The 144179-nt window shown below is 42.9% G+C and overlaps 2 protein-coding genes across 3 annotated transcripts; one reads left to right on the plus strand and one right to left on the minus strand.

The window, feature by feature from the left end:
• Window positions 1–19119: 19119 nt before the first annotated feature.
• On the plus strand, window positions 19120–23633 carry GADD45A (growth arrest and DNA damage inducible alpha). Its single transcript, XM_075181877.1, has 4 exons — window positions 19120–19464; window positions 20089–20190; window positions 21250–21463; window positions 22948–23633. Exons 1-4 carry the CDS (start codon window positions 19424–19426, stop codon window positions 23059–23061), a joined length of 471 nt encoding a protein of 156 aa, XP_075037978.1. The 5' UTR covers window positions 19120–19423; the 3' UTR covers window positions 23062–23633.
• A 6336-nt stretch (window positions 23634–29969) lies between these two features.
• Window positions 29970–88946, minus strand: GNG12 (G protein subunit gamma 12). Of its 2 annotated transcripts, XM_075181879.1 has the most exons (4): window positions 88810–88945; window positions 63681–63737; window positions 35956–36060; window positions 29970–35858 (listed from the first exon to the last, which is right to left on the minus strand). In XM_075181879.1, exons 3-4 carry the CDS (start codon window positions 36046–36048, stop codon window positions 35733–35735), a joined length of 219 nt encoding a protein of 72 aa, XP_075037980.1. In that variant the 5' UTR covers window positions 36049–36060; window positions 63681–63737; window positions 88810–88945; the 3' UTR covers window positions 29970–35732. The 2 variants fall into 2 exon arrangements, with proteins under 2 accessions (XP_075037980.1, XP_075037981.1); XM_075181880.1 differs by lacking the exon at window positions 63681–63737 and having other exon boundaries at window positions 88810–88946.
• Window positions 88947–144179: the final 55233 nt, after the last annotated feature.

The following is a 144179-nucleotide window of genomic DNA, read 5'->3' on the forward strand; positions in this document are numbered from 1 at the left end:
GATCGTGGGACGGCGCCTGACATTCATCAGTTAAATTATGGTGTATGAGGGGTTTTTGAATAATTAGGGTGTAACATCAATTGTTCAAATGTACTCTAGACCCAAGGACATAACATGCAATGGCCGGGTCACCCTACATTTTTGGGAGGACTGTTATATGTTTCAATCCTTCCTTCCAATTTAAGCCCCAGCTTTGCTCTTCTTAGTCCACGTGGAGGCCGGTGTACTGAATAGCCAGGAATCACAAGGTCCCATAGACGTCACACACCGACTACGATGGCTATAGTTCTGCTACAGCCATGACCTACTCCCAGTGAAGGCAGATATTGATGTCAGTAGCTCTTAGGGAATTGATAGGATGAATATTGGTTCAGACTTTGAGATAGACTTAAATTAGCACTTGGGCACAGGTATCCTGCTGCTCGTTATAGACATGCGTAGGATCCCCCTAGATATAGCTATGGCCTAAAATAACCAACCTGGAAACTGTGTCCTGTCTGATAACTGAGGAAGTAGACCGGAAAATAACCAAATACACTAGAGGGTTTTCAAGGACTTTAGAAGGTAGAGTGCCAAGGTCAGTATTGGAGATAGCGGAATGGTAGAGTCACTAACCAAGGTCAGTATTGGAGATAGCAGAATGGTCGAGTCACTAGCCAAGGTCAGTATTGGAGATAGCGGAATGGTCAAGTCACTAACCAAGGTCAGTATTGGAGATAGCAGAATGTTCGAGTCACTAGCCAAGGTCAGTATTGGAGATAGCAGAATGGTTGAGTCACTAGCCAAGGTCAGTATTGGAGATAGCAAATTGGTCGAGTCACTAGCCAAGGTCAGTATTGGAGATAGCAGAATGGTTAAGTCACTAGCCAAGGTCAGTATTGGAGATAGCAGAATGGTCGAGTCACTAGCCAAGGTCAGTATTGCAGATAGCAGAATAGTCGAGTCACTAACCAAGGTCAGAATTGGAGATAGCAGAATGGTTGAGTCACTAGCCAAAGTCAGTATTGGAGATAGCAGAATGGTAGAGTCACTAGCCAAGGTCAGAATTGAACATAGAATGGTTGAGTCACTAGCCAAGGTCAGAATTTTACATTACAGAATGGTCGAGTCACTAGCCAAGGTCAGAATTGGAGATAGCAGAATGGTAGAGTCACTAGCCAAGGTCAGTATTGGAGACAGCAGAATGGTCAAGTCACTAGCCAAGGTCAGAATTTTACATTACAGAATGGTCAAGTCACTAGCCAAGGTCAGAATTGGAGATAGCAGAATGGTAGAGTCACTAGCCAAGGTCAGTATTGGAGACAGCAGAATGGTCGAGTCACTAGCCAAGGTCAGAATTGGAGATAGCAGAATAGTCGAGTCACTAACCAAGATCAGAATTGGAGATAGCAGAATGGTAGAGTCACTAGCCAAGGTCAGTATTGGAGATAGCAGAATAGTCGAGTTACTAGCCAAGGTCAGAATTGGACATAGCAGAATGGTCGAGTGACTAGCCAAGGTCAGAATTGGACATTACAAAATGGTCGAGTCACTACCCAAGGTCAGTATTGGAGATAGCAGAATGGTCGAGTCACCAGCGAAGGTCAGTATTGGAGACAGCAGAATGGTCGAGTCACTAGTCAAGATCAGTATTGGAGATAGCAGAATGGTCGAGTCACTAGCCAAGGTCAGTATTGGAGATAGCAGAATGGTCGAGTCACTAGCCAAGGTCAGTATTGGAGATAGCAGAATGGTCGAGTCACCAACCAAGGTCAGTACTAGAGATAGCAGAATGGTCGAGTCACTAGCCAAGGTCAGAATTGGACATTACAAAATGGTCGAGTCACTACCCAAGGTCAGTATTGGAGATAGCAGAATGGTCGAGTCACCAGCGAAGGTCAGTATTGGAGACAGCAGAATGGTCGAGTCACTAGTCAAGATCAGTATTGGAGATAGCAGAATGGTCGAGTCACTAGCCAAGGTCAGTATTGGAGATAGCAGAATGGTCGAGTCACTAGCCAAGGTCAGTATTGGAGATAGCAGAATGGTCGAGTCACCAACCAAGGTCAGTACTAGAGATAGCAGAATGGTCGAGTCACTAGCCAAGGTCAGTATTGGAGATAGCAGAACAGTCGAGTCACTAGCCAAGGTCAGTATTGGAGATAGCAGAACGGTCAAGTCACTAGCCAAGGTCAGTATTGGAGATAGCAGAACGGTCGAGTCACTAGCCAAGGTCAATATTGGCGATAGCAGAATGGTTGAGTCACTAGCCAAGGTCAGTATTGGAGATAGCAGAATGGTCGAGTCACTAGCCAAGGTCAGTACTGGAGATAGCAGAATGGTCGAGTCACCAACATAGGTCAATACTAGACATAGCAGAATGGTCGAGTCACTAGCCAAGGTCAGTATTGGAGATAGCAGAATGGTCGAGTCACTAGCCAAGGTCAGTATTGGAGATAGCAGAATGGTCGAGTCACTAGCCAAGGTCAATATTGGAGATAGCAGAATGGTTGAGTCACTAGCCTAGGTCAGTATTGGAGATAGCAGAATGGTCGAGTCACTAGCCAAGGTCAGTACTGGAGATTGCAGAATGGTTGAGTCACTAGCCAAGGTCAGTATTGGAGATAGCAGAATGGTCGAGTCACTAGCCAATGTCAGTACTGGAGATAGCAGAATGGTCGAGTCACCAACATAGGTCAATACTAGAGATAGCAGAATGGTCGAGTCACTAGCCAAGGTCAGTATTGGAGATAGCAGAATGGTCGAGTCACTAGCCAAGGTCAGTACTGGAGATAGCAGAATGGTCGAGTCACTAGCGAAGGTCAGTATTGGAGACAGCAGAATGGTCGAGTCACTAGCCAAGGTCAGTATTGGATATAGCAGAATGGTTGAGTCATTACATGCTAATTGCTATGGTCTTAACACAGATTTGCTAACAGGTGTAGCTGGGAATTTTTGTACTCTGGGCATGGAAATTTATAATTACCCCTTCTAAAAATGTTCATAATCCAAATTCACCACGCTGTGACTCTCTTTCACCTTATTATGTCACCCAAGGCTATGTGAACTGCGGTACAATGTCATATATGTAAATAGTGGCGCTATGTAGTGGCCCATTTTTTTTTCGCAATAATATTCTTATTACACTTGAACCACAGAGTATAAGGGAAATCTTCCTCTTAAGAGTGAAGTTACAATGGTATCATATTAGCACTACAGGCGCTATCACCAGGGTGCTCGCTGGTAAAGTAAGTATAGAAATTAAAATGCTGAAAATGTCTGGAATTGCAGACACTTTGATAAAATTAGTAAACAATATGACAAAATTGACAATATTTCAAAATAACAACTGGATGTTTTACAGACACAACAGGTCACTGTCTGAGATATAGGAGATAATATTTATTATTCCAGAGGTTTATATACCTGGGAAACATTTACATTTTAAAATTAAGAAAAAATAACAACTAAAACAACTGTGGAATGCTATTCATCAATGAAGAAATGGTGCTGGAAATATGGGTTTTGTTCAGGGGATAATGAGTAGAGAGTTGGGCCATATCCACAGACCCTTTAGTTTCAAAAGCCGTTGTAGTGTAAGTATAAGGGGATGTATGATGTGCTCTGCGGGGTCTGCAAAGTCTTCCGTAGTTCTAAGGAGCTGTTCAGGTAGAACTTTTTGCAGGTCATTTAATCAAACTATTTCAGAAATGTGAAACCTCATCTATATACCTCACTATACTCAGACCAGGCAGTTGATTTCTGCTCTCAGAAGCTGACCACCTCTGAGAAACTGGATGCCTAAGTCTTGCTGACAAGGCAACGAACAATGCAGGACTGGCTTATTCCTCACAATGCTGCTCCCTGTCATTCACTCCCCTCCCATTGACTCCTCAATGTTTATTTATATATATATATATATATATATATATATATATATATATGTGCTGTGTATATAATATGGAATAAATTCCTTTTTTCCCTCAAAATTCTGCACACAATACCCCATAATGACAAAGTTTTTTTGAGATTTTTGCAAATTTATTACAAATAAAAAAGTAAGAAATCACATGTACATAAGTATTCAAAGCCTTTGCTCAATACTTTGTTAATGCACCTTTGGCGGCAATTACAACCTCAAGTCTTTTTGAATAGGATGCCACAAGCTTGGCACACCTATCTTCGGGCAGTTTCACCCATTCCTCTTTGCAGCACCTCTCAAGCTCCATCACGTTGGACGGGAAGCGTCGGTGCACAGCCATTTTCAGATCTCTCCAGAGATGTTTAATCGGATTCAAGTCTGGGCTCTGGCTGGGCCACTCAAGGACATTCACTGAGTTGTCCTGAAGCCACTCCTTTGATATCTTGGCTGTGTGCTTAGGGTCGTTGTCCTGCTGAAAGATGAACCGTTTTCATCCAGGATGTCTCTGTACATTGCTGCATTAATCTTTCCTTCTATCCTGACTAGTCTCCCAGTTCCTGCCGCTGAAAAACATCCCCACAGCATGATGCTGCCACCACCATGCTTCACTGTAGGGATGGCATTGGCCTGGTGATGAGTGGTGCCTGGTTTCCTCCAAACATGACGCCTGGCATTCATGCCAAAGAGTTCAATCTTTGTCTCATCAGACCAGAGAATTATGTTTCTCATAGTCTGGAAGTCCTTCAGGTGCATTTTGGCAAACTTCAGGCGGCCTGCCATGTGGTTTTTACTAAAGAGTGTCTTCCGTCTGGCCACTCTACCATAAAGGCCTAAATGGTGGATTGCTGCAGAGATGGTTGTCCTCCTGGAAGGTTCTCCTCTCTCCACAGAGGAATGCTGTAGCTCTGAGAGAGTGACCATCGGGTTCTTGGTCACCTCCCTGACTAGGTCCCTTCTCCCCCGATCGCTCAGTGTAGACGGCCGGCCAGTTCTAGAAAGAGTCCTGGTGGTTCCGAACTTCTTCCATTTATGGATGATGGAGGCCAATGTGCTCATTGGGACCTTCAAAGAAGCAGATATTTTCCTGTACCCTTACCCAGATTTGTGCCTCAAGACAATCCTGTCTCGGAGGTCTACAGACAATTCCTTTGACTTCATGCTTGGTTTTTGCTCCGACATGCACTGTCAAGTGTAGGACCTTATATAGATAGGTGTGTGCCTTTGGACTCCAATAAAGCTGTAGGAACATCTCAATGACGATCATTGGAAGCAGGAGGCACCTGAGCTAATTTTTGAGCTTTATGTCAAAGGCTGTGAATACTTATGTGCATGTGATTTCTTAGTTTTTTATTTTTAATAAATTTGCAAAAATCTAAAAAAAAACAACTTTTTTCACGTTGTCATTATGGGGTATCGTGTGTACAATTTTGTGTATATATAATATATATTTATACCAATTGCCAGATATGTATAAAATTAGGCACCTAGCAATGCAGTCTCCATTTGCACACATTTCTGATGCAAAATGGGTCGCTCTGAAGAGCTCACTGACTTCCAGAGTGGTCCTGTGATTTGCTGCCTCCTTTACAATAATTTCATCCCCGCTGGATATTCCACGGTCAACTGTTGTTATGGCTACCAGCAATTATCATAAGCCTACAGACCTATTAGCAGACGTCTTCCCACATAGCAGCCGCCTTTCCCGTAGAGCTTGATATGCTCACAGGTACTCAGATGCCCCCAGGTCTTAAACTCAATGTAGTGCAAGCGTATGAGTAACGCTACAGCATGGAAATAGGGGGTGAAGACAGTAGGTAACGATGGTCAGGACCAAGCCAGGGTCCAAGGACAAGAGAAGTCAGCGAGGTCAGGTTCAGGCGGAGCTCAGGGCCGACAGTACTCGAGTCACAAGCAAAGGACAGGGCCGCAAACAAATATCCGAAGTCCAGGAAACAAGCCAAAGGTCAAACACAGAAAGCAATCCAGAGATAAGCGCAATGGGACAAGAGCAGGTCAGCAGCCAGGAACTGAACGCTATAACCGGCAGGGAGGCTAAGCCCTCCCTGCCTTAAATAGTCATGCTGTGCAATAAGGATGCAGGATTCCAAGCTGCACCAATCAGCCTCAGGAAGCTGTAATTACTTTAAAAGTACTGCGCGAGGGAGAAGAGAGAGCATCCGAGCTGTCGCCCAGGCAACCAGGACGAGGAGTTGGAAGTGACATCCTGGGTCATCATGGAGATGGCTGGTACGCAGACAGCCTGGGGCAGTGAGTAGCGGTGGCCAGGGGAAACGCCGCAGCTCGTGACAACTGTTAGTGATATTATTAGAAAGTAGAAGCATTTAGGAACAACAGCCATGAAGCGGAAGACCACATAAAATCACAGAGTGGGGTCAAAGACTGCTAAGGCGCATGGTGCGTAAAAGTTGCCAACGCTCTGCTGATTCCTGCTGATAACTGAAGAGTTCCGAACTTCCACTGGCATTAATGTAAGCACAAAAACTGTGCAGTGGGAGCTTAATGAAATGGGTTTCCATGGCCGAGCAGCTGCATGCAAGCCTCACGTCACCAAGACCAATGCCAAGCGTCAGATGGAGTGGTGTAAAGCTCACAGACACTGGACTGTGGAGCAGTGGAAACGTGTTCTGTGGGGTGATGAATCACGCGCTTCTCTGTTTGGCAGTCAGATGGGCGAGTCTGAGTTTTGCGGATGCCGGGAGAACGTTACCTGACTGACTGCATTATGCCAACTGTGAAGTTTGGTGGAGAAGGAATAATCGTATGGGGCTGTTTTTCAGGGTTTGGTTTAGGCCCCTTATCTCCAGTGAAGGGCAATCTTAATGCTTCAGCATACCAAGTCATTTTGGACAATGCTATGCTTCCAACTTTGTGGCAACAGTTTGGGGAAGGCCCTTTTCTATTCCAACATGACTGTGCCCCAGTGCACAAAGCAAGGTCTACAAAGACATGGTTTGATGAGTACGGTGTGGAAGAACCTGACTGGCCCGCACAGAGCCCTGAGCTCAACCTCATCGAATGCCTTTGGAATGAACTGGAACGGAGATTACGAGCCAGGTCTTCTCGTCCAACATCAGTGTCTGACCTCATAAATGCTCTACAGAATGAATGGGCGCTAATTCCCACAGAAACACTCAAACATCTTGTGGAAAACCTTCCAAGAAGAGTGGAAGCTGCTATCACTGCAAAAGGGGGACCAACTCCATATTAAAGTATGTGTATTTGAATACAATGTCATTACAGTTCCTGTTGATGTAATGGTCGAGCATTTGAATAGTTTTGTCCATATAGCTTGTGTACGTGTATATATATATATATATATATATATATATATATATATATATATATATATATAATATATATATGTGTGTGTAATCATAAATGTTCATGAATATAAGGCTAAGTGCATAATGCTCTGGGAGGTAGATCTTGTTCCTCTCCATCATGTGATAATGTTGTTATTGTTGTCAATATCCTCCAACTAATTAGGGGTTGAGTCACATTTAAACTAGGCTATGGTTTTTACTCACATTACATGTTGTTGATGACAATTAATTGTGTATTACATTCCATCTGATTGTACTATGCACTTTTTGGTATGAGCTGATGAAAGTTAAAATTCTTGTGATTCTGCCATTGGGCTCTGGAGCACCTTGAACCTTGCGGTTATTCAATTTAGGATTTATTTTTTTCTACAGCCTTTAATCTATCTGTTTATTTCTTATAGACTTTTGCCTGATCCCCATCAGATATTGATTAAGAATGACGGTCGTTTTGGGCCAATATGAAATGACTTGTTTGGTCTAAACCGCTCAAACTGACTGTCTCAATTGCTGCATAAATTGGTAGCGTTACTCATATACATCGCATAGGGGCATATTCAATTGTTGGCGCTATAGCCAAAATTCTCGCGGCACGCACGATAATAGTGCGCATAAATACCGTTATTACGGTAGTTTTCTAGCTGGATTTCAGCTCGCGGCTGTGGGAACTGCGAGCTGAAATCTGAATAGAATTACCATAATAACGGTAATACTTTTTCAGCGGCAGAAAAAGTTAACAATTAAATATGCCCCATAGTCTTTATAACGCCAGCATAAAGCATATTTCAAAATTGGTGTTACGGTGGCAGTTTTAAATAGGGTGGCAATGACCGTCACCTCACTGCCCTATCAGATTAGCCTCTACTCTCCAAGGCTTCAAGTGTGCACTTAAAACTAATTTCTTTATTCAAGCCTATCAGCCCTCCTCCTAACTCTTTTGACTCTGTTATCACCTACACTTCTCAACTCGGTGCCATCCTATTCATGGCTATTATCCGACCGACGTGTTATCTACAACAACTTTACCTTCGACTGAAGGTCCGATCGCTCAGACGATTAATGCGTACACACTAGTCACACTTTAGACGATGAACGAAAGACCGAGCATCCGGGCAGAACATTGTTTTTTTATAACACAACACTGACAAAAGTTTGTAATTAAAATGGCAGGCATATGCTATATGTATTAATGCAATAGACACCTGCTATTGCTTTACCGCTGGAAGCACCTAATTACCAAATGAGTGATGTGCGGACACCACACCCAGGGCCGTCTCTTCCATTGGGCACGATGGGCAGGTGCTCGGGGGCCCTGCAGGCAAGGGGGGCCCGTCCGAAAAAGAAAAAAAAAATATTTTTTTTAAATACTTACCTTGCGGTCACAGCGGTGATCCGGCTCCCTCCCTGGTCCCCTCTTCCGTGCTGTGCTCGCAGTGAATGCCACAGCACGGAAGAGGGCAGAAGAGACTCAGCGGCGCGGAAAAAAGAAGAGGATCGGACTTAAGGTAAGTTAAGGGGGCCCCTATATATATATATATATATATATATATATATATATATAATCACGTTTTTTTTTACATACATATATATTTTTTTTACACACACACACACTATTTATATACTATTTATATATATATAAATTTATTTTTTTTAGGGGCCCGGTACACTGCATTGCCCAGGGGCCCATAAAGTTGTTAAGGTGGCCCTGACCACACCATGTGGAACTGGTACATGCATCAGAAATTAATATACACACGTCCCCCTAAGGAACTATCGGCACTTGGTCGTGGACCAATCGGAAATTTATACACACTACTTGATCGTTAGGTGGATTGGTCGGGAATTATTCAACAGTCCAACCAAATGAGCCGGCAATCAACCCTTTGGAACGACTTTCGACCATCGTGTCACTTTGCACACTAACCTGACTTCCGACCAAATGGTCGTATTTTCAACTTAGCCCGATTATTGGACAGTAACGCTCCAGTGTGTACCTAGCCTTAGTGTCTGGTCTTTGTATAATTATGTCTAGTTTAAAAATGCATTATGGATCGTTGCTATCTGTGTATTGTATACTACTGTAAATTCTTGTACGGAGCTGCAGAAAGCTTTCTGGAACTTTATAAATAAAAGACAATAATAATTAATTTAATATATTTTAATATACATTTGTGAATATATCTAGCGGTAAGCAAAGACAGTGTCATATAGGGGGAGTAATTGTAATTGATTTTTTTGCTGTCTGCTGGTTAAATAACATAAACCTTTACACTCGTTAGTGGTTCCAATATTCAGCTTGTGCTCCACCTCACGATTTTCCATCACGCTTTCTAGTTTGGGGTGAAATTGTTTCACTTGATCAAGTGACAGAGGGGTGAGGGTCACAGTGCTTTGGGACATTCCACTTTCCATAGGAAATCGCTCTGCACAAACAGGGCGGACTGTCTGGTAGACCAGAGGATAACAATCCCTACTCTGTATAGTGGAAAACAAACACTGATTAGTGGCTTTACACCTCCCAGGGCAAGTGAGGTTACATATTCAGCTCGGGGGTAAATAACGCATCAGTAGTTTTCCATGAACTGTAAAACTATATTATACTTTTTGTTTCAGAGTCTCTACACATCTTGTTCTTGTTAACACCACATTGCAATGTCTTGTATCATAATAATGTTGCTTCTAAATGATTGCAATACAATATTAATAGATACATAATTGTCAAAATGAGAGATCGCGCAGTACATTGGGCAGTACGGTGGCTCAGTGGTTAGCACTTCTGCCTCACAGCGCTGGGGTCATGAGTTCAATTCCCGAGTTCAATTGGCCTTATCTGTGTGGAGTTTGTATGTTCTCCCCGTGTTTGCGTGGGTTTCCTCCGGGTGCTCCGGTTTCCTCCCACACTCCAAAAACATACTAGTAAGTTAATTGGCTGCTATCAAAAATTTACCCTAGTCTCTCTCTCTGTCTGTGTGTGTGTGTATATTAGGGAATTTAGACTGTAAGCTCCAATGGGGCAGGGACTGATGTGAATGAGTTCTCTGTACAGCACTGCAGAATCAGTGGCGCTATATAAATAAACGATGATGATGATACATTGCCAATGTCCTTTCTAGCAACCAAATAAGACACCATGGGGAATATTTATTATAATGTCACCGATCACGGCAATAAGTTGGTTTTTTTTAATAATAGAAAATGACCTATCTCCACAGTTTAACAGCAAATATCATCCGGCAATACTGGGCAGAGATGTAAGAGTTAACTCTCCGAAGAGCTGGGCCAGTCTCTGCCTATGAGTGCATGTGTGACCCTTCTTAATGACTCGCAACCGCGCAGTGAGACTTAACGACAACATCTGGGATTTCTGTTCCGCTGGTTAAAAAATTAAGCTTAAAAATAGATCATATTGATTTTAAAACTAAAAATAAATAAATATATATTTTAAAATAGTTATGCATTAAAAGTGCTTCATTCAAAGAATATAGTTCCCACTACTCTGATTTGGAGATAACGGAACTTGTATGGCAGTGGTAAAAGTACAGACGCAATCCTTGTTGAATAGGCTTCCTCATGCAAAGGCAATGATAACCATTGCTGCCGAAAGCCAACAGGGAAGGGAGTAAAAAGTATTTCCGGGAAGACATTTGCGAGGACTTGAAAAAGACTTATCAAAACGCGTTGGGTTGTTGTGTGTTAGAGAATTCCAGTTCTACCAGACTTTTGACTACATTTCGGAAAAGTCTAAGGGGTATATTTAAACGACATACCCATTTAGAAGGAGTTTGCTTATAATATTTATCATATATTTGCTTAGCATAGTTGTTATTTTTAGCATTCTTTATGAAAAAGATAATATGCAAGATCTCTTCTCCCTCTTTATTCCATGCAATATCACTGGTTTCCACGAGAGAATATTGTAAGGAGAAGTGAATGGGAGATGAATAAGGACATTTTACATACTAAGGTTTTATCATGTGAAAGCAATCACAAAGGGGCTTCTGGGAGGTGTGGTTTCCTTGACCTCTGTTCAAAGAATAAAGGATCATTGTTTTGTGTATAAGGAAGGCGCTAACATTGTTTCATAACCTGAGTGCAAACACAAAGGGGCTTTCTTTAATTGTTGAAATTACCTTATCAGTCCTCTACACAGTTTGTGATAAATTAAGTTTTATTCACTTTATAAGGAGTGAGGATTGCTTGAGAAGTCTTTTCTCTATTGAAGTAAAAGATATTGCACCTGGTGATCATTAAGACTCAAACATGTCTTGAGTTACTACATTATATTATTGTGTTTGAAGATTATTGGGCAAATGTATCAATCAGCGGTTATTTAAAGCCATACATTTTCTGCGATTTGCAGTCTGTATTTAAAATAGCAATTTTATAAACGGCAAAACCAACAGATTTTGAATTTGGTTTGGCACTATAAATTACGTTTTTTTTCTAGACAGATATTGAAGTTATTTCTCACCCTGAGTATAACGCTCCCGTTGTTTTATATATATAATTTTACTTAAGGCCACAAAATCCTATAATATATGCAGGATCAATGATGCAAGCACCTATCAGCTTCAGAGGTGATTTCAGCAATCAGCCAATCAGACATGACTAACTAGTGCTGGAGAACATCAACAGGCGAATCTGCTTCTCCGCTCGGGGCTCTATGTGAACGCGCCCCTTACGGTAATCTGCCTATGCCAAGATATGAGAAGACACAACACACAGCCCCTCGGAACTGACAGAGTTATAGGTTTATTCAATATAGACAAAAGACCCAGAAAATTCATTGTGAAAATACAAACAGTAAAAAATAAAATAAAAGAGCACAAGCAAGAAAGACTGTATTGTAGTATAATGACTGCACTCATCTGTATCATAACAGTGCATAGGGGCAAGGCACAACATTTCAAATCCATAGTACATTTATTTGGAGGGGCTGCCATATGTGTCCATCCCTTCAGTAGGCCCCCTCTCTACTGTTAAGAAAGAGGATCTCTCCTGTTTTTCTGAGCTGTCAGCTGTGCTTTGCTGCTGCAACCATGTGTAGGATCAAGCCTGCAGTTCAACTGGTTGCTAGGTAAATAACAAGCATCTCTTCAGCTCCCAGTCTGGCAGCTGTTCTATTACTTACCACACCCATGCAGCCAATCATCCTGCAGTTTTGATTGGTGCTGCTGCCTTTATAAACCTCTTCCCGGCAGCATACCAATGCTGGTGATAGTTCTTGTTTGACTTAGTGTGCCCTGTGTCCTGACCTGTTCTCTGTATTTGACCCAGATTGTGCTAAGGATTCTGCTGCCTTCTCCATTCCTGACTCTTGGCTTTGTTAAATGAATTTGCTCTCATATATCTACCTGCCCTTTCTGCCAAGTACATTCTGGTTGCTTACTATTTGTTACCATGAGCTGTCCACTCCATCAGACAAGTGTTAGACTACTCTGCATTAACCTCTGTCTGGATGCTCACTACGTCCTGCTGTGTTCCGTCCACTCCACCAGGCAAGTGATGGATCAACAGCTGATACTACCCAAGCTTAAGTCCTGGTGATAACCGAGTACTGTGGAACATAACCAGTTCCTTGGAAAGGGGGCTGCTAAAGGTGAACACCTTGTCAAGAGGTTCTATCAGGCAGGGCTTAACATGAAAGTAAGTGGAGTTATATACTAATATGAGCAGATCAGGGGCAGGGCTTATGCTGTCCTGCTTTTTGGATTCTAAATGTTGGGAGGTATGATCAGACTACACTGCTTTACTGTAGGAGATTGGTGTTATGATCTGGCCTATCCTTAGGGAGCAGTGATGAGAAACCTGACACAATTCAAGGGCCGCACTGTATCCTTCAAAAGGGTCTCACATTAACCTGATAAGTAAAACATCTCTCAGTCTACCATTAACTCCTCAAATTTCACAAGTCCCTAAAACTACACAAAATATTCCTCAAATGCCGCATTCACTTCTCACTGAGATCTGCCTCCCAACTGCCCCGAATTCAGCAGGCCAGTCCTGATTTTAGAGCTCTGTCCCGCCCGGGGACAAGTTCGTCCCGCGGGTGGTAATGTTGGGGGAAGCAGGGGCTGGCTGGAAGACTTCAGGCAAGCACACAGCACTGGCCCATAAGTAGCGGCCTAACCTTAAAGGGTTGTTTTCGTTATAATATATATTTATCAATATAAAAAAGGTTATTTTATTGTTGCTTAATCAAAGCTGATGCGCCAGCTCTCTCTCAATAGTGTAGTGGTTACGGGCAGGGTGGATGTTGCGCCCCCCCTACTGACCAGGTGGCCCAAAATGTAATGTGGATGACCGGGTCAGGGGGAACATACCCCTGCTCAGCCAACCCCTGGGGCGAAGGGAGGTATGTAATGGATAGCCCACTGGGCCAAGACACGCTTAATTTCTGCATTGACCACACCCCCTTTGCAACATGGCCCAAGACAACACTAATAACAACAATAGGAGCTGGGCCCACAGGTGAAGCTGGTGGGGGACATAAAACCTTCTAAGACTGGGGCCAAAGGGCCATAAAGTATAGAAAAGTACCACCTGGATAAAAACCAGGATAGACCTGGGGATAAATGTATCAATCTGCGTTTATCTAGAAGCTCAGTGCACTTTGTCTTTAATATAATCTTTGTTTTAAATACCAATGGCAAAATGCTGAAAACCTGCAGTATTAGATAACCACCGATTGATACATTTACCTCCTGGAGTCCACAGATGTAGGCTGGGTGGCTGGGTGACCAGCAGGCCGCCCAACACTAATGCAGAGTTATTTAACTTAAATGTCCTGAAACCCTTACTAATCAATTTGCAATTAGCTTTGATCATATAGCCCAGGTTTAATTAAAGAAAATAATTAGAGCGATTGTCTTATGTGCTCTAATTATTTGCTTTAATTAAACCTTTGAATTGCTCCTCAGTTGAACTGTGTTACTAAATTGCCACAAAAGAGTCTGTGGGGCCCCCAACATTTTGCTGTTGTGTCATTTGTTCACTCAATGTTGTCTTGCAACAAAAACAAGATGCGTATTTGAGCCGATAATTATCTGGTCAATTTTTTGGGTTTCTAGCAAAAGTTAGATTTCATACAGACAATGTGAAAGAGCTGAACAAACTGGATGTGTTACATTGAATGCATTGATGCTTTAAGTTATTCACATCAGTTGATGCATTCCTGCTGCGTGTAAGGGGGGTCACATAAAACAAATGTGCTCTTCATGCTTTTTTCATGTAACAAGGTTACATGGGGACCTCATAGACCTGAGACACTATTACAATGGGACTTAACAATGATTGTCTGACTGAATTATTATTGGCTCAATTATTTGATATAGAACAAGCATTTTACATCGAGTTATGAACTGAACCCTGGTTAATTCACTCAGAAAATAGGAAGCAACAAATATGTCCCAAATGATGAGTCACATTTAAGTCCCTACTTTCACCAATCACAGCCCATTGTAACATGTTTAAAAATGGTTTATAAGCGTACGTCCAGACTGATTTTTTGTTGGTGCATAAATGAAGCATCAAAGTGTGAATACACCCGTTCATACACTCAATGCCTATTTGCCATTTTTTGTAGCACCTCTGGAGTGTAAAATTAGGACCTCATTTTGCACAGCAGCGTGGGTGGAGGGATGGATATGGTGCTTTTAAAAAAGAGAATAGTAAGACCGCCTGGTCATCTCCTAAAAGCTAAAACATGAGTGATATGACTCTGGTTTACCTTATCTATGAGCGTGAAGGGACATTGGGACTGCACTCAACGGTGTAGAATACTTCTATCCAAAGTATAGTGTGAAACCCACTCCAGTACTTTGGCGGTGGTGGATAAATACAATCTTTTTGAGGTGAAGAGGGCTGTGGATCCACCATGCAGGAAACTATGGCCTAATTTTAACTTCAAGACTTTTTTAAGTTACTTAAATAATCTGGTCCCACAAAACAAAATCTAATTTTTGCAAAAATAGGTGCCCTCTTGCTCCTAAGCCGTACTCAACAAGGAGTACCCAACTCCATCAAATGATGCTAATTTTTGCACCCCTGGAGACACCAACATCTTAGCCCAAGTGTTTATGCGTACAACTTGGGCGTTCCTGCAAATATGGGCACTAAAGAGCATATACACTGTATATTATACACTGTATATGTGCACTATTAGTTTCATAAACCTTAATGTTGAGGAAATACAAAACATAAATGACTGATCCCAAGGACATATTGTTCCCCAGGTGCATTATATATATATATATATATATATATATATATATATATATATATATATATATATATATATATATATATATATATATCTTAAGTCACTGTAACAGCCACAAATCCAGTGACAACTTCTGAAAAGATACCACAGCAGAAGCAGAACTTCTTGGCACTTAGGCACAGGGATGACTGACAGGTCTGCTCAGCAAGATGTTCTGCAGCAGCTGCCAGCTCTCCCAAGTGATGTCAAGTGCATGAAATGACTGGAATGAGGTGACAGGCTGCCAATCCCTGAGATCAGAGGAAGCTCCAGCATTGTGCAAGTGTCTGGATGACTGACAGGTGACCGGCAGCACGTGACCGGCTTCCTGCATTCCAGCCCGGGGATCCACGCGGCTTCCAGTCAGTCCGGTCGCCTTGGAGACGGCCTGGAATTGTCCCCGCCCCTCCCTCTGACGTCACTGACAGCGGTGTCTTGCCCGCGCTTGTCTCAGCTCAGTGCGGGGGCCCCGGCGCTTACCCCGGGGGGGCCCCCATTGATGTCGTGCCGCAGTACCTCGTATATAGCAGTAATGAGCATCACTGTGCACCAACATGAACACTATATATGGTATACTGACAGACCACTAACTTGTGAATAAAGTCACTGTTATATGATGTCCATGATTAAGGTGTAATATATGATAGAGGTCGCTGCAGACATTGCTGGTCTGTGAGGAGAAAGCTCTGACTGTCCCAGATACTGAAAAACGTCCCTGTAAATTTCCCTAATGAAATCCATGCAGGGGCAGGCTGGGCCGGGGGGGGCATCGCCCCCCCCCCCCCAGACTCACTGCTGTTAGGGCCAGCCGGCCGCCCCCCCTGGATGCAATTTCTCCTGATTTTTACCGGCGGCCGCATCTCATGACACGGGATGCGGCCATGTCAGCGCACAGGCAGCCGCATCACATGACACGGGATGCGGCCATGTCAGCGCACAGGCAGCCGCATCACATGACACGGGATGCGGCCATGTCAGCGCACAGGCAGCCGCATCACATGACACGGGATGCGGCCACGTCAGCGCACAGGCAGCCGCATCACATGACACGGGATGCGGCCACGTCAGCGCACAGGCTGAAATCTGCCAGCCCGCGCCTGAGTCCATGATTTGTAATATTGACCAGTTTCTCAATATTGCCTGTGTGTGGCTGCTCTACGGTTACGTATAATGGCGGCACCTCGCCTGCAGAACGAGGTCTAGAGAACCTAAACTTCGTTCAGCGTTACCATCATTTGGCATAGGGATCATTGATCCCTGAGGTGCAGCACCAAACTTAACAACTCCGGACTCCCGGGAGAGTAGGACTTCCTAGTGAAGTGGAGAAGGTTTGGTTCTCTGGGAATCGCGTTATTTTGGCCCGTCCCCTGCGGTAAAATAGCGTTGCGTGGGGCGGGGCCAAAAATGATGCGATTGACAGAGCCCCACCCCCACCTATCTCCCAGAGACTAACATTTAAATGTTAGCAACTATGAGCAGTACACTGGAATTAAATTTGATGCAGGGTCCTATAGGAGCCTTGCACCACGTGCGGCTGTGCACACTTACAGGTAATCATTCAGAATTGAATTGGTCCTTTAGCGTTAGGAGCAAAGCAAAAAAGGAGCAGATTTGCACCTTGGCAGAACTATGTTGCATTGCAGGGCGGCAATTTTAAAATGTGTGGAAAGATTTGGAGTTAAGAGGGGACGTGTCCTAATTACATACCTAACAACTCTGCCCCGCTGTCCTGGCCAGGGACATGTTTGTCCTGCGAGTGGGAACGTTACAGCACTATGCAGCTTTCATTGTGACGTAGCCTTGCCCGCTGACGGAGACTGGCATGTTGGGAGGTATGTAGCTATAAAGCTATCCAGTATTTGGGTGCTACATGCAAAAGAAGCCAGTATTTTATCTGCATGCAAAAATAAATAAAAGCATTTGTAGACCTTGCATTGCAACATGGTTTGTCCAGAACCAAGATTACAAAGTGTATGTAATTCCCATCTAGACCACCAATAGTAAAAAGGATTAATTTATGTTCAAGAGAACTGTTACAGTACCATTTGTAACATTTAAGGAGCCCATCTTTGTAGGGTAGTGAGTTTTGTTTACGCTTTTCTAGAACAGAGTATTGGGCTTGTTCCCATCCATGCATTGCACACTGTTGCATTGGAGGATTTTACATGCAACAATTTGATTGATTTAGTTCCTGCTCACAGCCTTTCCCAGGACAAACTGGATTTGCATATAATGTGAATATAAAGTTACAAACAGGTGAACAAGTGCATGATGTAACAGAACTTGTTTCACAGCAACAAGAGGAATTTTGCATTCCCCGTCACAAAGAGCTTACAATCTAAATTGTAAAATGTACAGATACATTAGGAAAATGTACAGACACATAAGGGTATTATAAGCCCAACTTTCAAAACAAGTAAACACCATTCAGACAGAACATCTAGTTTGTGACTTGAAAGTCTCGATGGATGTAAGGAGTTGGATGCAACTTGGTAGGTTATACTAGGACTGATAGGGAACCAATATGGTTTTGAGAAGAGTAGCGACAGATATTGACCAGAAGCACAATAGATTAGTTTTTGTAACGGAAATTTGGATGCACTATAGGAGATCAAGAGAGGAAGCAGGGCCCAGATCAAAGATGATTACAGTAGTCAAAGGAGGACAGAATTTGTGTTTTAGTGATAAACAAATGGATATTTGTTCTAAATATTTTGGAGGAAAAAGCATCATGGTTTTGTAGTTGTTTAAATTTTGTAACTTTTGCTACCAACAAAGCTATGTGTCCTCAGCATAGAGAGGGGGCACTTACAATGTGTCATAAATAATAAACACACTTTTTCATACAAATGAACATAAAATGAGTATTACAATAGACCTTAGAATACCAATTCTGCAACAAATCCTGTAAAATATAATGAATGCAATTATATGTTGAAGCCAGTGGAGTAGGTTATTGATGCAGACCCAGAAAGGCACAATATATGGAAGGGAAGAGAATGATGGACAGTTGGTGGTGTTATATGATGCATTTTACACATCACCATGTGACTGAATATTAGCTCTAACCACAGCTTCCAATATCCATTTAGTTAATGATAAAAATATATGATTTATATACAGATTTCCACTTTTATTCAACTTTTAATCTTGTCCAGAACTGATCAGGTGACAGTGAGGTGATTTTTGGGCATTTCCAGTAATGGTGACTTATGGTGATGATATGACTGTAATAATATGATATTAGAGCACAGTATGGACATTACTCATGATATGTCCCAGAATACAGCCCTGTGGTTGCTGTGTGAGGGGCTGAGAGCAGAGATCTCTCTATGGGGGACTGTCCAATGTAATGAGCAGATTGCAGCAGTCAAAGGGTTACACCACCAATCCCATCGCCTGGCAACCGTCTGAGCCCAGAAGCCCCGCCCCTCGTCTCTCGGCCAGCCAATGGCAGCTGTGCCGGGTTACTTGCCAATTCCCCGAATTTGTAGCGGGAGTGTGTTGACAAGCGGGGGCTCATTTGCATGAGCCAATCAGAGGCTGGTTATGGTGATGAGCTGCGCGGCGGTTGGCTGATCGCTGGCACATGAAGTACGGCAGAGACCGGAGTGAGTCAGACTGAAGCCGGGATACAGAGAGGAGAACACGGACACTGAGCAGTGACCGGAGCCGGGACATAGACAGCACTGTACGGACACTGATCTGTGACTGGAGCCGGGATACGGAGAGCGTTGTACGGACACTGATCTGTGACTGGCACCGGAGCACCCAGAGGATTGTACGGAGACTGATCTGTGACTGGAACCGGAGCACCCAGAGGATTGTACGGACACTGGTCTGTGACTGGAGCCGGAGCACCCAGAGGATTATCCTGATCTGTGACTGGAGCCGGGGATTACACTGTGCAGCACTGACACTATGACCCTGGAGGAACTGACCGGAGAGCAGAGCATGGGAAAGTAAGCACCGGGGGGACCGTGCACGGGTCCTGGGACCAACTGCGACAGTGTGTGTGTGTGTGCCGGGTGTCCGCCCGCTGATCTGTGATAGGTTCTGGATGTATGGGGTGACCCGCACTGTACATTACAGGACGGTGTGGGGTGACCCACATTGGGTGACTGCTGCAGGACGATCTGGGGTGACCCACATTGGGTGACTGCTGCAGGACGATCTGGGGGGTCTGGGTGTCACTAATCCTATTGCAGGACTATCTGATCCGCATTCAGTAACTTTTGCGATACGGTCTGAGGGTGACCCACATTCTTCTGCAGAATGTCCGGGGGCTATCTGGGGTGACTGTTGCAGAGTGATTTGCGGGTGTATAGGGTGATTCGCACCTTATGCAGAATGTCCGGGGGCTGTTTGGGGTGACTGTTGCAGAGTGATCTGCCCCGATGTGTAGGGTGACCCGTGGGCTGTGACTGTGGCAGGGTGATCTGCCCCGATGTGTAGGGTGACCCGTGGGCTGTGACTGTGGCAGGTAGACCTGTGCAGTTGGGGGTGACGCGTGGAGTGACCCTTCCAGTTGTGCAGTGAGTCACGCGTGACTAAGTTGTGGTCTAACCCACGTCCTGTGATTTTAGGATGGAGAGTGTGGGGAACGCGCTGGAGGAGGTGCTGAGTAAGGCAAAGCTGCAGAGGACCATCACCATCGGGGTGTACGAGGCGGCCAAGCTGCTCAATGTGTGAGTATCTCTTATTCCTGGTGCCCCTGTGCCCGTTATACTGTGCAGAGATGCCAGCACTGCCCCTGTGCCCGTTATACTGTGCAGAGATGCCAGCACTGCCCCTGTGCCCGTTATACTGTGCAGAGATGCCAGCGCTGCTCCTGTGCCCGTTATACTGTGCAGAGATGCCAGCGCTGCTCCTGTGTCCCTTATGCTCTGCAGAGATGCCAGCACTGCCCCTGTGCCCGTTATACTGTGCAGAGATGCCAGCGCTGCTCCTGTGTCCCTTATGCTCTGCAGAGATGCCAGCACTGCCCCTGTGCCCCTTATCCTCTGCAGAGATGCCAGCACTGCCCCTGGGGCCGTTATACCCTGCAGAGATGCCAGCACTGCCCCTTATCCTCTGCAGAGATGCCAGCACTGCCCCTGTGCCCCTTATCCTCTGCAGAGATGCCAGCGCTGCCCCTGTGCCCCTTATCCTCTGCAGAGATGCCAACGCTGCCCCTGTGCCCCTTATCCTCTGCAGAGATGCCAGCACTGCCCCTGTGCCCCTTATCCTCTGCAGAGATGCCAGCACTGCCCCTGGGGCCGTTATACCCTGCAGAGATGCCAGCACTGCCCCTGTGCCCCTTATCCTCTGCAGAGATGCCAGCACTGCCCTTGTGCCCCTTATCCTCTGCAGAGATGCTAGCACTGCCCCTGGGGCCGTTATACCATGCAGAGATGCCAGCACTGCCCCTTATCCTCTGCAGAGATGCCAGCACTGCCCCTGGTGCATGCCATCACTGTCTCCTCTGCAGATCTGTACTTAGTTTGCATTCTTAGATTGTAAGCTCACAGGGTCCTCTTTACCTTCTGTTTCATATCATTGTATGTTATTTATTTATATAATGATCCCCTTATTGTACTAATATATTGCACATTATAAATAATTGTAGTAATGAAGACAACAGGGTTGATATGTTCTGCCCGTTTAACCCCTTACACACTGAGCTCCCAGTGCATTGACTAACCACAGTATTCTCCATGTAAGGGCTGCTGTGCAGTGTCCTAATGTCTCATGTGTTTGTGTTGCAGGGACCCAGACAACGTTGTGCTGTGTCTTCTGGCCACAGATGAAACAGAAGATCAGGATGTCGCTTTACAAATCCACTTTACTCTGATCCAGGCGTTTTGCTGCGAGAATGACATCAACATCCTGAGAGTGAGCAACATGAGCCGGCTGGCTGAGATCCTGGGCGGCTCTGACAAGTCGGGGGAACCTGCTGATCTGCATTGTATTCTAATCAACGTAGGTGACATTGTCTCAGGGAGGGATGTGGGTGGTTTCTGCTAGCAGCATTCCAGGGCTATACCTGAGTGGATTGTTGTGGGTTACTGTGACTCTAGTATACAATGCCAGGGAGGTGGCCCATTCCTTTGTAAGTTGATAGCAGCACACTGTCTGTTGCATACCTGCCCTTCTCGTCAGTAAAGCCTTTTATTCAAATCTACTTGGAATATTCCATATGTTCTACATATCAAAGCAAATTTGTGCATTTTTTGCATCAGGTGCCTGATTCATTAAGTATCTTAACTTAAGAAACTTATTATTTCAGTCTCTTGGACAAAACCATGTTACAATGCAAGGGGTGCAAATTAGTATTCTGTTTTGCACATAAGTTAAATACTGACTGTTTTTTCATGTAGCACACAAATATCAACTTTAAATTTCAGTGAACAAATAAGCTATCAAGTATTTGTGTGCTACATGAAAAAACAGTCAGTATTTAACTTATGTGCAAAACAGAATTCTAATTTGCACCCCCTTGTATTGTAACATGGTTTTGTCCAGGAGACTGAAATAATACGTTTCTTAAGTTAAGATAGTTAATGAATCAGGCCTCAGATAGCTAAACGTGCTGTATGACTAATCCCATTGCTCAGATGCATCATGTAATAGTTAATACAGAATGGTAGGTAGCACTCTTCCCCTACTTTAGTTTTGGATGAGCTAAACCAGCTTATTATATTGTGAGCTTAGACTCTTAAAGGCACACTAACCCCATTTAAAAAATAAATAAATAAATAAAATAAATTCTGCATACATTTGTATAAAATGGCTTTGTGTCCTATGCAAACAGTAGATGAACCGCTCATTAGAAGCTCTGCCATTGCTAATATCTCTTCTGCACACGACACCTGTAAAGAAATATTTGAGGTTGGTTCCTTTAACATTGCCAGTGTAGCTGATTGGCCGTATGGTAATGCTTTATAAGGTGCAGCCGTGGTCCTATATGGATAATCTCTGCCATACACCTACTCAGTTGTTGGGAAATACATACCGCACCCTTATGGCAGCATTTCCTGCTAACATATCCCCCCCCCTTGATCCCTCCAGCCTAAAACAATTGATGTTCAGAGGGCATTGTAAGCTAGTCCTGCCCAGCCCTCTGCACAGTTCCCAGGCACTTGTAAGACCAACTCCCTCCCACATTCCTAAGCTCCATGCTTTGCCTGGAAGGAGTTTCGGTAATGCAAGATCAGAGTGACTTTGCTCTGCTGTAGTGTTTTTTTAATTCCAAATGGACTTTAGACAACTGTATCTGACTTCAACACTACAGTATACTTGCCCTGACATGTCCGTTCCTAACGGAAGTTGCCATTGCCTGTTAGACTAACAGGTGCTTCTGTATAACAAAACTGATTTATTTTATGCTGCTTCATGTTTTGAGACGAATACAAAAAAAAGTTTCACTTTCGAAACTAACTTTTATACTTTGTTTTTTCTTCTAGAACCCACATGCATTGCAGCTGAAGGATCCTGCAATCAATCAAGTGATCAGTTTTTGCAAAGAGAGCCGTTACTTGGATCAATGGGTGCCGGTGATCAATCTCCCTGAGCGATGATCTCCTTCTGGATTGCGCAGGGGGACACTTTTGTTTTCAAATAAATAGAAAAAAAAAAATATTTTGCAGAAGCGGCATCCGTTCTTTCCGGGGAACGCGCCCAACTTTCGAGTGAGGATTACAAAATGTACAAACCTTAAAACTAACAAGTGGACATAACTGGTTGGCTGCGTCTGTGTTGCGTGGGAGTAAGGTACAAGCGACTTGGCAGAGGGGAGTACGGACCAAGATGAACAGCGACTGTTGTGAAAGTGTTCAGGGAAGGCATTATTGTGACATTCAGGAGGGCTGTCGGGGATATCTAGAGTAAAATGACAACAAAAAGACTTATGTCTGGCAAAAATCCATTGTTTTTTTTAATAAGATGATATTTAAAGGAATTGTTAATGCTTAAAGTTGTCAATTTGAAAAGTTAATTTATTTCTTTAAGACTTATTTATGCAACTTTGTTATCTATTTTAAGAATACAATGAATTGGTACTATGATACTTTTATATAAAGAAGTGGTTAAGACGACTGAAATTTTAACTTGTTTTTCATTGGACTGTTTTCAATAAAATATTTGAAAATGACTTCAACGCTCGTCTTCATAATTCAATGTATATGCAGAAGGGTGATTTGATGCAATACTATAATCTGCAAGTTATATAAACTGAATTGTTTTTTTATTTTTTTATTTTGTCTTAAAGTCAGTTTAAACGTGTTGCCAGCTGGTTTATAGATCTGAAACGGTTGAGGACAACTGTGTTTGAGCTATTACTGGGACACTATGCTGAGAGATTACTCAGAATTGAAAGGCAGATATTTTGCACACCTCCAACCATGTCAAATGGTCGGTGACCCCTGCAGACCACGGCTGGCTTTCAGATACAAATTAACCAGAAACACAAAGATCACAAGGTTCTAACACAGAAGACTACACTGTGTGGATGCTATTGCATAGCACATTAAAGGTAGTGGATCCCCCCTGCTTCAATACAGACTGATGCATAAGACTTGCTTAAAGGGGAAAACTGTTATTTTGTCCCAATTAATCAGGTCTGTGTATTGAGAAGGACATGCTGACATTCATGAGAATTCAGCATATTCATTGGGAAGTGATCATACCTCTGCAGGGGCAAACGCAGGATTTGTAGAGGGCGGTTTCCACACCACGCCGCCAGTGGGCGTGACCAGCATGCATGGGGGTGTGGCTATAATATTAGACAGTGCTTGGCTGCTCTCCAACTCTCCCTATTCCCATAATCTACATGGGCAATGCTGTGTGCACTACTGTTAGGTGCACGCAGATCTCCCTTTTCAAGCAGAGCTGTGTGAAGTGGGGGCAGGGTCCAGCCACCTCACTTATACAGTGCCCCAGGCTTGGCGAGGGGTTTCCAGGCACTATGAATCCCCCCCCCCCTCCCCCCCCCCCCTGGGTTTCCCTATGCTCTGTGTCAGGAGACACTTTGACTGTATGACCAAATCGTGGGGGTGTTACTGCAAATATTGACCAAGGCACAACTATATAGTTCCTACCAAATAAAAGTCTTGCCCATTCACGAACCATGTATAAAATATTTTATTCTAATACCAATGTTAGGACAATTTTAATAAAGTATCCATTTACCCAACAACACTGTGTGTATCTTGTCAGCGCTAAGCTGGGTACACACTGATGCAATTAGTTAGTGTACACACTAATGCAATATCTATCAAGATTTCTTACCAAAACACATCACATCTGTTGATTTGGTTTTATAAATTTCACGATCAACGATGTCTGGCAAATGTGGAAGTGTGTACGGGCTCACAAACAGCAGTGTAGGCAGATCTCTGTTGAGTGTAGTCACAATCTTTTCAGAAGATCGCAGATCTGAAGGTGAATTGTGTAGATGTGTATACATGAATTGGCATGCTCATCAGGACTGTCAATCCTTGTTGCAATTGTTACAGAAATTGCATCTGAAGTCAGACTGTGTAGGTGTGTAACCCCTTTATAATCTGAATGGGAAGATTTAGAAGGGAAAAAGTTGTGGGTGGCACTAAGAAGAAAGTGTTTCTTTATGTGCACATTATATATATATATATATATATATATATATAAATTATATTTTACTAGTAAAATGTGGTTATTAGTTTAAATGGGACAATAGCTACAGAATTTGATTTACATTAAAACAATGCCAGTATAAACATGGGTGAAACTGCCTGATAAACACCAACGTGCATTAAAGCTGGGTACACACTACAGGATTTTCACACGATAAATTTTCTTGCATTGTATTAGTATTAACACTGTTAGTACAAAACACTAAATTGACTCCAGCTTGTGTTAGACCACATAGACTGGGCAGCACGGTGGCTCAGTGGTTAGCACTTCCGCCTCACAGCACTGGGGTCATGAGTTCAATTCCCAACCATGGCCTTATCTGTGTGGAGTTTGTATGTTCTCCCTGTGTTTGCGTGGGTTTCCTCCGGGTGCTCCGGTTTCCCCCCACATTCCAAAAACATACTGGTAGGTTAATTGGCTGCTACTAAATTGACCTTAGTTTCTCTGTGTGTGTATGTTGGGAAATTTAGACTGTAAGCTCCAATGGGGCAGGGCCGGGTGTACAGCGCTGCTGAATTAGTGGTGTTATATCAATAGCTGATTATGATGACAGACCTCCATAACTATCTAATCAATGTGGTTAATGTGTCGGTGGTGAAGCAGCTTCAGGTAATTGTTTTGCAAGTTTCAGCATTAAATCAAAGTTTTTGCAAAACCACCTCTCACCCACACACGACAGGTGGACGTCTTCTTGGGAAAGCTTCCTCCTTGTATCGGTTTCCCTTTAGCAAACAGACAAAGTTTTGTAGATACAGCCATTGTTATAGTGTCACTAAGCATAATATAGACATAGATTGATAATGGAAACTTGTTATGTCACTTATGCGCTCACACTGGACCCTTTATTAGCCACCACCTTCCTGTATATACTCTATGGGACATGATACATGTTTACAAAGCTGTATAAAGCAGGGGGCAGATTATTAAATAGGACCATACACAGAGTCCTCCCTCCATGTTATTAATGCTGTCTGACTCTCGGCCACAGGACAGCCCCCCCCTCGTATTTGCTGTGCAAAGAGCAGGTACATAAGGAGTCAAAATTATTTAAAAAAAAAATGAATGACCCTTTCAAACTGGAGCTCCAAGCAAATAATTCCCAGGACAGGTTACAGGGAAATGGCCAATAGCCGTACTGTAGTCAGAGCACATTGGGCTATAACCGAGTGCAATGGTCAATGGGGCGCATCAGAACATCTCATTGTACATTGTTAGGGAGGTGATGAAGTCAAAAATCTCAACTGAAATAGCAGCCTGTGCGGCTGCAGCGGTCTTAGGAACAGGAACACCAAGCACTGGCTCTGATGAAATCCTGGCTGTATGGCAAGTGGTGCCCGAGGCTATGGGGACACCTGTATGTCTATATATCAGTACAGCCAGGTGTCGTCAATGAAGGTTGGGTGAGGTGGCAAAATATTCTCCCCAATAACTCTGAAGGTACATCTGTGAGAGGCAATAAGGGCACTGTGGCACTAGGTTATAGGCATACTTGCCTACTTTTGAAGGCAGCTGTCCGGGAGGGGGGGGGTCCATCAAGGGGGGCGTGGTCACGCGTGGTGCACCATTAGACTCCGCCCCTGTCAATCTGAGGCAATTTTAGCCAATCGCAGCAGGGGGCAGGGCCATGATGGCGCATTTAACCCCACCCCCACTATCTTCAACAACGGCGACAGCTGAATCTGGGAAATTTGCCTGCTCTCTCGGGAGTCCGGGAGAATTCCCAAAAATTCTGGAATCTCCCGGACATTCCAGGAGAGTAGGCAACTATGGTTATAGGTGTACCTTGCTCTGAGGGTGACAGGCTTGTTAGTTTCTAGCATCTCTAATTCAGCTTTTCTGCTCTTTACCACATCCTCCTTTATTTCAGCCCCATCGTACCTCATAGTGCCCCTGTACCCAAATCCACAAAATGACATCTAATTGTTCTCAATCTAATCCACTTCTCAGATCTTCACTAAAGCTACAACCTCTCTCCTCAATAACTACCCTCACCAGTCTCTGCCCACTGGCACATTCTCATCCTCCTTATACACACTCATGTCACCATCCTAAAAGGAATCCTCTCCTATCCCAGTCTAACTTTCCAAGCAGCCAATGTCTCCCCTCTGCCTTGAACCTACATCAGTGGTTTGTGTTCAATACGTTCTGTCCTCACTCCATTCTCAATCTTTGTAATCGGACTTCTTCCCTCAAACATTGAGTCAGCTCTCACAGATTGATCAACCATCTATTGCTGCAAAGTCTAAAGGTCACTTTACATTGTTCTCTCAGTGAACCAAGTATCTCCAGTCCCAACTCTACGCTGATGACCAAATCTCCTCCGACTTCTCTTCTCTACTGTCTGTGTGACCAACTGTCTCTCCCCACATGAATGTCCCCCTGCTACCTACAGCTCAAATGTCAAAATCCAAAGCTCATATTTCCTCCTCCGAGCCACGAGCTCCTAGAAATCTCCATCACCCTTAACAGCACAAGTCCATCAGCCTCCAAAATCTGCTTTGTTGCATTGCTCGCCTCAAGTGTCTCTTACAGTCTTGCCAGCACCCAAATAATGCTGCCTTTTCTTACCCAAGATGCAAATCAAAACTTCACATGCACCATAACACTCTGCAAATCCCTATACGGGCTCTCCATATCCTCCAGGATCCAATTCAAATGAGTCACCCTCACCTACAAAGCCACCAACCCTTTATACATCTCAAAATACTCTATCGCCCGTCATCTACCACCTGTGCTCTGTACCTCGTCTGGTTACAACCTCTCACTCCCACCTTAAAGACTTCTCACAAGCGGCTACCCACCTATGGAATTCCCTATTAAGCCCATTCAGACTCTGCCTGAGCCTTCAAATCTTTAAACACTCGCTGAAAACCCATCTCTTTACTACCCTACTGTGCTGTAGTCCCAATATCCACTTTACCCGTCACTCCTCTGGTCTCAGCTGTACCCTTTTTAATATAGATTGTAAGCCCTCCAAGCAGAGCTCTCCACACCCTTTATTTTGACATCTACTTATTTGGGATACCTTGTAAGCACCCTGTTATATGGATACCTGCTTTCACACTGTAGCACCTTATAAATCAGTGGTAGTAAAAAGTGACTCAAAAACAGAAGCGATCTCTTAAAAGGGTCACACGGGATAGTCAGTGCTTTACCTCAAATTAACTTTATTTTATCCCGCACATACTAATTCCTTATCCCACCTGTTCCAGTGATACGCGCCTCCGATCACATTCCCTCATACTCTGGCAGACTGTTAATTACCGGACTGCTATCATTCCCATCTTCAGAGAATGGTCCTTAAAACTCTAGAGATTCCAGTAACACAATCCACATTCCCTCTCCCCCACAATTTCCTGCCCCCCCCCCTCCCCCCGCATCACAACTAGCAAAATCACAAAATGAAAGATTTATATTAAGAAACTTGACAAATGCTTTTGATTTTAATAACTGTATAGTCTTACTGACATTACCTCCATTAGGTGTATATCAGAACTCCTTTGATAATATTCAGAACAAAACATGAATCTTTGTTTCCACATAGGACAGAATAACCTTATACCCTGAAAGAGAGGGAGACACTGCAGCTTAAAGTAAGCTGAACTCTAGATGACAAAATTAAATTCTATTTAATAGTATTTCAATTTTACTCCGGTCTCTAAACATTTTATGTGTGTAGGTGACAAGCTCGACTTCAATCCGTTCCTACCAGTTCAGGAAATGTGTGTGACATTGGTGTAAATGTTAGGGGTGACCGATAACACTTTATAATCACCATACATGCTACAATTTTGACAATGCCCCTTACTAAATCTCACACGTATGGGCCTAAGCCCACAATAAATGATCACTTTGGGGGTAAATTTAACACCTGCGGTGTTGTAAAATTGCTTAAAAAAAATTGTCAGGATTTAAAATTAAAAAGGTAAAACCAAAATATAGTAATTTTACAACACCGCAGGTCTTACCACCTTCAACTGTTTATGTGGACATTGTCCAAGTGCTGTTCATATTTGGATACACGCATGTATGGCCAAACCTATCGGAGATCCGTGTCATCAGCAGTGGGTCCAAGTGGCTTGTGTATTGGAATCTTTAGATCAGTATTAGATTAGACCTGTAAATTAGACACAGCTCTTCCAAGTCATTGTACTGTAGGAGGAATATCACTCACTAGAGACTGCTAGGAAAACTCTGAGAAGAGATAAAACATTATAATCCTTCCTGGAACTCAGTCCAGTACCTGTCAATCACTGTTGGGGATAAGAGATAGGGCTGATGTACTTCCTGTGTACCCTGTATTGGCAACAGTTAAAATTTTACCTGGTAGCTTATGGGGCTCAGACATTGATGATTGTGAGGTAAAGGAAAGGGAAACTAGATGTGGACTGTAGTTCTCTTGTAAAAGGATTGTTTCACCAAATACTGTCATCTTTAATTTCTCTCATCAGTGTAAGGCTGGGTACACACTATACACATTTTCTCCTGATATAATAACCTTAATAAAAGCCCCGATCAGCAGCCGATTCCTGTGTACACTCTATACACGTTTTACCTTCAGATCTGTGCTTTTCATCTGTCATAACCATTGGCTGAAATGATTGTGACTCTGCACACTCCATAGAGATCTATGGACACTGCCGATGGGCCAAGAGAGGAGAGCTGGGAATGGGGAGGTGGGTGGAGAGAATGGACGGGCACTTTTACCATTTAATCCCAGCAAGAAGAAATAAATCGGATTGTATCACAGCTCTTGCACTGTAAGACATTAGCGCTATACAAAACACGCACACAAGAACGAGATGCACTGGAAATAGCTATAACATCAATGTATTTTGCATGATCATTTTTACAGAGTCACAATCTAGAAGGATCTGCTGTGTTCTGGAGATCCGTTCCAGTAACAAATATACACTGACAAATCATACAAAACATTTTACCAACACTGTGGGAATATTTCACACCTGCTAAGGTGTTAGTTTGCCTTAGGAACGGCAATTGAAACCAGGCTTTCAATGCACCGATCACCTACAGAGCGTAGGCAGCCATTCTAAAGCTTAAACCAAAACTCATGAGAACACAGACTACCAAATCACTCGTAACTTGTCCCACAACAGAGGCACCACCTGCCACAGTGAAACTAGTTTCTAGTGACTGGATAGGCTATTGCCTCCGCCCACAAAATGGCTGCCTCTATGGTGTGTAATCGACAGTTGCCCTTTAAGAGCTACTAAATTCATCTAAATTTTCAAACAAACAAAAAAACAAAACCATGACAAGATGTTTAATTACCTTTGGTACACATGGTAACCCATTTGCGGCTAGTGTATCTCGCTCAGCAATGCTTTTTGAGCTAAGTTGGCATCCAAAAGGCTAATACGAAAATACAATTTCGTTGAAAGAGATTTTTTGGTTCTGAAACGGTCAGTTTAGAAAAATAGAGGTTACAAAAATAGAAGAATAGAAAGAAAAGGAAACGTCCTTTGTAAGATCAGCAAATGTTCGGTTCAGATGATCCAAAAATATTGGCTAAATGTGATGGGTCTACAGGCCTAGATTACCCACAATGCCGAGCAGCACCACAGGTCAAGTCATAAAAAAACACATCTGACATAAATCCACCAAATTATCTCCCAAGGTAAAGGACTCCCACAGAACACGATTACACAAGAATTTAGAAAATCACATTCAACATTTTAATAAGTTTAAAACATGGAGCAAAAACTAATTTTTTTTCAAAAATGACAATAGTGTTTTATGTTTAATACATAATACATACACCGTCAATGGTTGACTACAAAAGGAATGTTACAAAAATGGTGACTATATATGAATAAAAAGGTGCTTATCCAATCTAGTAGGGACATGGGTGTAGTTTGTGTACCTTTATCAATAACAGGATATATACACAATTAAAAACACACATCGGAGGCTTTGAATTATAAGCGCCCGTGCAGTCTATCCTTGGCATTAGTTGTGGGATCAGAAAAACATTTTTTATTCATGATTTACACTAAATGATCAAAAACATTTGCAAATAGGACTTAATCGGTGGTTTCACAGAATTTGGAAGGAAATTACATTTTATGTTATAGCAAACAATGGAAACTAGTCTGCAATGATCTATTTTCCTGTTCTGTGGCACTTGCATACAAATAATGACATAACAATGGTTTACAGGTGAACGAGAGCACCTTACACAACCCAATACTTTAAAAGCAAAAGGAGATCAACATAAGCCCTGCCCACATCCCTGCTAAACCACACCCACCTTCTTGTAGGCCACACCCCTTATAGGACTACTGGGAGCTATTATCACTGTGGCTGATAAACTGTTTCTCTCTGCAAATTCACCCAAAAGTTAAAGCAATTGTTCACCTATATATATATATATATTTATTTAATTTTTGAATAATGATTTGCAGTTCTTGCTACAGTAGTTTATTATCTTAATCAGCCCCAAATCCTGTCCCTGCTCCCTGATTAAGCCCCTTTTAAGTAACTATCCTAATAAAGTGTACTCATGGGCTTCAAACCGCGGAGGCAGCCATTTTGTTTGCTTAACCAATAGTCATGAGAATGCAGCCTGTTAATTTACTAGCAACCAGTGGCCCCTCTTTGTGCCTCTTCATATTGATGGGCTGAACATTGGGTAAAACCATTAAATGGCTGCTTCCGACGTAGACGCCTCTCATAAGAGCTGGTATTTGTAGCTATAAGATAACCCCACAGAACATGGCGAGATTGCATGAAATCACAAGTCAGAACCATGAGGACTTCATGTCACTGCCGCTTATACTGTAGCAGTTTATAAATAGTTAATGCTGGGCCGCATCGTTGCTGACCGAGTGCAGAATTCTCCCCTATGTACCACAGACAGTTCTAGCGTTCACACGGTAATCACTGTCTGCTGTAACTGCTGAATAACCTCATTTCAGCAGAACCTAAACACTACTTCCAGGAGGGAGCACAAACAACAGACATCTGACCATAGACTGGCTTAATACGGTCCCCGTCCCCCCCCCCACCCCGTGACTGCGGGTACGAGGGATTAATTCAGAGTCTCACTACTTCTGCAAACCACAGCGCAGTCACCAATTAGTAAAAACGGTGTATCCCAGACTATCAGCCAGAAAAGGATGTTTACATAAGATGTCGTCCGGGGAGAATTGTAACTGCTCTGACTGACCACAAATACAAGATCTTTTATAGCACTTCTCACACGCACCGTGTTCTCACACTAGCTCGCTGTATTAGCAGTTCAGCGGTACAAGCTACTCCCCGTATTTGGCTGAGTGTCAGAGGAACACATCTTATTAATACAGCACTGCTCAGGACAGGGCTATTAACCTGGAAAATCCAACATAGTTTTCTAGCAACGTCCAGATCTTGCGACTTTGCTGCACACGGATCAGTGCTGTTATGAGGTAAAGTTATGTCCGGTGCATACTGGCGGAACCGGTTTTCTGTGCAGCCCTTTCAATGCAGCAAACGTGGGGTTAAACCGGGCAAGAATGACAACCGAGGAAATGTTCTAGAAGTAACTAGTGGTTCTTAACCTATTTCTCAATGACTGCGAACCGCATGCAATCTAACAAAACGTTCCTCAGTGTTGGTCTGTTAGTGGTCGATGGTCTGGCCAATAGCAGCCAGAGCCAGGGAGTGGCGATACTGCGGGGAACGTCGTATGAACGCAAGAATATGCTTCCGTAATTAACCGTATCCACAGGTTATTAATAAAAAGTACAACTAAAATCACATCTCTCCCTCTCTCAATTTCGGGATAAACCTAAAAGCTTCAAGCTTCAGAAATACCAACTTACAAAAAATGTTTTGGGAAAAACACTGTCCTTTAAAATGTACCTCCTGCCTGTACCCTGGAGGTAGACATTTTGTCGGCTGGATCAATAATGATGAGGGGGAAAATACTAACTAGCCAGGAATCATCAATACAGCCATACGGGCGTGGTCCAGATTTATCCAGGATGCGTCTTTCAATGGGCAAAGGGACGTCTCACCTGGCAGAAAAGGTAAACCAGAGGCGTGACCTAGTTTGGGAGGTATCTCCTCAGTGATGTCACTAGTTCCGCCCACAAGATGGCTGCCTCCAGTCCATTGCGAACACTGAATAGCCAATGGCCCCGGAAACACATTGGTAGCCATTATAAAGAACAGTATTTGAATGACACACCCGACTGATTTGTAAGTAAATGAACACAGATTTAGGTAACCTGTCCAACTACAATACCCAGCATGCTTTGCCAGCTGTAGTTCACCAGCTTGCTGCCTACCAGGCAGATGGCATAATTTAACCCTCTCCAGTCTGAGAAGAGGGCAAAATACACACAACACTGACGCTATGGCACATTAGGAGTGTACTAATTCTTATGGGAATATAAAATGACCCCAATCCCCTCAGACATCCCCAAGCAAACAGAACAAGTACATAGGAGCGTCCTGTAAACACCCCACATTTAGTAATTAAAACTTTATTTTTACTACTTAATAAAATACTTCAACTTGGTAATCAATTAAAACACAGATATTGAGTAATAAATGCTATTAAAAATAGATACTGACGTTGTGTTGCTGCTTAGGGAACGAGGACAGTTTATGGCATTATGTCAAAGCACCAATTTTCTCCGTGGATTGATAACCGTTTTGGTTTCACCAAAATGTCATGTTCAGCGCGCTTCTCTTGGCTGGTTTTGGGTGCTCAAAACACACAAATTCTTTACAAAAGTGCAGTTAGCGATACGTTATATATATTTAAATTTAAACCGCAAATGAGTAAAGACTATAAACTCAATACATTAACATTGGTCTGGAAGCTTCAGAAATACAAGTATCACCAGGATGGACAGAGAGGAATACAATCTGAGTGCAAATGGGCCTTTGGCGTAACGGTGTAAGTACTTGGCTTTAAACAAAGAGCTAATGTTATGGTTAAGATGAAAGAAACATGGTGAAACATGGTGCGTTCGGCCAGAGATTGGGAGCGTTGAGAAACGATTAAGTGGAGGCGACTTTTAGGCTTGGAGCTCAGCGGCAGTAGTACATTACATACGTATAACCAAGAGGATTAAGAGACAAAAGACATTAGGGATCATTATTTGATATGTGTCTTCATGGACGAGATAAACGATATGTCTACAATGCTACTTGTATTACCACTTAACTCAATGCTTCAGGACATAACCCCCCCCCCCCCAGCGTGCAAATATAAATCGCAAGAGTAATGCAAAGAGTGCATTCGATTTCTTTGGTGTCAAAAGGACAAAAGCCGCCAGTAATCACCTGCACGGCTCATTGTACAGACAATATTACACCAAGCTAAAGTGACGTTGGCTCCTGTTCTCTGGAACAATATACATTAACAATCAAGCTCAACGTTCTTAAAAATGGCTTCTAAGAAACACACATTTCTTTTTTTCACATCAGAAAATGTTCAATTCATTCTGTGAACAGATTCGTCAATGAACAATCAGCGCTGGCAACGACAGTCTGATGTTTGGGCGCTTGTCAGTGAACTGGTTTCGCATTACGCGGGCGCGGTATTGGGATGGAGTGCAGTTATTCGCTATGGGTACCTCAATACTAGACTATTACTTCTCAGATTGCACAGGGAGTTGTATAAGGTTCCCAAAAATACTTTTAATAAATTAGACAAAATATGGCAAAGCCTAATCTATCTTAATGTCAAGGAGACCGGTCTTCACAAACTCAATAAAACCGTGTTAGCGGAGAAGGGACAAGCATGGGTGACTTGTGGTTGATCCCACAGGAAAGGAACACATTTTTGGGTCAAGCCAGATTCTGAAACAGCCATAGCAAGGAGGTCATTCAAGGTTATGGGCATTTTAAAGTATCAATTGCTTATTTAGGGCAAAGGCAGCAATTTTGGGGGAGTAATCAATATTCAACCTATCAACTCGCTAGTTCTGAGCGGAGGCGTTAGGCACCGTACCTCGTTGTCAGGAGGAATTACTGTGGATAGGCTGCATTCTCACGAATATTGATTCGCCTCCCCCCAAAACGTCTGCCTGCGCTCAGAACACACGTTACATCCATGGATCACGCTGGTTGAGCTGGATTAGGAATATGGGAAGTGTTTGAATGGCAGAAGCAGGTCTATGATATGGCAATAGACCCCTAGTTGCACCATGCCCGGCCTGCAGCGATATTCTGGGCAGAAAGCGGAGGCAACTTTGGTCTTAGTAAGATTTTCCTAGCAATACTTCCAATAGACGAGTAGACACCGCACATGACAAGCAACAAAGAAATATCCGTCATAAAATACAACCTAACAGTACTGGTGACAAACATTTACCCCAAATCCTCCCCCGTAAGGAATAACAGTTTGGTTTTTTAGAAAGACTGTTCCCATGAATATGAAATCTAAAAAGGTAATAAAATAAAACGTATAGAAAAAACAAATCATTGGTATAGATTAAAGAAGATTAAAAAGGTCGTTTTTTTTTTGTTTTTTTTTAAGTGGAAACCAGAAACCCTTAGTATCATTTCAGTAAGGATCTGCTTGGTGTAAGTGAGGAGACAACAGAGATGTTCGTTGGCGACACTACAATATAATGCACGGCTTTTTATCCTTGAAGGGGTTCTCTGAAGTGGGAATGCCCATAAGTAAAGGGTCGTTCTTGGCGTGTTCGTCACAGTAGCGCATGAGATCGGCCGAGGCTTTGGAAACCTGAAGAAATAAAAAAGGAGGAAAAAATAAATAATTAAATGCGAGCTTCGCTCCTATTAAAGACACCATTCTTAGACCACGGAGCTGACAATCTAACCTTTATTCTTTCTATGGAGGCCTCCACCTTGAGCTGCTGGACGGTCCTCCGTGCTTGTGCTATGTTATTCGTGCTGGTGGTTTTGGTAGACATCTTTGGTGAAGTCTGAGGACAGAAAAGACGACACAAGTTAGGTTATTTAGGGACGTCCTGGACATGGGCACATTCCATAGACCTGATCTTATTGAGGTCACACGCGCACACATCACCCCAGGCCTCTGGGAAGAGATGCAAACGCCCGCTATAGGTATGTAATGCACATTCCAACTCCCTGTATGTAGCACCCGGCTCGTGCCACTCAGGACTTCTCCTGATGCAGAACAATAGACCTTTTCCTCAATAAGACACTATCTACAGATGATAATCTCTGTAGTCTCACTTTCTTAATACGATTAAGAGTATTATAAGCAAACACTCACCAATTATAATACAACAGCAGCTAAACACTTATAGTTTTAATGATGAAGATAAAGATTTATTTTTTCAATGCTGAACAGACAATGATAAACACTTCACAATGAGCGAGACACAGAGCGGATAGATACTAAGCACCGGTCTTATCCAGACAGACCAAGGGTACGGACAGGCTGCAGAGAGCTTCCTTTGACCTGAACTAACCGGCCGTGGAGCGATCGTGCTGGAACCTACCGGGTAACTGTTGTGGGAACATGCAAACTATCCATACACTAACCTACAGCACGAACAGAGAAGGACCTCATGGGTTAAGAATCCCTGTTATAACTGCAGAGTGTTCTAATTGTCAGTCTCCTGTGCAGACAAACTGGCAGCTGCATAAAGAGCCGGAATCCTAAACAATCTGCAAAGTTCCGAATATAAACTTCTATGGAACTCTGAATACATCTCAAAGATCTACTTTTACCACTGACCCAACAAGTCCTCCGTCTACAGACCACTTCATATATTTACGCCTCTGTCTGAATGCCGCCAGCAGATTTCTTTTTCTAGAATTGAAAAGGATCTGGCCAAACGCGGCTGCTGAGAGCCAGAATGTGCGGCATGCAGTAAACAGGCTTTTGCAAAGCACAAGTTTCAGGATTCAACAGAAATCAAAAACACACAAAAGCCCTGAACGGTGGCGACGTGCCAGTCGCTCAACCGAACAAATGGCTGAAAGAGTTGAGCTGGGTGACAACATGATCATAGCTGGCCGCAGAGCAGAGGTGACAAGTTTACACACAAAGAACTAATAAAAATAAAATATAATATAAAAGCCACAAAAAAAAATCAACAACTTTGCTTAAACAAATAAGAATCTGACCGCATATTTTTTATTTTTAAACACAAATGTGATTTAAATTAACAAGATTTAAAATCCAAAACTATAATCAGATTGCACCAGGCTGTTGAAATACGTAACAGTCGTGTTTCTAGCTCAGATTAGCTGCGTGCGGATTCTGTGTGCGCCGGAGTATTAAACTCTTGTTCACATGATTAAGTCTGCGAGGATCATTCCCCTCCATGGTGAGGTGTCATGGAAGAAGTGCGCAGTGCGCATTTTATCCTTCGGAAACTGCAGTGTTCTATCGCCGTGTTACTGGTACACGCATTTTTAGTTCTATGCCACGCGAACATTTCCAGAGGTGAACAGGTTATTTAAAAAGATCACAGAACACTGTCCTGTAATGTTCATTTTGAGCTACTAACAGGATCTATTAAACGGTCAAAAAGCTGAAATTCGAGTCAGTTATGCTGTGATGTCACATGGTCCCTGCCCCTGTATGAAGACAACAGTACACACAGGTCTTTGTCTCACGACATATTGGAATATTGCAGAATGTGTTGTATCCCAAACAATCCTTATTAATGTTTAAAATCAGAACCCCACTAATCCTATGGGCAGCCCATAAGCACAGTTATCAAAAACACAAATGGAAAGTCACTATCCAATTTGCCACTCTCCCCATGTGCATGTGACTGCGATGAATGACTGACAGCATTAGTCACTGACTAATAAAGACACACTTGTTTAATTAGCAGACGTAATAAACATTCCTGAAAGAATATTGGTTACTCTGGCTAGAAACTCAGCTGAATTGCCCTATGCACAATGGAATACAGAACATAATGCAGGAAACCTAATGCTGCCACATCACACCACACCTGCACACACAATATAAACGCCACGTCAACTTGTTATAAAAGGCTCTGCACAGACCTAGACAGGTAAACGTGCCAGTATTGTTTCCTGTGTGTGTACATTGCCATCAGTCTCTCTATTTAACCAGTCAGTAGGTTTCTCCACACATAACAACATGTGCCATGCAGGCCATTCTAAGGTACCTAGGTGTTTTACACTGTATCCCTGCTCAAATAGTTGTCATATTTGGATGATCTATATCATACTTTCCTGTTCTCCCGAAATATCGAGGAGTCCTCCCAGACTCCCAGGAGAGTGGACCACTCTCTCCGATCCCCCCTCTCTCCTTGTAAAGAGGGAAGGACAAGACCAGGACGCGTTTTGCATCACAAATCCTAACCGGGCAAGTCCTGACAAGGCGATTCACAAGGATGAGGCGAAACGCGTTGCCATGGCCTCCACATTCTACTCTATATACTAAACATCTCGGCTGTACAGGGATGGATTCCTGCATGGTCCTTTCTAAAACAAGTCTGTAGCATCAATTTGAAGGATTACAATGTTTCGCTTCTTATTAATTACTTTTATGAGAATTTTAAACCCTACCAACCCAAGGTATTGTAGTTGCAGGATTTTAAAATCCCTTGTCATTAAAATCATGAATCCAGAGTAGAGATTCCTGCAGTTATGGTGTCTCCCAGGAAGATATTAGAGAGAAGACCTTTACTGGCCTTCCCAAAAACAGATTCAAACCCCTACAATCTATTTTGCATGCTGCGGCAAGATTGATTTTCCTTGCAAATCGTTATTCCTCTGTTGAATCACTCTGTATGTCTCTACACTGGTTGCCTGTTTTCTACCGAATCAAATATAAAATACTCTTACTAACCTACAAGGCCATCAGCAAAGCTGCACCAACATACATCTCCTCTTTTGTCTCAAAATGTCTCCCAACTCGGCAACTCCGTTCTGCACAAGATCTGCGTCTCTCATCCACACTCATTACATTCTCCCATTCCCGGTTACAGGACTTTTTCCGGGCTGCACCCACTCTATGGAATTCTCTCCCTCGCACAATAAGACTCTCCTCTGGTCTACAAACTTTCAAGCGTTCTCTGAAAACCCACCTCTTCAGATAAGCTTATAATATTCCTCAACCACCCTCTTAACCTCACTACATTACCCTATTACCACCCGTTATACAACTACCCCTTGACCAACATTGTTGTGTGACAGGATCATTTAGCTTATGAGTCACTTTTACATTGCAGTCTGGCTCGGCCGACTGCAAATGTAGACTTAACCTCATGTGTCAAACTCCCATTGTCCCATAGATTGTAAGCTTGCGAGCCGGGCCTTCTCACCTCTTTGTCTGTTTTACCCAGTTTGTTTATTAGTTTACTATGTTTGTCCCCAATTGTAAAGTGCTACGGAATATGTTGGTGCTATATAAATAAATGATGATTATTATTATTAATTTTTATTTATAGGGCGCCACAAGGTGTCCGTGGCGCCGTGCAGGGACAAAAACGAATTACAATACAAGGTGAGACAGTACAGTAAACATAAAGCACAGTAACTCAGTAAGCTCAATGCACAGCTAGTGAGGGCGGGGGGAGTATCCGCAAATGACGGGGCCCAAAAGGAGGGCGCGGAAGACAGGGAGACCCCCAGAGGGGGGAGGAGAGCCCTCGAGGAGGAGGGCAAAGTAGCTGGAGAGCAGAGTTAGAAGTGGTGGAGACAGGAGGAGAGATGGCCCTGCTCAGAGGAGCGTACAATCTAAGGGGAGGGGTGGACAGACGGAGAAACGCAGGGGAGAGAGGGAGAGTAGAGGGACGGAGGAAGGGAAGGGGAAAGAAGGGGGAGAGGCAGAGGATAAGGTAGGTAGTTAAGTGGGAAACTGGAAGGCTTTAAGAAAAAGGTGGGTTTTTAAAGCCCGTTTGAAACTGATGCTGGCTCTGTCTCGGGTCAGCTACAGCCGTGCACAGACACAGTGCTAGGTAATATTCTAGTTTAGTAGTCTGGAATGAATCCAATCAAACTGGATGGTACAACCGGCATGTATGGGGCTGGCGTTAGTAGCAATATAAGCTACTTAGTAGTCTGCTTTTTAAACGATATATCACGGACCCCTGTTCGTAAATCTGGGAATGTAATAATTGGGTATTATACACTGACATTTATTCTTGTTTACAAGCTACAATAGCTGCCTCCGTTTTGCTGTTTGCTCCATGAGACATCCACCCGGCCCATCCTAGCTTTATACAAAGTAATTAACAAGCAACATTAAAAAGCTAATATTGCAGTGACCTTTCTGTTTGGAGGCTCCTTTACTCCACCACTGAATGGAAACATTAAAAACAAAGCGGTTCCACCTGTCTGAGAAGACAGACGTCACGACACTGCCCAGGACTTAAAGTTTGAGCTAAAGCTTTGTCAACAGTTCCAGTCTAACCTCAAAACACTACATAACCCATCACATGAGAGGGAATGTGCGTGTGTGAGTTCTGTGCCAATGTAACGCACAGGTAACTAGAGAGCAGACCACAGTCCTCTGGTCTCCATAACACCTGCTGAGCATCTTGCATTGATTCTGGCTAAACAAGACGGTGGATAACACAGACTCCCAGCACTGGTGCAGTTATCTATATAACTACCCTGAACCATCTTATAATACACAAGTGATGTTAATATCTGTATAAACACCTGTAAATGATATTTGTATAAACAGTTCTGATGTCTTCGCTTATAATCTAACTGTTTCTTACGCAAGTACAATCATATACGATCCATAGATCAGCAAACAACCGATATAACATCTGAAAAAGCATCAGACGTATAAAATTCAGAATGACACTTGTTGGTTATTGCTACGGGATGTACTGGTGCTGCCCGAGTTTCAGTGCATAGGAAGGAATCCACGTGACGTGAATGAGGGGAAAGAAATTCAAGTTTCAGTTTGCAATATGTGAAGCCGGTTTACCATCGATCACTCCCAGACAGACTGAACGTCAGCACTTGCTGCAGGGGGAAACCTTCATACTATTCAGAGGAACACATACATATATTATATCCTAATGGTTTCTTCACAAAGACTGTTCCTTGCAGAATTTAAATATAAAAAGTGCCATCTTTACTATAGTAAAGAATATAGAATCTTCAAGCTTCACCAAGCAATTAGCTTGCATTCACTTCGTTAATAGAAATACTCTGTCATTACTCCGTTTATATCTTCCAGCCAGTACAAATGGACTGAAAATCATACAACGTTCAATACAACTGACAAAATTCTGCTTTGCTGCTTGAGCTTTTTGTCCAGTCCACACTTCTGAGCCATTTAATCATTGAGTATATAATCAAGTTGCAGTAAATACCTTTCAGGTATGTACTTATGGGTGCTGTAATATTAGGTTTTCACATGTGGTTTTCATTGCAAAAAAAACCCCCACTAGTGGGTAAGGGACCTAAACCTAGAAACACGCTGCAATATCAGACAACTGATCCAATACTGCAGCCTAATTAACCCCAAAGCAAGTGTGATACCTGATAATAGTCTACTGCTCATGGGAAGAACATAAATATATAAGTGCAAGGATCAGACTGCGGTATATTCAGCGCACCTTTCAATCACTACAGGAAAGGTTCTGTAAAGCAGACAATCAATCTACATATAGAAATTAATCGCTAGCTGGGATTCTGGGAAATGAAACAGGATCATTTTAATAGCAATGAAAACCCAAACAGGCAGAGGAAAGTGGATGGGAATCGAAAAACGAGTGGGAATATTAATGAGTCAGGGTGAGTAATACTTTGCATAATCGTCTTATTTTATCTCTTCCAATTATACAATTAATAATTCAGCACCTGGCACTCTGCCCACTGTGCCAAAGACTCCTCACGTGGATCTGTGTCACATACTTTAGGGCAATACTGCAGCAAAAAACAGTTAAGGCTGAAAACATCTAAAAAGACACAGATCCCTCCCCGAATTTCCTGTTGTGCAATTATTCAAATAAGTCGCAGACTGGGCTCCAACAGCAAGGAAGAGTACTAGAAGTTTGGAAATGTCAGGAAGTTGAACGGGCAGGCAGCCAAGTTTGTTCAAGGAGTTCAGAATCTCTGTAGTGAAAGGTCGATTTATGTCAGTAACACGTCAGTAACGGGCGTTCCTTACATCAGCGACTATACGGTGCTCTGTGCGTGATTGCGTTTGCAATGATGGCGATCAAAGAGCGCAAAGTGTATAATGATGGGTTGGCCTGATCCAACCCTGATGCCCGTCTATCCGTTACCCCAACCCCACTGCTTGGGCCCATCTGAGCGGAGCGGATGTGTGATTGGATTAGAACGTACAGCAGCGCTGCCCATATAGATTGGCGCCCATACAATTAACAAGTAAAACAATGCAGACATCGTGGTCAGTTGTAAAACAGAAACGTCTGTGTCTATTTCAGACGGGGGTGGATTGCAAAACATTTCAGTATCAAACAAAACAGTCTGAGCCCTGCACGGAAGGGCTTTCTTTCCAGCAGTTTCATCATCTCCTGAACCTATCACCCGCCCCCCTCTCAATTTCACCTGTTCCCCAGCAAGGACAGTGCAGACACTAACAACAGTCTCTCTAACCTACATGGAGGAGTTATGTGCACACACTGACATTGGATCCACTCTCCAGCTTACACACCACAAAAGAAACTCATTACAAAGTTTAAATCAGAGTTCATACAAAATCTACCATCCCAGAAGCCAAAAAAAACTGTAGTGGAAATGTGCACCCCTTAACGTTCCTAACAGCAGCTCTGCTGAATGAGGCGTCTGGATTGCAAGCTCTGCTGCCCACCATAAGCAGGTCAGGAAACTTATTCAATATATTAGGGGGAACTTCTCTTATACGGGATGGATTTCGTCACTGGTTACTTTTTCAGGCCGACTTCCAATCATACAAAGCTATATGGAAATATAAATATCAGGGAAAGTCCACTTTGTGATACCCCACCTGTGCCAGCAAGTGAAAATCATTAGACACAATGATGTCCTCTGTACCCCACCTTAATATGTGCAGACTGCGGAGGGGGCCGGATGCCAGTGTGACAACACTCAGAATGGTGAGAAAACTCAGCTGAATGGACTTATGTTTTATCATTAACATGTGAATCACTTTGTCAGACCTGAACAAAAGTCTCTTTTTAGTCAGTGAGAAAGGGAGGAAGCAGAATAACTGCCCCAAACGGCCATGTGCTTCCTTCCATACATATTGTCATACTTTACACAAAGTCCGTGCAGGCAGATGGCCAGATTTACTGGTTCCTGGTGTCTTGTGTATTGTGTCACAGGAGCCTAAACCTATTGCAGCGGATTCACTAGGTCATTGTTATAGAGGTCTTGCAATATCAAGTGCTCAATCTGTGGGATACCCCATGTGCGATGCATTTTATTGGGCACTCTGGGACGTGGGTTCCCAGAACAATGGAACATTGGCAGCCGACTTAAGATTGTATTATTATTATCTTTAATTTATAAGGCGCCACAAAGGGTCCGCAGAGTGAGTACTACCGCTTTAAAAGCGATGGTCCATCCAACCCCATCATATTATACATCTTTATTTAAATGTAGGTCAAGTAATTCTGCACAATTACACAAAAGGTACCATATATAATGTGGGCTATACTGAGCGCGGGCTTGTTTTTTCTCTGGTTTTGGTTCAAAATATCGCCCTATTATCATAGCAGCTGTCCATGAAGCCTATTTAAGGCACAGTTGGGTGTGGCTCACAAGCCAGCCCTTGCTAGATGTAAACCCCTCTACCTGGGAGGTGAGTGCATCTGATTTTAACTGCAATTTAATGGTGTTTAAAGCATATAGGTCAGTGTAGAACCTGCATATAATGAGATGCCCGTGACGCTGGGATGCAGGCTTAAATGTTTTGATCAAAATATGAACGAATACCTCATGTTCTCATTTTGCTAGACACACACAGATATGCAGTGTAAAGGATAAGCGCTGACAACTGTATTTTTGTTTTATTTAAATGTAGGTCAAGTCATTTTGCACAGTTACACAAACGATCTACAGATTTAAATTACAATTGGATGCTGCCTCACTGCTTGCTCTGCCTGGAATAAAAGATCATTCAACAGAACAGTGCCCCTAGTGGTAGAGTATTGAATTCCTTGTTTGCTCCATAATACAGCAATTTATTTGTTAATGAAAGAAATAAATACTTTTTTTTCAGGGAATAGATGAATTCATTTTTAGACCTTTAATAACGGCACAGGACATTCCTGTAATGGCCACACATAAAAGCTATTTGTTCCTCTGCTGGGAGGACAGTGGCTCATCAATGCAAGGAGGGAAATTCAGCAGGCATTCTAGCAGTATAAAAATGTTTCATTGTAACGTGTCTTAGGAGTAAAACACAAGGGAACATTTGTGTTAAAAAATAACTAACTTTTGCAAAGACATCAATGTGGATTTTATACAGGGATAACAGACTGGACATCTGTGGCAATAGCAGACGTTCTGCACACAGAAGCCTCAGAAAGTCTATAGACATATATACTGTACATGCATGGATCTGTCCTCCTATAGCACAATCCGCCCCAGGCTGGATGACAGAGCAGAGTAAATAGGTTATACAACGTGACCTATAAAACTACTGACCTACTCTGGCAGGAACTTCGTAAATCCACCTACAGCCTGTGTAACATTACTGGATAGTAACCCTTTCCTATCAGACATATACTAACATCTCCTGGGCTGTGGACGGAGCTGGATAAACAGACAACACATTGCTGTGTAAGATAAAGCGGAGAACAGGAACTACTGTTCTCTGGAAGAAAGTCAATGACACGGGAGTGTTGCAAAGCAGTTCTAGGGAAAGGAGGTTATCTCTGACAGACACTCAGCAGTGTAACATCCCACTGCTCTGTCTGGTCATCTAACATAGGCCATCTGCACATTACTGCATTCTACATCCAGTAAATATCGTCAGGAAGAGGACCTGGATCGGTGCTGGTAACTCCTAACAGTTAGGCTGGGTACACACTATACAACATTTCTCCCAATGCGATATCATTAACGATTTTACTACATACTTGCCAACTCTCCCGGGATGTCCGGGAGACTCCCTAAATTCGGGTCGGTCTCATGGACTCCTGGGAGAGCTGGCATGTCTCCCGCATTCGGGGTGAATCGCGTCATTTTGGCTCCGCCCCACAACAAAACGGCATATTTGTTGCGGGGGGCGGGCCAAAATGACGCGTATGGACGCAAAACGCCCCCTCCTGCCCTCTAGATACGCCCCTCTCCCGGATACAATTTGCCAAAAGTAGGCAAGTATGTTTTACTAGCGAAAAGAGAAAGAAAACTCCCGATCATCATGCAGATTCCCGTGTACACACTATAGATCTGTGATCTTCATCTGTCATAGCCATTGGCTGAAAAGATGGTGACTCTGCACACTACATAGAGATCTATGGACACTGCCGGTCCTGAGTACATAAACACTGCAGGATTGGAACAACATCGTTCCATCTTTGAACAACATTTTTAGTCCGGTTTAAAAATCAAATCAAATGATACAAGAGCTTTGAAACAATCATTCGTCGTTGGAGCATAAATGGTCGTTAATCGAGAGATTGGCTGAAAAACCTGTAGTGTGTACCCAGCCTTACTGAGAGCGGGGGACATGGGCAATTGTAATGGTGAGCTCAAAAACTAACAGTTCCTGGCACACAAATATATTTGTTAAATCAAAGGGTAACTAAACACACAGGGGTAACGGATTACAAAAACAAAACAACACATTTTTATATAATGCAGAGCACAGTATCTAATTTATTACAATGGAGATTAACAGTTTAAATGTCTACAGTTCTATAAGCCATGCTGGTTTGTACAATGTGTCACCCGATATAGATGTGCTACATTGTAAGTGCATGGATTATATACCAGGCAGAAAGCTGGTATATAATGATATAACATCTCAGTTTCATGGCCTGAATATAAAGCTGCATCATTATAATACCAGACAATCAGCTCAGAGCTGGTGAGCAGACTGGTTAATTCAATCAGCATCCTTTAGTGCTGAACTGGGGAAGGTGTTGAATTAATTGACAAGTGTCTGTTTGCAAAACACCCCATACTGTTCTCATTTAAGAAACACAATATTGTGCAAACAGGGAGGATGGATGAGAGGGACCCAGAGCTTGATAGAACTGGAAATATCAAAGAGCGTCAAACACAACACAGTTTGTGCCTCTGGAAGCAAAGTTTAAATTACTTTCACCAGTTGTGGGAGGATAAACAAAATCACAGGAACCAGACCCTGTCTGTTTATGGTGTGTTCAGTCCTCAGTACAGAGGTAGGACCTGTTACACAACCATTACTGATTACAGTCAATACCTTCACATCACACACCCCAACTGAAATTCATAATCAGCGAGCTTCATCAGGAATTCTATCACCATCCTCCGCAGCACCACGTACATGCGAAAATCATAGTATTTACACAGTGCAAAGAGTTCAATTAAAGGGGGCTAATCATGCCTCCGTTTATATGGGTGATTATACAGAGGAAACTTAGTTTCCAAATCTAACAACTGTGCGAACCGGACAAGCGGAGGGTAAGGAGTTGGCACTATGGTAAACCAGTTACACAACAACCTTTAGCACGGTCAGTGAACCAGTGTCATAAATTTCTACTTTTTGCATTTATCTCTATTGCACAAGCCGTGACTTCTGAGAACACATTTACAATCCACATTTGTTCCGTCTTCCAGTACACTTTACATTTGTAAAAAAACGTTATAAGAAGGTGGACACTGCAGCAGTTTGTTTTCTGCATGTAGGGTGATACTAAATGGACACTAATAAGTTACAATTTAAAAGGACAAGTCTTTTAAAATGTAATGTTATAATGATGGGCTATTACTCTGGAGTGCCTTCATTTGTATTTTGAGAGGCACAATAAAGAAATCAGGCCTTCACCTAGTAAGAACCAATGTGCAGAGCTCAGTGTGTATAGATACAGACTACATTTTATACTTGTCAATTATAGGGGCACCACTTTGGTCAACGAGTCTATGTGTTCTAATCTGATCACACATCAACAGCTCAGCTGATTCAAAGTCTTCTGCTGGGGAGCACAGGTCCCCAAACACAATCCCATTGGCCAGCCCATCTGTCGCACCAAAGATGCTGCCCATCTGTACCGACCTGTGGTCTGATAGAATGTACAGGTTGCACAGATACAAGTACCCTTTATTCTGCTAACATAATGAGTTTAATGTACCAGCAGGGTAAATATTGAGAAGGCCGTTTTTTTTTTACAACCCTTTAAAAACAAAATAAAAACAAACAAGGGTACTCCAGTCTGTGGGAGGTTTTGCTCACAAGTTTGCATTTACCATTTTTATGATAATTTGGCCACCAGGTAAAAAGTCAGTTACATATATTCACTCTCTCTGTGGATATAAAACAATTACAGGGGCTATAACCCAAACAGTAACTTTAACCCCCTCTGACCAACTATATAAATAAGTGATGATGATGAACCAACAGTGTTTATAAACAGTCGTTTTGGAGTCCAACAACTATTTGCTTTTAAATATTTTGAAAGAATAAAAATTGAACTTTAAACATACACAATATAACAACATATAGACTATTTGTTTTCTCCCGATGTAACTTTCCTGCTGGAGGAGACGGAGGGTGATGTGTCCATAAATAATCTTTATGTTAAACAAACATGATTTGGTTTCACTCACCAGGTCTGGATGTCACAACACAAAGTGTGGTCATTGTGTTACAGTTACACACATTCCAGGGGAAACTCACTATATGACCACCTGCTGGGGTAATTAGAGGGATAACTACCCTTTTACTGTGTCATTTACTGGGGTGGAGAGAAGCTCAGGACCTGAAAGCAGCCAGATAAGACCCAATTAGCACATGGATGCTAGCTGGGGTCCTGCTGGGACACAGGCTGTAGACACCGCATACATTAGTATACAAGCTGGAGGTTATCAGCAAACCACAAGAAGCCATACAACACATAAACACAACAGATGTACGCTACTATCTTATACAGAATTTGCAGCCATGCCAGTCCTGCGCTCCATTATATAGACACAGGACAGCGCCGTGTCAGACAATGATTTGCATTTGACCACTGTTCCTCTGCCCAGATGGGGTGTGTAACGGCTGTGCACGTTCCGCTCTCTGGTCCCCATTGTTATCTGATCTCTGTGGTGACAGCTCAGTGTTGTAACTCACACGGGGTCACTGTGAGGAGTTGCTGTGTGTGATACAACTTTAGGTAACCGGTTACATTTTTCCTCAGAACCAGCGACCACAGAGTAATATCAGATTGCATGAACGCTCTGGTGTAGTCTGCGCACTACAAATCCTGCTGATTCCTGCAACAAACAGGAATACATTATTCACCTTCCCCTTATAGGTGTCTGTCCTTCAATGGGCAGCATGGTGGCTCAGTGGTTAGCACTTCTGCCTCACAGCACTGGGGTCATGAGTTCAATTCCTGAACATGGCCTTATCTGTGTGGATTTTGTATGTTCTCCCTGTGTTTGCGTGGGTTTCCTCCGGGTGCTCTGGTTTCCTCCCACACTCCAAAAACATACTGGTAGGCTCATTGGCTGCTATTATACTGAACCTAGTCTCTGTTGGTCTGTGTCTGTGTTAGGGAATTAAGCCCCAATAGGGGAAGGGACTGATACAAGTTCTCTGTACAGCGCAGCAGAATTAGTGGCGCTATATAAATAGCAGACGATGATAAAAGTATCTGGCATATGATCATGCAGTCTCAGGAATATCAGTTCAGCCCATTACATGGACGTCTCCCCTATTGCGCATTTATATTTATACATTACAAAGTTCAAAAACTATAATAATATACAGTCTTTGCAGACTGCAGTGTACAACGCTGATTTGTATTATTAAACACATTAAAGAATGACTTACAGTCATATGTTGGCTGCTGAAACATTTTAGTGGTACCTATAAATATGGTACCTCTGCCCTTTAAGAGGTGGAGCCGATTTAAGTCCCTTGTACCTGTTCCTTGTGCTGTGTGCGTAGATGTCTGTGTGTGTTGGGCCAGTCCCAATATTGAACAATACCGCGCCTGCTCGCAGATAGCTGCTACCTACATCTATACCGCTCACCCCTGGTGAAAAGGCCAAAACACTCCACCCTCTGTGCAGGAATAAGAACAACGCTGCCAAGGAGAACAAGGCTGGGGCACCAGGGTATAAGGAAGTAACAGACTGAGGGACGTCATAGAGGTGGAATAACATGTTTGATAAGAAGAGAAGAGAAAAAAAAAAAAAGTGTTAAAGATTCACCTTGTAAGCCTGCCGGCTGTGTGACCAGGATGTTGGTGTATGCAAAGCAGGAGCGATAACACTCAGGAGCTGCCAAGTTCTCACTAAACTTCACCCATATGTTTCATAATCACACACACGGCATAACTATATGCTATAAACTGCATGGAGAGAACTGCAGTTTCCTTATCTACAATTCTTGTCAGAGGGAGAATTAACCTTGTTCATAACGTTACGTTACTTTCACTCAATGTATTTTTATACTGCACAGAGTAATATATATATATATATATATATATATATATATATATATATATATATATATATATATATATATATATATATATATATATATATATATATATCAGCCCTGCCAAAGTAAAAGGCAACAGAATCTGTCTGGAGAGCTTCTACAGCGCCACCTAGGGACCAACCTACACTAAAAAACTAAACAAAAACCCCATCCAGCACGCTCTGTCTCTCGCTGTACGACATACATGATTCATTGATTGCTGTTACATGATCACAGAACAGCCACGGTCTGCAATTGGGCTCAACCAATTTATGCAGCCCATCAGTCCGCAAGGATTACTGCCGCCCTGGTAGGCTGCACTGTCAGGAATAAGGCGGTCTGTTTTCATGTATGTGACAGGTGCACATCACAGGGACACTGAAGCATCGCGTGGAAGGAAGGCACAAATGTGTTAAGCACTAAGATCCAGCAGATGATGGGGGGCCGATCTAGGGGTCCCTGTACAAGAGGAGCAGAAGAGTTGGGCTATGTTCTTATCTCTATCCTCCTGGACACCTCAGTCCTGTAGGAATGCCAGTCACAACACTGGTGCACATTGTAAAGCAGGCACCAAGACTAGCACGGATTTCTGCTGCAATTCCAATTACCAGCCAATGATTGTATATTTACCAGAAACGGCATGTGAGAAAATGACTCTGGATTAGTTTAATGAGGCAGTGAAAGGGCCGTGTCCCGGCTTACCGAGGCACGGCAAGAAATGTCTCGGCTTCCAAGAAACTTCAGGACACAGAGTGAGGAGGAGAAGATGGCACCAAGTCCTGCCCGCATTCATGGTTAAATGCTGCCACACTGCTCTGCCAAGACCTCAGACGGAATGCAGAACCTCTCACTTCCAAATACCTCAATTGTCCCGATTCTAAATATAGACCTATCAGTTTGCAGTTGCTCCCGGGGAGAAGAGTTCAGTAGAAAGAAAGGAGCGGGCAGCTGGTTGAGCAAAAATCAGACAAGAGGACGTCTGGTTTGTTGTGTGGAAAAGTTTCACTCTGAATTCCCAGGTGATCTGTAATTCTGCCAGTGTTGTGGAGCGTGTGACCACATAGGAAATCTGCAGATTCATGTAAAACAGTCTTTAGTAACTCTAGTAAAGTTACATTAGTAGGAGTAACAGGCAGTCATGATTATGGTTTAAGAAAGAAAGAGAATGATGGACTCAATACTTCTACCGTTTATTGGGCAGAGTTCTTGATCTGTGGCATTGAAGGGCTTACGGTGAGAGCGGAGGTCAGCAGGTCACGGCACCCCCAGAGTGAGTCACCTGTAAAGGAGACAGTCAGTGCAGCTACACAAACAGACGGGAGGTTATAACCAGGTTACAGGGAACAGAAGTGTCGCACTACCCCTCCCGCCTTAAGGCAAACACTGCAGAGAATGTGACACTTCCCAGGAACACACAAACCTCTTCCGTGGGGTACAAAGCCCCTTCCCCAAGTATTACTGCCAGGGACTCTATATGTTAGAGCAATATACTTACATCTGGATATAACATTCTTTGCAGAGTATGCACAAGCCGGGTGTCCGTTCCATGGTGTCCCAATGCTAATCAATGAGAGAACCAACAACAAGTTACATAGACATTTACATGTAAACCCGGCATTGAAGGTGAAAGTCACCTGAAGATATTGATCACTATATTCATAGACGTTCAATTTCTAGAGACCGCTGGGTAACCCCAGATCACCCAAAGGCAAGAATTAAAGATAGGCAAGTTGCATCCATTTTTAAAGATCCCTTCCAATAAGGCAGGGGGCCTTCATGAGCTTGTAGAGAGCTGAGAATTACACGGTATTAAAACACATTTGCATACAAGCTGAAACTGGGCCCTTTTTGATTAAAATAACAAAACAAAAAACAAATTAAATACAAATGGTATTTTTGATTCATTTAAGATAGATACCGTAAAACAGACGACAATACAAAGAGACCCTGACATAACTGGTAAAAATGTGCAGAATGTGATGTCACTTTTTTTTTACAGACATTTTTGGAATTCCAGAAATTCTATTTACTTCCCAGCAGGTTCAGCTGTCGGTCATTGTAACCCACAGCTACATCACTAACGGTTGCGTTACATGGTGCTCACGTTGGCACCTATCTCGCCTGAAGAACACATCGGGCAGCGTTCTGAGGTCCGTTCATGCTAAGACCAGTATGAAAACTGAAGTCTAACCTCACCCTGGATGCAGCGGAGCAGGTTTTCATACAATGTGTTGGAATCAGTACTGTGAACTGAACATTCCTCATGGTGATTTATAAATTAGTATTCTGAGGTCACGTCACATTACTGTACTTGTAAGCGGGGCCGCCATCAGGGGGGGGTACAGGCGATATAGCTCAAGGGGCTCCAGACAGACCCCTCCATCTGTCTAGGCCACTTAGTCTGATCGCTGTTACACCGCATCCCTCTAATAGAGGCGACAATCGTCCATTTGGCCAGACTTTCGACCATCGTGTCACTACACACACTGACCCGACTTTCGAACGAGCGGTTGTATGTTGGCTGGCTGAGCCGATTATTGGACAAAAACCCTGTAGTGTGTACCCAGCTTAAGGCTGCAGATAAAGGCAGATAGATAAGTAACTATATGTAGTAACGGTCTCACAGCTCAGTGGGATCGTCTGACTCTTAATCAATATCTCAGCTTGATAGACCTCTAACAGCCAGAGATGCTCTCACATGTGGTTACACTGCCCGGACTCAAACATGCTCTACAAGGGGGAGTTCTGCAGAAAGCAACATGTTTCAGTGTAAGAGCCAAGACATTATGCTCATATATTATACCCTGACTGCGTCATCCGTCACTGGGATATCACACACACAAGGTTTAACATTGCTGTAACCCTGCAGACAGAGGCGGTGGGAGCTCTGTATTTCCCGGGTTATTACGTTTCCCTGGCAGGCGGCTCCCACAGTTCATGAGCTGAGGCCATGAGAAAATGCATGAAATGTGATTTCATCCAGTCTGAGCTGCTCGCGCTCTGTACGCAGAGAAAAGGACTCTGGGACGTCAGTGCAGACGCAGTATTTATACACACGCGGGTATTAACACTGCAGAAAAATATAGCCGTGTACATACACGGTCCATGATCCCGTGTAACACGTTAACTGGACTTTTGTTTAATCCGTGAGATGACGGCCTCCATCTCGGGGAGTTTCTGCACATCTGGAAAGTGTTGGTCTGGTATTTTATCACTAGTAAAACCTTACTTCTATGTGGTCTGAATGTTATTATGTGAACGTTCTGCTGATTGTTCTTTTTTTAATCATTATTCAAATCTACTATATATATATTTGTTTTGCTTTATTTGTAATTAGTCAAGGAGTTATATGCATAACTAATTAGCAACATGTTTTTGGGAATGGAGTTACTTTTCTGAACTCTTAATGCTGGGGATTATAGTTTTTTTTTTTAACGGAATAACTTCTGATACTTGAAATAGGACTTGTGTCTGAAATTGTGCAATAAAAACTCACACTGTTGGTGCCTTTTATCAGACAGAAATATCAAGAACTAACTTGCCTTAGCAAAATTTGTACTGATTATGTAACCATGAGAAACACTGTATGTTGTAAGGAAAGGTCAGTTTTTGACATTCTACAGGTCTAATGGCACCAGCAGTGTGTACATGGGTTTCCAGCAGGCAATTTCATGCTGCAAGAATTATTCCAATAACATACAGTACTTTTATACCAATATTACTTGGTAATGGTTCAATAAGCAGAGGGAGGAGCGGTTTTACATAATGTTATTACATAATGACTCTTCCAATAAAAAATATGCAACTCACTTCATGTACAGAGCAGACAAATACAGTGTCAGAGAATCTCAAACATGCGTGTTTTTTAAATAAATATTTGAATTATTCTACAGTAATTCCTTTGCAGATAACCTGTTAAATAACTCCTATACAGTAAGAATGTCGATAAAATGCACAACAACAAGCAGGTAATGATTTTACCCCATGACCCTTTGCACAATAATCCAGGTACTTTCCCTTTTAGGTCACAGGCAGAAAGTATAACAGTTTCTACAGATTGCAGCACATCTATCAGCTGACTCTGCAGCCTGGTGCCCTCCCCAGGATTGCTGGACTTTGACAAGTGATGACTTGGTATCAGGAGAGAGACACATGACGTTCTTAACGGTAACCTAGCCCGCAATGGGTGATGAAAGACAGCTTATTGCAACATCGCAGGAGGTGTATTGTCCTATTGCAAGAAAAGGGGAATCACTTTGAAATATAATGATTTATATAATTGATATATATTATACATGCACATAAATCTATCACTTGTGCAAACTGAGGGGCAGGAGAGGAGAAAACATGTAGAAGAGGGCCGAGGGGAGGAGGAGCAAGAGGGCCGAGGGGAGGAGGAGCAAGAGGGCCGAGGGGAGGAGGAGCAAGAGGGCCGAGGGGAGGAGCAAGAGGGCCGAGGGGAGGAGGAGCAAGAGGGCCGAGGGGAGGAGGAGCAAGAGGGCCGAGGGGAGGAGGAGCAAGAGGGCTGAGGGGAGGAGGAGGACTTCGAAGGACCACTACTCTCTGCTGTCTCTTCTAAGTAACCTACCTCGAGCTCCCCTACACTATGCAGTAAGTAGGAGGTTATGGACAAAGTGTGTTTTTTTTTTTTGCTCAGTTTGGTAAGCTTGCATATGGGTGGCCCCTGGCCCCAATCCACTCTATCCCTAACTGGTGTGTATCATTAATACATTGTTTCTTGTCCTTTCTAGTGCAACTCCCTGATTGGTTGTAACTTAACTGTTGAAACACATTAGTTAAAAGCACAGACAGAACCATGCATGTTGCCGCTGCCTTAACAGAGCTGCAGAAGTACGTTCTTTAACGCCGGTGACGGCTTCCCCGCAGCAGAGTGCAATATATACTTATTGAGCGCTCCTATAGAAACTGCCGCATTTTACTGACCGCTAACACATCTATCTCTGCAGGAAACACAGAAACGGACACAAGAGGAGCGGAGATGTCCAAGTGTCGTTACTGGTACAATGGCTTGATAATCTCTAAGACTAATCGTCAAAGCGCGTTCACTACGCTAGAAGGATGTGTGTTCAACGCTTTACAATACAACGCCTCCTGTGTACGAAGCCTAAAGCAGAAAGAGAAGGAAAATATGTCATTCTGCCTAATTGCGAAGCCACGGTTCAGTAATCACAGGGGCGCCGAGCAGACATTGTGCTGCAGATGAGGTAAGACGGGATTGGGAAGGGGTAGCTTGTGTCGTGATGGTGCACAATGCTTATCTGGGGTATTCTACAGCTCCCAATGTCTACCCTGCACCCTGGTGGCCACCAGCGTACAATATAAACCACGTTTTGGACATGACGCTGCACCTGCACGAATAGAGCTTTCAGCAGGAACAGAATATACAGTGATCGGGTAACCAAGTTACCATTATAATTACTATTACAGTCACCCATACAGCACTCAGTGGGATAAACCACCAAGATCTGACTTTGGAGCAAACAGTTATCTTCTATCATATGATAAGTGGCCAATCGGATCCCAGATAAGAGGTTTTGCAGCATCTGTGATAGGGTTACCGGTCTTTACTTTGATGTAGATCGTTTGCTGCCAGCACTCAATCTACAACAGGATCCTTCCAGGATCCGATTCAGTGACCACAGATTAGAAACCAGCATTGTAGTAGTGGCAGCAGACGGCACGTTAGAGGAACACACATGTAGCCATGAGACCAAAGCCAGGACACGGGGAATGTTGGAAACTACATGTGATGAAGCTGGATCTGATTAGTATACAGGCACGTGCCATGACTGGCCACAAAGGAATCTCGTTTCAGTTCCAGTAAACCAGCTCTGCCACCGCTCTGCCACCTACACAGACACAGACAGGAGTTTTGCTGAACCAACTTTGGGATAGAACCAAAAGGAGTTTGTTTTTGTTTAGTTTTTAAGTGCAGAGCAGACAAAGTGCATTATGGGGAAATGTATTAAATGGATCAGACTGCATGTGGAACTATATGGAACAATAGATATATATTGACAGAGGAGTGGGACAAACGCTTCTTTCATTCTGTTGTCACACGACCACCTTAAACATGTCAACTTCACTGCGAAAATATGTCACCAATTCTAGAGTAAATTCCACCTTAAAGATGTGTATTGATGGGGGTATAAGACGGTATAAATCTTCTGCAGTTCAAATGAAACGATTAAAGGAGATCTCCACCAGGACTAAAGATTCCATAAGTTAAACAAGAATGCAAATTATTATTTTGCAATGGACAATTTCAACGTCTTGTGTAGCAAACATGGAACCTAAATTTTCTCAAAGCCGACAGGTACTAAGAGAGACTCGGCATCAAGGTCACAAAATGCTGTCAGCGTTATCATGAAACGTTACTTACATGTTGTCGGCCTCTATATGCGGCATAAAACGCCGGTACCCCCCATGACGGAGGATACCCCCTGCTAAGCACTAGAGGGAACTGTTCCACTGATCCGTGTGGATATTCCTTTAGATGAGAGATAGGAAACATAGTACTCTCCAGGTCTTGCGCTGCACAACACATGCCAAGCCACAGGTTTCCATCATTACTAGAAACCAATCTGCCACGAACGGTAATAAATACAAACACACAAAGAGTTAACGTTCTTCATGCAGAATATGAAGGCCGACATGTGTGTGTATTGGGGTGGGGTGCGATGCTGATTACATACAACATTCCTTAACACCAATAAATATGTGAAGAACCTGCCAGAGCCTCGTGCCAGCTAATTACGGTCAGATTGCAGCATGTGTCCCATTAAACAGCTGACATCTGATCCAGCAGTGGGCACAGTGCACTGGTATCACCTGCTACAGTCAGGACTCAGAGATACTTTATTATGCAAGGTATTCACATGCACAGAGCAAAGTCTGACAAATCCAGCGCATGGTCTGTCGCTCGCTGTGACCTACATTGTACATTCTAAGCTTCAGAGCACTTGGTACTTAGTGTGAGGAGGGTTCACTAACTAACACTGTACTTATTGTGGTTTAGTGCAAACTTTGCCCCCATCAGACATCACTGTAGACTGATAAAAGCCGACTGCTGATTACTTGCCGTCGTTCAGCGCAAATGTTTTATCAAATGTAATGTTAGTAAATCACTTTGTTTCAGGACGTACAGAGCTTTGTCTGGTAGTATATATTAATAAATGACATTTCTTTGCAATTCTACAGAGAAAACAGACCAAAAATGTGAAACAAATATTGTCCCCTTCATTTCCACAACAACATTTTGCACATTACTAGTGGTAATACACAGATATTCCTCTAGATGCATTCTATTCGTCTCCAGTACAAGAACCCCAAATACAAATTCTCTAGTCAAGCTCCAAGAACCTTGTGGTGCTCCTAATGTGAAAGGTGCAAATTTTAGTTTCATAAGAATAATTATTTTTTTCTTTAAAAAAATAAAAAACAAAAATGACCCAAACATACAGACACCAGCAATAATGATCCCTAAATGCACTGCCCTCCATTTATATAGTAGAAGACACCCCAACATCTTCATCTCTGCATAATATGATAATCTGGGATAGACGTTTATTTTATTATTTTGAAATTAATTTCTTTGTTATTATTTGATCAACTATGGACTCACAGCCCAACATGAATCCTGCCGCTCCTCTGACGTCAGGGCCTAACACGCGTATACTGTCATAAACAAGCATCCTAGGGGGGGGGGAGCATGTTTCCATAGCACATTTTAGACCTACAGAGTCACTCCTGAGGCTCTAAAGTAACATCCCCAAATCTAACACATGGGGCAGCATGGTGGCTCAGTGGTTAGCACTTCTGCCTCACAGCACTGGGGTCATGAGTACAATTCCCAATCATGGCCTTATCTGTGTGGAGTTTGTATGTTCTCCCTGTGTTTGCGTGTGTTTCCTCCGGGTGCTCCGGTTTCCTCCCACACTCCATAAACATACTGGTAGGTTAATTGGCTGCTATCAAAATTGGCCCCAGTCTCTGGCTCTCTCTCTTTGTCTGTGTGTTAGGGAATTTAGACTGCAAGCTCTAATGGGGCAGGGACTGATGTGAATGAGTTCTCTGTACAGCGCTGCAAAATCAGTGGCGCTATATAAATAAATGATGATGATGATGATGGAGAATTTGTAACACTCCACATTTTACTTATTTTCTCCACTACAACTGGTCACAAAAATTAAAATAAAAAATGAATTTTGGGGTTGTCCAAATGCAGTTTATCATGTGATCTGGTAATAGCTTGCTAGGGTTACTCCCATCCGCTTAGTAGAAGTATCGTCACATAGGACAAACTTCAAAACATGGTTTAAAGATTTAAATCATACAAGGGAGTGTCTGGGGAAGGGGGATCTGCACCAACACCACAGATCTACAGGGATTGACTGAAGAAACTATTTTAGATAAAATCCTCCTTGAAAGTCCAATGTTAACCTTGTATAAACCTGGTCAGGATAAGTGTAAAGTGTTTCCATGTGCAAGAAAACCAGTCATGTTTAAATATCGTCAGCCAAGATAATCATGTTCAACATCTGAGTTTGTGCAGAGAGAAAAACAAACAAAGATCTTGTAGAATTTCACACACGGATTTAAAATAAATACTGGGACATATGGTGAGAATATTACACGACATTTGTCTATGGCCAGATTCTATGCTAAATAAAAAACCCTATAGCAATACATAAAGGTCCTGTTACCCAACTGTAGACTAACACTTACTGTGTACTCCTATCAGAATTACGGACACATTTTACATCTGTGTTTTCAACATTCCTGCAACATTGTGCAGACAAACAAGTTAAGTCACAAATATTAATTTTGAGTAGGAAAAGACAAAGGATCATGAGTAAACAATGGATAACTGTTACTAATGTTCAAATTGTTTAAAGAAATAACATTGTAATAATTAGCCATGAAATAAAGACTTTACCTAATAGTGTTTCAGAAGTTTGGAAAAGCAATGTCTCCATCTAGTGGACAGTATGTAGAATGCAGAATTAGGCACAAAGAAGCTACCAGTTATTACATCCTCGTCTATATGGTTAACATTAAGGAATGTCCGTTCATCATGCAGACTATGCTTTCAATGCTCAGATAGTTAGGGCTTACAGAACTTGTAGACAAACGCTCAGTGTATATATACACATGGGCACACATTGAATCCAGGATGTTTTATGGGAGGATATTCTCAGTAGTGTCATTTTGTCTTCATTAACAAAGAGCTGCCAAATGACACTATATCTCTCAGGGACGAAAACATGTCAGGATTATTTCCCCCTTCTCTCTCTCTCTTTATTTCTTAGTTTGTGGTCCCACAAATCACATCCACGTTTTGGTCAGTAATCTTGAAGGTCCACAGTGGCTCAGTGGTTAGTACTTCTGCCTCACAGAACTGGGGTCAGGAGTTCGATTTCTAACCATGGCCTTATCTGTGAGGAGTTTGTATGTTCTTCCCGTGTTTGCGTGGGTTTCCTCCTGGTGATCCGGTTTCCTCCCACACTCCAAAAACATACTGGTAGGTCAATTGGCCCTAGTCTCTCTCTGTCTTTGTGTATGTTAGGGAACTTGGACTGTAAGCTCCGATAGGGCAGGGACTGATGTGAGCGAGTTCTCTGTACAGCGCTGTGAAATTAGTGGCGCTATATAAATAACTGATGATATTTTTTTACATTTAGGGTCAAAGCACATGGGCGATTTGTTTGCACCTTCCTGACATTATTGCAATCACTACAGAACAGTCTCCATCACATTGGGAATGGAAGCAGGAATAGCAGCAGTTTTTGACAGCAATGACATGTTCTAGTAAAATGAATAAAATACAATACATAAACTGTGCTACTTTATTCCATGTGAAAGCTACAATTTTTCTTTGGACGATCTGTTTATCTATTACATCCCCAGGTCCGATGTTTTCAGATCTTGAATCCAACAATAGCATATTATTTTTTTCCAGTTAAGAGTACAAAAAGCAAAAAAAAAAAAAAAAGGAAACGGAGGGAAGGTAAGGGAGGGAAGGGGGCACACAGGGAGGAACCGAGCTTATAAGTTCTGGTGACAATGCACACGTGAAGAAGACTAATCTTATTCACAATATAATAGATGTTACCGGTAAACATTCACTATGGTACCAGCAATTCCTGTTATCCAACTCTGTAGACTACTTTTAAGACCTAAATAAACAACCAGCAAACTAAAAGAACAACATAAATAATCTTTATGATGGATAGATCTATAGATTTATCCATCTCTTTTTGGGCAGTCGTCTGCCATGAGGTCCCCTCCCGAGCCCAATGTATCCCCTACAATGTGTCGGGCGCAGCCGTTGATGAAAGGATTCTCTATTAACATTAAGCCAGTCTGACAATGAAAGTTTAAGAAATATTGTTGAATTAGTAAAGAGATCACCTGCCCTGACCTGAGATCTGGAATAGACAAGAGAAGAGTTTATAGATCTGAATAATGGAGGCTGTGGAAGGAGACCTGTCATTTACCATCTACAGATAAATATTTTTATTGCTCTTTAGAAAAAGCATTTCTGCTATATAAATCCCATGACAGGTAAACGATTTGGCATCATGTGGTTGTTTTTTAGTCACATGATGCCAAGCCCACCATAAGTGTAGTGGAGTATTTCCTCCAGTCTACACCACCAGCACACTGTGTGGCACTTTAAAATAAAATGAAGAAATAAATAAAATCATCATCATAATAATAGAAGTTTGAGTTTAGAGTGCCAATGACGTTATACAGCGAGTTTACAATTTAAAATGAATTCATATGGTGTGGGTGACTGGATCACATATAAATAACTTATGGTATGAATTTATTTAAAGGAAATAGCACGGGGCGCTTATTGATATAATTGCATATGCACTTATTTTTAATATTGTGTATATTTTGAGATAGGAAATCGTTATTTCTGAGAGCAGGGTAGAAACTCGTTTTTCCTGTTTTTACCTTACTAAAGGATATGCCTTATTTATGATGTATATATCTGATACAATAGGCCTTTGTGGATGGAGGTCTTTTGTGTATTGGGATGTGTTTTGTATACAAGTGTCATTGTGTGGAATTTGTAGGGTTGCTAGTGGAAACCTCCAATTAGGCATGGGGAGGGAGTCTAATAGCAGGAATTGCTAAATAAGTTTTGTGATGAAGTGTTGGATGCCTGCTCTGGCCAACGGCCCAGCAGGGGGTCGTTACTGTGTGGCCTTTGTCGTTCAAACCTTTCTGAACAGTGTGGACAGCATGAGATGCAAAACATCACAGCGTTTCTAGAATTTCCATAAGTGTAAATATTGGTAGCTTTACAATGCTGGTAAATCCATGTTTGTGTACATAGGGTACATCCGGATGCTAAAAATAGCCTGTGTCTGAACTGTATAAAAGGTACTAGCTTGTATTTGAAACTTGTTCTTCTGATTTTCATCTGACCTGATCACACTGGTACCTTCAACCAGTGTGTGAGAGCAAATAAACATCTTGCTTCAAGACCTGCTTGAAAACATCTTCAATATTGCGGTATTCCTGTGATCTGCAGATTAGACCCAAATTCTAATCCGTTCTCCGGTTGACTCTGAGGTTTGGACCCAGCTTTTCCAGTACCACCGCTCTGCCCGCTACCCATGCAGCCCTGGTTAGTGTGATAGGCCAGGGGGGGGATCCATTCACAGCAACCCTGATCCACAGTAAGAGGTCAGGAGTACCAGCCCAGGTACACCAGCAACAAGGTACACTAGCAGCGTCAGTTACCCAGAAGAAACCCGGTTCTGGATGCTGGTAAGGAGTCCAGTGGTGGCAGCTCTTGTAAGCCCCTCCTACTGTAGCAAGAGGGCACATTTGGGATAACGAAAGGGAACGGTGCTAAAGTAAGCCCAGCCGGTTCCCAGCAACAACAGACAGGGTGGCACAGGCGGTCCATCCTGTCACAGATTTCATTCCTTTAAATAAATTCATACCATAAGTTATTTATATGTGATCCAGTCATACGCCTCCCCCCCCCTTGTCCACGCGGAAACCAGGGTGCCATGTCCGACGATATGGCTCCTGGTCCGCAGTCTACTAGGGTTACCGGAGGTCACCCGGAGGATCTGGCTCTTCCTGCTGAGATGGTCCATCCAGTCACGTGTGTATATATCTTAACACACATTAAGCATTAACTTTATTTGCCCATTAACAATACAACACTCTATCCTGGGTTCCCACCAGCGCCTCACCTCTGCAGAGCCTGTATGTTCTCCCCGAGTTTGCCTGGGCCTCCAGGGTGCTCCGTTTTCTTGCTCTCCAGCTTCTGACAATAAGGAAGTGTGTGTACGTGTGGTAGGGAATTTAGAATGTAAGCTCCAATAGAGGAGATGTGTTTGAGAACATATTCTCTGCACAGTGCTGCTTAATCTGATTGGTGCCATGTAAAATAACAAATAAATGGAGCAATAGTCAGGGCTTAGGGTTCACCCTTTACACAGCAATTATGTTTGTAAAAATCACAGCGGAAACTCTTCTAAAACTTGTTTCCCAGATTGCTGTGTGCAATAAATAGTGAGCAGTATGGACTCCCCGGCAGAGGAACAGCTCTACTCTTATACTCAAACAATAACAGAATAAATAAACGAAATTCCCATGCAGGTAACCAAAACCATTTATTGCAGTAGACGTATAAGTAACCTGCATTATACAGCCTCGCACAATGCCGAAAAGGTTTTCTTTTTAGACACCTCACAGATTACACAGATACAACTGATTGTCCAGAGACTTCTCTCACACACACCCCAATAAACTCCACGCACAATGCCACTAACTGTAATGTAACTTTAAGGCTTATTATTTAAAAGAGACAACCTCTTCCGCTAATTTCCTGGAGGACGCTCTGATTGCCAACGATAAAAACAAACAAGACTTTGATTTAATTTCTAAAGAAAGCAAATAAAGCAGTTATAGAAGTTTGGGAGTGTTCTTCCTTTTTAAAAACCAATCTTACATCACTATACACCAGAAACATATGGTAGGAACCAGGAAGTGACCGATTAGATCTCTGCGCTTTGTATACAGAGTGAATTGGCTGGAAATCCACTAGGTGGCAGCACCAGCAGACAGAAGCCGAGCTCATTGGAAATAAGCTTTGCCAAAGAGATATTATCAAATACTTACTAAAACCATCTATTGTCTATTATATGATAAAAGGTTGTTACACAAAGAAAGATTTAGAACAACACTATACCACTGAAGAGCAAAGTAGGGTCACATATTATTGGTGAAACTTAAAGCATCACAGCGATGAACAACCCGTGACATGTAAGAGAACAGCGAGAGCTGTGTGGATGGGGATTAGGGGTACAAGTTACAAATGTGCTCTGTACAGCGCTGCGGAACTCTTGTGGCTCCTAACAAATAAAGGATAATAATAATAATAATGTTAGGAGTGGTGTTAAACACAAACGACTGACACTCTCTCTACAAACAAGCCCCTCTCCATGTTATCACTGATTAAGGTCGTTTTCAGCTCTCCAGGGATCTCCCCAACAATTTGATAACCTTATCATCATCATTTATTTATATAGCGCCACTAATTCTGCAGCGCTGTACAGAGAACTCACTCACATCAGTCCCTGCCCCATTGGAGCTTACAGTCTAAATTCCCTAACATACACACACACACACACACACACACACACACACAAGGATCAATTTTGGAGAGCAGCCAATTAACCTACCAGTAGGTTCCTTGGATTGTGGGAGGAAACCGGAGCACCCAGAGGAATCCCACGCAAACACGGGGAGAACATACAAACTCCACATAGATAAGGCCATGGTTGGGAATTGAACTGATGACCTCAGTGCTATGAGGCAGAAGTGCTAACCACTGAGCCACTGTCCTGCCCACCTTATTATTATATTTTTGGAGATCTTCCTCAGCACAGATCGCAGAACCTCGGGACAGATAATAACAGAATGAACATAACTCACCGATACAGGCTACAGCCGCTTGTAACCGTTTAAAGCTTTTGTCGTCTTCCTGGAAATCTAGAAAGAAATAAAACGCACCAGTTAGTATCAGCGGAACACAGATTACGTGACGCATTAGGACATAAGCATCTATAGGGCCCAATGTATAGCGTTATTTACAGGGACAATTACAAATTAAAAGACCTAAAGCCAAACACAAGCGTGGTCTAAAGTATCATCATTTTATACGTTTATGACCAGATCAAAGCAGATTAATTAAACTTTATCATAATACTTTTTGAAAATCAGAAAAATAAAGGGTCAGTTTGTAACGGTTTCAGAAAGAACACTAACAGCTCTATAGAGACGGTCGGGTGAAGCACATAGTACAGACTGTGTTACAGGTTACAGACCAATCAGTAATGGTTATAACCAGCTGTCATTACGGAGCCTGACTGTAAACACACAGACAATGCGGCAGTAATACCAGGGAGTGTCAGTGTGTTAGAGGACACTGCCCGGCACTGGGCAAACACAGACAACCATTCATTCCTCTCCCGATGTCTTCATCCCAACGCTCATTAACCCTTATAAACTATTTACTCCAACACTGCAGAAGTAACAAAGTATATTACAGGATCAGTCATCGGAACCAGGTAGAACAAAACAAACAAAAAAGTATTTTGTGTTTTGAGAGGTGAATGTTTTTGGACGGTGTTTCGGCATCGCTTGACATTAACAAGGTAACTGTCCCTAGTGGATGAACAAGGTCCGTGGCAATCATGCAGCCCCCTCACTACACGTTACTCGTGTCCGTTCCGAAAACCCAGCTCTGCATAGAACCATCTGCAGTAACAGCGCCGCTGCCACTAGGCCAACACAAGAGAGGACGCAGGAACATTGCTTCTTGTTGCTGTTTCTGCCAAAGAATAATCTTCCACAAATATTACAATGTGCAAAGGACCGAGAGCCGCTCGTCATACACAGATCTATGTTCAGAGGAACACGCCACACGCAGGACAGGGACAACAAAGAAAAGGTGATTTCAAGATCCCAAAACCTGAAGACAGTCGCCCATGAGATGTCAGGAGTCATAACGCACTATAGTCACTAATAAACAAAATGAGAAGAGATCTGGGGTACAGGGTTAATGAGATAAAAGAAAAAAAACAAAACAAAAAAGCATGACAAGAATTAGGCCAGGTACCCCATGACCGTATGCTCTCTTTTTTGTTTTAATTATTTTTTTTAATGGTGGTAAAAACTTGAGACAATACACGTCAACCACAAATACGAGTTAAGAATTGTTCACACATAGACAACCATCTGAGCAGTGAAATATCCAGGTATCACATACAGAAGAGATTAGATGGGAGGGATAAGGCATCTTACTGGCAAATCATCATCATCATTTATATAGCGCTACTGATTCCGTAGCGCTTTACAGAGAACTCACTCACATCATTCCCTGCCCCATTGGGGTTTACAGTCTAAATTCCCTAATACATACACACACACACACACACACACACACACACACACACACACACACACACAGAGAGCGAGAGAGACTAGGGTCACTTTTGATAGCAGCCAATTAACCTACCTGTATGTTTTTGGAGTGTGGGAGGAAACCGGAGCACCCGGAGGAAACCCACGCAAACACGGGGAGAACGTACAAACTCCACACAGATAAGCCGTCGGGAATCAAACTCATGACCCCAGTGCTGTAAGGCAGAAGTGCTAACCACTGAGCCACCGCTCTGCCCCGCAAATGACAAAGAACTTTCACATGCCACCGTCACGCCAAGATATCCCCATCAAATCTGATAACTGTAGAACACAATGCTGAGGCAATTGTTCCGAAAGAGGAACAGCTCCATGAAAAATCAAAACAAAAACGTAGCCCCTTTGTAAACTTACATTTTAAAACTCTGTCCATCCCAGGCACAGACGCTGCAGATACTTATCTACTCAGACAATGGTCATCACAGAGCAGGTGATAGGCGAGGACTATACGCCAAGAGCTGGCAGATTAGGGAACCAGTGTCAGTTACTTTGATCTCACATTTCCATAAAGACCTTTGCCCGAGAACACAATCTAACGGTAACAATGTCAGAGATCTGCATACTGTACGGAGAGCAGAGACTCTGCTGCAGTCAGCTGCACAGACACAGACGTGGTCTTATCACTAAAGGGCATCTTTACCTAATTTCACCCACGTACTAGTGCTGCCAGGTGTATGTTGGATATTACACAGCGCAGCCTAGAGGGGAAATGTGACTTTCTGAAAGCTTCAAAGACCGCGGCCAGTGGACTCCAATCACAAATAAATAAAAATACACAAGGAAACAGCTTTGTCACCAGGATCTCTACAGATCATATAATCTCTGATGAAGGAGACTTGTCCACATCCCCGGCCTCTGCGATCCATGAAATGGTCTTTCGGCTACAACCAGAAAGGGGTGGGGGGGGGGGGGGGGGGGGGTGTGCATTTTTGGAAGGTATTTCAAGCATCCCTGTACGCTTGTGATCAGGGACCTCTTACCTCTCTGTCTGTATTACCCAGTAGTGTTTATTACAGTGTTTGTCCCCAATTGCAAAGTGCTACGAAATTTACTGGCGATATATAAATAAATGTCGATGATGATTCTGACACAGCAGCTTTCCTGGACTATACTATGCAGATAAATATGGTTCCCTGTGAAGACCGAAGTTGTCTTTTTAGGATTGCATAGAATATATAAAATATACCTAAAAATGAGGTATATTCTCCCATTAGGAAGGAATAAAATACACATTATAGGAAGAACAGACTGGAGAATTCTACACTCCATCATCATACAATGGAAGTAACATAAAGAGCCGGATCCATGGACAAGACAGACATTTATTCTGTTCTAATAAAACTTTCTGAGAAGCTTAATGACTGCAGGACTGTGTATTATATTGTAGCTGGAACCAATATTTCCTGATCAATAATTCAGCTAAAAGTAGCAGTGCAGGAACAAATATAGAACATGGATTTTGTATTTTCCATAATTGGACATAAATAGAGAATAATGAAACTAGCTGATGGGGAACATTAAGCTGCGCTACCCAAGGAAATATTTTCCTACGGTTTCATCGGTTTCCTCCATTCATTGCTTGGAATATGTATTCCACAACCTTTCAGCTAAACTTAGCACTATTTACACAGCAATACCAAAAGTGTACATTACTCACCACATAAACACACTGTTTCTATAGGTGCACCCTGTAAAATGTAGAAATTAACTATATATATATTATATATATATATATATATATATATATATATATATATATATATATATATATATATATATATATATATATATATATTCATATATATATATATATTCTTGTTTTAATAAGCAAAAGGAAATTATACACAGCCGCAAAGCAACGGCCCCCTCTACAGCCCCGCAATGTCCTTCAATAACATCAGAGTGTAAGTGTCCTACTATAACACAAGCCATAAACACACACGAGCTGTTCAGCTACCGCTATTCATATCTATTGTTGTCAAGCTCATAAAGAGTTACAGATTATTTGGCTGCTAATAACATTCATAGCTGTATTGTCCTTTACCAGCAGTTTCTGTAACACACACGTGACACGTATCCTTCAAGATGCGGGAGGTTCTGACTATGAGCTTTACATTATTGTATTAATGTATAGGAACCTGGGGAAGCTGTTCGTTCATTTGAGAGGACAGCAGGTGGATCTGTATCCCGTGTGCTGTAGTGGATTGCCCCCCACCCCACAGCAGAGGACCCAATTTGGAGTAGGCTACAAAAATAGGCTTCTGTCAGCGTCACCATTCAGGAAATGCAGATTTTCTAGAACAATTAGAACCAGGCCTTATTATTCAAGGTGAAGGGGGCACCTGATGTATTTAACCAAATCACAAGAACACAAGTTCAATATAAACAAGATTTCTAGCTCATGAACCCTTTAGGGCCTTATTATTAACGCTGCATCGGGTATAAACATTAGGAAGGACACTAGAGCCCTAATATACCAGCATGAGAAGAGCAGGCAGGAGGCTCATCAATGTCAGGAAGAGATTCAACAAAGTTATTGAAGCATTAGACATACTGGGAATGCTCATTAAGATGTGTGTGTGTGTGTGTGTGTGTGTGTGTGTGTGTGTGTGTGTGTGTGTGTGTGTGTGTGGCTTAGTTAATAGTAAGATGATATATACTCACATTTGTCTAGGTCAGTGTTGGCTAACCTGTGACACTCCAGGTGTTGTAAAACTACAAGTCCCAGCATGCTTTGCCAATATAGCTTATTGCTGGAACGGTATGCTGGGACTTGTAGTTTCACAACACCTGGTTAGCCAACACTGGTCTAGGTCATAGCACAAAGTAGATTCAGCTCTCAGGGAAGTCGGGGGCCACACAAAATAGGTTTTAAAAACAGAGCTAAATGATATCCCAACAGAAGTTACCTACCTGATATTTCTTTTTACAACAAATTCCACCCGCAAGCTCGCTGCCTAGGTGTGATCATTGACCCAGAACTATCCTTTGTTCACTACACTGAATCTAAATCATGTTACATACATCTAAAAAATATTTTATGCACATATCTCACACAAGACTCTCATTCATGCACTCATCATCTCCCACACTGACTATCACAATTCCCTCCTTAATGGTCTTCCCAAAATCTGACTCTTACCCCTACAATCTATTTTGCACGCAGCAGCTAGATTGATTTTCCTTGCAAATGGTTCTTACTCTGCTGAGCCGCTCTGTCAGTCTGTACATTGGTTGCCTTTTCTCCTCACTTGTCTTAAAATATCTCCCGACTCGACACCTCCGTTCTGCACAAGATCTGCGTCTCTTTCCCACTCTCATCACTTCCTCCCATTTCCGGTTATAGGACTTTTTTCAGGCTGCACCCACTTTGTGGAATTCCCTCCCTCGCACAGTAAGACTTTCCTCTAGTCTTCAAACCTGTGTGTTCTCTGAAAACCCACCTCAGGCAAGCTTATAATATTCCACAACTAGCCTATTATCCTCCCTAGGTTACCCTATTACCACCCTCTACACAGTTCATTCATCAACCCTCTGACCAACATTGCCGTATGACTGGATCACTAAGCACTTTCTACCTTTGCAATCTGGCTGGACCAATATGCAAAATGTACCACTTGCCCTCATATCAAATTCCCATTGTCCTATATACTGTCAGTTCGCGAGCAGGGCTCTCTTACCTCTCTGTCTGTATAAAGCTGGGTACACACTACAGAAAATTTCTCCCAATGAGATATCTTTAATGATTTTTACCAACGACTGAAAGTCCCGATCAGCAGATTCCTGTGTACACACTGTACACGTTTTACCTTCAGATCTGTGCTCTTCATCTATCATAACCATCAGCTGAAAAGATGGTGACTCTGTAATCTCTATGGAGATCCTGGTCCTGAGTGATTACACACTGAAGAATTTTCCCAACATTGTTTCATCGTTTATAGAGAATTTCAGTCCGTTTATAAAATCAAATGATACAATAAAAGATGAAAGTTGGAGCGTACACACTACTGAGAGATATCAGACCCAACGGTCGTTTATTGTGTGACTGGCACGATAATCGGATGAAAAATATGTAGTGTTTACCCAGCTGTACCCAGTATTGTTTTATTACAGTATTGTTCCCAATTGTAAAGCACTGCAGAATAACTAATAGTAATATATAAATAATAATAATAAAAATAATATTATTATTTACTAATAATAAAGAATCTGATTAGTTTCTATGGACGACACCTCTACTTTTGCCTTTTTAGATGGATTGATGAATCTACACCGTACAATTAATTCACACGCGGGTCTGATCGCAGTTTCACACGCGACATTTCCATGACAATCTGCCAAGTGGATACTTTAAAAAGTATTAACTGTAATTTCGCAACACACAGAAGAGGAACTAGAAAAGGGAACGTCAACAAGGGGCTTATAAAAAGGGCTTTGTAAAAAGACTTTCACTTTCTATTGCAACATAAAAAGCTTTCTCAAACAGCACAAGCGTGTACACCGGCCTGACGGAGGGGACGGAAGAAGAGATGGTGGATTAGTTCTACATAGACGTATACCTGTGCTTGGCTCCACAATCCAGAGAACATGTTCAGCTACACAGTAACTACAGTATCTTTCCACGGCTGCTTTGCAGAAGACTAAACTGAAATACTTTATATAAATGTCACATTCAGATAAGCCGGAGAATGATGATATTGTATTGGAATATTACTAACTAATCTAGAGCACAGCACTGGGTACACTGTATGGAAACAGTGCACAGCTATTATTAGTGTTGGGTCTGTGTACATAACTCTATGAATAGCCTCATTCTCTTCCACAGGCAAAGAAAGATGTACAGAGGCAAAACAACTGTGCCACAGCCAATACAATATGAAACGTATCTATTATTCCCCAACTCTAACCTCATACAACCTGTGGACCTAGAAATCATGAACAATTCAGGAACCGGACATTGAATTCTAGGAGCCAGCAGAATGTTTCAACAAGCCAGGGAAGATGTTCATCCACTGCTCTTAACAGAAAGGATTCTCAAACATTAGGCACCAGTAATAATAAGTATTGTTTGGCTATTAATTTTATTTAAAGTGCACTGCCTACCTGGCCTATGGGATTTGTTAAGGCCCAGGCTGAGGGGGAAATCACCAAAGAAACCGATTTACCTTGTTGATTGACCTAATCTGGTGTAACTACACAGAATTCAATGTTACGCGTGGAGCCAATTCATATTAGTTGTTAAACGTTGGGGCCACAGTACATTTTTAGGTACCAATGCTTGTCATACAACCTCGTCTCTACCTACACGATTTACCTTCAGATCTGTGATCTTATCTCTCATAACCATCTGCTGAAAAGATGGTGACTCTGTACACTGTACAGATATCTATATACACCGCTGGTCCTGAATGCACACATACATACATACATACTTCCATATCTGCCCAACAATGTTCCATCGTTGATCGTGATTCATAGGAAGTTTATGAAACGACATCAACAGATACGATGAGCTTTGGTACGATAAACCAGGATGGTGGAGCGTACACACTAATGTGATGTCTAACCAAACAGTCATTTATTGTGTCATCTGCTCGATAACTGCATAGGTGTGTACCCAGCTTAAGCTCCGCCGAAGACCATACACAGTTTGTAATTCTGTCGATTAGAGTTACCAGGGAGATCAACACGATCCGCACCCAGCACAGTTTATCTCTAGTACTAAATTCTTGCAGTTATAAAAAATAAAAACCCCAAAACAACAACAACAAACCCTTATGTCTGGGTAAACATTGTGGTGTAAGACTAGGTACACTTTAAAGGGTTTATAAGCTGACTATTGGGTCAATCGAGTGATAAACGACAGTTCAGGCAAACATCACATTGTGTGTATATTTAAACAATGAACGACAGCTGTTCCAAAGTACCGATCGTCGCTTCTTTAGATGGTTCAGCAGAATTATAAATCTCGTTCCAATCCCGCAGTGTGTATGCACTCACATCAGGATCTCCATAGAGCTTACAGAGTCACCATCTTTTCAGCCGATGGTTATGACAGATGAGCCCAGATCAGACGATAAATCTTGTAAGACATGTATAGTGTGTACATAGGAATAGGCTGCTGATTGGTACAATCGTTGTAGAGAACACATTGATTGGAAAATTCTGTAGTGTGTACCCAGCCCAAGTTGCGGTGTAAAAATCAGGAGGCTGGGAAACAAGGCAAATGAAGATCAAGAAAAGTAACTATATATAACCCCCATGTGTCCTACTACAGAAGATTAAATAACCTGTCTGGTCTACAGTGCAAACCTATTTCTGAGATAAAATGTATAAATTACATTCTATAAAAACTTACAGTAAAAATCTCGTTCGCTGAATTCTTTAAAAAAAAAATACAAACACAGATTAAATAACTACTAAGAACAAGATCCCAGAACAGGGATTGTTGAATTACAGCCGCACATTCCAAGTGTCCACACTCACATGCAGAAAGCAAAAAAATACCCATCATCAACGTGTGAAGTATTTGTCTATGAAGGGCTGGCTGCTCCGACTCTCAAATACTTCTATTTAAAATGGGGAGTAAACGAGATAAAGAATTTTAAACAGAAAACTCAAAAAAATGTGATAAAACCGAGCAGTGCGGAGTCGACCAAGAACATTCCCTACCAGCTAGCAGGGCTGTCTGGGCTAGGGGACAACTGCAAGTCCCATAGTCCCATCTTGGGCTGGGTCACTGGGATAACTGCACTTTATTTCCCTTTAAAATGTTCCTAATAGGCTGCAAATTTACCCCCCAGGGTAAATTTGCTAGCCCTCCCCTGCTAGCTAGGTATGACATACAACAAGCTTCTGAATATACTCGTTGCTCAAGCTGTGACATACAGACTAGGGGCCAGGTATTACACGAGGAGATCTTACATACAGATCCTTAGTAGATCCTGTTTTGGTTATATACAGCAGAAACCTTTACCAAACACTGTACGTGAGTATGTGCGAGGAGGAGCCAAAACACTACACTCATACGCTAAAGGATCAGTGTACACGTCTGTAGACAATGTATTTAAAGTGTCCGTCTACTTCTTGTTATGTTCATCAATCATCACCAGTTATTTATATAGCGACAGTAATTCTGCAGCGCTGTACAGAGAACTCATTCACTGCCCCATTGGAGCTTACAGTCTAAATTCCCTAACAGACACACAGAGAGATAGAGAGAGTATGGTCAATTTGATAGCAGCCAATTAACCTACCAGTATGTTTTTGGAGTGTGGAAGGAAACCAGAGCACCCGGAGGAAACCCACGCAAACACGGGGAGAACATACAAACTCCACACAGACAAGGCCATGGTCGGGAATCGAACTCATGACCCCAGTGCTGTGAGGCAGAAGTGCTAACCACTAGCCTTTTTGCCACACTCGCCATTTTATAAGGTGACTGTGGCCTTCACGCTTCTGCTGTTTTCCAGCCACTGAAGACTACACAGCTTTACTCAATAGTCAGCAGAATCCTGTCTTCCACCACATTCAGGAGGCGTTTGAATTAAAAGAATGACACATGGTGAGAAAAGCAGAGATGGTTGTCTGATCTCACTGCAATTCCCAGAATCCCAAACAGCTTACAGCAATAGGCGTCCGAGATACCGGTTATGATGGCTGAATAACAGTGCTTGGATGTGTGGATGACCGATGCGGAGTAACTAGCTCATAAGAATATGGTTTTACACTTATATCTGGGGGTTCGGCCTGAATGCTACGCTGTGTGTTTGGAAGATTAGGAAGCCATCTGGTAGTTCAGCTCGGCTGCACGGAACTTCCAATTAGTCATAGGATTGGATTTTACATATTGTCCAATGAGGTTGTAATAGGTTTTGATCAGACATTTTATTTATCCAATTGTTCATAGAAGCTTTGGCGTTAGCCTAGTGTGGAAGTGACAGACAAGTAAAAAGATAGAGATTTCATTAATATGCTACTAAAAGAAAGCCACGTTGACTATGAAGATCCGTGAGATTCTTGGAGAAAAAAATAGTCCCTCATTAAGTCAGGTCATGAGAGAGCAAAAGCCATCCGGTTTTGAAGACCCATCGCTGAAATTCTACTTACACTACAAATGTAACAGGGCTACGCATTAGAAGTGCATACAAATGTTCTAGCAACTATGAAGCTACCGATTCTAATTAGAGGAGTTTCCCAACCTCCAGGGAAACTTTACTTGAACTTAACTCATTGTCTTGTGGTGTGCCCTCATTGAAAAGTACAGAAGGTAAAGCAAATTACTTATATCAGACCAAAATTATCTATTTCTGCTGTCCAGGGATATGACACTTTAATATTACAGCTAAGGGCAACACGAGTATAAAACTCTACCCAATGATATAAAGACATGCTGAAACACACTGAAAGATGAGGCAATATTATGTAGTAAAGGTTGCAGGAAGGAACATATATATAAGCCCATAAAATTCAGATTGTATGTAGATGGACCACACGCCTGGAGCATTTAGTGCGACTACTCGCTAATAGGAAATGTTCACGCAGAATATCTGACATGTCACAATATCCTCTTTGTTATATGATCATTGTAGCAATACTGTACTTTAGCTGTGCTTACTGATGAAATAGACTCAAAACAAAATGTACCATATCATTTTATCATTGAAAAGTAGTGGTTTAATCCAGGAATATAAAGCGCTATCATTCCATTCAATACATATAAAATTACATACATTTTATAAAGGCCCCCATAAGAGTAGAACAAGTGATTTCTTTTCTTCAATAGACTCTGTACAAGTGTAGACATAAATAGAACTTATTGCAGACAAGCAGCTATCACTGACAGCTTCATATCTCTAGAAATTAAGAGAACACAGAGATTACAAGGCCATGTCTAGTGGCATCGCTTCTCCCGTACAGCAATTCACTTTGTAACAGGGGAATGAAACACCATGTAGGAAACAATGTATGAAATTCAATTTTACATAATTTTGGGAGGGAAACCCTGTATCACTGTGTAAAAACTAAAACATACTACATATGTACAATAAAATAGGTCATACATTGCACATAGGCAGTTGGAGAGTCACATTTTATTAAAAAGAGCCAGACAAGTCCATAACACTAAATCGGTCAATTAATGAACCAAATCTGCAGCATAAGACTGAGGCAATACTGTGACTCATCCAAAACTAAGACTTCAATTTACTGCACAAGACACTGAAATGACCAAGGCTGCATGGAAGTTGGGCATATGATGATATTCCAGTTTTGGCTGCGAGCTACTAGACCCTTTTACAGCACAAACTGCATTGATCCCTAGAGGTGCTGTAAACTTTTCCAATCATTTTGAGTAGAGTCCCCTGCTCCATCTATGCACATATGTTCTGTAAACGTGTCACAAAAACAGCATAAAACAAATAGAGGTGCGGGTCATAGAATGGATCTAAATGAGGAAGTTGCATTTGTCACTTGACGAACTTCTGAGTCTCAACAATAAAACCGTAACAAACAGACACACCGAATGCAGAGACAGACCACGAGCCTGGTGAATGGGGGCATGCATCAGTTTACGTGCAGACCATGAGCCTGGTGAATGGGGGCATGCATCAGTTTACGTGCAGACCACGAGCCTAGTGAATGGGGGCATGCATCAGTTTATGTGCAGACCACGAGCCTGGTGAATGGGGGCATGCATCAGTTTACGTGCAGACCACAAGCCTAGTGAATGGGGGCATGCGTCAGTTTATGTGCAGACCACGAGCCTAGTGAATGGGGGCATGCATCAGTTTACGTGCAGACCACGAGCCTGGTGAATGGGGGCATGCATCAGTTTACGTGCAGACCACGAGCCTAGTGAATAATGGTGGCATGCATCAGTTTATGTGCAGACCACGAGCCTAGTGAATGGGGGCATGCATTAGTTTACGTGCAGACCACGAGCCTGGAGAATGGGGGCATGCATCAGTTTATCTACATTATTAACTAAGCAATATCAAACTAATAACCAATTGCCTCTTTCTTCACCTCTGAGAACACAGCGTTTCTTGCAATAAAAGTAAATGTCACAACTCCCTGAGCAATTCTAACATATGCACTGGCCGCATAGATGGAAGGTGTCCAATACAGACACATAACTCCCTATGGATTAAAGGCAGCAGTGTAATTATTTCCTGTTTTTATTTTCCAAAACAAAGCTGTGTACACATATTATGATAACAAAAACTGAAACAAAAATAAAACAAAAAATAGTGAAAGAAATACATGTACATAGAGCAGATCTATTATTATCTGAAAATTTGTTTTCCAGAAGGTTCCGAAAACCATCAAGAAGTAACAGTAGCAAAATGTCAGCAGTATCCGACCTTCATCCTTTCCTAGAGGAGATTCCAGACAGACACGCCTGACACTCTTACAGTACGGTGCTCAAAACAACCTGTTTTCTATAGGTCTCCACTGACTAGAACCAGCCATATGATGCTGTGTAAATCAGGTGAGACCAGAGCAGCTGTCACATGACCTCACCTGAGAGTCAGGTGAATCACACACATCGGCTGCTGTTTACATTTCCAGGAGCCGTCTGATAGAGAGAACTATTCCGACACTCTGAGCCGTATCACAGGAAATTGCTCAGTCATTGAACATACACAGACTGCACTTCTAAGACACCTAATCCATCTTAGTAATGACCAGGCCTCAGGATCCCGTCGTCTTTTAATAGTTACAGGAATTAATTTAACCATTATTGCAAAACGACAAATTCAATACAGACGCTCTGATCCCAACATTATCACCCCCCTAATCCATGTCTGTAATCCTGATGTTCTGGACTTGTACGTGTAGAGGGGAATTTCAGTCCTGTGGATTGTGACACTGCCGTCACATCTACATAATTACCAGCACAGCTCATGGCTTATTGGGACAGGTATTGCATCAGTTACCAGGTGCAGATCATTTCCGCCTCCGTTCAATAAGTGATATACTGCCAAATTCTCAGACTTAGAAGCAGTGTTCATGAAACACTGCCCTAATACGTATTGCAAAAGTCAAAGAATGACTATACATGGGAATTAATTACATTATATGTATAAAACATGTCTTTATCAGAAGTACAGGCAGGAAATAACATAGGACATGGAGAGCTTGGTGGCTTAGTGGTTAGCACTTCTGCCTCACAGCACTGGGGTTATGAGTTTGATTCCCAACCATGGCCTTATCTGTGTGGTCCCGTTTCCTCCCACACTTCCAAAACATACTGGTAGACTAATTGGCTGCTATTAAATTGCCGTAGTGTCTGTGTGTGTGTGTATGTTAGGGGATTTAGATTGTAAGCTCCAATACATTATATTTATTTTTTAAATAAAGAAATAGATGATGATGCAATGAGAAAGAACTGCCCCCCTCCCCCAACTAGTATCCATCGCTAGAAAAGCTGCAAAGCATTGTGGGAACTTGGAAGTGGATTTATTGTGAACATTACCAGCCATCCAATATAAATACTGTAGGAAAAGAACAGGCTGAACACAGAACTACAAAAACCAGGGGGTTGTTTCAGCAAAGCCCAGAGATAGAGGATCGGTGTGGAGAATTGAACCAGTTGCACCAGTGAGTCATTACTGGTAGAACAAGGCGACCGTGTCAAACACAAATCCACGTTTACACCCATCAGAAACGAAACACATGTGAAACCCTCCCCGGCACAGAACAAAGCTTCACGCGCACACACAAAAAAAAGCAAAATGTTGGAAGAACAAAGCCAACTATGCAAGATGTTAAATGTTTATTATAATTTAAATAGTTCTCTAGGATACATGCGGATGTCTGCTTTCCCATCTCTGGTTTCCTTTCAAACATTTCCAGGCGAAATCTAAACAGGAGCAGACGCACGAGACCTGTGGGCACAGGTCTATGTCTCCAGTTCTCACACACAACCTAGTTTGCCTAGGTAAGGTCAGTTGTGAGCACCAATACCCACGTCTTAATCGCCCACGGGTGCTCGTGTCGGGCCACAGACACTGCCACGATCCGCCTGTATTAATTAGCTCTAGCGCAGGGAAGCTTGTTATGCTCTAGTTACAGACGGCAGGAAACTTTGAACCTCTGTTTACATACTGAGCTGAAGTTCGGAGTCTTTTGTATACACATTGTGGCCAAATAATTCTCTCCCAGCAGAAGGTTCACACCTGTTTACAAAGGCAAAGGAATATAAATGTATCAGCCTGGCACAGAACGTGAGGCAAAGTGCAGTTTGATCCAATCAAAGGCCACAGCCACCCAGGAATCTCTGAAGGAGCAATGAAATTGCACAGGGCTGAGACACCAGCGTCTTGTTGGCGCAGGTACGGTGTGACAGATGTAGCAGAAGTGAGTTCTACGGTGAAAGTTTATCCGAAACCAACACAGGCACTGCAGCTTGAAGCTGGCCACAATATGTGCCATTCAGCTGATCACTCCTTTCACGAAACAGATGAGTGACCGAATGACAGACCAGTCTTCATCATCATTTATTTATATAGAGCCACCAATTCCGCAGCGCTGTACAGAGAACACACTCACATCAGTCCCTGCCCCATTGGAGCTTACAGTCTAAATTCCCTAACACACACACACACACACACAGACAGAGAGAGACTAAGGTCAATTTGATAGACAATTAACCTACTAGTATGTTTTTGGATTATGGTAGGAAACCACAGCACCCGGAGGAAACCCACGCAAACACGGGGAGAACATACAAACGCCACACAAATAAGGCCATGGTCGGGAATCAAACTCATGACCCCAGCGCTGTGAGGCAGAAGTGCTAAACACTAAGCCACCGTGCTGCCGGTCTTTGAGGTACCACATAGCCAAATTGCACTGTGCATCTGCTCTCCCCTCCAATCCCAGGCAAGCTGATAATCTCACCAGCATCCCTGAAGGACAATCAGCTGGATTTTGCACCATTACAGATGCATTCAGAGTCGTCTACTGTGACACGACTGGCAAACATGACCAGATATGAATGCTTGCAGCAAGTGGTACAGCAAAGCCAGGTTAACCTAATAAATGTAGGTGACTCACTAGAACGTTAATGTAGCAATTCATGGAATAAAATAAGTATACTGCAAGAATTGGATAATTTTACGATAATAGATGCTACTTGGGAGAGAGAACGATCTGCGGCTTCACGTTTGCCTGCAGTACCCACATTTATCCAACAAATACCAGCTCCAGCAATAGACAGATGCCATGTGTACCCCATTACCCAAGGTCATTGCATCATACTGGAAAAGAGCTTCCACTACATCAAATACATGCCTGCACTTATTAATGTACAAGATCTGAGCTAAGTGCGGAAGTGTCTACACACACTATACCCATCGCCCAGCGGACCAACAATCGGGAACATTTCGGCAACACTGCAATAAATAAAATCTCTCAGATGTGGACATAGCCTTGATTTAGTGCAAAGTGAACAGCTGAGCTTTATTAACAGAACAGGATCAGTGAAGGAAGAAATCACCATCACAAAACTGGCCCTTTTCAAAGGACCCCCAAATGTAGAGAAGAATGCATTATGGGAACGCTACAGCCATTAAGGCGCCCATTGGTCTGACGAGCTGTGCATTTGTGAGAAATACAATTTAATTTTCTAATATCAACTCTTTGAAATCCATCCAAAACTAAGTGATGGAGAAAAATATATAGATAAAATTATGGTTTGGACAGCACGGTGGCGTAGTGGTTAGCACTTCTGCCTCACATCACTGGGGTCAAGGGTTATATTCCTGACCATGGCCTTATCTGTGAGGAGTTTATATGTTCTTCCCGTGTTTACGTGGGTTTCCTCCAAGTGCTCCGGTTTCCTCCCACACTCCAAAAACATACTGGTAGGTTAATTAATTGACCCTAGTCTGTCTGTCTCTGTCCATTTGTCTGTCTGTGTGTGTATGTGTGTATGTTAGGGAATTCAGACTGTAAGCCCCAATGGGGCAGGGACTGATGTGAATGAGTTCTCTGTACAGCGCTGCGGAATTAGTGGTGCTATATAAATAAATGGCGATGATGGTGAAGGTTGTCTGATCCATCTACTAGCTGGAGATTCCAGCTGACATGTAACAGTTTCAAAACATCCCAGTCTCCCTTCCCCTTTTTCAAATTAGAGAGATGGGGACAGCATTTTTAAAAAAATTTAATTTTGAGCGGACACTCAGGCAGCTCTGCAATAAAAATTAGGAACAGCACAGAGAGAGTTCCAGGGTTGTACTTTAAGTTTTAATGTAAATACAGAAAGGAAATATTAGGATATATTAGGAATATTAGGTAGATAGAGATCGGATAACTTAGAGCAAGCAGCTAGAGTTAAAAGCACTACAGAGAAATGTCTGTAAAGTTCAAATCAACATTTGATTGTCTTGCTCAGATTCCAAAATGAATTTGACACCAATATTTCCTCCTTTGCTGGAAGGAGGAGGAGAGGACAGTGAAACAACCACAAACTTCATGGTACGCCAAGGAAAAGTAAAACCAAGAACCTACTTCCTGTCCCCTCCTTACTTTGCCCAAACATTATTCTTATTTATATAAATGCATCCGCCATGTCAGGTTCATGTTTCAGCAAGTTTACGTGGGGGTAGTCTGCAGTTTGTTATAGACTTTCAGGGGATGACATCTTGCATAATCTTCCTTTTATTTTCACACACTGCTCGTGGAAATCTCTATTGACCTGTGGGTAAAATCAGGACAATATCTGAAAATTACGCAGAGTCCACGGCGCAGCCACGGAAGGGGGTGTTCTCAGAAGGGACAACTACGGCAGCAGAGATTATTATTTCTATAATGTTGTTCTCAGCTCCTTATTTGCATATATCATACAGAGACCGTAAACCCAGCTCTAACTGTATTCACCAACACCAGGGCAGGTCTTGTAGTGTTAAACAGTCACAGATTTCTAACCACATGACAATTTCATAATAGACTACAAAGACATCAAAGCGTTAAAAAAACCAAACCAACAAAAAAAAAAAAAAAAAAAAAAAACACACACAAAACAAAAACCAGTGGTTGGAAAATAAAAGACAAATGAAAAGGTCTCCTGTTCAACCCCTTTGCTTCCCTGGAAATGTCTGTTAATAAAAGCAGTGTTATGCTACACTCCCACAGGCACTTGTGTGGCTCAGACACAGCACATCTCCAACAAAAAACAAAATGACGAGAGAGGCACGTGCTTAACGATTTGTTTATTATGCAGAACATCATAATGTTTTGGAGTACACACACAGACATCTGTTCATTACATGAAGAGAAGTCTCTGCCTTGCCCTAAAGGTGCTCTCCTGCCAGCGAATCTACCAACCGATCCAACGTGTACCTCTCAACTAGCCAACTGCAAACACCCGAACTGCTCTGGTGGATTGGTGATGAGTGTCTACTACATATAAACACCATTATATGTCTGAGGCTTGGTCAGGTCACAAACTTTGCAGCTAGATGATGTACAGCTTATAGTAAGTTTAATAGGAGCATAAAAGTAAAATATTGAAATAAAGGACTAAAGTAACGCAAAGTACTAAATCAGATTTGTTATTGATCCACACGTCTTGCGAAGTCACTGGAGCAGGGAGACGGCAGCATTAAATGCACCTTTTACAGTACATATGTCCAACAGCCTACCCGGTAATCAACTGATCCGGTCAGTCTAGTACAGTGTTGTCTAACCTGTGACACTCCAGGTGTTGTGAAACTACAAGTCCCAGCATACCCTTCCATCAACAAGCTGCTATATAATGGCATAGCATGCTGGGACTTGTAGTTTCACAACACCTGGAGTGTCACAGGTTAGACAACACTGGTCTAGTATCTCTCCAACAGCCTCCAGTGCAGACTAGCATCCAATTTACTTGATTTAGCCACAGGCAGAAAGTCTGGATAAACAACAGTATAGATGCAGGTTAGGTGCAGTATAAATTTAGCATGTGCAGATTAGTAAAAACCAGCGTACACCTTCCCATCCTTCAGCATGGTGCCATTCACAATGTGTGCGTTACGCTACTTTGTTTTGCAATTCTCCCCAAACACCTCTAGAAGAAAAACCTATACAAAAAAATAAACTTAAAGTCCTTGGTAAACACCACAATAGCAAGTCCGGACATATAATATTTGTCTGCCATGTCTGCAAGAAACACAGTAGACAGACAATAGTGTAGTAGATTCAAAGAACACTATTCGTAAAAACAATAAAATAAATGCGTACAGCAAGGAGTATATCGCTTATCTGGTGATGCCTGGTGCACAACACCGGAGCAGATAGTGTATCTCGCTGTCAGACAGTCCCAGGAAGAGTTAGCCCAGTAGGATCCCATCCATGCTAACAGCAGTTCGGCAAACTGATCACCAGACAACAGTGCTGCTCACATATCACAGGAGCAGATCAGAAATCCAACGCGTTTACAATCCTTAGATACATCACTGGAGATAAGATATTTGTATATAAAATATAAAAAATAAATAAAATTGCAAATTCTGAAACAAACTTCAAAACAAATAAAGGCAAAGCATGGCGGCTTGACTATAAACTTACTTAAAAGACAGCCAAAATTAACAGCTGTAATAATCCCAGACCAAAGATGGCAATTAAACTCGAGTGTTTTATTATCCTAGCTGTCATCTGCATTGTGTTGTGCTTATGTCTGCAAACAGGGTGTGTGTAGGTCTTCACAACATGCAGGAAGCTTGGGAGAGAAGCGAGTTCTGAGAGGGGATGATGAGAGCTGCAAGTAATCCGATAATACCTGGATGAGCATAAACACTACATGACAACCTGAAGGGCAAGATACAAATCTGTCAAACAACAAGGGAGCCCCATATAACAAACTCCCTATGACAGCAGAAAAACCAACCAGACAGTCTAGATGCAGCAAGGATCCAGCGTTCTGCTCCATGCGGGCGGGCGGGCGACGCTGGAGGAGAGACAGCTGGCAGAGAGAGTAGTTTATTCAGTTGCAGCTCTCAGAAAACTATGGGGTATGAATTTAGAAGCTTTATTGTACCTTCCTTTCTAGTTAAATTGTTAGGTGCTATAAAAACATTAAAAGCACCATTGTACCTAAAATACATTTTACCTTATATAAGATATACTAATATAAAACCAAAACAAAAACTATAAATATTTACATTTCAGGAACAAAATATATCGTTGAAGACTTAATTCCACAATTTTTTTTAACACAAAATTCCCATTAACCGAACAATTCTTTGACAAGCACGTTTTAGGCTGGGAACACACTACAGAAAATTTCACCCAATGCGATATCATTAACAATTTTAACAACAACTGAAACAAGCTAACAAAAAAAAGTCTGCATCAGAATATCCAATTGTGTGTACACACTATACACGTTTTAAAAGATTTACCTTCAGATCAGTGCTCTTCATCTGTCATAACCATCGGCTGAAAAGTACTTTTTAGCCCACTTTAAAAATCAAACCAATTGATAAGATGAGCTTTGGAACGATAATCGCTAATTGTTGCAGAGTACACACTAATGCGTTATTGGGCTGAATGATTGTTTATGGTGTGATTGGCCCAATAATCAGCTGAGAAGCCTGTAGTGTGTACCCAGCCTAAGCTACATCAAGCCTAAAAGAAAAGGGCAAGTTCATTTTTGTTCATTACAGACTATGAATTGTCTACAGCAAAAATAAAGATCTACACCACTCGCCAGAAGCTCTGGATGAATATGCTAATCAAACTGTTTAACATGCTAATTGACCCGGCCTGTATGCTAATTGTGACTACTGCCGCACCCTCCTCCACACCAGTGCTCTCCACTAATAAGAAGCAGAAACATGAATAAGGGGTGCAAGGGAGGGACAGATCATTACTTGGTATGGTATTAGCATAATAACCACACTTTCAACACCTCCCTCTTCTGGGCGAATGAACGAATAACTATTTTCCTAGTTAAGTTTCTGCCCCTATCCAAGGATTCCTTGTACCGACAGATAATGCTACACTTGAGACTTTACATGGCAGCTGTGCTAGTCGGGTGTATACATTCAGAATCAGATTCACTGCTAAAAATCAAATCTACAAATAGGGGGGTGAAGAAAGCAGAAAAAGGCATCTCTACAAAGCAGTAAACCCTAATGTCTATATATGTCTGGGTCACAAAGACAATATATAACATTTCGCTGAAAACCCTATAAGACCAAGGGGTATATTTACTAAATTACTGGTTTGAAAAAGCGAAGATGTTGCCTACAGCAACCAATCAGATTCTAGCTGTCATTGTGTAGAATGTGCTAAATAAATGACAGCTAGAATCTGATTGGTTGCTATGGGCAACATCTTCACTTTTTGAAACATGCAGTTGAGCAAATATACCCAAAATATATATTTCTAGTTTTTCCTTTATGAATCCCAGACTCCACAAGTCACTTACAGAAGCATTTGTACACCCAATTTCCATAGCCATTCAAATAGGAGTACAGATTTTATTTTTATAAGAAACGTATCATGAAACATTTTGGGGATCCCGTTTCCATGGAATCACTACTATGCTGTCGGCATTCCTACAATGCCATTTAGTGTTGAATTCTCCATCTATTGAGTGACGAACTGTCATTATAACCTGGCTAGAAGTGACCATAGCTAGGTTTATAAAGTTTGTGTGCCAAAGAGCTCTTTATTAACATCATGGTTATATTTAATATTATTACCTACAGGATTTCAAAGGGAGAGAAATAAAAACGAAGATGAAACAACCTAAATTATCCAGGATGCGATTCACACAAACATGTAATCTGATTGGGTTGCACAGTAGAGTTTTCATAAGGTTCTATTGAGACGGACATTATAGAATGGAGGTGCGCAAACTGCAACAAGTTGGGTCTGTTTTTGGGTTCCCCTAATTGTGATTGATATTCAATGCATTCTATGGGGAACGGACCATCCTATTGACACAAGAGAACACAAAGTATGGCCAGCACGGTGGCTTAGTGGTTAGCACTTCTGCCTCACAGCACTGGTGTCATGAGACCGATTCCCGACCATGCTCTTATCTGTGTGGGGTTTGTATGTTCTCCCCGTGTTTGCGTGGGTTTCCTCCGGGTGCTCCGTTTCCTCCCACATTCCAAAAACATACTGGTAGGTTTATTGACTACCATCAAATTGACCCTAGTCTCGCTCTGTTTGTCTGTGTGTGTATGTTAGGGAATTTAGACTGTAAGCTCCAATGAGGCAGGGACTGATGTGAGCGAGTTCTCTGTACAGCGCTGCGGAATTAGTAGCGCTATATAGATGATGATGATGAGTCCTAACTATAAAACGGTTCAGTAACCCTGCTATAGAGGCAGTATGGAATAAAGTTCTTCTAGAATCACAGACCACTATAATACATTTCATTTCCCTTTCTAATAGCCGGGGGCAAAGTTTTAGCCATTGTACCCACATCAGCTCCCAAGGGAAGCATTACTATTACAAAGGGAATCTACCGTCCTGCTTTTTGTCACATTGCCTTTTTTGAAGAACACGTTAAAGAAAACGTGAAAAGGCCAGTAACCGAATATACTGAAAACATATCAAATTCTGACTGAACAAAAACTATACGGTCATGCCCAATCCTTTAAAATGTACCCGTCACCCACAAAGAGTGAAGGCAGCCATCTAGTACACTGAAATAGTATTCAGTTTATCGATCCACTAGGAACTAGTGACATCACAGATAAATGTTACTAGCGACTGGATAAGACTGTATCATCATGAATATGCTCTGTGAGCCATGGGCAAAAATCAGCATTAAAATGACCATACTAAGGGAACAATGCAGGGAACTGAATCTGCCCCCAAGTGTCATTTGAGTTTGATAGGCTTGATCTAAAAAAAAATAAAAAAAATACAGCTTTAGTTTAAAACTTTGCAAACAAGCACTGATTCAGGAACATGATGAATGCCATTTGATATAGAATGACAATTCTACAATCTGTCTTTGCTGTCGGGGACGTGCCATAACGGTTTAATTTGAACCATCACACCTATGCTAAGCTAACACCTACCAATTCTTTATGGGTATGTGCAAAAACTGAACGTATTCGATTTGACAGTATTTTCTTCCATCCTAATCTAACAGCAGAAGACCAACACTGCTTTTGTGCAGATAGCAGTCAGACAGGATGAACAAACAGATCAACATACAAGTGATCAGCTATAGGAACAAAGAAAACTTTCACATATTGCAAATAATTTGCTCCAAGTTAAAAGGTACATAAGCTTTCACAGAAAAATGGCAGTGTGCTGTATGCAACTTCTAAGTTTCTGAGTTGATGAAGAGTTAAGATAACACAGCTTCTACAACAACTATATATTTTAAGGTTTGCAATGACTATTTCAGAAAGAAAATATCACAAAACTGAAAAGGTAGTAAGTATACCAGACACATCTGCTTACAAATAAGACATTTAAAAATTATGGTAATCTATGTAAGCTTTTACTTCAAAACACATGGTTGTATGACAAAAGCAGATGACATCCTTTTACATCAGAGGGCACACACAAATTACCGCAAATAAGGGTCAGACTAAGTGCCCCCCTGAGGCTTTCAGGCTAAGTGGGCTGTATTCTACTTTTATTTCTATTGCTTTTTTTTCCAGTTCTGCATCTAAAACAAGCTAAGAAGGAACTCTACATAAACAAACATGTTTGACAGTTAAGCATTTGATTAAAGCTATGCCTAATTGGTTTAATATGTGCAACGTGGATTTAAGAAGTCACATTATCGGCATACTAATCCTGCTTTGAATCCTGGAGAATTCACATGAATGATTCTGAAAACTGGATTAATTATGGAAAAGCAGCAGATGAGCTGGTGAGCAGATGTTAATTAATCTTGTCTAACACTTAGACGTGTATGGCGTGGCTTTAAAATAACATCTGCACAGGTTATACAGCGTCATGTCTGGTTCTGGGCATATGCTCCTAAGAAACAGAGCACATTTTAAAAAGCTTAAAAAGGTATTTTATAGAAGTAAAAAAAAAATAAAAAAATCAGAAGTACATTTTACAGCACTACAGTTCTATGTAAACAAACACCAAATTTAATGTGTACTTTTGATCAAGGACTTTTTAACAAGACTAGTTCAGAAGTGAAAGCTTTCTAACAAGAATAGGTCAGAAGTGAAAGTTTCACACTTGGTAATACTGACAGGAGAGCGAGTTTGTCATAATAATATTCAAGGTTAAAATTTTACCATGGAAGCAGCAACCTTCACTTCAAGACTGGTTGGAGGAAGCAAATATCACACTTTAGCAAACAAACAGTAGACTGCGCTTTACCTATCCCACTAGGGACTTGGCAGAGCACACATGGCACCCGGAAAAAATAAATAAATCTCTGCATGATTTATAGAAAACCCTAAAAACTAACTTGCACAGACAGGGATAGTTTAATATACTGTACTTGGTTGCTTCTGCTTCAGTTGTGCCATAGGATTGCGTAACACCATACCCTGATCACTAACAATTTCACTTTTGAAGACTGGATTCACATTCACAAATAAATATTATTATTCCTGGATTCACATTCACAAATAAATATTATTATTCCTGCAAAAGTGTATACACTACAAATACATTAAGACAAGATAATAGCATAACAACACAACAGAAGGATCATTCAAGGTAGGGTGAAAGAAAGAGAAGGTATATGGGAAAATAGATATAATCAAAGTAAATAAAGCAGACACAGACTCCTTTAGGGTGCAAGTACCAGCTTGTTATTCCAGTCTACCAGCAGGAGGGAGTTTACCCTTTTACTGCCTGTGTGACTGGTATAATAAACTAGACAAGAGACCTGGATACAAGATAGAGATTTATTTATCAGGAAGACAAGAGGGTTCCACGTAATCCCGCAGACACTCTGCAGCCTAATATACAGAAACAGTGAATAAATACAGATCCACCCTGGGAGAGATCTGGCAGGATTGGATTTTACAAACTGGAGAAATACTGAGAGCTTCCTGGTATCTGGTGTCAGTGTCCCAGGTCACTGCTGCAGCACAGCAGTAAATAAGCAGGTTAGGTGAACTCTCCAGGGGGATCTAAATAGGATCTACTGTCACATACAAAGATTGCACAAACTCCAACATGGGATCCAGGAGTCACAGAGAGGGTCTGGTGAGAGACAGTTACCTGTAATCAACAGGATCCTGTGTCACCTGAAAAGGAATCTCTGTCCATATCACTGCTGCAGGGGATCCAGTGACATAAATGACAGGTACAGAGAAGGGATCTACTGGCACGAGCGGCAGGTACAGAGAAGGGATCTACTGGCACGAGCGGCAGGTACAGAGAAGGGATCTACTGGCACGAGTGGCAGGTACAGAGAAGGGATCTACTGGCACGAGTGGCAGGTACAGAGAAGGGATCTACTGGCACGAGTGGCAGGTACAGAGAAGGGATCTACTGGCACGAGTGGCAGGTACAGAGAAGGGATCTACTGGCACGAGTGGCAGGTACAGAGAAGGGATCTACTGGCACCAGTGGCAGGTAGAGAAGGGATCTACTGGCACCAGTGGCAGGCAGAGAAGGGATCTACTGGCACGAGTGGCAGGCACAGAGAAGGGATCTACTGGCACCAGTGGCAGGGACGGGATCTACTGGCACCAGTGGCAGGGACGGGATCTACTGGCACCAGTGGCAGGCACAGAGAAGGGATCTACTGGCACCAGTGACAGGCACAGAGAAGGGATCTACTGGCACCCGTGACAGGCACAGAGAAGGGATCTACTGGCACCCGTGACAGGCACAGAGAAGGGATCTACTGGCACCCGTGACAGGCACAGAGAAGGGATCTACTGGCACCCGTGACAGGCACAGAGAAGGGATCTACTGGCACCCGTGACAGGCACAGAGAAGGGATCTACTGGCACCCGTGACAGGCACAGAGAAGGGATCTACTGGCACCAGTGACAGGCACAGAGAAGGGATCTACTGGCACCAGTGACAGGCACAGAGAAGGGATCTACTGGCACCAGTGACAGGCACAGAGAAGGGATCTACTGGCACCAGTGACAGGCACAGAGAAGGGATCTACTGGCACCAGTGACAGGCACAGAGAAGGGATCTACTGGCACCAGTGACAGGCACAGAGAAGGGATCTACTGGCACCAGTGACAGGCACAGAGAAGGGATCTACTGGCACCAGTGACAGGCACAGAGAAGGGATCTACTGGCACCAGTGACAGGCACAGAGAAGGGATCTACTGGCACCAGTGACAGGCACAGAGAAGGGATCTACTGGCACCAGTGACAGGCACAGAGAAGGGATCTACTGGCACCAGTGACAGGCACAGAGAAGGGATCTACTGGCACCAGTGACAGGCACAGAGAAGGGATCTACTGGCACCAGTGACAGGCACAGAGAAAGGATCTACTGGCACCAGTGTCAGGTACAGGGAAGGGATCTACTGACAGGAGTGACCCAGTGAGTGACAGATGAGAGGGAGATCTAGTGACACGTGCATACTGTCCGGGGATACATAAGAGGGATCCACTAACTCCTACACGGGACCCAGCGGGTGGCACCGGGTTACGGGACACTTACCTCCCGGTGACTCCGAGCCGCCGCCGACCACTGCCGCTGTCTGGCTCGGTGTCTCCGCTGACCTCTCACCCGGCCGCGCCTCGGTCTCACTCCGCGGTTGCTAAGGCAGTGAGTGCTCGGGAATGCTGGGAAGGATCGTGACGTCAGAAGGAGCCTCCCGGGACACGCCCACTGGGTCTTATCCAGAGGGCGGGGGCAGCGGGGGAGCCGGAAGGAGGAGCTGAGGAGAAAAGGCGGGAGGAGGAGCTGTGGGAGGAGCTGTGGGAGGAGCTGGAGAGGGGAGGGGGAGATGAGGGAAGGGAAGGGGCAGAGGGAGGACACGGGCATCTGAAGAACAGAGCACTGAGCATCTAAGCAGAGAGACACAAGACATTAGTACTGTATAAAAATAAAATGATATAAATGCTTTGCAGAGTTAAGAACCACTGTATGGCAGAGACTATCTGTTGTGGGACTACAAGTTGCAGCATGCACTGCCAGACACCAAATTACAAGTTGCCTATCTCTTATGTGTTAACCACTGAGCAAAGTGGTTCAGTGGTCAGCGCTGGGATCATGAGTTCGATTCCCAGCTATGGCCTTATCTGTGTGGAGTATGTATGTTCTCCCCGTGTTTGCGTGGGTTTCCTCAGGGTGCTCCGGTTTCCTCCCACACGCCAAAAACATACTGGTAGGTTAAATGGCTGCTGACAAAATTAACCCGTCTGTGTGTGTTAGGGAATTTAGACTGTAAGCTCAATGGGGCAGAGACTGATGGGAATGATTAATATTCCCTGTACAGCACTGTGGAATTGGTGGTGCTATATAAATAGATGATGATGTATGGAAATTATTAGTATTGCAACCAAAAATTAGACTGGAGTTACTTGCCAAAATATGGCGCTGGATAAGTCTTTAAGAAGTGCCAGTGACAGCCCATGTCAAACAGATGGCTCATTGTAATGGGCCGTGCTGAGCACTTCTGTAGCTCCTAAACCGCTCCGTTAGATTTTGACATGCACGTTCTCCGTTGCTCTGCTGTGCATTGCAGCAGTGAACGGATCATACCTCCCAAAACTCCGACCGGAGGGGCAAAAGTGCTAACGGTCGGGACAGACCACTCGAATTGTCACAGTCCCCTTAAATCTGGATAGTTAGGAGCAGAGCCGTAACTTAGAATTCCAGCACCTTGGGCGAGAAAGACAAATGCCACCCGCCTAGCCCTCAATTTTAACCAAATGAACCTAAAATATTCCTAAACTGCGCCCCCCTTCAGCGTTGCGCCCTGGGCGGTCGCCTCCTATTGAACAGCCCTATTTACGGCCCTGGTTGGGAGGTATGTAACCAGCATTTGCAGTTGTGTTGTCATTTGCAGTGAACACAAGTAAATAGAGCAGGCAGCATCCAAAAGATGTTTCCTCAAAGCCAATTCACCAGTGGAGAAAAAAATGCCAGTAAAACCACGATTGTTAACGCCAGTTGATAACTGCCCTTCTTTTTTTGTTTGCCTATTGCATCTGGGTTCCTTTGTTTTATTGCATTTAGCACATAAAATGAACATTGGGAGGTGTTATCTTTCCGTTTTTCTGTTCAAAATTGATAAGAGGAGTTCTGTGAAAAAATATGCAAAACTCTATTGCATTAATGAAAAGCTGATGACCCATGGTTGGATTTTAGTTGGTCGAAAGGACCAAACATTGTACCTTGTGAGCTCCACCATAGTTACACATGAATAAAATCCAACCATATCAGATTTGATTGGAAATGGCGATCAAACAGATTTAGCAATGATCCCCATGGGGTGATCATTCATCATGGAAATGCAAGCACCAGTGCATATTTACAGTCTACTTGTTCTGGCCAAGGTGAGAACTGCACCGGTGCAATTTGGTCATCCTTGTGGAGGTATTGCATCAAAACAAAGCAAGCAAATTAATCTGTTTATGTGTCCAAATTGCATGAGATTTGGCACATAAGACTTAAGAAACCATCTACCAAAAGGAGTGGAGAAACGCGCCAAGTGTTATGTTGTTCCTTTGTCACTGTGTTTATTTATTGGTTGTACATAGTATTTCTACTTCGGAATTGTTGAATATATTGCTCTTCCAGGCTGCCAAGCAGCAGACCTGGGGAGTAGATAGAGATCTGACAAACGAGCTTTTTTTTTTTCTTGTTAGATAGACATTAATAGCATACATTTTACATCAATGAGCACAATTCTATTGAAGTTGATTTCCTTTGATGCTATGAATAATGTCCTCAGAACTAGTGGGCCAATATGCAGCAGTGCTAATCAATAGGTGGTTTAACCTCTGTACTGCTGTAGTAAGAGCCAACATATTGTACTGCCCAATCCTTTGGCATTGAAGACAGATGCTGACAGTTCTTAATGTCCAGGAACAGGCCCAGCATAGAAGGGGAAATCAAAAGGGTTTTTTTCCTTTAAGGATAGCCCCCCTGGGTTGAAGTACGGGGGTGGTCTGTCCCTGGATCCCAGGTTACTGCCTCAGACACCAGGTTAATTGGTCACACCTTACCCTGTAATGATTCTTTGTAATGAATTCTTTGTTATTCAATAATATTGAGCTCAATTACAGACTATCTGCATTCACTGCTCATCCTTGAGAAGATTCTTTTTACTCATAAACCACCAGTAAAGTCCGGTGTGAAATACATATGCCTTGGTTTCATGTTTTGATTTTAGAAGGACCCTATGGGGGACTTCACATAGTGCAATGTTGGACTCATTTAGCTGAGAACAATCAGAGCGACCATTGATAAATCTGGTGCCTTTTAATTGTCTCAAGTTTAGATTTTAGGATACTAAGGGCTAGATTTACTAAGCTGCGGGTTTGAAAAAGCGGGGATGTTGCCTATAGCAACCAATCAGATTCTAGCTGTCATTTTGTAGAAGGTACTAAATAAATGAAAGCTAGAATCTGATTGGTTGCCATAGGCAACATCCCCACTTTTTCAAACCCGCAGCTTAGTAAATATACCCCTAAGACTCATTTGCTTACATTGTATTTAGGTGCAAAATTTGCACCATAGTTCAAGCAAATGACCTACATGTGCGCTGGGCCAAACCTTATGGCCGCTTGGTGGTCGTGATTGAAATGATCCCGATCAGATGTTGGGAATGGTGGTTTTTTTTTGTGTCCAAACGTGCTGAAATTTGCAGCCAATTAAATATAAAACAGACAAATTGCAATTAAAATTGAGGTATGTATGAGCTCCCTCCTTTAAGTGTGCTTTACTTTCACTCTTCTCAGTAAATGTTAGCTTAAGACAACAAGTGATTATCATTGTAAATCATCAAGTAAGTCTTATCCAGAATGGGCCAGCCCTCTGCCCAGACAGGCAGAACCTGACTTTTAAGATCTCCTGCCAAAAGGTTATTGTGTTTTCAGTAAAGTTTAAAGGCCAGAACAAGTTTCAGCAACCAACCTTTTCCTGAGCTAATGACATGGATCCTCAAGGTAAATGAACAGATACAAGGAATAGGGTTGTTCTAGATCAAAGATTATTAATTTATGGATTAAGGCCCCAAAAAAGGTTACTAGCGTATTTGGCGTGGGTACTTACGAATTTACTACCCATACTTCCGAACTGCCTCGGTTTAGGCAGGACAGCCCTGAGTGTGGTGCAGCCTTTTCGACAGTGCACACATGCGTTCTCTGTTTGCCCAGTGCCAATGTTGGAAGGTAAGATTACCATCTAATATACCAATCAGTATTTAATGTTACTATTTTCACAAGTCCCCAGTTTCCTATATATTTTATCTCATGCAATAGTATACTGAATTTGAAGAAAAAAACATAAAAGTAATTCAAATTTATATTATTATTGAAACATAATGGGTCCAGAGGGTGGTGCATAGACATAATTTGAATACAGTTGAGATGGGTAAAGAACCCCGGCTCTATATACATTACTGTAGTTAAAAGTGACCATAGTTAAAAAATATATAATATTAGCTTTATGGAGATATTTTGGCTATTTGGGGCATATTACCTATCAGGTGGCAGGTAAGGCTATACTGCTCTGACCCGTTCAACAGTGAAGGCATACCTCCCAAACTTCGGATCCACAGGATAAAGGTGTCCGCAGTTGGAGTTGAGGTGTATAGGCAATCTGGCAGTTTGAGGCTCTACGGAGATTTGTTGGTTAAGTGATTGCATGTGGGGTATTGTAGACTGAAACCAATCTTCAACATATGTATTAACAAGCATGCTGCAGGTAGATCATTTCAGTTGTATATGTATGCAATACATTGCACTGTTTGACTTTATATTTGTTATATGATTGTAATATAAAATTTCTCTAGGACACCCTGCACACCATAATGCATCTCAGCAGGTTAATTGTGCATTATGCAATGCACTACATATAAACTGTTCATTTAACTGTGTGGAGTTTATTTAATACATTTCTTTCATGCACGAAGTTCGGCTACAGGGGCCGCATTGAGAAGTATGATTTTTTTTTATTGCTTCTCACAGTAATGGTTAAAAAATTACCTATTGCCTGTATTTATCAAAAATATATCACAGAGGCAGCTAAACATTACTCATTTGCATCTCTACCCAGAGTGGTAAGCGTTAACTCATCACTTCACCGGTCCAGTCTAAATGATTTTGCACAGAGTGGAAATTGGGACAGCTGTGAGGGTGTATTAGTTCGAATAGTATCATCGAGGATAAGGTAAGCTCTAAAAAAGAGATGGGTTTTTCAGAGAGAGTCTAAAAATTCGAAGCCTGTGGGAAAGCCTGATTGGGTGTGGTAGGGAATGCCATAAGTTCATAACAGCACGGGAGAAGTCTTGTAGGCGGGAGTGGGAGGTGGTTACCAGAAATTAAACAAGGTGCAGGTCAGAGGTAGATCTGACAGGGGGAGTATTTTGGTATGAGATTTGAGATGTATGTAGGGGTGGTGTTGCTGAGGGCTTTGTAGGTAAGGGTGAGTAATTTGAGTTAGATTCTGCTGGACACAGGGAGCCAGTGTAGGGATTTGCAAAGTGGTGCAGCAGATGTGGAGCAGTGAGAGAGGAAGATCAGTCTTGCAGCAACATTAAGGATGTATTGAAGTCAGGATACATGGGTGTGGGGAATGCCAGATAGTAGGGGGTTACAGTAGTCAGTACAAGGAGATGATGAGAGAGTGGATAAGACTTTTGGTAGCATGCTAGGTAAGAAATGGGCGTTTGTTTCAAAGGTGGAGTAGACATTACTGGAAGAGAGTCTGCATGTGAGGAATAAAGCAGAGGGTGGAGTCAAGTGTGACATTAAGGCAGCGGGCTTGGGAGACTTGGGAAATTGTCGTGTTATTGAGGGGAGTTGGTGACTCGGAGGAGGGAAGATGATAAGTTCTGTTTTGGACATGTTGAGCTTTAGGTAGCATTGGGACATCCATGTGGAGGTAGCAGAAAGACAGGAGAGAGGTTAGTGGAAGAGATATACAGATTTGGGGGTCATCAGCGTAGAGGTGGTACTGGAGGCCAAATGAGCGAATTATTTCGCCAAGTGAAGAGATGTACAATGAGAAAAGTAAAGGGCCAAGAACAGAGACTTGTGGGACCCCAACAGATAGTGGGAGTGGAGGGGAGGATGTGCCAGAATTAGAAACACTAAAGGAGCAGTTCGATAGGTAGGAAGTGAACCAGGAAAGAATAGTATTATGAAGGCCAATAGAGTGATGGGTCTGTAGGAGAAGAGGGTGATCAGCAGTATAAAAAGCAGCAGAGAGGTCCAGGAGGATGAGTATGGAGAAATGACCCTTAGACTTTGCAGTAAGTAGATCATTGATCACTTTTGTTAGAGCAGTTTCAGTGGAATGTTGGGGGTGGAACCCTGATTTCAGATGGTTGTAAATGAAGTGAGAGGAAAGTGAGACAGGCGTTTGTACACCAATCGCTCAAGTAGATTGGAGGCAAAGGGGAGAAGAGAAATAGGACAGTAGAGAGAGAGGTTGGATTGAGAGATGGTTTCTTTAGATTTGGTGAGATGAGGGCATGTTTAAAAGACGATGGAAATGTGCCAGTGGAGAGAGGTGTAAGAGGGGAGCTTGAGGTGGGCATGCAGTGGGGGAGAGGGAGTAGAGAAGTTGGGAGGGAATGGGGTCAAAAGGACAGGTTGAAGGGTGAGATGATGAGATGAGTGCAGAGACTTCGTCTTTAGTTACTGCATTGAGGGTGGATTGGGGAGTGTAGGTGAAGGTGGGTGGTGTGTGATGTTTGGCATGAGGAGATATCTTGTCAAATGGTGTAGAATTTGTCTTTGAAATAGGTGGCAAAATCATGGGCAGTGAGGGAGGAAGGGGATGGGGTGCAGGCGGGCAGAGAAGTGAGTTAAAGATGGCAAATAGGTGATATGGGCTAGAAAACTGGGCGGATATTAGAGATTTGAAGAATGTTTGTTTTGCCAAGGGCAGCGCTGTAAGATGAAAGGATGAATTTATAGTGGAGGAAATCAGTGGCGCTCTGCAGTTTGGGAGCACTCTTGCAGGTAGCGGGTCTGTTTGGTGCGTCATGGTTGGGGTTTGGATCATCGGAGACTATATGTGGTAGCTGGAGCTGCATTGTCTAGGGCTCAAGTGAGTGATTTGTTATAGAAAGAGGCAGCCTGATTAGGGCAGAACAATGCAGTCATAGGAGAAACAGTGGTTTTAGTGAAGATGAGAAGTGGATTGACTTAAGAGTATTTAGGTGTCGCTATGTGTATGTGGATTTACGTGCCGGGGGGAGTGCATGAGGTCAAGGGAGGTTAAAGTAAAGGAGATTGTAGTCGGAGAGTGGGAAGGCCTGGTTGGGGAAACTAGAAATGGAGCATTAGCAGGAGAAGACAAGGTGAAGGGAGTGTCCATCACAGTGGTGAGGTCCACTGGGAGACACCAAAGAAGGAAAGAAATAAGTTTAGTGGCAGAAGAGAGTGGGATTATCATTGGGAATGTTGAAGTCTCTTAGTATGAGAGTAGGCTGTACAAAGCGTAGGGAATAAGTGAGCCAGGCCACAAAGTGTAATTGGGAAACTGGACATGGGGAGCGATAAATGACACCAACATGAAGATGGGGAAGATAGACAAGAAGGATAGTGTGGACATAGAGAACGAGAGATAGGGTTTAGAGGGTCTGACTTAGAAGGTGCAGCTTGGAGAAGCTAGAATGCCCACTGCACCACCTTCTCTGTTTCCGGTTCTGGGAGTATGCCTGAGGGAGAATCCCCCATAGGAGACAATGTTTATTTCAGAATGTTATAATTAGCTCTTTTATATATGGTATCTGGCATTTTCAGTTTAGTAGTCCTTTAAGTATTTTTCACTATAATTACACTTTAATATTAATATTTAAGTATTATATTCTTTCATAATAAGTTGCAAGTGTTTCACTGTAGCGTCAGGGAATATTCAAATCATACTGTTGCAGTTCAGAAAAACACTTAACTAAAATAGTTTATATCACCATGTTTGGATAAAAGATGCAGAGAAGCAACTTTCAAATAAAGAATGTGTAAAAAAAAAGAAATGATGCAGAAGAACACAATAGGAATGCAGATATTTTGCCTGATTCATTGATGCAAAAATCTATTCAGGTTTTTGCAGTTGGCCATCAACACTGGATCTTATTACTTCCATTGTAAATTTAAACTGGTTTGCTGACTGTTTCTTTAACCAAGGGAATGCTGAAGGATAGTAATAGCAATGTAGGTATTTGTAAAAGTATACTACTCACCGTGCATTAAAGGATATTTCTACCCAAGGCCAAGGTTGGATTTATAACAATTTCTGATACTGCAATGTGTTAAGATGAATGATAGAAACACTACATCTTGCTTGCTGTTTGTGAAGAAGAGGAGGGTACAATTAATAAAGATCAAGTTGAATGTATCTTTTTTATGTGCATATAAAATGCTGATAAAATAGATGCATCGACATTATCCAAGGATAGTTCCCAAAAGTTGAATGTGTGCACCTATTTATCCGGCAAATAGCATACTTACCAACTTTGAATAGTTGGTTTCCGGGAGCCTGTCATGGGAGGTGGGCGTGATGGAGACGGGGCTCCAAAAATGTGCGTCCTTTTGGACCCGCCCCCATGATGCAGGATGCGTCATTTGACAGCGGGGGGCGGGGCCAAACACAGCGATTCACTGGGAATCGCGGCGTTTGGGGGCTAATTCTGCCCACTACACTAGGAAGTGGGGCACTTCCTAGTGAAGTGGGCAGATCCAAAATGCGGGAGTCTCCCGGACATTCCGGGAGAGTTGGCATGTATGGCAAATAGGTGGAGTTGCCCAAAACTAAATGCGCTGCACGTTTGCTTATTGTGAAGTTAGTAAATTATTTTAAAGCATTTTTTCAAGGGTCAATATTTTACAATTTTTTTAGATATTTTTATAAATTTTTTTTATAATTATTTGTTTTTGCTGAGTGGCTAAGTCCAAGCCTAGACCTTTAATTCCACAGCACATTCATAAACTGGTTAGCAGTATCACGCAAGTGTATAAGCCCTCAGACTGACTAATTGTAAACGGAATTTGCTGGCGCTATATTAATAAATGTTGATAATGATAACCAGGCGGAACAATATGTTAACCCTTACCGCTCTGGACCAGTAAGGACCTCTGTACGATCTAAATGATACATTATGGCGACCGGTTATTAGACTTATCGCCGGGTATTAATAAACTGACCACTATATGTAATATGAATTTATATGGTCATATAAATAATTGCACCATCTTTAACCACCCATATTATGAACACCTCTGCAGTGTTGTGATCTTGCAGGAAGACATTTATTCAGCAAATTTGATTGCTAAATAGCGAATACATCATCTTCTTATAATAAAGGAAAAATCAGCTCACTAATGTCTTATATGGACCTGGGAAATTTAATTAGTTTCTGCTAAATTGACATAATTCGCACAATGCATTGCATGTAAATGGTATATAATACGTATGCTGGTTAAAAGTTCAGACGTCACCAGCGTTCATTATATACACAGGAGAATAAACATTTTAAGGTTAGGCTCTGTGTGAGCAAAAGGAGCTGTTTGCAATCTCTGCTATTTAGTGAGAACGGGAAATATGGCTTCTATCATGTGAGATGTCATAGTTATTTTGAAATGAATTTTGAATTGATTTAAGAATATTCTGTTATTATATATAGACCTATATGCAAAGTGGGGATGCACAGAGCCCATACTTTAAAGGATAACTCAACCCAAAACCAAATGTTTTGTTTTAGGTGAGGTAATTAAAATAGCACAAGTTAAAAGTAGATATTTTGGCTGTGAGTGAATTATCCTTTAAGATTCTGCCAGATACTGTATTTGGGGGCAGCACAGTGGCTCAGTGGTTAGAACTTCTGCCTCACAGCACTGGGGTCATGAGTTCAATTCCCAACCATGGCCATATCTGTGTGGAGTTTGTATGTTCCCCCCGTGTTTGCGTGGGTTTCCTCCGGGTGCTCCGGTTTCCTCCCACACTCCAAAAAACATACTGGTAGGTTAATTGGCTGCTATCAAAACTGACTCTAGTCTCTCCCTCTCTGTCTGTCTGTCTGTGTGCGAGTGTGTGTCTATATTAGGGAATTTAGACTGTAAGCTCCAATGGAGCAGGGACTGATGTGAATGAATTCTCTGTACAGCGCTGCAGAATTAGTGGCGCTATATAAATAAATGATAATGATGATACTGAATCATTATGCAATACATTGAGCCAAATTCTGTGCTGAATCCACACCCCAATTTGCACATTAAAACTACACAGGCGTGATCTAAATATTAAAATCTTATCAGTAATTTTATTTATATGAAGGGACAACACTTGTACCCTTTATGCTAAAATTATGGGAAATCATGATATGAATGTGAGTCATCAAAATTTATGGGAAAACAAAAACTCGCAAACATCCATTTGTGTCATTTGAAATCCCAAAAAGAAACCTGGAATCTGTAAATAACTACATAAAAAAGGCTCGTTGGTCAAAATCAATCTTATTTTTGTTACTAAATTATTCAGATTATGTAACCAAAATGAACAACAATGAGTTTCAAAAATGTAAAAATTCTTGTTGTATTAGCCCTCAGTCCACTATGACAGATGGGTGACCATTAGACTACGTCAGTGGATTCCAAACTTTCTCAGTTCGAGGCACCCTTAGGGTCTCCATAAGTTTCTCAAGGCACCCCTAAGGCAAAATAATTACCAAGAAGTCCCCCGCCTTGCTTACACACGGCCCAGGCCAAAGCACCCCTGTGAGATCTCCGCGGCACCCTAGGGAGCCACGGCACACAGTTTGGGAACCACTGGACTACGTAGTAATGGACTCTGCATAGGATATACCCTAAATGTAAAACAATAGAAGACCCTGTTTCAAAGAGGGAAATGCCCTCTTTCAAGTGAGTGGCTGCTTCACCAAGCTGATCTGAAGATCTCCCATGCCAAATAATAATAATAATAAAAAAAATTCTAATAGTATTGATTCCTCCTACATTGTGCTACCTAACCCCAAATCCAAAATCGAAACCTACTCCAAGTGTTAACGCTAGTCCTACCCTTCTATTTGTAAACCTAGCTCATGATCTAACACTATATACTTTGTACTAGTGTAAAGCAATATGTTATCTATCTTGTACTGTTTGCTTAAGCAAACTTGATATACTTTACTTTTTAGCTATAGCTGCAAACTTCTCCCTTGTGTTTCTCAAATAGGAATGGGAGCCCTTACTCTTAGGGCTAGATTTACTAAGCTGCGGGTTTGAAAAAGTGGGGATGTTGCCTATAGCAACCAATCAGATTCTAGCTTTCATTTATTTAGTGCTTTCTACAAAATGACAGCTAGAATCTGATTGGTTGCTATAGGCAACATCCCCACTTTTTCAAACCCGCAGCTTAGTAAATCTAGCCCATAGACTCAGCAATGTCTTAAAGTAGCCCTATTTATAGAATCGCCACAATGCCAGAAATTCTCAACAGGAGGCAGGACTGCGCTGCAAGGAATCAATCAACGCCTTCACCGTGGTTAGAAATGTGCTTTCAAACGGCCCTGAAATTGAATTGTGGAAAGGCGCAAGTTAGGAGAATGATACAAAAAGGTTTTTACTCTGAGTACCGTTCTAATCATCATTAAGAAGTTTAAAATGTTTAGCGCTACCAACACCTTTCCCAGATCGGGCTGTCCGACCGGGCTCCAAACTGGTTGACAAAGCCAGGAGGATATTGATCAGGGAGGCTACCAAGAGGTCAATGGTAACTTTGAAGGACTTACAAGTCTTTATGACTGAGTTTGGTCAGTCGGTGCATGTGACAACTATCTCACCATCTTTCTGCAAAGCTGTCCTGTATGGCAGGGTGGCAAGAAAGAAAAATGCCACACTCAGTCTTAAAACACTTGGAAGATTCTGGTGCCATGTATGGAAACCAAGATATAAGTTTGTGGACTGAACTCCAAGCGCTATGTTTGGCACAAACTAAACACAGCACACAACCCAAAACACACCATATCTACTGTGAATCATGGTTATGGCAACATTATGTTGTGAGGATGTTTTTTCTTCAGCTGGGACTGGGCGATTGGTTGGGATTGAAGGAAAGACGCATACTGCCAACTACACCCAAATCCTTGAAGCCCTCTGCCAGACAGCTGAAAATGGGCAGGTGGTTCACCTTCCAACATGACAATAACCCTAAATATACCACCAAGAACACAACGCAATGGCTTAAGGAAACGAAGGTGAACGTCCTTGACTGGTCAAAATCTGTGGATGGACTCGAAGAGAGCAATCCATCTGGGCAAATGTTCCCCAATCTAGATGCACAAAACTGGTAGAGACATATTCAAACAGATTGATGACTGTAATTACAGGTGTCTCTACAAAGTATTAAGTCAGGGGACTGATCATCACTTTTCCAACCCTGTTATTCTAATTTTCATTTTTTATTAATTTTCTGAGCTGTTACTTTTTTCCGTTAATTGATTATTGTAAGGCGAAATTTGTAAATAAAGCTGGGAAATAATTTAATTTGATTTATTTAAATTTCTATGGTGTAATATGACAAAAGGTAATGGTTTTGACAGGGTATGATGATTTTCTATAGGCAGTGTACATACCTTGTACTTTCAGCCTAGCACTGCAGGACCAATGGTTGGACAACTGCGTAGCCTTGTTTAGAGGCTAGTATTGTATGGACTTGTTTTTGACCTTTGCTTTGCTGCTACGTTCCTACAGCTTACATCTTCCATGATCCTACTTTCTCCAACCTTTTAACCATAGAATCGTCCACACGGGACAAAGTTTATGGTCCAGAGAACTGTGCTTGTGCCTGCCAGCCTTGCCACGGGTCCTCCTTCTGGAAACAGCAAATCCACACCACAGGCGTTTCCAGCTAGACCTCCAGTCGCACACACACAAACGCACAACTAAGGAAATTCTTACTGCTTCGGGCCAGTACCGCAGGGCCCGCTGAATATCTTACTAGAACAAAAAAAACGTTGCACTAGAATAAATTCAATTAAAGTAATTTACTCCAGATCCTCTCCCTTTTGGGTTGGTAATATTATGTTTAATTAACGTTCAATGCCGGGAGGGGCTACCATTTAACATATTAAATTCATAAGTAAAGGAAAAGAAAAGTATTTATTCCAGAATGGTGCACTGATCTTAATGTTATCTAAGCATCAATGGGGCATATTCAATTCCGATCCCGATTCGCGGGATCGCGTCCGAAACGGCCGCGAACCTAATCCGCTATACCGTATTACCGGCAGTAGTGCACATTTTCCACGGTAATGCGCGTTACCGCGGATCGGATCGGAATTGAATATGCCCCAATATGTTCCAATTATGCAGCACATTTATCATCATTTCAAGAATTAGTTAAAAATAATAATCTTTATTGATATTTTACTTTATTGGCAAAGATTATTATTTATAACTAATTGTTGAAATTATGATAAACGTGCTGCATAATTGGAACATATTGATGTTTAGATAATACTAAGATCAGCGCGTCGCTGAATATCTCCCAAGTACCTCTGTAATATTTTTCTGAGAAGTGCCACAGAGATATTTTACCACTACCGGTATTAGGAACATATTGATACATATGCCCCATAGTACAAAGATAAAGGCCATACTTGCTCACAGTCAATCATTCAAAAACTGAATTAATAATATTCCCACCCAAAAACAGAAGCTTCCTGCCTGACATTTCTATTTCTGTATCATAAATCCCACCACGCAAACTCGTTGCCTAGGTGTAATCCTTGACTCACAACTATCATTTATTCCCCACATCAACTGCATATCTAAATCATGTTACATACATCTAAAAAACATTTCCAGAATACAGACCTATCTCACACAAGACACCGCAAAAACATTAATTCCTGCACTCATCATCTCCCACATCGACTATTGCAATTCCCTCCTTACTGGTCTTCCCAAAGTCAGACTTGAACCCCTACAATCTATTTTGCACGCAGCGGCTAGATAGATTTTCCTTACTAACCGTTCTTTCTCTGCTGAGCCACTCTGTCAGTCTCTACATTGGTTGCCTGTATTTCAACAAATCCAATATAAAATTCTTCTACTAACATACAAGACCGTCAACAAAATTGCACCGACATACATTTCCTCACTGGTCTCAAAATATCTCGCAACTCGACACCTCCGTTCTGCACAAGATCTGCGTCTCTCTTCCACTCTAATCACATCCTCCCATTCTCGGTTACAGAACTTTTTTCGGGCTGTGGAATTCCCTCCCTCGCACAGTAAGACTTTCCTCTAGTCTCCAAACCTTCAAGCATTCTCTGAAAACCCACCTCTTCAGACAAGATTATGATATTCCTCAACCACCATCTTAATCTCCCTATGTTACCCTATTACCACCCTCTACACAGCTAACGCAAGACAACAACCCTCTGACCAACATTGGTACACACACAGCTCACTCAATACTTTTACCTTTGCATTCTAGCTGGTCCATTGTGCAATATGATGTAGCACATGCCCTTGTGTTTCAAACTCCCATTGTCCCATAGACTGTAAGCTTGCGAGCAGGGTTCTCTTACCTCTCTGTCTGTCTGTATTACCCAGTATTGTCTTATTAATGTTTGTTCCCAATTGTAAAGCGCTACGGAATTTGCTGGCGCTATATAAATAAATGATGATGATGATGAATTGATAACTGACAATACTCAATCATCCAGCATCATTGTTCATCAAGACATCACAGATTAACCCCTGCTTTGTTTCTTTAGGTCCAAACCAGCTGCCGATCTGGATAAAGGTCTGTGAATTATAATTCTTAGCAAATCTATTGCACTTTCTTTATTGCAAACGTTACTTTAGGCCATGACATCAAGGCTGTCAGATTGTGACACCAGGTTATCTAAAGCAACTTCAGATTTTAGGATTGATAATTACCACATTAATATATTATTTTCCTCATTATCCTGATTAGGTTATAATCGTGACACACATCACAAAAGCATAGAAAAGGTCATAATATCTAACGGCAATGATGAAGCCTGACAATTTAAGAGTTTTCACTTTAGAATGATGACATTAAACTATAATAACTAATAAAAGTTCTAAAATTGAGTGGTTCATTTTAAGGTAACATTTTTAATACATTAAGTCACTTTGTTGTTATTATCATTTGCTTACATAAAGTAAGCTTAACTTTTATGTAAAATAAATAGTGAATATATACAGACTACAATCAGTCTCGGGTTGCTGATAACGGAGCATCCTGTGCCAAGCATCAACTTTTAAGTAGAGATGCTCACTGACCCCCGTGAAGTGGTTTTGGTTTTGAATCTGGATTAGCTTCGTGTTTTGGTTTTGGTTTTGGATTTTTTTAGGGAAAGTCCTAAAATATGCTAAAATCACATATTTTTGCTCTTTTTTTGTTTCTACATTATTATTAACCTCAATAACACTAATTTCAAGTAATTTGCAGTCAATTTTGACCACCTCACAGATCACAATATTATTTTCATACACTTTCGGACAAATACTGCAGTGTCCTGGCTGGATGATAAGCGACAGAGCAATGACACAAACACATAGCAGTTCCTAGCACATCTAGGACACATTGGCACACAGCAGTGGTAGACAAGAAAAATGGGGGTCCGCCCGCCCTCCCACCCTCCGTGATTTTGGATCTTAAAAAGGAATCCAAAACTCCCGAGATCCGATGACGTACCGATGACGTTTTGCCTTGTTTTCGATTCCGAGGGCACGCGAGAGTACCAAGCCGGCTCGGATCCCCTAAGTTCGGGTGTGTTCGGTTCTTGAGGAACCGAGCCTGAGCATCTCTACTTTTAAGGCCAAACTGAGTTACATCACAAAAGCTATTTTTGATGTCAGTTATGTCTCAGCCTTGTCAAAGCTTTTAAATCTCAAATTTCAGGCCGAGACTGGCAGTATGGCAATTGGTAGACCTGAGATAACAGTGGGCACCCAATATTATTATAATGGTTTGTTCAACATCTGCTTAACCTTTCAACTTTTTTTAATAGTTCTACGCACCGACCACGGAATGCATTCCAAGTGGGTTCCACTACAATACCATGTTGGCAGCCACACCAGTAAAAAGACACACCATAATGCCGTGCAATAGATGTCAGAACCCTATCATTAAGCTGAAGATAAATCTCTTTTTATTGGTGGAGGGAGTGTACACAAATATGGGCAGGTAATAATTTGTCAGTGCTGATTTTTATATTCTGACCAGCCCTTTAAAGCTGTCTGGATTTTGTAACTGAACAGAGGGAAATTACATGTTTACAATATTGTATCTCCTTTTGTTAGATATTAATGAACAACGCTAACTTGTGTTACCAGGAGCAATGAGTGTGGTAAAGCCAAATACATTTTTACAGGTTTTTGTAGAAGTACATGGATGTTCTTAAAGGAGAAAAATAATTTTGGAATACAGTTGCATGTCCTCTGTTTCACATTTTGGAATACAGGACCATTAACGTGACCTTTATCGTGGGCCGACTAATGTTTTAAGACAATAATGCTGATAATTGCACATTCAGCGAGAGGAAGGGGGGACAAAATCATGGATCGATCTAGCACATGATCTGTCTTGAAAACTTGGGAGTGTCGGAATGGTGTTACTAAGAAAATAGGAATGATGTTTAATCTGTTTACACAAAGTCAGTTCCTGTGTCCGTTCCTTTGTTTGAAAAAAGTTATCAACTGTTTACTTAAAGAAGAGTTCTGTGTCTGTTCTGTGCAACACTGAGATTTTCTTTTCTAAACTATGAATTCTGCAAAGAAATATGATATGCATTGAACACCGCAGTAATAAACCTTTTGGTTCTCTGGAATTAAAAAACTGTTGTGTTCGTTGCTATTTAATACTCCATTGTAATCTTTTGTTTGCACATTTTAATTCCACTCTTCTCTCGCTTGCACTCGCAAGAGGTTTTACATCTCGCAAGAGGTTTTACATCAGTAAGTTCTATCCGTGAGTTGCATTGGTGTGAGTAGAGCAAATATGTACGCAGCTTGGAGGCATGTTAAAATAATGAGCAACAGATATGTATGATACATGTTTTAAAAATAACTGTGAGTAATTTATAATTGTAAAAAATGCAGAGTCACATTGCACAGTTCTGCGTAAATTCAGTTAATTGTGCAAAGGCCATTGAGTGAACATTTGTGGAACTGTGGTCCAAAACTGAAAACAGCAATTCAAAGTCAAACCTGTGATCGCTTTTTGGCACGCCCCTTAAAGAGTATGGTGTATCCCTGGCCGAATCACAATATTTGTCTCAATTGGCTATGAGCCATGGCCAGAGCAGGTCATGTCTTGTCAAACATGAGGCTCACGTACAATCCTGGGATGTCTTCTTCCACGGTGCTGGCTCCAGCTACGATGCCAGGGTGCCTAGTCGAATGGGGTACTAAAATGACATCCTGTTAGTCAGTTTAATGGGGTGGCCCATGGAACACGCACTCTGGACCCCCTTGCTCTCGGGAGGCCTTTGTACTCATCGTCTTCCTCTCCTGTCTGATCTCTGACTGCCCTGACTCTGTGTGCCACACAGACACGCAAAACAGATGGCTAATTCTGCTGGGCGCTGTGAGCTAGTGGACTATTAAGCGGACATAAGGCGTGCATGACTTGCATATATTCGTGACGTGGTTGGGGACCCCGTCCAGGGCACATGATTGGCTCAGGCCTGTCCAGTGTGCGCCATTCCGCTGCCATCTCCACTGTTAAATATTGCCAAGGTTCTCCATCCCCCTTAATTAATTAGGGGGAATACTGTATTTAATAGCCAGCGGTATGCACGTAAAAAAAAAGTGCCAGGGCCATATGAAGGTGAGCAATCTGCGGGGCACAATATGGAAAGTGTGGCAGTTTTATGGATTTTGCCTCAGTCCACCCAATGACTGCCTCCACTGTGTTCCGGGTGATTGGTCCGCTTGAAAGCACAAAGTCCTTTATAAGTTGTGCTATGAGCTTTGATTTGCACAAGTATACCTAGATTCCTATCAAAAAGCATTTAGATGTATGGCGCAAGATGGCATTTGCAGAGGAGAAAATGTTTGCGACGGCCGATAGGAGGAATTGGCAACTTTTAGGTGGATTTTATAGAATCCAGGAGGCTGGTGTGTGCTGTGGTTGAAAGTTACCCACATATAAGATGTCAGTATGTACTGGAATGATAAAGCCAGCCTCTAGGTTATAGAGCCCCCCCGGAGTAAGTTGCTCTGTTATATGTTTGCTGAATCAATAGATCACTATGTGGACCTCACGGTAATGACTTCAAACCATGGAAGGATCAAAAATGCTTCCTGCTGTCCCCAATGTTTGAAGTCAGAGCTGTAAGAACTTAATGTGCGGACCTCATAGTGATCTATTGATCCCTGTTTTGAGGACTGTCTACATCCTACAGAGCAACGATCATGGGCAGAAGTAACATTCACAAGTAACAGTTAATTATATTATATTACTTATATTATTCTAACTGTCTTCATTGTAATTATCCTCATTTTATTTAGCTAAGAATAGAAGAGAAACCTGGTAAAAGATTGTGTTAGGTTAGATAATATTTTTATACTGAGGGCAATTTACTAACATTGCATTTACTTTAGGTGCAAAAACCATAACAACAAATCAGCATTTAAGTTCTACCTGTTTGGTGCAACTTAGACAATGAAAGCAAAAGACTAATTGGCTGCAAATGTTAGTAAATAACCCTCATTGTCAGAAATAATTTTATTGCCCATTTAAACTACAAAAGATCAAGAAAGAATTATTTAAACTGTGTGGTGAATGAGGATTTTGGGGAGTCATTTATTCAATTACAATTTACTTCAAAATTGTGATTTTTTTTTTTTTTTACTTAAGGGGTCTTAATTACCTGTTTCCATTATACTGTGACCACTCCAGGGGTCCTAATCTTGTTAATTGCCCTGGTCCCCTCAGGAGACTTCCAACAAGGCAGGGAATACCCCCCTCAATGCACCCTCCCTACTTTCAGAAGTGAGACTCATTGTTGGAATTAAATATTTCCAGTACCTTAATAAGCTCCTTTATTTATTTATTGGGGGGGGGGGGGATCAGTATCAAAGTCTCTGTAACTTCTGTGTAAATGAGTTATGAATACAAAGCCATTTGCAGATGTAACGTCTGTGATATCAGACGCAGTTGGAAAGCTAGAGATGATCTGCCGCAGGCAGCTGGCGGCGGACATATCCCGGACAAAGGAACATGACATACGAAGATCAATTGGTGCTTTTAAGCTAAATTTAATGAGGTCAGGTTAGGGACAAAGAGACAGGCTTGTTGTGAGGTTATGTCTCAGGGACAAAATATATATCTCCATTTGCAGTATTGAACTGGACAATATTTCCACCCTGGATCATTTAAAAAAAAAAAGAAAAGAATACTGTGTACAGATAAAGTAGATTTAATTGCAGTGTCTGGTACTGTTCGTTATACTAATCCCAAACCAACGTTTGGAGTGCTTTAATATTTGTACAAAATACACCACAGATCAAAATATCTATACTTTTAATCACAATTTTTCAGCATGTTTTTTCTGGTGTGATGCTCTCCCGGATGTGCGGCGTGTGCATGACGTGTATGTGACTCTTGGGTGTGATTAATTGTAGTGGCAGGACCAGATAGTTACAGTCAAGACATTGACAATATTTTACTAATAAACATTACTTCATTTAAGATGTTCTGCAGCAGCTGATGTCTGCCCGTTGCACATATCCCCTTTGATTTGTCACTTTGTTTGGGGGGCAAGAGCTGATTTTTAATTTCTTGCGCTCACTGACAATATTTGGAGTAAAGCGCACAAGCCTGTCTTGGTATCTGGGCCATGGAACTACACTTGCCCCCCGGTCAGGGTCAGAGACATCATTGGCAATGTTGTATAATGTAAGGAGTAAATGACTAATGTAATCACTGGTAATGGAAGTGCGGAATGCTAGGGGGTATTTCAATGGCCTCTTTTTTTTACATGTGGGCAAAAGGAGGCCCATTCCTATCTGTGCTATGTGAGCCGTGATACATTCGTGGCAACAAAGAAAGGCACGTTATGTCTTGCCTGATTCAATAAAAAGATTGGCCATAGGGCTCCTTGTTACGACATCACAAATGCCATGCTCAATGCTAAAAGTGTTTTGTTTGTAACGTCTGCCATGGCTGAGGTCAATTGAAAATGAAATCAAATTGCATGCATCCCTCAAGGGCAGAGTCAGTGTCATTGTAACATTTGTAATCTCTAAATAGAAGGAAAGAAGAAAATGAAATATTCTCAAGGCCGTATATAAAAAAAAAACCATGATGCAGATATCGTTTTGATGTTACAGAGATATTACGTTAAAACCTTTTTATTTTAAAAACGATGTAACAATTCTAGATCTCACTGAGATGAATAAAGGAAGGTAATCTAAACATTCTATCATTATCCTCAACATTCTATCCACTTGGGGGCGCTATGATTTTGAACTCTACAATGGTGAACCATGTGATCAAATACAAGTCTTGTAGGCAGTGCACCTATTTCAATATAATGGCAAGGCTGTCACCTGGGAGGGACAAGGGGCACATGTGCCTAGGATGATGGTCAGTGGCTAGTCTTCCAGGTGCCCCCAACCAGGGCCATCTCTTCCAATGGGCACAATGGGCAGGTGCCCGGGGGCCCTGCAGCCCAGGGGGCCCGTCAGAGGCAGCGCTAAAAAAAAAATCCTGCAAAAAAAAAAAAAAGAAGCCTTATTTTTCTACTAGCCATCTCATTGGGGGCCTGATTTAAATCTGTTTGATACACTAGCCAACAGATTAGGGCTCTGTTTTATATACTAGCCACCAAATTGGGGTCTTTGTGTACTATTCAAAAGAATGTGCTCTGTACCAGACAACAGATCTGACTCATTGTAGTGACGCAGTCGTGGATTATAAAAGTGGATTTTTGAGTGATATCCGCTGGTTTTTGTACAAGTATGGCAGGGGCAAATGCAGGACTTGTAGAGTGGGGTTTCCACACCATGCCGTCAGTGGGCTTGACCAGCATGCACGGGGGCGTGGCTATAATATTAGACAGTGCTTGGCTGCTCTCCAACTCTTCCTATCCCCATAATATACATGGGCAATGCTGTGTGCACTACTGTTAGGTGCATGCAGCTCTCCATATTCAAGCAGAGCCGTGTGAAGCGGGAGCAGAGTCCAGTCACCTCAATTATACAGTGCCTCAGGCTTGGAGGGGGTTTCCAGGCACTAGAAACGCCCCCCCCCCCCTTCCCCCTTGGTTTGCCTATGTATGGTATTGACAAGGACTAAAGTGAGCCTCGGCAGAGGGACTTGCTGAATATTCCAGTGCATTCGGAGAGATGTTCTTCCTGTTTATTACAATGGATGAAGCCTGCTGTGTATATTAGTCAGTGATCCAGTTTGGATAATAGACTATTATGAGTGTTTTAGAAATACGGATATGTTGAGTGGTGTGCCTGTGGCTTGAGCACCATACCATGGACGCCCATGACTCACAATCAGCAAAAGTGAGATTATTTAAATGAGCTGACAGGGGTGACAACTGCATTAATGAGGGTGACTTTCTCCGGCCAGCAAAATAGAAACGTACACCATGAATTAATTCTTCTTCTTTATAAATTAGCCTAGATGACTAATAATCCTTTTTTGTTTGATTATGTTTGGTCCCTGCAACTTTAAAGTTATGTCCATTTGTTACACTAAGTCATGACATTAAACCTCACTTTATAAATAGTGTACATTCTCCCTTTATATATTAATAGCCGACACTTACGTAACGTCGTCTTGGTTGTCAATATGCAGATGTGAGCCCATCCCACATCCTGAGAGGAAGCCAAATCACAGTCATTACCGACATCTCCCCCTTCCATTAGGGCCAGTGGATGTAACCAGCAAAATGCTTCCAGTGTGATTCATGTGTCTGACGGATGAGGACCTTTCAGTGGTTCGGACATCACCACCAAGAAGGTTCTTAAATTAGCTTAATACAGAGGAGATGGAATGTTCTGTTTATACAAGTAAACGTGTGATAGATAAGGGGTAGGATTATGTAACAAATCTAAATGTATGGAGGTGACAGCAAAATGAAAATGTGTTTTATTCCATGCTGAATCCTATCTATATATCTATATATCTATATATCTATCTATCTATCTGATATTTATCTATCTATCTATCTATATATCTATCTATCTATATATCTATCTATCTGATATCTATCTATCTGATATCTATCTATCTATATATCTATCTATCTGATATCTATCTATCTATCTGATATCTATCTATCTATCTCATATCTATATATCTCATATCTATCTATCTATCTTATATCTATCTATCTTATATCTATATATCTCATATCTATCTATCTTATATCTATCTATCTTATATCTATCTATCTATATATATATATATATATATGTGTGGCGCCCCCTGTCTTTTTGTATTTTATCTCTTAGGTGTAACACTTGCAGACAGGTGTTGATTGACTGGGGAGCTGCCTATTACATTGAGTATAAATTTCCTATATAATTCACTGTGTTCACTTTTACTAAGCGCTGGTTAGCTTAAAGAACTTTTTGGGTGTCATATATATATATATATATATATATATATATATATCTATCTCATATCTATATATCTCATATCTATCTATCTCATATCTATCTATCTATCTTATATCTATTTATCTAATATCTATCTATCTATATATCTATCTATCTATCTGATATCTATCTATCGACCTCATATCTATCTATCTATCTATCTATCTATCTTATAGCTATCTATCTATCTATCTCATATCTATCTATCTATCTATCTATCTATTTCATAGCTATCTATCTATCTATCTGTCGATCTCATATCTATCTATCTATCTATCTCATATCTATCTATCTATCACATATCTATCGATCTATCTCATATCTATCTATCTATCTGTCTATCTATCTGTCTCATATCTATCTATCTATCTATTTCATATCTATCTATCTATCTATCTATCTCTCTCATATCTATCTATCTATCTGTCTATCTATCTGTCTCATATCTATCTATCTATCTATCTATCTATTTCATATCTATCTATCTATCTATCTATCTATCTATCTATTTCATAGCTATCTATCTATCTGTCTATCTATCTGTCAATCTCATATCTATCTATCAATCTTATAGCTATCTATCTATCTATCTCATATCTATCTATCTATCTATCTATTTCATAGCTATCTATCTATCTATCTGTCGATCTCATATCTATCTATCTATCTATCTATCTATCTCATATCTATCTATCTATCACATATCTATCGATCTATCTCATATCTATCTATCTATCTATCTATCTATCTATCTGTCTCATATCTATCTATCTATCTATTTCATATCTATCTATCTATCTATCTATCTATTTCATAGCTATCTATCTATCTGTCTATCTATCTGTCAATCTCATATCTATCTATCAATCTTATAGCTATCTATCTATCTATCTATCTCATATCTATCTATCTATCTATCTATCTCATATCTATCTATCTATCTATCTATCTATCTATCTATCTCATATCTATCTATCTATCTGTCGATCTATCTATTTATCTATCTATCTGTCGATCTATCTATTTATCTATCTATCTATCTATCGATCTCATATCTATCTATCCATCTGTTGATCTCATATCTATCTATCTATCTATCTCATATCTGTCTATCTATCTATCTGTCTAATATCTATCTCATATCTATCTATCTATCTATCTATCTGTCTAATATCTATCTCATATCTATCTATCTATCTATCTCATATCTATCTATCTATCTGTCTAATATCTATCTCATATCTATCTATCTATCCATTTATCTGTCTAATATCTATCTCATATCTATCTATCTATCTATCTCATATCTATCTATCTATCTGTCGATCTATCTATTTATCTATCTATCTATCTGTCGATCTCATATCTATCTATCTATCTATATAATCTATCTAATATCTATCTATCTATCTCATATCTATCTCTCTATCTATCTCATATCTATCTATCTATCTATCTATCTATCTATCTTTGTGGATACATTTTATTTTGCTTCTTTTATATGTTTTTTATTTTTAGATCCTGGAAAAACAATTCTCAAGGGCTGATGCATTAGAACTTTCACATCTGTAGTCAGATCATAGAGTGGCAGAGAAAAAAAAAGCTAATTCCAGCACAAAACAGGCAATTATCTCTGTAATTGAAAGTAAATGAGCAGCCGCACAAGTGGATTACTGCACTCAGTATTCTGCCTGAAACATGGACAAACGATGCTCCATCCATCCAACGCTGGGTGAGCACAGGGGTCTGGATTGTGGAGACGACGGCTTGTACACCTGGGTCCCCGGACCATCTGTCACTCATGTCACAGAGAAAGAGGAACCTCTGCTGGTTGTTCATGATGCAGCTCGGACCAGAAGCGGCTCATTGTTTGTTTAAAGGATAAATCTCTGTGAACTGGACATAATGTATCCAAAGTATAAATCCCTGCTCAATGGCTAATTCCACTTATAACCATTTTTATAGCTGTTCTCCACCCCTTCTTACTCTGTTAAGTTGAATTAGGAGGTCCCACATGGTTTACATACCTGAGACCCCTTCTTTGTTGTCTCTCTGTCCCTGGTGAAATTAAGATAGGGTCCAAAGCCTAGGTAGCCCATAGCAAAGTCACTTTCAGGCTCGGCTCTTGTCATCATAAAACTTCAGTCCACCAATGTAATTACCTCTCGGAGACCCAGTGCAGTAGCTGTTGGCACTGAGACTTCATAGATAAAACAGGGACTTACAAGCAGGGCCGCCATCAGGGGGGTACAGCTACGAGGGGCCCGGACAGACCTTCTGTCCTGGCCCCCTAGACTGTCTGGGTCCCTTAGTGTGACCGTCCGGATCCTTTCTCCTTCGCGATGCTGCTGCTCCCAGGCTCTGATAGGCTGGGAGCACGCAGCGCGGTTACGTCATCACTGCCCGATGCGCTCCCAGCCTATCAGTGACCGGGAGCAGCTACATTGTGGAGGGGGACGTTTACTGTGATTGGGGAGGGGGGCGCATATATGGCGAAGAGGGAGGAGGCATGTATAGAGGGGCCCTGCCAGATTAATAAGTACTGGGCCCCAGAGTTTCTGATGGCAGCCCTGCTTACAAGGCAGACAAAATAAACGCAGACATGAAAACAAAGGGTATGAAGGACCCTGCTCATTACAGAGCTTACATTCTAAGTGGAAGAGGGAACAGCTGAAACAAGAGGAGCGAGTGTGGCTCAGAGTGGAGATTGGGACAGTTTTGAGGGTGCATTAGTGTGAATAGTATTATCGGGGATAAGATCACCTCTAAAAAAAGAGATGAGTTTTTAGAGAGCTCATTAAAACATCTCAAAGCTTCCATGCAGCGTAGTGTACTGTGTACATTAATGATCATTCCCATAGAACTCCATTAACCACTTCTGATTGGCAATATTGAAATTGATGCGAGTGACTGTCAAGAAGTGAAAGTATAGGTACAGTCACTTACATTTTTTCGATGATCAGTCTCAAAACCAATTTATTAAGCTTTAAGAACGCACGTTGCACACTTAAAATTAATTCTGATGTGCACAAGGAAAGTGACGTCCATATCTATAAGACTTTAGGCTGGGTACACACTACAGGTTTTTCACCTAATTATCGGGCCAATCACACGATAAACAACATTTTGGCCCAATATAGCATTAGCTCCAACGATTAACGATTCTAGTTCCAAAGCTCATCGTATTTGATTTTATAAACGGACTAAAAATCTCGCTCCACAGTGGAACGATGTTGATACAATTCTGCAGTGTGCACACACTTACAACCAGCAGTGTAGGCAGATCTCCATAGAGTTTACAGAGTCACAATCTTTTCAGCTGATGGTTTTGACAGATGAATAGCACAGATCTGATGGTAAATCGTATAAAACGTGTATAGTGTGTACACAGGAAACGGCTGCTGATTGGGAGTTTCAGTTGGTGGTAAAATTGTTAATGATATCGCATTCAGAGAAATTTTCTGTAGTGTGTTCCCAGCCTAAATCACTTGGGTTGAGATTATTCTAATTATAATTGAAATGTAATACTAAGTTTTGACAGCAGATGGCAATAGAGTGAATCATTTTCCCTCACATTTTTTGGCATTAAAAGATCAGTTTGATTAGTTTATCTTGAAACAAATAGCGCAGTCTGTCCAACACCAGTCCTTGAAGATCAGCCACAGAATCTGTTTACTTATCAAAAGTAACATTTTAGGTGTGAACATTCTGTAGTTTGTTCAGTGAGTGCTGGAATTATATTCTCTCCCCTTTTTTATTTGGTTAATTCAATGACGGTGATTTGCGAACGGCAAAGCGTACAGCAGTACTTTACTGTCGCCAACCACAGTTCAAAGTGCACGTCCACTTCACGGTCCTTGGAAATGCTCCACAAAATCAATTGATCTAGCTTTACGTGTTTGTCCAACCTACTTCCACAAACTGACTTGCACTGTTGTAATTTTTCCTTAACGCATAGCTGCCTACTCTCCCGGAATGTCCATGAGACTCCCGCATTTCTGGGAGTCCTCCTGGGCTTTCGGGAGAGCAGATAATAGATAAGTGATGGGGCAGGGCTTAATGATGCAAATATTGCGCCATCTTAGCCCCACCCCCTGCTGTAATTGGCCAAACCGGTAACAATTGTTTAGGGGGTGGGGCCAAAATAGTGTGATTCATCAAGCCCCGCCCCCGCAGGCCCACCTCCCCCGGGATCTCCCTGAAGCCAACGAAGAAAAGTTGTCAAGTATGTGGTAGGAAGATGAAACAAGGGGCAGGCTGCCGCCCCTGTAATACTGCTGCCCTTGGCGACAGCCTAGATGGCCTCTCCAAATGGACAGAGCAAGGCTATGTTGACTCTAGTTTCAGCACCACACCCGGCCCATTCAATGTCCACAAAGGTGGGAGGGGCTTTAAACACAGTTTTGCCCACCTTGCAGAGTGTCCTGCTCTCCCGGGTGTCCGGGAAATCTCACCCTAATCCAGCAGTCTCCCGGATATTCCCAGCAGAGCAGGCAACTAGGATATAAGGAAGATTAAAGTAAATTCTGCTTATTAGTGTCTATTTTCAGGCTCAGATTTAAATTTTCTGCTCATTGGTTTTCATGCCTGCATTCTTGTATAAGAAATAAATGTGGTAATATAAACAAGGGCTGGTAGCCCCCCTCAGTGTCTTTATCCCCTATAATGACAGAGTAATTGTGAGTCCACACTCAGTAGCAATAACTGCCATTATTGTGCTTAGATTGGGCATGTATGCGGTCTGAAAAGACTGCAGTATATGTTCAAACATCAGCTCATTAAAAAGTCACATATGAACACATATAAAAAATTTTTTAAAATAAATGAGCAACTCTTAATAGTATAAATGTTAATAAAAATATGGATTACAAAATTATTTCTGTATTTTACATTTAATCCACAAATCAAGGGGGCTTTTAATGTGTACTGTAGTTAAATGTCTAAGTCGTGCCAGTCATCACTATCAGTCAGCTCTTGCACCTGCCCTGTAGCTGGTGCAAATTATATATGTTACACTTCACATATATAGTGTAGGAGAGGTCAGTCATAGTCCATTGGAGACAGCAGTATACACCCCTGACAGGCTATTGCATATTCCATATAGCTGTGTATTCAACAGGTATATGTGTATATTCATTATCATGGATAATTCATACCCAAGCTGTACCATTAATTGCGTCAGAAGTTGTGGTTGGTGATGTGACCAGACACAGCAGCTCTTAATAGACCGTACACTGATGACTAGCAATTAGACTGGCTTACGTCAGAAGATTGGATAATGTTAACATCTGGGTATTAGATTAGCTGGAAATACATGAAGAATATAAGAATAAATGTGTTTATCCAAACACACTGGGCTGTCATCATTACTACATGGACAATGTTGACACTATCCAGATTCTGATAATTAAACACATAGGGGCATATTTAATAAAGCACGATAGTGCTTTTAACGGGTCATTAAGGTCCCACAGTGTCCTCCGCAAAGTTATTAAGGGGGCATCGCAGCAGATATCATGGATATCTGCTGCTTTGCACTCCTCTTCGTTTTTGGGAGCAGTCACCATTCAACAGAATGGTGACTGCTCCTGGCCGCAATCTAACAAGTCCCGAAAAAACATTTTTTTCGGGAACTTGTCATGTTAATGTACAGCTGAAGCTGGCGTACATCATCCGAATTGAGGAAATCTAATGCTGTCAGCTCTGCTCCGGAGAGCAGAGCTGGACAGCGCATGTGTGGAGGGATCACATGATCCCTCCCTGTCACTCAGCGCTCTCTCTCTGCAACTATCGTTGCAGAGACAGAGAGGGGATCTGTGTGCGCATGTCCAGTTCTTGGAACTGGACATGCGCAATTGAAGAGTGAAGAGAAGACCCGAAGACAGCGCTTCCGAAGAGGGGGGTAAGTATGATTTTTTTTATCACTGAAACAGCAGTTTTTCGGAACTGCTGTTTCTGTGCAGGGCTGTACATAAATGTGAGAAGTAGTTCAATCCTTATCATTGCGATAAGGATTGAAAACTACTTTTCACTTTATGTGAATAATGATAAATGTGCCCCATAAAGTGACTACACTGCTTTCTGGTCCCATTCATAGAAAACAGCGGAAGTCTGTCTGTAGCACTTCTGTCGTGGTAGAACTACAAGTGTCAGCCAGGTTCTAAAGTTCCAGAGCTTGTGAACAACATGTTGTTTAACCCTAGTTTAGAAATATACATTATACAAGGGTTTTTTTTTTTTTCAAGTTTAGCCTTCATGTTTTCTGCATAAATTATTGTTATAGGTTTAGTAGTTGCAGATTACAGTTGCAGATTGCAGCCAGTTGTATCTGGCTGATTGTCTGGGAAAGAAGCACGTGTAAGTGAGTGGTCTATGAAGGAGGAATACTAATGTTACACACTTGTAATACTTATTGTATACAGCAGGTGGAGATTAGTCAAATTCAAAATCTTAACCAACTTAAATGTATGTATCTGTCTATCTCTGTGATAATGCAGTGTGTATCTCTCTATCTCTGTAATAATGCAGTGTGTGTATCCCTCTATCTGTGATAATGCAGTGTGTGTATCTCTATCTCTGTAATAATGCAGTGTGTATCTCTCTATCTCTGTGATAATGCAGTGTGTATCCCTCTATCTGTGATAATGCAGTGTGTATCTCTCTATCTCTGTGATAATGCAGTGTGTATCCCTATATCTGTGATAATGCAGTGTGTATCCCTATATCTGTGATAATGCAGTGTGTGTATGTCTCTATCTCTGTAATAATGCAGTGTGTATCCCTATATCTGTGATAATGCAGTGTGTATCCCTATATCTGTGATAATGCAGTGTGTGTATCTCTCTATCTCTGTAATAATGCAGTGTGTATCCCTCTATCTGTGATAATGCAGTGTGTGTATGTCTCTATCTCTGTAATAATGCAGTGTGTATCCCTCTATCTGTAATAATGCAGTGTGTGTATCTCTATCTATGTGATAATGCAGTGTGTGTATCCCTCTATCTGTGATAATGCAGTGTGTGTATCTCTATCTCTGTAATAATGCAGTGTGTATCTCTCTATCTCAGTGATAATGCAGTGTGTGTATCTCTCTATCTCTGTGATAATGCAGTGTGTATCCCTCTATCTGTGATAATGCAGTGTGTGTATCTCTCTATCTCTGTTAATGCACAGTTTGTGTCTATCACACAGTTTGTATCTATCAGTGTGTGTCACATGGAATTACCATTACTAGGCAGAGAGACTAAGGGGCACATATATCAATCTTCTCATAAAGTGAAAAATAGTTTTCAATCCTTATCGCATTGATAAGGATTGAACTATTTCTCAAATTTATGAAAAACGGATCACAGAAACAGCAGTTCCGATAAACTCCAGGTGTTCTTCGCTCCTCTTCATACTGCAATTGCGCATGTGCAGTTCAAACATCTCCGCTCTGTCTCTGCAATGAGAGAGCAATGAGAGAGCGGTGAGTGACAGGGAGGGATCATGTGATCCCTCCACACATGCGCTGTCCAGCTCTGCTCTTCGGAGCAGAGCTGACAGCACTGAAATTTTTCATTTATGATAATGTACGCCAGCTTCATGACAAGTTTCCGAAAAAAATTTTTTTTCGGAACTTGTTAGATTGCGGCTGGGAGCAGTCACCATACTGTAGAATGGTGACTACTCCCAAAAACGAAAAGGAATGCAAAGCAGCAGATATCCACGATATCTGCTGCGATGCTCCCTTCTTAAATATGCGGGACACATAGAGGGAAGTGTTTTTAACGGTAAGTGCACGATAGTGCACTATCATTATTTGTTAAATATGCCCCTAAGTCCTTTCTGGCTGATTAAACTACCTCATGTCCTAATGTACAACAATTGCATCATTCCCAGCATAGGTCTGACTCCTGGTTGGTTGTAGCTCCCTTGTGTTTGCATTCAGCAGTGTCTCCCATGTTATATTTTAGGTATATTAATATGGATTCCATGTTCGGATACATATGTTGATTCTCCTTAGTAGACTGAGGGGCAGAGCAGAGATAATACACATTTAGTAGCTGCTGACATCATTGCTGCTGTCACTGCCCTGTTTACTTGTCCAGATTGCTGTTAGATGTCCACTCACAGACATGGAGGAACCACAGCACAGAGATACATGTGTAACCCGGTGTCCAGATCTCCGGTTTAGTTTTATACTTGGGAAAGTGCTAGTTTAGGAAACAAATGAAGTTGGATTTGAATGTTGTATTTATCAAAACACAGTCCAGAAATTTCAAATACAAAGCAAAACAACTTTACAAAATGTCATGTAACATCACACATGTTATGGTGAAGGTCTCATCATCTATCTATGGGAAGCAGCTGCCACCTCCTGCGGCAGACTGAGGTCTTACATCCTTACTGTCTTGGGTATGAGGGGTCTGTCCCTACTGGTGGGCGGTATGATCCGTCCGCTGCAGATCTGCGCAGTAGTGCCATGAAGCCGTCCTGGTGCATGTCGCAGTACATGCCAGATGTTATTTTTATTACGGTTGATCAACCCTGGAAAATAGGGACATTTACAGGGACAAATCTTTAGAACATTTTGTATCCATTCCCTCTAGATTTCACTGAGGCACGAGGCACGAGGCACTTCTGATTCCTGTCTCCCAGACTCAAGATTTTCACTCCCAGTAACAGATTTCTTGGAATCAGTAGGTGGAGTAAGAGGAAGTATATAGAGCGGTATAAGCAGCTCCGTCCTTTCCTCTGCTGACCGTACATTAGAGGCTCAGGCTCAGCTCATTGCCAGGATGTCTTAACAACCAAAGAATAAAACAATTGGTGATGAGATGGGGTAGTTGTCACTAACATAGAAACATAGAATTTGACGGCAGATGAACCGCTTGGCCCATCTAGTCTGCCCATTTTATAACCTATGGTAACCTCAAACCATATTTGATCCTTAGTTCTTTGTAAGGATATTCTTATGTCTATCCCAAACATGTTTAAATAGCTCTACTGTATTATTCTCTACCACCTCTGATGGGAGGCTATTCTACTTATCCACTACCCTTTATGTGAAGTAGTTTTTCCTCACATTTCCTCTGAACCTCCTTCCCTTCAGTGTCAGTACATGTCCTCGTGTTCTAATACTTCTCTTTCCCCCAGTATCAGTACATGTCCTCGTGTTCTAATACTTCTCTTTCCCTCCAGTGTCAGTACATGTCCTTGTGTTCTAATACTTCTCTTCCCCCCAGTGTCAGTACATGTCCTCGTGTTCTAATACTTCTCTTTCCCCCAGTGTCAGTACATGTCCTCGTGTTCTAATACTTCTCTTCCCCCCAGTGTCAGTACATGTCCTTGTGTTCTAATACTTCTCTTCCCCCCAGTGTCAGTACATGTCCTCGTGTTCTAATACTTCTCTTTCCCCCAGTGTCAGTACATGTCCTTGTGTTCTAATACTTCTCTTCCCCCCAGTGTCAGTACATGTCCTCGTGTTCTAATACTTCTCTTCCCCCCAGTGTCAGTACATGTCCTCGTGTTCTAATACTTCTCTTCCCCCCAGTGTCAGTGCATGTCCTCGTGTTCTAATACTTCTCTTCCCCCCAGTGTCAGTACATGTCCTCGTGTTCTAATACTTCTCTTCCCCCCAGTGTCAGTACATGTCCTCGTGTTCTAATACTTCTCTTACCCCCAGTGTCAGTACATGTCCTCGTGTTCTAATACTTCTCTTCCCCCCAGTGTCAGTACATGTCCTTGTGTTCTAATACTTCTCTTACCCCCAGTGTCAGTACATGTCCTCGTGTTCTAATACTTCTCTTCCCCCCAGTGTCAGTACATGTCCTTGTGTTCTAATACTTCTCTTCCCTCCAGTGTCAGTACATGTCCTTGTGTTCTAATACTTCTCTTCCTTTGTAGAATGTTTCCCTCCTGCACCTTATGAGGGATATTTGGGGTTTGCATTGAGACAGTCACCAAGCAGTTGCTGTAGCGATTTTCAGAATAGTATCTGCATTGTATAGTGGTCATTCTTTACATTATATAGGTCAGACAATGCTATCTGTATTGTATATCAGTCCCCACAATGCTCTGCTTATTGTATATTGATCATTAGAGTAGACTCTGCATTATAAGCTGGCCAGGTAGAGGTCACCTGTATTTGACTTATAGCTCTTTGAAATAACAGCCATTCATTGGTCAGATAAAGCCACACCCACATCAGACAAACCACTCCCAGGGTTCTTTGGTTAAGCCCCTTTTTCTGCAACAGGCTTCATGATTTTCATCCTCCCAGGCTGACGTCCACAAAGGCGGGCGGTAGCAGGACGTTCCTTGTGGGTCTGCTGAGGAGACAGAGTTTAGCCTGTTCAGTGTTATTTACACTTAATTAAACAGATGGACGGAGCGAGTGTTCTGTCGTCAGCTCCCAGCTATAGAGTTTATATTTAGAATTGTTTCCAAGAAATATTGATCTACTAAAGGACTATGAAGAATTTAATCATTGTTCCGTCCACACTGACACGATTGTCACTGCGTAAGAAACTTTGCAAAAAGAGAACTATTTAGAGTGGCCCCTGTGGCCTACACATGGCGGAGGCAGCCATATTCACCAGCATGAAGCTTATCAATTCGCTGGGAGCTAGTGACATCACTGAGTGCCTCATGCCTCAGTGCCTCCCTCATACCTCGGTAGTCTTTAGTGAATTGATAGGCTGATTACAGTCCAGCTCACTATGTGGCTGCCCCAGATGTGCGCCTGTTTGCACCTGTTGATGGGCGGAGTTGTACGGGTGCCTTCCAAAATATAGCGCAGGAATATACCCAGTTCCATCCGAAGTAGTAAAACAAACCCTATCTGCCAAGCATGCAATGCAGAGCCGATCCGAACAGTATACACTAAAGCCTACCTCCCAACATGTCTATCCTCACCAGCAGGGCGGGGGCGTGGCCTCAAGAAATGGGGGGGGGGTGACCACATAGTGTTGGGGATGTGGCCAACCCCCCAGTTGGCTGCCTAGCAGCGCCCATTATATAACTCCCTTCACCCAACTTTCCCACCCACGGGAGAAACACATCAGGACAGGACACAGCTATAAAATCAGGACTGTCCTGCTGGAAGGAGGTTATCCCCATCAGGGGCAAACGCAGGATTTTTCCTCCCCCCCCCCCCAAAAAAAATATATAGAGAGAGAACTGCTACGCATGCGCAGCAGCTCCATTTTGGTGATGCTGTACTGTACAGCAGCCGCGGCGCTGTCAAAGAAGCATCCGCGGCAGTGCTGTATTGTAGTACAATACAGCACCTCCCCGGACGCTTCTGTGACAGCGCAGCGGCTGCTGTACAGTACAGTGCTGCTGTGTAGAGACAATCTTTAGTGCCCGTTCGTTCCCGGAGGGGAGGGGTTTCTGGAGAACCAGAAACCCCCCTGGGTGCGCCCCTGCCTATGGCTGCCACTTGCGCCCTCCCATGGCCGCTGACTGCAGGGCTGTTCCACCTAACTGTGCCTCATCTATTAATAAAACACATGTTAATATACAATACAACTTATAACACCTCTGTGTTAATTATGAAAAACAATTCTACCCTGTTCTCCTTGATTCCCTTATTTAAACACCTATAATCCCTTCTGCCCACTCCCCTTACTTCTCCTCCTCCATTGGTTCCATCCTAACCAGATGTTAACCAGGCGTCAACTTTTCCAAATACATTTTTGGCGCACTTCCGCTAATGTGATATAAACAGTACTGATGTCTCCTCCCTCTCATGATTAAGATAAAATATAAATGCAACTAAACCAAGCAATATTTTAGGAGAAAAAGACGTTGAAATTAATTAACGCGGTGGTCTTACAGTGATAGTGTGCTGGATTTTAAGTGATGTTTTGCGGTACTTACTACATGAGCTTTAAAAATGGGGTCCTGAAATGAAAAAAAAACACTCCCTAATCTTTAAAGTCTGCACAGGATAATATAAAACTACGTCTAGCGTATGAGAGGCGGAGATTAGGTAGGGAAAGATGTGGGTGGGGCTTGATGACATGATTTACATAGCGGCAAACACATCATTAAGCCACACCCACCTTAGGAAACATTGAACTACAGGAATTCACATTTAGACCCAACACTGTTTCTTTAGTTGTCCCTGATTACCTACCCAACGCATTTCGTACAGAAGTCTGCAGTGTGAGTCTGCATTGTTTCTGGATCATATATTACCCTTAATGTGTGTAGGAAAAACCCGGTGACTTTTTTTTTGTAAGTTGGTAATAGGGGCAACTATGATCAGATTACTTTGCACCCAGTAGCTTTAGCCAGACTAGACTTATATTGTGAACTTCAGGAACACGGAGTAAATTAGTTAAGCTGCAGATTTCTTTATTGTAGATCTCAAATGTAACCAGCAGGTGGCGAGTCAGTACAGAACTTCAAGTCCTGAAGGTGTAACTCCACTATACAGCACCTGGAGGTTCAATGCTGGTAGCAAATATTAACATATAACAGAGCAGGGATGGCAGAACTGCAGCCATTGGCTTTAGTGGTATAAAATATACAGTATAATTGTGTAGTATAAATTAATATTTTGGTCTTTCTTACTTTACTTTGTTTTCCTGTCTTAATCTTCATTTTTCCTTCCATCTATAACTTTGTATCACCTTTTCTCTCCTTCTGCATGTAATGCACTTGTCTCTTGGGCAGCACGGTGACTTAGTGCTTATGGCCTTATCTCTGTGGAGTTTGTATGTTCTCCCTGTGTTTGCGTGTGTTTCCTCCGGGGTGCTCCGGTTTCCTCCCACACTCCAAAAACATACTGGCAGGTTAGTTGGCTGCCAACAAATTGACCTTAGTCTCTCCCTCTCTCTGTCTGTCTGTGTCTGTGTTAGGGAATATAGACTATAAGCTCCAATGGGGCAGAGACTGATGTGAGAGAGTTCTCTGTACAGCGCTGCGGAATTTAGTGGCGCTATATAAATAGGTGATGATGATTGGCTCTATTCTTAAATAGGCCCCCTAGCGACTACACTGTTGAAGGTTCCCGTCTGTGTGGCAGAGGTCTCTAAATTCACAATTGAAGTACAGGCAGTTGAGATTTTAACCGTTTATGCTCCACCACCTGCACACTTGAGACAGCGGACTTACCCAGCATACGTTTGTTGTAACACCGTACTGCTGTCAGGTTGGGGAGCAGGACCCCGGTGTATAGTGCTAATGTGCTGCCATGACCCGTCTTCTGCTCAGTAGCCCCACATGATTGTACGTAGGTGCTGGACTCAGTCTATGAGCATCTCTCTGATAATAGAGACGTTCCCAGCAGTAGGAGGGTCTGTGACAGAGGTACCTGTATTGCTATTAGTAACAACGACACTGGTGGTATCTAGGCAGAGGGAAGGTCACTGTGTAGAGCAGCTCTCTCTGTAAAAGGGGGATCTTTGTGCAATGTATCTCCCATTGTCCTGTATGTGTCACAGTCTCAGACTGAAGCATTATCAACTGGACGACGGAGGTAGATTGTTACTCTCTGCATCCTGGTGTTTGTTGAAAACAACAGTAAAACTACAAAGTATTATATAAACCCTGTACTAATTCCCCTACTTGCCAAATAATAGTATTTTTATGGGGTCCCTATGTTGGGACTCCTACAGGATCTGGCTAGGCTGGGGTGGGCATATGCCCCCAGGCCGCTCCCATAGTGGGTGGTCTTGGGCTGGGTCACTGGGCTACTTTAACATGTTCCTAATAGGCTACTGAGATATCCAGGGGCGGATTGGGAACTTAAAGTGGCCCTGGAAAAAATTCTTGAAGTGGCCTCATGTGGGTGGGACCAAATCAGCTGTAGGTGGAGCCAACAAAAAAGTAGGTGGGACTCCGAAGGTGATCGACAGAGATCATGGCTATGTGCGAGTGCCCGGATCTAGGGCCTGATTCATTAAAGATCTTAACTTAAGAAACTTCTTATTTCAGTCTCCTGAACAAAACCATGTTACAGTGCAAGGGGTGCAAATTAGTGTTCTGTTTTGCACATAAGTTAAATACTGACTGTTTTTTCATGTAGCACACAAATATCAACTTTAAATTTCAGTGTACAAATAAGCTATCAAGTATTGAGTCGGGCCCCTAGTGTGGATGATGGGGGTCCCTAGGAACTTTTATTGGGAACAGAGGGGATTTTAAAGTGTGAAAACATCTTTCAATGTGTTACCTTCTCTGCTGCTCTAAGGGACATATTCAATTGTCAGCGGAAACGCCGACAATCTCGCGGTCCGCGCATTATTACCGTTGTTTCGGTAATAATGCGCGGAAAAAAACGTTAATACGGTAATTTTCTTGCTGGATTTCAACTCGCAGCTCCCTGAGCCGCGAGCCGAAATCCAGCTAACTACTGCCGTAATAACGGTAGTAGTTTTTACGCGGCGGGATCTCGGAACAATTGAATACGCCCCTAAGTATTCATTGTTTTACAGAAAACTGCAACATTGTTGCAATAAAGTAAAATATAAACAGTAGCCGTAGTCTTGGCTTCTGTAGTAAATATGGAAAAGGGGGGATGTGAGAGAGTCCAAACTACCATCTTTTCACACTGAATTGACACATGTCGCCTAAGATCTCCAGCATAGAAATAAATTTATACAGAAATCACCAGGAAAGTTAAAAAATAATAACTTGCAAATCATCTTATTATGACTTGGTGGATACGGTTTAAAAACAAATAAATAACTCAATTTCCCTTTTAAATGTCAAACAGGCTTCTCCTGCTCGCCCTGTGTATAACTATTTACACTATGGGGTTTTAGCTATCACTTTTTCTTTTTACTTTTCTATGTCAGTGTATTTGCTCTCTGAGCTGTAATAGGCAGTAATTGGGGTACATTCCCATAAGATCTTTCCCTTTGGAATGATCAGTTCTGACATTTGCCTTTGATCTGGGTTCTTTGCCGAGTGCAACGGGGATTTATCGTGGGCGGAGAGTCAGAAAGAAGAAGAAAACTATTGCTAAATAGGCCGTTTGCAACTCCATCAATGTTATCCGACTCCCACTCAATGGGAAGATGAGAAGAGAGGCTGAGCAGGAGGATACGGGGGATATTCTAACCAGGTTTTGACAGCTCGCTGTAAGAAGAGAAGAAAAATATAGCTTTAATCCATTGTAGGATTTACTTGTAAAGCTGAGAATACACAGCATGGCCCTGCTCCAGTTTGCATTCAATATACCATGTGTCTCTATATTGTTATTAAACTTTTTTTAATGCATGAAAGTGTCACACTAATTGGTGCTATATCACATGACCAGTATACATTCTATTAGATTTTACAATGGCCTGTTAATATAGGATGTACTATACAGTCGTCAAGATACATAGAGGTAAATGTATCAAACCTGAAAGGGGAAATTGGAGGTGTTGCCCATAGCAACCAATCAGAGTCTAACTATCATTTATCTAGAACATGACAGCTAGAATCTGATTGGTTGCTATGGGCAACATCTCCACTTTTCCTGTTTAGGTTTGATACATTTACCCCATAGATGAAGAAGAATCATTGAGTATGACTTCCAGAATTTCGGATAAAGGACAGAAACAGGGGGGTGGGGGCTGTTTAACTAATCTGCAAGTGCTATTGTGAAATCACGAATCTATATTTGTAAGTCACCCAGGGGCCAATATTTACGGAAATGTGAATGGATTAGCACTAAAAAAGGGGGCCAGTGTTTTTTTCTTGTGATGATGTGTGGACCTGAGTGGATGTACCCTCTTTTTCTCACTTCAAGATAGATGCAACGATGTGCTGGTCTTTGACCCAAATTCTCATATCATTATGGTTTGTGGGACTATTGAAATGATCGTGACTTTTTTGGTTTTCTTTGTATGCAAGGAGCACGTGAAGCACCACCCGTAAGATGGCAGAAATGACAGCTGGAGCTGAGAATACTGATGTGCAATCCCACATAGAAGATTTTTTAATTTAAATAACAAGTTAAGTAACTTTTAAGCGTGTATCATTTTCCTTAGCTATCACCCTACAAATCACTACCTCCTTTCCAAAAGCTCTCTGCTTGGCACACAAAAAATGGCTGCCAGACAACACCAGTCTGCTACACAGACACGGTTCACAGCTTTCAGCATGTTATGTGATGGCAGAGGGGGAAGAAGGAGGATGTCACAGTGCTGACAGAGATCAGAGGGACCTTCCAAAGTCTCTGCTCACTGAATCAAGTGCCATGTGACTGTGGTTGCTATGGAGGTTCCGAATCATAAATCAGTAATAGTAGCCTGAAGAAAAAATGGTAAATAACAACATTCCTCTTATAGCCTGCCACAGTGATTTATGTTAAAAACACACCTGTTTTTTTCATGAGATAGCTGCTTTATTTGCTTTCACCATAGTGAATAATATATGGTACTATGGAATATATTATGACAAAGGGGGTGGTTTGCTGTAGGCTTCTAAACGAGGAGATAGATATTTAGCTGGCATTCTGCAGAGAAAGGCTGCAGACAGCGTTACACATATGTGAAACAGTGCTCCTAACTAGAGAGATACAGGTGGAGGACATATGTGTGACAAAATAATAGCAAAAAGTCTGATTTAACTTACATATGTTGAAGTGGTTTAAAATAATCTCTTTCCACAGCTAGCAACTGGCTGACAGGGTGGGTCTGTGCTAGGGCTAATCAAAACAGAACACCTGCAGGGAACTCCTTTTTAAAGGTAAGGTGGGAGTGTCGTCTGTCCATCAAGCTAGGGCTTTGGGAGGAGTTTCAAGTATTTAAACCTGTCTTTTTCTTTTATGTGTGTGACTGACGTTAGACAGTGGCCGGTGTCTAGCTATCTAGTCTCTGTTATAAAGCGTTAGGGTCACAAGGAAAGTGACTTTATGTTATGAATTACTTTGCCATCCTGAAAATAAAAAACAAAGTAAAATCAAGAAGGTGTTCATGTACGCATCACCTAAAGCGTGCCCATGAGGGATAAATGACACTCAAATCCAACCATGTCCTTCCCACTGTGGCCTGAAATACAGCAGTGTAGGCAGATCTCTGTAGAGTGTACAGAGTCAGGATCTTTTCAGCAGATGGTTATGAGAGATGAAGAGCACAGATCTGATGGTAAAGCATGTACAGTGTGTACCAGGGCCGTAACGAGGCCGGTGCGTCCGCCCAGGGCGCAATGCCGAGGGGGCTCCACGGCCGCCCGCTATTTGCCCCCACCCCCACCCCCCTGAAATTTATTAGGAGAGCAGAACTGTGGGGAAAAAAACGCTGACTCCCTGTTTACCCAGCAGCCCTCGCTCCACCGACACCCTTGGATACAATCCTGTCCCCTCCGCTCCCGTCAACCATCACCCCAGAGCCCCCTCCCACCTCTCGTTGCCCTGTACAGGATGCAGAGCCCCCATCATTGATCTTCCCTTGCCATGCATAACGGTTCCTTCAGTTTCCCATATCCAGATATGTTTCCCTTCCTCCTGATCCCTGACACCTCCTGATCCCTGACACCTGTCAATTCTGTCTCCTGGACCCCCCGAAATACAGCTGTGCACCCTCTCCATCACTAGTGTAGGTACCCAAGCCCTTCTCTTTCCTTATGTCTTATATAGACCATACCCTAATTCTGTATAACTGATACCTCTCCCCTTTCCCTCCACCATTCACACTGCAGTAAGGACAGACCTATCATCTCCCCTGTCTCACAGTCACCAAATACCAAACAGGTGGGTGAATATCTCTTCTGTATCCTGTGTGTGCTCATCAGGATTTACAATGTTATTATCACTCTGGGATTATATGTACCTTCTCATCACAGGACCTAACAATATATATTACATACTGATTAGGAGTTGTATAACCTCATTTAATATAATTATATATTATGTTACTGTACACTTGTACCCAGGGCCTTGATGAGGGCCCAGAACGATGAATATAAGTGACCGGCTCCCGGCTGACTGCAGCGTCGCTGATGATGTCACGATACTGTCGGCAGAGAGGGGCCAGCAATGAGGGAAACTGAGAGTAGACCTAAGGTCTAAGTGCAAAGAGTGGTTGAGAGGGGAAGTGGGTTAGAGGAGGAGACGGGGGAGCGGAGGAGAGGGGGGTGGAGGAAAGGAGAGGGGGTGCGGAGGAGGGGGGGGCGGAGGAGAGGGGGAGCAGAGGAGAGAGGGAGCAGAGGAGAGGGGGGGCGGAGTGGACGTGGGTGGAGAAGAGAAGAGAGGGAGCAGAGGAGAGGGGGGGGTGGAGGAGAGGGGGAGCAGAGGAGAGAGGGAGCAGAGGAGAGGGGGGTGGAAGAAAGGAGAGGGGGTGCGGAGGAGGGGGGGGGGCGGAGGAGAGGGGGAGCAGAGGAGAGGGGGGGCGGAGGAGAGGGGGAGCAGAGGAGAGAGGGAGCAGAGGAGAGGGGGGGCGGAGGGGACGTGGGTGGAGAAGAGAAGAGAGGGAGCAGAGGAGAGGGGGGTTGGAGGAGAGGAGAGGGGGAGCGGAAGAGAGGTGGTGCGGAGGAGAGGGGGAGTGGAGGAGAGGGGGTGCGGAGGTGAGGGGGGTGGAGGAGAGAAGTGGGGGGGCAGAGGAGGGGGGAGCAGAGGAGAAAGGGGGCACGGAATAGGGATCTAATTACTTCCTGGACTAAAAATATGCATAGTTGTTAACTATGAATGCTATGCTATCAATTTTAGGACTATTGGGGGTAGGGTGGTCTCAAGTGTTCATTCAGTAATTAATAAATGTGGGTGCTATTAATTTAAAATCAGGACTAGTTGCAGGGAAATAGGCATAGTTATTAAATGTAAAAGTAAAATTTTAGGTCTGCTCAGCTTTAAAGGAGGTGAATAGTAACTATCTCTTTCTAACCAGGACCCCAACATTCCAACAACTGAGCTTAAGATACCAGCAGCAACGCCAGGTAGGAGAGTGCAGCACAGTGGTGGAGAACGGTCCAGCACATGTGAAGGGCACACACCCACAGTAGGATGTCTACATTCCCTCCAGTAGTGCACTGGCCATTGGGAGCATCTACACTCACAAAGATTTGGGGGGTGGGCACCAGTGGTCTGTTTTGCCCAGGGCACTAAGATGTGTCACATCGGGAGAAATCTTCTGTAGTGTGTACCCCCAGCCTGATATCTTTTAAAGCTGTTCCTGACATTCTTCTAAGTACCTGAGATCAGGACAACAGAGACATAATAACTGCTGTTATGTATTAGAGTTTTAGTGGTGACGCTAATTGTCCCCTTTCCAGCCAAGGCCAGTCTGCCGATAGACGTCTCTCCCATTATAGAGAACTTATTGTTCATGTGTTATGCACAAAAATAAACAGCAACACAATGTGCCGGTGACAGTGCTGGATGTATCGTCATTAGGATAGATAGGATTCATGTACAGAAATATCTCAAGGCCTTCTGATAGATTGTGCCTATGAATAACAAATGATCAGCACAGGCCAGGAAGCAATATGTTCGTTTCTGACACAGAATAAGGTTCTTTCTTTTTCCATAACAGAAGCACTATTTAAAGAATCACTTTCACATCGTGCTCATATGACAAAGGAAGTCGTTACCAAAATGAATACTTAGTGGAAGTGTTACATGTTAAAAAAATTCTGATCTAAAATACACTTTTACATTACAGCCCTCATTAAGTGTCGGAGGTGAGTCCATTTCTGCAGCGTAAAAATACACGTTGCCTCACTGTGCATGCCGCACAACTTGTGTCCGTGGGTTAGATGTATCCTGAATATGGAGAGGTGGACCAGAGGCGTTGACGTACAAGTAGAGTGCAGTAAGGATGTGCACACATAAGCAGAGTGCAGTTAGGATGTGCGCACACAAGTAGAGTGCAGTAAGGATGTGCACACACAAGTAGAGTGCAGTAAGGATGTGCACACACAAGTAGAGCGCAGTAAGGATGTGCACACACAAGTAGAGCGCAGTAAGGATGTGCACACACAAGTAGAGCGCAGTAAGGATGTGCGCACACAAGTAGAGTGCAGTATGGGCGTGTGCACACAAGTAGAGCGCAGTAAGGGCGTGCACACACAAGTAGAGCGCAGTAAGGGCATGCGCACACAAGTAGAGTGCAGTAAGGATGGGCACACACAAGTAGAGCGCAGTAAGGATGGGCACACACAAGTAGAGCGCAGTAAGGACGTGCACACACAAGTAGAGCGCAGTAAGGGCGTGCACACACAAGTAGAGCGCAGTAAGGGCGTGCACACACAAGTAGAGCGTAGTAAGGATGTGCACACACAAGTAGAGCGCAGTAAGGGCTTGCGCACACAAGTAGAGCGCAGTAAGGATGGGCACACACAAGTAGAGCGCAGTAAGGGCGTGCACACACAAGTAGAGCGCAGTAAGGGCGTGCACACACAAGTAGAGTGCAGTAAGGGCATGCACACACAAGTAGAGCATAGTAAGGATGTGCACACACAAGTAGAGCGTAGTAAGGGCATGCGCACACAAGTAGAGCGCAGTAAGGATGTGCACACACAAGTAGAGCGCAGTAATGGTGGGCACGAACAAGTAGAGTGCAGTAAGGGAGTGCACGCATAAGCCCGGCACCACTGTAAGTAGCCAGTGATGACTATTGGAAACCAGTGTAAGTAAACCCATCCCATCACTGTAACTTGTGAATGTAAATACTGCTTTAAAAGTTATAAATGGGTTTTGTGTCCTTCATTGTGACTTTGGCATTGAAGTCAAAATTTTGTTGTAATAAATAACATTTAGTAAAAGTACAAATTATCAATCAACATTTCACAGAAGATCTGTGATCAGAGAATGACTGACAGCTTTACAGATTGCTTTTCCAAGATGCTCCGTCTGGATTGGTGAATTTATAAACAGAGGCGGGGCCAGTGATGTCACAGCAACTCAAATGACTGTATTCTCAGCTGTTTAACTGGCATCCAGTCTATTTATGACAATATTTTAAAGATTTAGGGAGATGTTTATAGGGGAGGGAGGAGCAGGGCCACCTTAACTACATTATGGGCCCCCGGCAATGCAGTGCACTGGGGCCCCTAAATATAAATATATAAATACATATATATATATACAGTCAAGTCCATAAATATTGGGACATTGACACAATTATCATATTTTGGGCTCTATACACCACCACAATGGATTTGAAATGAAACTGACAAGATGTGCTTTAACTGTAGATTTTCAGCTTTAATTTGAGGGTATTTACATCCAAATCAGGTGAACGGTGTAGGAAGTACAACGGTTTCTATATGTGCCTCCCACTTTTTAAGGGACCAAAAGTAATGGGACAATCGACTCAAAACCTATTTCATGGACATGTGTGGGCTATATTATATATATATATATATATATATATATATATATATATATATATATATATATATACAAGTTAACCCGTGCATGATACTCATGCATTCTAGTCAAATCAAGCTACTTAAGGTGTTAAAAAGGTTCTTGTCATGCATTTGGGCCATAGCCCAGGCCTCCTCAGGGGAAGAGCGTTACTTCCCGACGTAAGCACCCTTTTTTAACGTGGTTTTGTCCACATGTCATCATTCTTCTCCATCACCTCATCCTTCATCTTCATCGCCAGATCCTTAATCGCCATCGTCTTACTGTTCTAAAACCTCTCGATACACAACGTTTCTGCTAAACACCTTATCGCTGTGCTCAATCAGTCTTCCTTGAAGGGCAGTATTCATAACCTGCACTTTCACATCACTGCTTCTCCGTACTCGTGAAAATGCGACATACAATTGTCCATGACCAAACACAGGCTCTGGTAAATAAATACCCACACGGTCAAGAGTTTGAGCCCTCAACTGGTAAATTTAGCCTTTACTACCCCTCCCACGGGGGGAAGGGGGGATGATGGAAGTTAACTGACTTCACTATTATAATTTTTTTGTCAAATAATGTCAGTATACCAAATTTCTGGTCAATTGGATGAGCCCTTTCCCCTTCTCTTCTTTTTTCCGCGCTGAGTGTCTGTGTTCTCACGCTACTCCGTGCTGTGCTTGCAGTGAATGTTGGGCATTCACTGCGAGCTCAGCACGGAAGAGGGGACCAGGCCGGGAGCTGGGTTGCCAGGTGACGTGACCGCAAGGTATTTTCTTTTTTTTTCTAGGATTTTTTTTTCAGCGCTGCCTCGGATGGGACCCCTTGCCCGCAGGGCCCCCGGGCACCTGCCCTTTGTGCCCAATGGAAGAGATGGCCCTGGAGAGGAGAAAATACTTTACTTTTAAACAGAGTGACAGTAAAATGTCAGGGTAACATGCCATAATATAGTTTACCTGTTTAATATCTCAACATTTTAGTGGTCTTTAAGGCTATAGAGATGTGTTATTATTATTTACTTTATTTTTCAGTGGCATAAATGTTAGAATTTTATAGAGGGACTGACTACATGCATTAAACTCATTGGCTAGCTAACATTAAAGATGTACAGCCAAACCAAATGACTGTCAGGTAGCCATGCAATGACTGAAGTAGGGTTACTGTGAGGGAATTCAGGAGTTAATCACTAATTCAAATACCGATTCTCTTTACTTAGTGTTTTCCTGCTTTCCAGACCCTCGTTCGGCTATAGATTATCCCATTAAATGCATTTTCGTAGCAGTGCGTTCGACGTAGGACTCTGGGGATATCATTAATTGCATTGTGTAAGAAGGATAAGAAATCTCCAGGCAACGGGTGATGCTTCAAGTTCACATGAGAAAGAGAAAAGAGCTCTCGGAGGGTCCAGTCTACAGCAAAACAAGAGCAGAGGATCGGGGCACAAACCTCTCGACCAGCGCGTGATCTAATCAGTGACACAATGTACTTACAGGGAACTGTGGACACAGATGCTGACCATGCATCAGGCTTCACAAGGTTATCCAAACAAGACAGGTCATTATTTAGTAAGCAACAGCTGAGGTTTTCTAAATAATGTGTTTGCGTTTGGCAACATGCGGCAATGGTGCCAAGTGCACAATTATTATCGGTCTGTTCTGGGTTGTATTTACCGTATAACATGCCACAGCGGGACTGTTCAGGGCTTTAAGTAAATGCTGTTTACTGCTATCCTTTTAATATTCTTTCTTTGTTGTGCTACTTGGTGATTAACAACCATAAAGGCTCTAAATCTTTGAAATAGTTGGTGACTCTTTTGAAGAAGATGCGCTTTTTGGCTTGTACGTTGTACTGTACGGCGGCAAAGCACATCTGATAGTGGGCAGCACGGTGGCTCAGTGGTTAGCACTTCTGCCTCACGGCACTGGGGTCATGGGTTCAATTCCTGACCATGGCCTTATCTGTGTGGAGTTTGTATGTTCTCCTCGTGTTTGCGTGGGTTTCCTCCGGGTGCTCCGGTTTCCTCCCACACCCCAAAAACATACTAGTAGGTTAATTGGCTGTTATCAAATTGACCCTAGTCTGTGTATGTCAGAGAATTTAGACCGTAAGCTCCAATGGGGCAGGGACTGATGTGAGTGAGTTCTCTGTATAGCGCTGCGGAATTAGTGGCCCTATATAAATAAATAGTGATGATGGTAGAGTTAGACTGAAATGTAGTTAAATTCAGAGTGTAAAACTTCTTCATAAATGCATTATAACGTCCATTTGCTGTACCTTCCATACTTTGTGATGTGACAGCCAATGTACGGAGCGCACAGGCTGCAGTGAGCACTATGTGATGTGACAGCCTATGTACGGACCGCACAGGCTGCAGTGAGTACTTTGTGATGTGACAGCCAATGTACGGAGCGCACAGGCTGCAGTGAGCACTATGTGATGTGACAGCCTATGTACGGACCGCACAGGCAGCAGTGAGTACTATGTGATGTGACAGCCTATGTACGGAGCGCACAGGCTGCAGTGAGTACTATGTGATGTGACAGCCTATGTACGGACCGCACAGGCTGCAGTGAGTACTACGTGATGTGACAGCCTATGTACGGAGCGCACAGGCTGCAGTGAGTACTATGTGATGTGACAGCCTATGTACGGAGCGCACAGGCTGCAGTGAGTACTATGTGATGTGACAGCCTATGTACGGAGCGCACAGGCTGCAGTGAGTACTATGTGATGTGACAGCCTATGTACGGAGCGCACAGGCAGCAGTGAGTACTATGTGATGTGACAGCCTATGTACGGAGCGCACAGGCTGCAGTGAGTACTATGTGATGTGACAGCCTATGTACGGAGCGCACAGGCTGCAGTGAGCACTATGTGATGTGACAGCCTATGTACGGAGCGCACAGGCTGCAGTGAGCACTATGTGATGTGACAGCCTATGTACGGAGCGCACAGGCTGCAGTGAGTACTATGTGATGTGACAGCCTATGTACGGACCGCACAGGCAGCAGTGAGTACTATGTGATGTGACAGCCTATGTACGGAGCGCACAGGCTGCAGTGAGTACTATGTGATGTGACAGCCTATGTACGGAGCGCACAGGCTGCAGTGAGTACTATGTGATGTGACAGCCTATGTACGGAGCGCACAGGCAGCAGTGAGTACTATGTGATGTGACAGCCTATGTACGGAGCGCACAGGCTGCAGTGAGTACTATGTGATGTGACAGTCTATGTACGGAGCGCACAGGCAGCAGTGAGTACTATGTGATGTGACAGCCTATGTACGGAGCGCACAGGCTGCAGTGAGTACTATGTGATGTGACAGTCTATGTACGGAGCGCACAGGCTGCAGTGAGTACTATGTGATGTGACAGCCTATGTACGGACCGCACAGGCTGCAGTGAGTACTATGTGATGTGACAGCCTATGTACGGAGCGCACAGGCTGCAGTGAGTACTATGTGATGTGACAGCCTATGTACGGAGCGCACAGGCTGCAGTGAGTACTATGTGATGTGACAGCCTATGTACGGAGCGCACAGGCAGCAGTGAGTACTACGTGATGTGACAGCCTATGTACGGAGCGCACAGGCTGCAGTGAGTACTACGTGATGTGACAGTCTATGTACGGACCGCACAGGCTGCTGTGAGCACTATGTGATGTGACAGCCTATGTACGGAGCGCACAGGCTGCAGTGAGTACTATGTGATGTGACAGCCTATGTACGGACCGCACAGGCTGCAGTGAGTACTATGTGATGTGACAGCCTATGTACGGAGCGCACAGGCTGCAGTGAGTACTATGTGATGTGACAGCCTATGTACGGAGCGCACAGGCAGCAGTGAGTACTATGTGATGTGACAGCCTATGTACGGAGCGCACAGGCTGCAGTGAGTACTATGTGATGTGACAGTCTATGTACGGAGCGCACAGGCAGCAGTGAGTACTATGTGATGTGACAGCCTATGTACGGAGCGCACAGGCTGCAGTGAGTACTATGTGATGTGACAGTCTATGTACGGAGCGCACAGGCTGCAGTGAGCACTATGTGATGTGACAGCCTATGTACGGAGCGCACAGGCTGCAGTGAGTACTATGTGATGTAACAGCCTATGTACAGAGCGCACAGGCTGCAGTGAGTACTACGTGATGTGACAGTCTATGTACGGACCGCACAGGCTGCAGTGAGTACTATGTGATGTGACAGCCTATGTACGGAGCGCACAGGCTGCAGTGAGTACTACGTGATGTGACAGTCTATGTACGGACCGCACAGGCTGCTGTGAGCACTATGTGATGTGACAGCCTATGTACGGAGCGCACAGGCTGCAGTGAGTACTACGTGATGTGACAGCCTATGTACAGAGCGCACAGGCAGCAGTGAGTACTATGTGATGTGACAGCCTATGTACGAACCGCACAGGCTGCTGTGAGCACTATGTGATGTGACAGCCTATGTACGGACCGCACAGGCTGCAGTGAGTACTACGTGATGTGACAGTCTATGTACGGACCGCATAGGCTGCAGTGAGTACTATGTGATGTGACAGCCTATGTACGGACCGCACAGGCTGCAGTGAGTACTACGTGATGTGACAACCTATGTACAGAGCGCACAGGCTGCAGTGAGTACTATGTGATGTGACAGCCTATGTACGGAGCGCACAGGCTGCAGTGAGTACTATGTGATGTGACAGCCTATGTACGGAGCGCACAGGCTGCAGTGAGTACTATGTGATGTGACAGTCTATGTACGGAGCGCACAGGCTGCAGTGAGTACTATGTGATGTGACAGCCTATGTACGGAGCGCACAGGCTGCAGTGAGTACTATGTGATGTGACAGCCTATGTACAGAGCGCACAGGCTGCAGTGAGTACTATGTGATGTGACAGCCTATGTACGGACCGCACAGGCTGCTGTGAGCACTATGTGATGTGACAGCCTATGTACGGAGCGCACAGGCTGCAGTGAGTACTATGTGATGTGACAGCCTATGTACGGAGCGCACAGGCTGCAGTGAGTACTATGTGATGTGACAGCCTATGTACAGAGCGCACAGGCTGCAGTGAGTACTATGTGATGTGACAGCCTATGTACAGAGCGCACAGGCTGCAGTGAGTACTACGTGATGTGACAGCCTATGTACGGAGCGCACAGGCTGCAGTGAGTACTATGTGATGTGACAGCCTATGTACAGAGCGCACAGGCTGCAGTGAGTACTATGTGATGTGACAGTCTATGTACGGAGCGCACAGGCTGCAGTTAGTACTATGTGATGTGACAGCCTATGTACAGACCGCACAGGCAGCAGTGAGTACTATGTGATGTGACAGTCTATGTACGGAGCGCACAGGCTGCAGTGAGTACTATGTGATGTGACAGTCTATGTACGGACCGCACAGGCTGCTGTGAGCACTATGTGATGTGACAGCCTATGTACGGAGCGCACAGGCTGCAGTGAGTACTATGTGATGTGACAGCCTATGTACGGAGCGCACAGGCTGCAGTGAGTACTATGTGATGTGACAGCCTATGTACGGAGCGCACAGGCAGCAGTGAGTACTATGTGATGTGACAGCCTATGTACGGAGCGCACAGGCTGCAGTGAGTACTATGTGATGTGACAGCCTATGTATGGACCGCACAGGCTGCAGTGAGTACTATGTGATGTGACAGCCTATGTACAGAGCGCACAGGCAGCAGTGAGTACTATGTGATGTGACAGCCTATGTACGGAGCGCACAGGCTGCAGTGAGTACTATGTGATGTGACAGCCTATGTACGGAGCGCACAGGCAGCAGTGAGTACTACGTGATGTGACAGCCTATGTACGGACCGCACAGGCTGCAGTGAGTACTATGTGATGTGACAGCCTATGTACGGACCGCACAGGCTGCAGTGAGTACTATATGATGTGACAGCCTATGTACAGAGCGCACAGGCTGCAGTGAGTACTACGTGATGTGACAGCCTATGTATGGACCGCACAGGCTGCAGTGAGTACTATGTGATGTGACAGCCTATGTACGGAGCGCACAGGCTGCAGTGAGTACTATGTGATGTGACAGCCTATGTACAGAGCGCACAGGCTGCAGTGAGTACTACGTGATGTGACAGTCTATGTATGAACCGCACAGGCTGCAGTGAGTACTATGTGATGTGACAGCCAATGTATGGAGCGCACAGGCTGCAGTGAGTACTACGTGATGTGACAGCCAATGTACGGAGCGCACAGGCTGCAGTGAGTACTATGTGATGTGACAGCCTATGTACAGAGCGCACAGGCTGCAGTGAGTACTACGTGATGTGACAGCCAATGTACGGAGCGCACAGGCTGCAGTGAGTACTATGTCATGTGACAGCCTATGTACAGACCGCACAGGCTGCAGTGAGTACTATGTGATGTGACAGCCTATGTACGGACTGCACAGGCAGCAGTGAGTACTATGTGATGTGACAGCCTATGTACAGAGCGCACAGGCTGCAGTGAGTACTACGTGATGTGACAGCCAATGTACGGAGCGCACAGGCTGCAGTGAGTACTATGTGATGTGACAGCCTATGTACAGAGCGCACAGGCTGCAGTGAGTACTATGTGATGTGACAGCCTATGTACGGAGCGCACAGGCTGCAGTGAGTACTATGTGATGTGACAGCCTATGTACGGAGCGCACAGGCTGCAGTGAGTACTATGTGATGTGACAGCCTATGTTCAGAGCGCACAGGCTGCAGTGAGTACTACGTGATGTGACAGCCAATGTACGGAGCGCACAGGCTGCAGTGAGTACTACGTGATGTGACAGTCTATGTACGGAGCGCACAGGCTGCAGTGAGTACTATGTGATGTGACAGTCTATGTACGGAGCGCACAGGCTGCAGTGAGTACTACGTGATGTGACAGCCAATGTACGGAGCGCACAGGCTGCAGTGAGTACTATGTGATGTGACAGTCTATGTACGGAGCGCACAGGCTGCAGTGAGTACTATGTGATGTGACAGTCTATGTACGGAGCGCACAGGCTGCAGTGAGTACTACGTGATGTGACAGCCAATGTATGGAGCGCACAGGCTGCAGTGAGTACTACGTGATGTGACAGCCAATGTACGGAGCGCACAGGCTGCAGTGAGTACTACGTGATGTGACAGCCAATGTACGGAGCGCACAGGCTGCAGTGAGTACTACGTGATGTGACAGCCAATGTACGGAGCGCACAGGCTGCAGTGAGTACTATGTGATGTGACAGCCTATGTACAGAGCGCACAGGCTGCAGTGAGTACTACGTGATGTGACAGCCAATGTACGGAGCGCACAGGCTGCAGTGAGTACTATGTGATGTGACAGCCTATGTACAGAGCGCACAGGCTGCAGTGAGTACTATGTGATGTGACAGTCTATGTACGGAGCGCACAGGCTGCAGTGAGCACTATGTGATGTGACAGTCTATGTACGGAGCGCACAGGCTGCAGTGAGCACTATGTGATGTGACAGCCTATGTACGGAGCGCACAGGCTGCAGTGAGTACTATGTGATGTGACAGCCTATGTACGGAGCGCACAGGCTGCAGTGAGTACTATGTGATGTGACAGCCTATGTACGGGGCGCACAGGCTGCAGTGAGTACTATGTGATGTGACAGCCAATGTACGGACTGCACAGGCTGCAGTGAGTACTACGTGATGTGACAGCCTATGTACGGACTGCACAGGCTGCAGTGAGTACTATGTGATGTGACAGCCTATGTACAGAGCGCACAGGCTGCAGTGAGTACTATGTGATGTGACAGCCTATGTACGGAGCGCACAGGCTGCAGTGAGTACTATGTGATGTGACAGCCTATGTACGGAGCGCACAGGCTGCAGTGAGTACTACGTGATGTGACAGCCTATGTACGGGGCGCACAGGCTGCAGTGAGTACTACGTGATGTGACAGCCTATGTACAGAGCGCACAGGCTGCAGTGAGTACTATGTGATGTGACAGCCTATGTACGGACCGCACAGGCTGCAGTGAGTACTATGTGATGTGACAGCCTATGTACGGAGCGCACAGGCTGCAGTGAGTACTACGTGATGTGACAGTCTATGTACGGACCGCACAGGCTGCAGTGAGTACTACATGATGTGACAGCCTATGTACGGAGCGCACAGGCTGCAGTGAGTACTATGTGATGTGACAGTCTATGTACGGACCGCACAGGCTGCAGTGAGTACTATGTGATGTGACAGTCTATGTACGGACCGCACAGGCTGCAGTGAGTACTATGTGATGTGACAGCCTATGTACAGAGCGCACAGGCTGCAGTGAGTACTACGTGATGTGACAGTCTATGTACGGACCGCACAGGCTGCAGTGAGTACTATGTGATGTGACAGCCTATGTACGGAGCGCACAGGCTGCAGTGAGTACTATGTGATGTGACAGCCTATGTACAGAGCGCACAGGCTGCAGTGAGTACTACGTGATGTGACAGCCTATGTACGGACCGCACAGGCTGCAGTGAGTACTACATGATGTGACAGCCTATGTACGGAGCGCACAGGCTGCAGTGAGTACTATGTGATGTGACAGTCTATGTACGGACCGCACAGGCTGCAGTGAGTACTATGTGATGTGACAGTCTATGTACGGACCGCACAGGCTGCAGTGAGTACTATGTGATGTGACAGCCTATGTACAGAGCGCACAGGCTGCAGTGAGTACTACGTGATGTGACAGTCTATGTACGGACCGCACAGGCTGCAGTGAGTACTATGTGATGTGACAGCCTATGTACAGAGCGCACAGGCTGCAGTGAGTACTACGTGATGTGACAGCCAATGTACGGACCGCATAGGCTGCAGTGAGTACTACGTGATGTGACAGCCTATGTACGGACCGCACAGGCTGCAGTGAGTACTATGTGATGTGACAGCCTATGTACGGACCGCACAGGCTGCAGTGAGTACTATGTGATGTGACAGCCTATGTACGGACCGCACAGGCTGACTGCATCGCATTCCCACTGGACCACCAGGCATAAAAAAAAAAAAGTATTGGACGTAACCTGCAGAGAATTATCTGTTAGACCAGATAGTACCTAGACCTGTATTTAAAAAGAGATGTTTCTTCAGATGCGTTCCTAGTTGAATACGGACGCGCGTATGCCCGATTTGTGCGCATTTTAAAAAGAAATTGCAATTTACGTTTGGTTTGGGCTTAATGAATCAGGCCCAGGTGAGGCGTGGCGTACATAGGTGCAGGAAGTACATACATTTAATTATGGATTAACTACAGAATTTATATTATTTACTCTTTCAGGAATATTCCCTTTGTTCTCTTCATGGCCATTGTTGAATCCCTGTGAGCAGAAAATCACTTTACCTGGGTAGATTGTAAGCTCAGTTGGCCAGCCAGGGTATCGTTTACAAAGCAAAATATTGGCCAAGGCACAGGGCATAAAAGCTCTTCGTAGTGAAAAAGTTTTACATGTGAAGGTCGAGGACCAAACAAATTGTCTGAAGTTGATATAGAAGGTTGGAAGTTGTGAATAGGTATATAAATAACATGTATAAATAAATAAAATATAAATAATTTAAATAATAAAATAAAAAATATAATAATGGTAATAATAAAGACAAGTCCAGTTAATATCTCTTGAGTGGGAGTGGGGAGGGTTACACGATGGTACCAAGGGGCATATTTAATGATGACAGATGACCCTTTGGGGCAATTTACTAACTAAGTCATGTCGGGACAACGCATCCGATCGGAGGCTGTTCTTGCGATTACTTTTTCCACTGAAGATTCTGGGTTCTGACCCGGAGACTTTACTGCACATGGATGACCTGGGGTCACGCATGTGCAGATACCATTTGCAGAAAAGAGCGGAGGGGAGAGTGGTGGCGCTGCCGCAGAGGGATCTGAACATTCCTGTCCTGCGTTCAGGGCTGGATTAAGGGAATGGAGGCCCCTGGGCTAAGGGGGCCTCCATTACCCCGTGAGGGCCCCCCCATGGTCCGAGCTGCCCCCAAGGCACTTACCTCCTTCTCCTGGCATTGCAGTCCTTCCCCGGCGCGCTGTACGCTCTATACTGAGGAGATCTCGTGAGAGTGAGACTCACAAGATCTCCCCAGTAAGGAGACTACAGCGCGCCGGGGAAAGACCGCAGTAAAAGTGCTCAGCAACATTGATCGCGCCGGGGGCGCCCCCACCCCCGACCGATCAATACTGCTGCTGAGCACTTTCAAGGGCCCCCTGGATGCCCGAGGCCCCTGGGCTGTAGCCCAGTTAGCCCTATGGTTAATCCGGCCCTGCCTGCATTGCTCTCCCCATAGGACTCAATACCTAACGTCACCTGTAGATGGCGATAGCCGTCGTGGAGAAGTTCCAAACACCTGAGCCTGATAAAATTGCCCAGACCCCCATTGAGTATTATGGGGACTGCAGTTTAATGCAGTAATTTGCCTAATGCAGAGGAGACATCCTTCATGAATGTTCACCAGCAGAGCTACAGCACATTTTGGAACAAATTAATCAATCACACTGTACAGCTGGAAAAATAAGATTACAAACACATAGTCCTTGAGCCGGTCCCTGGGTCTTCCATGATGGACGCAATCTGGGAAACTGAGGGGAGTGTAGACCTAGGAGAGTCCCGGACTTTTGAACAAGTTCTTTTTCTCTGGTTTCTCTGGTGGGAACCATAATCCCCAGCAAGCCCTATCTTCCGAACCATCTCACTGTCAGTCGCTCTGGTTTTATACTGTCTCTGGTGCCCGCGGTAGATAGCATTGGGTTGGTGGTCTCTGGTTAGCCCCATTGTTCTGTATTATCTCTTGGGCCTGGGTAGGGACTACATCTCTACCCCTTCATCAGGACCTGCTGGTTGTGGCTCCGTTGATTGTACGATAAGGAATCCCCACAATGGTTCCGAATCACAATGAACAAAGAACCACAATCATTGTAGTTGTTATAATACCCCGGTACCTTTCCTAGTTTAACCCGTTACTGTCCTTTTTTGAATTCTAGCGCACCAAACTGGCCACCATTTTGCGTAGGTGCCATAGGCAAACCGACGGGGGGCACTGTATTATTGAGGTGGCTGGACCTGGACACAGCTCTGCACCTAACAGTAGTGCACGCAGCATTGCCCATGTATATTATGGGGATAGGAAGAGTTGGAGAGCAGCCAAGCACTGTCTAATATTATAGCCACGCCCCCATGCATGCTGGACACGCCCACTGGCGGCGTGGTGTGGAAACCCCCCCTCTACAAATCCTGCTTTTGCCCCTGGGTGCTTTACTCTCCACAAGATGATACTAAGGAAAAGAGTTGCACTCCCGACAGTCTTTGTAAGAGTAAAAAAAACTATTAAATTAATGTCACCTGTTAATAATATAATCATTAATGACAAAACATTAAACACTTAAAAAAGTATTTTCCCCATAAAATGCATCTCTTAGGATGTAATTAATGTCTACTGTACAGAAAATACATTGTTACAGTTGCTCCTGATTGCAGACACATGTTCTAGCGACATACACAGCCGTCATCACTACTAATCAGCACGTACACCTGCTCTGTAGCTGGAGCAAGAGATGCGGCTGAAAATCACGTACCTGAGAGATGCCCAGAGCTTGAATCGGACGCTGCTGCTTGCGCTGGAGCTTGGCACCCCATCACTGTACATTGACTATGTGCACACGCTCAGTCCCTTCTGTGTCCCACTCTTGAAATTGTGGTCTGTAGTACGAGTCCTTTGTGCTCGAAGATGAATTAGACGTTTCTGCGTTCTCTGGTGTATGGTCTGGTCCTGGTCATGCGCAGTGTTATTGTGCGCAAAATCCGCAACGTAGTCGCCATTGATGATCCTTAATGAATCAGGCCCCTGGGTGTAAGGTTGTCACATCATTATCAAGGTTTCCGAGGAATATGTCCTATCTGCTCCGAATTCCTCTTATCCCTCAAGCTATCTTCTTTCTACAGAACAG

Source organism: Mixophyes fleayi, chromosome 8 (genome assembly GCF_038048845.1).
Source record: "Mixophyes fleayi isolate aMixFle1 chromosome 8, aMixFle1.hap1, whole genome shotgun sequence".
Taxonomy (NCBI): domain Eukaryota; kingdom Metazoa; phylum Chordata; class Amphibia; order Anura; family Limnodynastidae; genus Mixophyes; species Mixophyes fleayi.

Bases quoted from the DNA above. Each gene is read 5' to 3' on its own strand.
- GADD45A (XM_075181877.1), top strand. From the start codon at position 19,424: ATGACCCTGGAGGAACTGACCGGAGAGCAGAGCATGGGAAA. The intron at 19,465-20,088 runs GTAAGCACCGGG...CTGTGATTTTAG, and splicing joins GGAGAGCAGAGCATGGGAAA to GATGGAGAGTGTGGGGAACG. The intron at 20,191-21,249 runs GTGAGTATCTCT...TTTGTGTTGCAG, and splicing joins GCGGCCAAGCTGCTCAATGT to GGACCCAGACAACGTTGTGC.
- GNG12 (XM_075181880.1), bottom strand. From the start codon at position 36,048: ATGTCTACCAAAACCACCAGCACGAATAACATAGCACAAGCACGGAGG. The intron at 35,859-35,955 runs GTTAGATTGTCA...TTATTTCTTCAG, and splicing joins CCTCCATAGAAAGAATAAAG to GTTTCCAAAGCCTCGGCCGA.